Source organism: Parasteatoda tepidariorum, chromosome 9 (genome assembly GCF_982258835.1).
Source record: "Parasteatoda tepidariorum strain Cologne lab strain chromosome 9, Ptep-v5.0, whole genome shotgun sequence".
NCBI lineage: Eukaryota > Metazoa > Arthropoda > Arachnida > Araneae > Theridiidae > Parasteatoda > Parasteatoda tepidariorum.
In genome coordinates this window covers 4,677,063-4,779,052 of record NC_141763.1, presented here as the reverse complement: position 1 = coordinate 4,779,052, position 101,990 = coordinate 4,677,063, and the positions used below count along the sequence as shown (strand labels likewise).

Here is a 101,990-nt window from a genome sequence, read left to right as displayed (position 1 = left end):
TGGTGTTTTGAATTACTGCTCCCGGACAAGCATAAGTTGAGAAGATATATTGCTTATTTGTTTGTTTTAGTGCTGCCATCTACCGATTAATTTAGATACTTTATATATTTTTTATTAAAACCAAATAATTATTTACTGATCTTTATAAACTGCCGTTTACATTTTTATTAAATGCAAAAGTTAGTTTTCAGAATCACAGAATCTGCAGAGAGAAATATAATTTATTTCGTTCCATTCACATCTCTTTCTTGTTATTAAAAAAATGAAAAATTAAACAAGATCAAAAATTAAGAAAATATTTGAATTGGATAACTGAAGCAGGGTTTGCATGATTTCAATTAAGCAATCTCGAATTATATGCTTTTCTAATTAGTGAACGCTAATGTTTGTAATATATATAACAGGGGTTTCCAACTGGCGGTCCGGCCCTCGAGGCCTTTTTTTCTGGCCTGCGAACTAAAATATATTGATTTTCATTGCGGACAATTTTCGTAAAAAATCTATAAGGGCTTAAAATACTTTTCTCTTAAAAAAAAAAAAAATCTATTTTTTTTTTTGTTATCTGGGAAATTTAGCATACCAACGGTTCAAAAAAATTTATTTCTCAAGTTTTGCATGAAAGAAAATATTTATTTAAATACAAAAATAGATTCGAAATGATACGTAATGAGAAGATTCAAAATGATACGTAACAAGCATTATTTGTAATGCTTGTTATTTCGTTTCTTTTTTAATATTAAAAAAACTTTTATTCAAACATAACTTCATTCAAACATAAAAGAGTCCTATATAAAATTTTGATAAAGTTGTGGCCCCGCCATTTGACTGGTGTTTTTAATTGCGGCCCCCGGCCTCGTGTGAGTTGGAAACCCCTGATATATAATATAGAACAGCGCTCACCTTTGATTAAATAAAGCATATCGTGCTGCCATCTGTAATCCAAAAGGCACTTTTCTTTTTGTTCTGTTTATTAAATCTTAGATGGATTATTTCATTGTTTACCTTATTGAACCTTACCTTATATAATTTGAAGCAACTCATCTCCGTACTCCAACTCTGCTGGATTTGAAAAACTATTTTAGAAACATTGCATTCAATTTTTTCGAAAAATTGAATAAAAATGATTAAATAATAAATTTTTTTCAAAAAATTAAATAAAAATAATTAAATAACAAATCTTTTCGAAAATGTTTGAGGACTTAAATTTAAAATAGTTATTCGTATCGCATATTCCTTATTAATAAGTTCTCTTTCTTGCTTTCTTTTCAAAAGTACAATTGATTATTTTTCAAATCTAAGAAATCGTTTATTTCCTATTTATATTACGATTAACACATTAAAATAATATGTTCTTACATAGAAAAATAACAATTATATATTTTATAACTAAATGGGTCTTCGTTTTATTTTATAAATTTATTTTTTTAGAAAAGATTGAGTTTTGAAGGAGAATATTGAAATTTTGAAATTTTTGGATCTCGGAATATTTTTAAAATTGGTTCAATTTGTAAGAAGAATATCAAACTTTTTGGATGTCGGAATATTTTTAAAATTGGTTCAATTTGTAAGAAGAATATTGTTATTTTCGGAGCTCGAAATATTTTTAAAATTAGTTCAATTTGTAAAAAAAATATTGGAATTTTTGGAGCTCGAAATATTTTTAAAATTGGTTCAATTTGTAAGAAGAATATTGTTATTTTCGGAGCTCGGAATATTTTTAAAATTGGTTCAATTTGTAAAAAGAATATTGGAATTTTTGGAGCTCGAAATATTTTTGCAAAAAAAAAGCTTTCATGAATTTTTTTTGGAAAGCGTCCATCTACACGAATGTCAAGGTGCTTTTCTGGGTAAAGATTTCGCGAATTATTTTGCATTGCAGGTTTTTCTGAAATGCAATATCTTACAAAAAGAAGGAAATATTTTCTTAAGTGCCCACGAATGTACAAATACTTAACGCCTGAGCATCACGGCACACTGAACTGGCAGGCAATATTTTACGAAAATTTGAATCTATTTTTTAAACCTCAAAATAATACTAATATTAATAATATTTTCGAGGAAGAAAGTGAACATAACCTCCTGCCAGTTTCCATTCCATCCTGTTAAAACACAGTTAACTTAATCGAACAAACTTACGAAGCGACGATATGATGAAAATTTTTGTTGAACCTTCCCATGGAAAAAGAATGCACAATGACATTTGGATAAACGAATGTTGCAAAGTATAATTTTCTTAGGTATATACTAAGTTTCAGTCTTTCTAGTGTTAAATAAAAAATTTATCATTAAAAATATTTTAGCTTTATAGAAGAGGTTAAAAAATAACAATATACAATTTCTTTACTTAATTATCAGATCAAAAGTTCATAAAACTCCTAATAAATTTAAAACAGTCACATATGGGTCTAATACTTACCTAACTAAACCTGGCACCATTTTCTCTAACTACTTAAATAAAATTATTAACAATATTATTAAAGATGATTTTTCTTGGATTATGAATAATAATCAACCGATTTTAGAACTTATTAGACAAATTAAAACTAATTCTAATGCGACTTTTGATTTCCAGGATCTTGCGATTACGATTATTTGGAAATTCTAATGAATTTTTGTCTTTTTAATAATTATCTTCACAGTGGAAAATATATTTTTATTCAAATGGATAGAATACCACAAGGATCTAATTTTTTATCTCTCTTAGATAATTTTTTTTTTTTTTGCACTTTTAGGAAAAGAACTATACTTTTAATATTAAATTTTTTTTTAGATTTATTGATGATTTAATTATCTTTAAATTTCAAAATTATACAATTTTGTTAAATAATATTTACCCCGACGAACTGATCTTGCTTCGTAATCTTGATAATAACATTAATTTTAATTTGTTGAATTCAGATATTAAAAAAAAAAATCTGCATTGTTGATTTATACGATAAAAGATATGATTTTAATTTTAATATAAATAAACTAATTATTTGGAATTCCAATGTTTCTAAAAACATTTATTTAAATACCATTTTTAATCAAATAAATAAACTTAAAAGAATATGTAATAATGTATATTTATCCAAAAGTAAAAAGACAAACTGTTTCAAAATTTGATAAAAACAATGGATACCGAAAATATGTCATTATTAAATTCTACATAAAATCATTGAGTTAATTGTATAATATTATTACCAATAAATTTTTACTAAAAACTTCTTTGTGAACTAAATTTGTATTTTTACCATGTGCAAATCCTATTCTGGCAAATTTATGGCTAAAAATCTGTGCAAACCAAGAAAATCATGTTTCATTTTTCAACGAATTTAATTTTTTTGAAATCATTAAAATTGTATTATTAAATATCAACCTTATTAAGTACAAGCTGTAAATTATCCAATATAATATTATTACCTTGCGCACATCTATTTTCGGACTAATCTAAGGTTACTAGCAAATGAAACGCGCTTCAGTACTGCAGTAAGAATGCGCCTTAAAAGATCCCTCTATTTACGCTTTTAACCTCTATTTGTGCTTCGATTTTCATATTTCATAATCCGGCAAACGTATTACAAAAATATTTTAAATAATCCTTAAGACAGGGGTGTCAAACTCAAAAGTTAACTTGAGCCAAATAAACAAAGCTTAACTTTAGGTGGGCCGCAAAAAAAAAAAAAAAAAAAAAAAAATCTATGTTCATAGAAACCAATATTTTTATTTTGAATTGTAATAAACATATATAAAGTAAAAATATTGTTTACGTTCTGATACTTGACATTTCTTCTCTGCTATTATCTTTTCTATTTCGGGAGAAATTTTATTGGCCGAGACTACTTTCAAAATTGAGCCAACGTGAGTGTTATTAATACGGTTTCTGACAGGAGATTTATTTCCAATCATAACAGAAAATAATTGCGCTCACTGATAAGTACTTCCAAACTTGGAAATAATTTCATACGCGAATTTTCGAGTATTTTCAAACCTTGCTGGTAAATATTCGTGAAATTTAGACACACTTTGCCTTCAAATTTGAGTCGCACTGAGTCTCAATCACTTCCATTTGCATGTAACTGGATACTGAGTCTATATTTATTGAGAAAATCGAAGAAAACAAACAAAATTTGTCTTCCAAAGAATTAAAATCTTTAAACCTTGTTTCAAATTCTGTTCTAAGATTTGAAATTTTCTTCTGCGTATTTTTGATACGATGCAGTATCATCTAAATTAGATTTGTTCTTGTTGCACGTTGGGAAGTGCGTTAAATCTTCATTTTTCAGTTGCCTTTCCCAAAGAAATAATTTACATTTGATTGCTTTTTTAATTATGTCAAACATGTTCGTAATGATCTGATCCTTGCCTTGTAACAATAAATTTAAATCAGATAAGTTTTTGGTTAGATCAACCATAAAAGATAAATCTTGCAACCATATTTAATCGGAGAACAAGCTTGTATCTTGATTTATAGTTTGTAAAAACTTACCTATTTTTTCGTTCAAATCCCAGAATTGATTGAGAACCTTGGAGCAAGATAACCAACTTAACTCGCTATGATAGGATAAACCTGATTATGTGCCAATTGATAGCTTAGTGTGAAACGGACTCCATTTCAGCCAATTAGAATTTTACATTTTCGAGCGGACAATTTAAAATGATCCGTATAGTTTATAAATAGAGTATATTATAATTTTATATGCTGGTTTCGTTTCTAATTCACATTTCTATTTTATTTTTACTTTGCTCCGAATATATTGACTGGGCCACAGAAATGTTCATCTCGGGCCGAGAGTTTGGCACCCCTGCCTTAAGAGATTCCGAAACGTGTAAGTTCATTTGATTTCGCCACTCGCTTTATAGAATACATTTTATACTTTATTCTCTATTTTTCTCTACATTTTATTTTCTATTTTTTGCTTGATTTGTTTTATTTCGTATATTTTTTACTTAACATGTTCTATTTTAGTTGCAATTTCTTTTGATGTTCCTTATACTACTGTATTGATATATTTTGCTTTGGTTATATTAATACAATATTAGAAAGCACTCTTTTTTGCGGATATAATCGTGTGAGCTGACGACTAGATTATATATATTTTCATTATTTAGTTTTCCGACTTCTTAACATTTTTCTAAAAATATTTTTAAAAATATTTTATTTTAATAATTATTCTTATTCTTTTTTCAGTCTTTACATATTATTTTTTTATGTTTTCTATATACATATTATTCTTTTTCATTTTCTATATTAATATTTTTTTTTAAATATTTTTAAAAATATTTTATTTTAATAATTATTCTTATTCTTTTTTCATTAGTCTCGACGTATTTTTTTTTTTTTTTTAATGTTTTCTACATACATATTATTTTTTTATGTTTTCCATATATTTTTAACTTATTTTATGAGTTCTATATACTTGCAGCTTGGGTGTAGTAGATGAAAAATGAAGGGAAAAAGGTGAGTTAAAAAATAAAAGGAAGGCATGGAAAATAATAAAGATAAATAAAAAGAGAAGAAGGAAAATTTAATTCAAAAAATATATTAAAAAACCGGAAAATGAAATAATGAAAAGATATACAGTGGAGCATCGTTTATACGACGCCGAAGGGACCACCGAAAAACGTCGTATAAACGATAACGTCGTATAATCGATTTTTACTTCTAAAACTGAAACTAACTCTGTTTTCAGTTAATTTTAATGTTTAACGTGTTGATTTACATAAATTTCTAAATTAGACGAAGCAAAACAAACAAATAACCAAAGAAGAAAAATTGCAGTGAGCAATTTGAATGTATGTTACCTTTAATTATATTTTCTTGATATTAGTTTCTACAATGCTTTGAATAGCGAGTTGAACTTACTGCTTTCTATAATGCAATTTTAGATTTCTAATCACGGTCAAATCTAATGGCTGAAGCGCACTTGTGCAATTTGCAGGAAAAAAGAGAGCTTTTACATTTTCCAAAATAATTAGTATCGATGGGTGCGCTGGACATTGGTCGATGAATAGCAAAATGTTTCGTTTTTGCCTCCTCATAACATTGTCTAGTTTTTTCAGTCATCTAGTAAAAATTACGGTCGTCATCCAAGCATTCTTGTTGGCACCCGTTTCTGTATCATTCATGTTGGCAAATTCCGCCCTTTTTTAAAATACACAAGAAAAAATAAAAAATTAAATAAGCGTGAACAAAATCTAAAAACCGACGTATAACCGATTCTGCGCGTCGTATAAACGATATATTTTTACATTAAAATGAATAGGAATGATTTGGGACCACACTAAAACGTCGTATAAATGTAAACGTCGTATAAGTGATCGTCGTATAAACGATGCTCCACTGTAATATCTTCATCAGCTCACACGATTATATCCGCGAAAAAGGAGTGCTTTCTAACATTGTATCAATATAGCCAAAGCAAAATATATTAACACAATAATTGTATTATTTTGTTTTCCAGCTTTTTAATATACCGTCAAACTCCGCTATAGTGAACTTTCAAGGGACCGAAATTTCGGTTTCTTATATCCGGGACATCACACTATCCGTTCAGTAAATAATTTTAACTAATGTTTCCAAACTCTCTTATATTACACATTATTTAAATCAGTGTTTCCCAAACTTATGACTTTTGTGTACCATTTCTAAATTTTTCGTAACGCTGTGTATACCACTAATAAAAAAATGAATGTATTTTTTTCCATCAAAATTTTTTACAGAAGTTAAAAATCACAACTGGCTGTTGACACCACTAAATATTAACCATGGGTCTGTCCAGACATTTTGTGAAAGGTCCGGTTCTGTAAAATTGTGAAAAAATGACTCGTAATTTGTGATTATAAAATAAACGTTAAGTCACATTCTTTCTACCAGGATCCTGCTTTTATGAATTTGTGCAAATAGGGTCCGGTTATTGCAAAAAAATTTTCAAGGATTTTTTAAATTGTAAAGATATACGAGATTATGCTCAGCAGTGTAAAATCAAAAAGAAAAAATTAAATTTTCAAAAATAAACAGTAATTGCTGCTTCTAAATTAAAGATGCAACATACAAATATTTGGTATTTAGTCTGTACTGCTGAACGCAGAATATTCATTTCGGATGAATAATGGAAGAATCGTCTGCCGAAGACAAAACTTAATTCGTTAACATCCATCTTTCTTGCCCCCCCCCCCCCCCCCTGGGAAGGGTTTATTCTATTAACAAAACAATAATGAAGATAAACAAATTTGTGAAGGGTCCGATTAAAAGATAAATTATTTTGTGAAGGGTCCATTTTTATGAAAATATATTTTGTGAAGGGTCCGTTAACAGACCCCTGTTAACTGTTAACTCTGCAAAAAATAGCCTAAATACGTTATCGCAAAATTTCATGGTCAGCTTCGTTTTTAAATAAAATTTTTGTTTGTTATCACATAAAAACGCGTACCTCCTCTAAACTATTCCCGTACCCCTGGGGGTACGCGTACCACACTTTGGGAAACACTGATTTAAATAAACGATCAATAAAGTGAAATTCGAAAATGACAGAAACATAATATGTAATTACAAAAAATGTATTAACTTTTATTTTTTATTACTGTTCGTCTTGGGTACAAAAAAAAAGTCTTTAGGTGATGAGCAATCCTCAACATCAGATATGGAAACACTCTTCAATAATTTTTCCTGAATTTATGTTATTCCGCTTTTCAAACCTGTCTAATCAGCCATTAGAGCACTTAAAAGTAAGTCTCACCCAATCATTTAGCAAATGCATCGACAGATACTGGAAGATGGCTACTTCTTTGAATGATTAGTCAATTCAATAATGAAGCAAACTAGAAAAAAACGTACATTGCTACTACATTTCATGCTATAAATGCTTTTAAAAATCAGTTAATGTAGGGGGGAAGGGAGCACATGTGAACAAATTTTTTTACTACTTTATTTTTGAAAAAATATCATCAATTTCTCACAGTGAGGAAGTCTATAGATTTAAATAGCCTTTTCTTAGTCTTATGGAATTTTTTGAGATTTTTCAATAAAATATTTCTCTACCTTATGATATTTTAGAAAAATGACTTCAATTGTTCACGTGTGCCCCTATGGGGGGCACACGTGAACAAGACTGGGGCACATATTAACAAGATTAAAAACACAAAGCAATCATCATATTTAAAAGAAGAAAATCATTAATATAACAGATATAGATACACATTATACTGAAGGGGTTGTAGCTTACTATGTGAATTTAAATTGTACAACAGTACAGTCAATAAGAAAATAATTTTTCCGCTGTACAATAATTTTTCCGATGTTGGATTTTTCGCAACTTCATGTTCCTCAGGAGTTGTAATGGGCATTTTTCTTTCTTCTCTGATACTCTTTCGTGCTTTTTTTCCTTCATTTTTTCTATCTTCATTTTTTCTATTCATTTGTAATTACCAATTCTATCAGCTATCATTTGCAGCTATCAATTCAATTTTTTCAATTCTATCTTTCTCAAGTGTATCAGTTAATATGCGTGATCAACCATTTGATAAAAAAAAAATTTAAAGAAAAAATTAACAAATGATAAATTAATTATGTAAAATTAAATAATAATAATTTTAAATGCATACATATTTTTTAAACTTATAATATCATGAGGATAATAATCTTAATGCTATGTAGGGGCACATGTGAACTGTTCACATCTGCCCCTGATGTTCTGTTCACAAGTGCCCCATCATCTTTCTTAAACCAAACTTGAAAAATAAGGAATTTTTAATTGAGTAAAAAAAAATAATAATTGTCATAAACTTACCTAAATGTCCATATAATGGTGTGCAATAGTTAATTTTAGCTTTTTAGTTGATTTATACTATGCTTTCACTTGAAGAAGCGAGTGATTATAATATATACAATACCAGTTGATACAAAAAAATTGTCAGAATAGAACAACAAAATGGCTCATTGTTCTGAAAGTTTTGCAGAGAGGTAGGACTAGTACTGCCATCAATTGAAAAGTTCTCGAGATGTTTTATTTCAAATCATATTGGTAAAACATACCATGTGCCCCCCTCTCCCCTATTTATTTTGAAGTAGAAATTTCAAAATTATTACAAAAAAACAAAAATGAAGAAAATAAATCAGCTGAAGACAGAAAAAAGTTCATAACATCCAACTTCCTCTATTTTTTTGGTTCACTATATCAACAAAAAATAACATTATACGTGTGTAGCAGGGCATGTGAGCAAACATTTCGTTCACTGTATCCGGGAGTTCACTATAAAGAGTGTTCACTATAGCGGGCTTTGATTATATTTCCTTTAAATATTTTTTTAATAATTTTTCTTCTTCTACTTTCCATTATCTTTATTATTTTCCGTGTTTTCTCGATTATTTTATCCTATTTTATGTACTTGCAGCTTATGCGCAGTAAATAAAACTTATTAATTTTCTCTATTTTCCTCGTTTTTTTTCTTTTTTTCCTTCTTTTTGTTTTCACCCCTCCTTTCGTCTTTATTGTGCTATATACAGTCGAACTTCCATTTTGCGAATTTCTCTATTTTGCGATCTTTTTTGAGAAACCAACAACATTTTCTTCGTAAAATAACTTTCAAAGAGCGAAGTGAATTTTCTATTGAACGAACTTTTCTTTGAGTTCCCCTATTGCCCAAAAATATTTAAAAACATTTTAAACTTGTTAACGCATTTCATGGGGGGGGGGATGACTGACCTTGAATTGATTTTTGGAGCCACTTAACTTTTAGAGAAAGCAGTAAAATTCCTTTTTATTTTCCTTTTAAACGAAAAACTTGCCATGCAGATTTCTTTTATGGCTTAATAAAATAAATAGTAGATTATAGTTACAAGATAAAGGTGTATCTAGCGTTTTTGAATTTCTTACCTGTTTTGTTTTGTTTAAGTATTTTATATGGTGATTTTCTATTTAACGAATTTCTCATGTAACAGGGGTGGCCATGCTCCTTGATAGTCGAGCCATTTTTCAAAATTGGAAATTTTTCGCAAGCCGCAATTAAATACGTATTTAAAAGGTATGCGGAAAAGGAATTAAAAACAATTTTTTTACATAAATTATACTTATTGAGAACATATAAGTAAAAGTACAAAATATGTGTATTGAATTTAAATATTAACACATTTATTTTACTTCTGTTGATAATTTTTTTTAAAATTTGGTGAATAATTGACGACAGCACTTCTCCGTAATTCTTTGAGATGCTGCTTAGTTAATACTGATCGGTGTTTGGATTTCCAGAATTTTAAAGCGGAATAAAATGATTCACATAAATACGTTGTTCCGAATATTGAAATAATTCGATAAGCAACCTTTTTTAATTCAGGATACTTCGATTCTGGAACAAATTTCCAAAATTCAGTAATCGACGTCAACTTACATTTTAATTGTACAGCTTGATCCTCTTGCATCTCTATTAATTCTATTTCTGCAGATGCTTTTTGTGTCATCATTACATTGGAAATGGAAAACTCACCTTGAATTGAACAAAGCTGTACTTAGTCTTATTTGTTCTCAGTAATTTAAAAGACATTTTGAAATACATACGGAAAGATAATAATTTTTTTTAAATATAATAGCACAAAAATGAAAAGGGAACTCGGGTATATTTATCGAGAGCCACAAATAACCCTTCAAAGAGCCGCATGTGGCTCCAGTACCGTCCTTACGCATGGGCACACCTGGGCCATGCCCGGGGGCCCCAGGCACTCAAGGGGCCCTTGAGAATCTTACTTTGTATAAATTGTATTTAAAGAATAAACAACATTGTCCTACATATTTTTTAATATAAATATATTCGATTATATAAAGTGTGCATTTTTCTTCTTCTACAAATAGTGATCGATTATCATGCAATCACCAATAGTTTATCAACAAGAAAACTTAAAAAAAGGCGACCGAAATCTATTTTTCTGTGTTCCAATGAAAATTTTAGGTACTTGGGCATTGAAAGATGTTTTAATAACTGTTTAGTTTGACAAAATAATTCATACCTTTTAAATTTATTTTAATTTGTTATACCTTTATGTTTATTTGATTTAATTTAATTATTTTAATTCACTTTTATGATTTTGAAAATTATTTTATTATTTGAGGATTATGACTGGTTACCATTTAAATTTTTTTTCAAATTATGCATAGTTTAAAATTGCTTTTTTTGAGTTTTTGGGGTAATCAAAATGTGCTTAAATTTGTTAAAATTATTGCATCATATCTTAAAAATGATTTTTAGTTCGTGATTTTTAGTGAAGTTTTTTAGTTCGTTTTTAAACATTATGATATATTATAAGTGTCTAAAATATTTTCGTGCCCGGGGGCCCTGCGAGCTATTAAGACGGACCTGTGTGGCACGCCAGCCCCAGGTTGACCACCCCTGCCATATAACGAACTTATTAACGGGATTTAGTGGGATCAACTTCGTTAAGTAGAGGTCCGACTGTATTTATTTACACGAAAATACAACAGAACATTGATTTACAAGTTTTGGAATGTACTACGTCGTTTTTGATTCATAATCCAGGAGCAGGCTCTTCGGACTCCCTATTATTTCATCATCCATTAAAAAGACCCTGCATTGTCTCCTAGGAATCAGAAACTACTTATGCAAATATTCTCACACACGGAGAGCCATTTCATACAACACGTTTCTAAATGACACTCCATCTGTCGATACCTTCTACACTTCATCGAACACCCCACTCCCCCTCATAACAAAAGGGGGGAGTTCTCCCCATTGAGAGGCGTGAAGTGGTGGGCTGATTGGGCACACAAAAGGGAAAAGAAAGGTATATCGTTTTTACTACAGATCATCCCAGTCTAAAAGTTGTTGTCGCTCTGCCATTGTTCAACAATGAAAACCGTGGTAAGAGGCATGAAATGTTGATGAAGGAGGCATTTTTCACGATACGAAGGAAATGGGGTGCGTGGAGTCTTTTATGTGTGCCTTTTTTTTTTGTGTGTGCTCCGGATGAAGGGACACTAAAATATTTCATCACGCTGTTTATGGGGTTCCCCCCCATTCACTATTATAACAATTTTCCACTCTAGTAAGGGGAGGTCCCACTGGAATCTAAGTTTTCTAGTGTTTTCTAGTTTTCTAAGTTTTATATATATATATATATATATATATATATATATATATATATATATATATATATATATATATATATATATATATATATATATATATATATATATACATATAAGTTCAAAATGAAAATAAAACAAAGGAAAATTACAGACATATGAGGAAAAAAAATAGGTGGGGGGAAAAAAATAATAATAAAAATAACAAACAACTGGGGAAAAAAAGAAATAAAAAAGGATAAAATTTTTTTTAAAAATCCAAAAAATAAAATATATAATCTTTTCATCAGCCCATACGATTATATCCGCAGAAAAAGAGTGCTTTCTGATATTGTATCAATATAGCCAAAGCAAAATACAATATACAATAGTGTGAGGAGCACTCAAAAAAAAAAAAAAAGCTTTTTTGCGGAAATTATCGTGTGGGCTGATGAAAAGATTATATCTTTTATTTTTCGGATTTTTTGAAAAAAATTTATCATTTTTTTTCCCCCAGTTTGTTATTTTTTTTCTTACTATTATTTTTCTCCCCCCCCCCCTTTTTTTTTCATATGTCTTTAATTTTCCTACGTTTTATCTTCATTTTGAACTTATCTATTGAGTTCTGTTTACTTGCAGCTTATGCGCAATAAATGAAACTTATTGTTTTTCTTAATTATCTTTGTGTTTTTTTGTTGTACATATATATATATATATATATATATATATATATATATATATATCGACCGAAAAACGTCGTATAAACGATAACGTCGTATAATCGATTTTTACTTCTAAAACTGCAAACTCTGTTTTCAGTTAATTTTAATGTTTAACGTGTTGATTTACATAAATTTCTAAATTAGACAAAGCAAAACAAACAAATAACCAAAGAAGAAAAATTGCAGTGAGCAATTTGAATGTATGTTACCCTTAATTATATTTTCTTGCTATTAGTCTCTACAATGCTTTGAATAGCGAGTTGAACTTACTGCTTTCTATGATGCAATTTTAAATTTCTAATCACGGCCAAATCTAATGGCTGAAGCGCACTTGCGCAATTTGCAGGAAAAAAGAGAGCTTTTACATTTTCCAAAATAATTAGTATCGATGGGTGCGCTGGACATTGGTCGATGAATAGCAAAGTTTTTCGTTTTTGCCTCTTCATAATATTGTCTAGTTTTTCAGTCATCTAGTAAAAATTACGGTCGTCATCCAAGCATTCTTGTTGGCACCCTTTTCTGTATCATTCATGTTGGCAAATGCCGCCTTTTTTTAAAATACACAAGAAAAAATAAAAAATTAAATAAACGTGAACAAAATCTAAAAACCGACGTATAACCGATTCTGTGCGTCGTATAAACGATATATTTTTACATTAAAATGAATAGGAATGATTTGGGACCACACTAAAACGTCGTATAAATGTAAACGTCGTATAAGTGATCGTCGTATAAACGATGCTCCACTGTATATATATATATGTAATAACAGGGCTCCAACCCTGTTATCAGTGTTGTATTTAGCTTGAAATAATTGCAGTCTTAAGCCATCAGACGTTCTAAACAGGTTTATTTAAATGAAGGCTGGTATTGCTAACAATTCACGTCCCCACTCCTGAAAAGGAGGGGGAATGGACAAGACTCCGGACAATCCCGGAACAGCTTATCGGGATCACATCAAGATGAAAAGGACACGCAAAACTATGCGTTCTTACGTTTTATACCAACATAGATTTGAAGTAAAAAGGCACATTCGTACATTCCTTGTAACCTTACGCATTAAGGAAAATCACTTCTGCTTCCTTATATGGAATTGAAAAAGGGAACGATTCTAAAAATAACTCTTCCTTTGAAATATAAATCTATTTATATTTCAATGGTATGTTTTCAGCCTTGAATTCCCAAAATAGAATGTCTCTACGCTTATTCTTTAACAAAGACATTTTATGAAAACGAAAGAGATTTAATTCTTTTATTAATGCAAAAGTATTTACTTTTTGTATAACATATATATATATAGTTCAAAATGAAGATAAAACAAAGGAAAATTACAGACAGATGGGAAAAAAAAATTAAGAAATCCAGAAAATAAAAGATATAATCTTTTCATCAGCCCACATGATTATATCCGAAAAAAATGAGTGCTACCTAATATTATTGTATCAATATAGCTAAAGCAAAATATATCAATACAATAGTGTGAGGAGCACTCAAAAAATTTTTACAAAAACAACAACAAATAAAATAGAACAAAATAAGTAAAAATAACACGTAAAAACATAAAATTAAATATAAAGAAAAAACAGAATAAAACATAAAACGCAATCCATAAAGCGAGGAGCGAATTCAAGTGTACTTACATGAACGGGAAATTTTTCTAGAATGATTTAAAAAATATTTTCGTAATTGCCAGATTGCAAAATATGAAAACAAAAGCGCAAATTGAGCGTAACTAGAGGAGTTTTGTTTTAAAGTGCGTTCTTACTGCATTACTGAATTGCGTTTGATTTGTTAGTTATACATATATATAATTTTGTTAGTTATAAATATATTTTAATTTTGTAATATATTGTAATTTAAAAATCGAACTTTACATAGATACAAAACAATAAACGATAGATACATAATAAGATAGATAAAATATCGATACATAATAATAAACGCGGCTGTGTGTGTGTGTGTCTGTCTGTAATCACAATATATCGCCCCAGAAGCCTCGCCCAGGCACGAAACTTGGCACATAATTGTGTTTTGACATAATGAAGAAGTATTTTTTTTTTTTTTTTTTCAAAAATTTGGATTAGTTTTTTAGTTATCAGTCATTTTGTAAGAAAATCTAAGCTTTTTCGTCTTCAAAGAGCCATATTCAAAAAACTATTAAAAAATGCATATCTCTTATAAATGTATGCTAATGCGAACCTTACAATTGAAATAGTATTAATTTTCGACAACTTGAACCAATAATATACGAAGGAATTAATAATTTAATTGTAAGGTTCGCATTAGTTTACATTTATCAAAGTGGAGAAAAGTTTAACTTTTGTATTAAAAATGTGGCAACATATTCGATACGTAAATAGAACGCATCGCTTTGATATATTTGTCGCTGTTCATCTGGATATGAAGACAAAATTGCAGGACAGGAACACTTTAATTGTCAACTAATCTTCTGATTTCCTGCTATGTTTTAAAAAACTTTATTTGTGAAAACCTTTAGCGTGGCGGACAGCTGGCCGCCTTAAGCGGCTAGTAGATAATAAAAATAGAACTCTGATGCACTAAGATGGGCAGTAATCTTGCTAAGGTGTGTATTACAAGTAGAGCTGAGATGAAAACGAAAAGTTGGATTTTTCAGTGAATTGCTAATGGAAATAATCTTTTTGATGCACATTCAAGACCCTGTTACGATTTTTTTTAAAATTTTTTTTAATACCCGTTGTTGAACAGCTGACCCAATTTTTGGGTTTACGACTACTAATGTTCAACGACGTAGCCTTGTCATTTTGAGCCATATCCGGAAGACAAGGAAACTCCTGGATCAAGTAGTAGGAGAAATTTGCCTTCGTGGTGGATTTTTGATGGAAGTAACCTGCATTTGCTTTACAGGGAGAGGAAAACCACGGAACCTCACACGGTTAGCCTGACGGCAAAGGGACTCTAACCCATGATCTGTCTACCACTGAGGATATTTCACCTCAGCACTGTGGTCTGTGCAAGCCGGAAAGCATAATGGAGGATGTTGGTTAATGGTGAGTATTAAATGATATTGGATTATCATGAATCGCACTGAAATCAACGTAAACCTTCAAAAAAATTTCCTGGGACCATCAAGATTTTTGACTGGAGAGCCGAGATCAAAAAGTGCAGCGAGAATAGCTTGACCATTGAAAATGTGTTCTGGCGTTAATTAAGGTCAATGTCTGCATATGGAGCATAATCTGGTCTTATCTAAAAAAAACTTTATGTCGTTGAAATGGCCCGTACGGAGGACGTAAACAGACAAACAGATGACAAACGTTATAAGTTGTCAAATGATATCAGTATAGAAATGATATTATATTCATAAAAATTTTTTTGTAAGTATGGGTTACTATGCTTTCTTAACATTTCCTAAATAAAAAAATTTCGATTGATCGAGATCGACGATTTAGTTTAAATTTCCAAAACATTTACTTTATAATCTCTAAAAAAATAATTATTCTCTAAAAAAATAATAAATAAATGAAAAGTAAAAAAATATCTTCCTATTGACATTGAGCATGAAAGCAAGAATAAGTTGCTTTTTTCCATCAACGCGAGTCAAATTGAAAGAAGAAAAATATTCTTGTTAAAAACATGTGCTGTACTATGGACAGTATTGTGCCTGATGCAAAATGTACCCCTATTAGAAAAAGCATTCAAAAAAATATATTTTAATCTCGTTAGCACCCACAGTGTATTTGCCAACAAACGAATGATTTTGATGAGAGGAAACTAAAGTTTTCAAATAAAAAAGTTTTTGGAAAAATTATAATAAAAAAGAAGAAAGAAACATGAATTTTTCTAACATTTCCTTTAATTAAACTGATTATGAAATATTTGATGAACGTTAAACCTTTTCTGATTCAAGTTTACTTAATAATAATTATATACTAATTCTACTTATAAACAACTTTTCGACATTTATAATATTCTATTTAAAGTAAACTCACTAAATTTGTAATTTTGGGAATATTTCTTAAAATTTGATGACTGTTCCGTCTTTCAATAATTTGTGATATTTATAATTTAACTTGAATATAAATAATCTACGGTAAAAGATTCTACGCACTACTCAACAAAATAATGAATCTAAATACTACACAATCCATGTATAATTTTATTTGTAATATATTTTCATTCTTATTTTCTATAATATTCTTAAAATGAGTAGCGAAGAAATTGTAAAAACAGAGGCGCACTATTACAGGATGGCTGCACACATTGAAATACAGGATCAATAATAACCACAATTCTTGGATCCTATAACGAAGGTTGTTCAGGCTTCCGTCAGACTTCGATAATGAAAGATATTAAACAAACTGATATCATTATTTTATTTTATAACCGTCGTTGAACAGCCTACCCAATTTTTCGGGTTTACGACTACTAATATTCAACTCCGTACCCTTGTAACATTAAACCCAATCCAGAAGACAAGGGAACTCCTGGATAAATAGTGCGAGAAATTTGTCTTCGTGGTGGATTTTGAGATGAAACTATCCCGCATTTGGTTACACGGAGAGGAAAACCACGAAAACCTCCTGCGCTTAGCCTGAAGGCAAGGGGATTCTAACCCATGATCCGTTTACCATTGAGGATATTTCAAGTCAGCACTGTGGTGAGTGCAAGCCGGATGTGGAATTCGTAACGACCAGCCATCGCTTGGGTTCGAACCCGGTACACCTCATTGGAAAGCGAATGATCTATCCCTTGAATAATCACGGCGCTTGACGGCATCATTGTTAGTTAAGAGATCCCTTTCAATTCTATTAAAATTGTTTTAATTCTAAAGTCTCTGCGCTTTACTGCAAGCAGAGTTATAAAGCTACGAAACACAGTTCAATCCTTATAGCTATATTTCAACTTGTTGTTGTCCCGCAGTGGATTGACCGTTAAGACACTGTTTCCAGCAGTTCACCGAAGTCAAGCATCATCGACTGCGGTCAGTGTGCGGGTGGGTGACCACTTGGATCGTTCTACGTAGAGACCGAGGCTGTGTGGTATGGGTCCTCGTTAAAATGTGCTATCGTAAAGTGCTCGACTTCGCGTGCAGGTTGTCGGGCTATCGAAGCGGGGGTGCCATCCCCTCTGCAGAGAATCAAAATTGTGATGGCATGTCTTCGGATCCTCCTCAGGGATGTTTCCCAGACCGTCGCCAATAGCCCACTGTGCAGCTCTAGTGCGACGTAAATGAACTACAACAAGTTTTCCCTTTCCATTCTATTCAAATTGTTTTTTTTTTTATTTTAAACTCCCTACACTTTACTGCAAGCAGAGATATAAAGCTACAAAACACGGTTCAATTCTTATAGCTATTCTTCACCTTATTATTATTATTAATTTTGAAACCAAACTTTTAACTCAATGTGAAAGATTGGTTGACATGCGTGCAGTTAAACTTCTTGACTAACAGAATTTCCAATCTATTCAAATGAAAGAAGGAAGAAAAAAAAAGGCGGGGAATTATCTCCGACGAGAGAGTCAAGATGGCGTTGAGCGTGATTTGCGATTCGCTCTGGATATTTAAGTGAATTTAGATAGATTGCAATTCGGTTGATGATTCGGAATAAGGTAGACCACCCCGAAGTGAGTCCAAAATAAAGTTCACTGGTTGAGGTCCACACGTGATTAATATTTGAAGGCGAAGTATAATAATAATAGGATTTGCAACAAGAATTATACGGATTTGAAAGGAAGGAAAAATGTTTTCATAAAAATCTTATTTTTTTTTTCAAAATTATTATTCTCATTTTTTTTAATTTTAAAGGCATACCTCAAAAGTTTTAAGAAGAAAGGCAGCAGAGATCTTCGAAATGCTTCAACAACAAAAGATTTCAGTTTTCAAATCTTTCTAAATTGCAAAATGGAGATAAAGGTTTGCTTAATAATTGTTAACCCATTATACATTTATTTCCATTTTTTATAATCCATTCTTCTTTTGTTTAGAACTTGAACCCACTATCTTTACATTAGTACTAGAACCCACTATCTTTACATTGGTACTAGAACTGACGATAAATTTATCGGTGCTTGAACCCACTATCATTTAATCAATGTTTATAATCCACTCCCTCTGGTTTAAAACTTAAACCCACTATCTTTACATCGGTTCTCGAACCTACTCTCCTTTCATTGGTGTTAGAACCCACTACCATTTGGTCAATTTTTTTTAATTCACTCTCTTTTGTTTAGAACTTGAACCCAATATCTTTATATTGGTACTCGAACCCACTCTCCTTTAATAGGTGCTTAAACCCACTACCATTTAATCAATTTTTATAATCCTCTCTCTTTTGCTCAAAACTTGAACCCACTATCTTACAGCGGTATTCTAGCTCACTATAATTTAATCGTTGCTTAAGCCCACAATTATTTAATGAATTTTTATAATCCACTCTACTTTGTTTAAAACTAAAAATCCACTATCTTCACATCAATTCTTGAACCCACTCTCTTTTCATCGGTGCTTGAACAAATTATCAGTTGATCAATTTTGAATATATCACTCTCTTTTGTTGAAAACTTGAATCCACTCTCCTTTAATCGGTGATTGAACCCACTATCATTTTACAAATTTCTATAATCCATTCTCTTTTGTTTAAAACTTGAACCCACTCTCTTTACACGAACTCACTCTCCCTTCGTCGGTGCTTGAATCCGCTCTTCACCCAGACCAAATATTTGTAGAAATTCTTCACTTAGATATTTCCAACCGGGTGTTGAATACTTTTGCGTGTGGACATACTCTGTTGAATCCATACTAACACAGGATCATTTCACGGAAATATCCACAAATGAAGAAATTAAACCAAACTAGGATGTCACAAATTCTGGTTACAAATACATACAATATTTTTTTTATATTTCCAATGGCAGACATGAAAGACAAATTTGTAGCCAAGAACAATATAAAGAAGGAACAAAAAACGGAAATAAGAGCTACAAAAATAAAGAGTCTATAGGTCTGTAATAATGCATCTCGCCCGCCAATATCGTTCCCACAAGGGCCCAGGAGGAATACATACAATATATATATATATATATATATATATATATATATATATATATATATATATATATATATATATATATATATATATATATATATATATATATATATATATATATATATATATATATATATATATATATATATATATATATATATATATATATATATATACGACGCACAGAATCGGTTATACGTCGGTTTTTCACGTTCATTTATTTTTTATTTTTTCTTGTGTATTTTGAAAAAGGTCGGAACTTGCCGACATGAATGATGCAGAAAAGGGTGCCAGCAAGAATGCTTGGATGACGACCGTAATTTTTACTAGATAACTGAAAAAACTACGCAATGTTATGAAGAGGCATAAACGAAAAATTTTGCTACTCATCGACCAATGTCCAGCGCACCCATCGATACTAATTATTTTGGAAAATGTAAAACCTTTTCCTGCAAATTGCACAAGTGCGCTTCAGCCATTAGATTTGGCCGTGATCAGAAATCTAAAATTGCATCATAGAAAGCAATAAGTTCAACTCGCTATTCAAAGCCTTGTAGAGACTAATAGCAAGAAAATATAATTAAAGGTAACATACATTCAAATTGCTCACTGCAATTTTTCTTCTTTGGTTATTTGTTTGTTTTGCTTTGTCTAATTTAGAAATTTATGTAAATCAACACGTTAAACATCAAAATTAACTGAAAACAGAGTTAGTTTCAGTTTCAGAAGTAAAAATCGATTATACGACGTTATCGTTTATACGACGTTTTTCGGTGGTCCCTTTGGCGTCGTATAAACGATGCTCCACTGTATATATATATATATATATATATATATATATATATTTGCGTATAATTTCAAAAAGGTATTCTCGTGGCTAGAGAAAAACGTTGCTTGATAAAAGAAAAATGAGCTTCTAATATTTTAAAATTAGTTTTATGACTTTAGTATTATAGTAGTTATTACTAGTGGGCTGCGCCCCCTTCTCTCTAACGCTCGCCAACCCCCGAAAATTGCTACGCAATCTTATATGGTTTGGTTCGCAAACCAAGCTCGCTTCGCTCGCAACTAACTTAGGTACATTGCAAATGCACAAAATTCTAAGAATTCAAAACAATCATTCAAGTCCATATAATAACTTTTTTTAAAAAAAAAATTACATCTTTTTAGTAAATACTAAGTCATTAAAATAAATTTGAATTCAAATAAATGACATGCATTCCGTTAAACCTATTAGAAATGTGCTATAGTATAATTCGTGATGTAAATCAAAAATTGTCAAATAAATTCGTAATATTCGTGAAAAAAAGCGCATTCGACAAAATACTAAAATAGAGATCTATCGACAGTGTTGCCAGATTAGGGGCTTTCCCCCTAAATTTAGGGGGATTTTTTTATCTTCAGTGGGTATTTTAGGGGAATTTGTTTTTAGGGGTTTGGGAATTTTACTAGTTTCATTTTGGTTACGTTCTAATATCGAATTTTATAACTGAATGTAAGAGATGGAACCGTGAAAATCAATATGTTAAACCAAAACAAAAAGATTTAGATTTAATTTTAGAACTTAACTCCTTTGTTGAATGTAGTAAGTTATTACTTAGCTCGATCAACCTGTACTTTTGGTGAATTTGAATTCAAATTATTTAAATTTTTTAATGTACATGGTTTAAAAATAATGCCATAGGGATAAAGAAAAAAAGAAGTACGTAAAAAAGTACAAGAAAGATTGGGAACACGAAAAACAGTTTAATGGTAAATTAATAGTACAATTGTTCATCCGAAATGTTTAACAGCGAAAACATATACAAATCAGAAAGTATTGACGAAAATATGTTGGATATTTTATCCGAAATTTAAGCATAATGTTGGAATTAAAATATTAAAAAGACTATATATCGTTGATAATAAAATATTTATGAGAAAATGTGCGAGTCAAAAAGTATTGGAAAAAATATTCTCTGGTTATTTCAGTTTCCGTTTTTAAAAGCGCTATATGTTGAACCACCTCAGCTAGATTTGGCATGTGACATTTTTAGCGGCAATCATGGGTCGATTTTCTAGCGTTGCCATTCGGGGAGTTGTAATGAGGCTTTTTTTTGTCGCCGTGTAAGAGAAATAGTAACGTAAACAAAACAAAGCAAACATTGCCACCGGCGGAAAAGAAATACAACCAAAATTTGGGAGCCACGTAAGAGAATTATGTATGTTAGATTTTATATTTCGGGTAAATAGGACGACTATGATTTAACTATTACTTGCGCCCCATAAAATAGTTATCCAAAAATGATGTATCAATCGGAAATAAATTTTAAAAAATGTGAATTAAATGTGTTGAGTATTAACGAAAGAATTTTATAATATGACTCCTTCCAATAGATTAACGCTGAGCTATATATTTCAGCTATATATAAAGTCAAACCCTGCTATAGTGAACACGGTTTATAGTGAGCTCTCGGATATAGTGAACGAAATTTTTGGCCCCTTGCCTTGCTATGCAAGTATAATGTTATTTTTAGTGGATATAGTGAACCAAAAAAGTGAGGAAATTGGATATAATGAACTTTTTTCTGTCTTCGACTGATTTCCCCCCATTTTTTTCTTTGTAATAATTTTGAAATTTCTACTTCAAAATAAATACATATATGTATTTATTTTGATTAAAAATCGGTATATATACCGATTTTTAAAACCATCTATAGAGACTCATTTTATGTGCTCGAATGGCAGGTTGGACAGGTTTAAAAAGCGGAATAACAGAAATTCAGGAAAAATTATCTGAGAGTCGGGAAGTGTTTCCATATCTGATGTTGAGGATTGCTCATCAGCTAAAGATTACTAATTTTTATTTGTACGCAAGACGAAGAGTAATGAAAAATAACACATTTTTTGCTACTACATAATATTTTTCAGTCATTTATTTAAATAATGTGTAATAAAAGGGAAGAGTTTGGGAACCATTAGTTAAATTGTTTGAGTAACGGATATAGTGAACCTAAATTTCGGTCCCTTGAAGATTCGCTATAGCGGGGTTTGACTGTATAAACACGCGTTGAGGATTTTAATTTAGTCATCAATTTGAATTTATACACGTAAACATTCAGGAAAAATCAATGAAGTAGAATCAACTTAATGGTAACGGGAAATGCTGGCCAAAAAACATATTACAAAGCAATATTATTTTTTTTAAATAAATACAGTCTAATAATTTGGTTAGGAATTGTTTTACCTGTTTTTGACGAAATACTGCGTTCCGATTTAAACCTTCCATTTTGGGCTTATCATTTTGCTGCTTATATGAGACAGGGGAGTTTTTAAAACATCTCCTAAAATCAAAATAAATTCTTTGAAACGAAAATAAATAAAAAAAGGTGAAACCTGATTCCAGAAAGAAAAGTGCTGACTTTTGGGAGATTGAAGAAGGGAGAGTCACAATAGACAACAGTTCGGTGTGGTTCACACAAAAGGGTGTTGGGGGGTTAAAAAGGGGGCGTATCACCATCATCAAGTGCTCATTCAAATAGAAGAGTATCACTCCTTGTTGGTGGGACAAAGACCATTGTTGGGGGGAGGGGGAACTTGTGACTTTTTTTCATAGAACATGTCAAGCCATTCTTCCGTGGCAGCAGCAGTAGATTCCCCTTTTTAACAAATTGAAGGAACTTGACGTTTAGACACTTCGCAAATCTCGATTTTTACTCTCTTTCTCCCTCTCTCTTATTTGAATGTGTGAGGATAATCGCACTGAGGGAGAAAAAAAATATTTGTTAAGCATTATTCTAATACTATTACTGTTTAATACTGTCAATTTCTAATACTATTACTGTCTTTCCCACTTAAAATCCCATAGCGGATAATCGAATAACCCGCTTATTGTCAACATTACTATCTATTAGTAAAACAAAAGAGTTGTCTTTTACACATCATGAAAATCACTTAACAAATATTCAAATGTGTTTTGGTACTACATGTATTTTATTGTTATCTTCTTAAAACCGAGCTATGGATAATATTTCAATTTCAGTGTCATAAAATACATTAATCTAATTTTAAGGACGGTTCCCAGCAGATCATCGAAGTCAAGCATCACTGGCTACGGTCAGTGTGCAAGTGGGTGACCACTTGGATCAGTTTGCGTAGGGAGCGAGGTTGTGCGGCATTGGCCCTCGTTAAACTGTTCTACCGTGAAGGTCGTCGGGCTACCACTTAGAGGAGATATTAGGGTAGAGAGAGCCAGTCTATTGTTTGGGCTCGGAAAACTTGTTCAAAGATGGGAGTTACATTTTTGGCGGAAGATTTATAGCTGGCGGTCGCGCCGTACAGGAATATTTTTAGGAGTACCTAAAGATTTTTCTCTCTTTTTTTATTTTATTTTAAATGCTTTCCCAATTTTATTCGTGATTGTAAGAAATAAGTTTTCTAATAAAAATACATTATAATAAGTGCGCTACATTTAATTATTTGCTTTTAATTGCTGCATTGCTTTAATTGCTTTGCTTTTAAAACTATTAACATATTAGTTAAGCATGATTTTACCAAACAATGAAATAAAAATAATGATTTTTTGAATCGAAGATGCATTTGAAAGTATGTAAAATATAAACAAACAATTGCAAATGATTATATGTATTAATTATTTATTTTTTTCAAAAGGTCATAAAAGATAAGAATCTTTTTCTATCAAATGAATCCGCAGTAAAATGCTTAGAGCATAACACACTATTATTGGATGCTGTGAATTCTTCTCTGTGGACATTTACTTCCAATACTTTTCGTTTTATCTCATCTTTAGGAAATCTACGTATAAACAGTTAGCTATTAATACTGGGTGGTTTTAAAATTATTATTAGACAAATAAAATAATAAAGAAACATGCTGAAAATTACGCAACAATTTTTTTCAAAATTAAATTGAAGTTGAAACTATTAACTGAAATGATTTGAAAAAAAATCTCATAATACACTACACATTTAGTATCTGATTTTTAAAATGCAGAATATGTGTGAATAAAAAATTTTGCAAGTTTATATTTGAGTTAAATAATTACGTAAATTGTTACTAAAAACAAAGTAATTTAAAATAAAATGTGTGTCTTCTATTAGTACAAAGAAGAATTATTAATTCAGGTTCAGATCGATGGGTCAGCTTTTTCATGAAGTAAAGGAGGGCGGTACGCAATGCTAACCACATTGTCGCTATTATGACTGTTGATCATTAAATTGTGCTAGCTTAACCTTTGTGGCACTAAACGGGCTATTGTTCAATACCTCTGGGGGTACCGATCCAGGAGTTTCCTTGTCTTCTGGATTGTGTTCAAAATTACAAGGCTACGGAGTTGAACATGAGTAGTCGTAAACCCAAAAATTGGGTCGGCTGTTCAACGGCGGTCATAAAATAAAATAAAATAAAAAACGGGCTATTGTGGGAAAGCTTTGCTTTACTTATCTTTTATTTTTTCTTAATTTTTATTTATTATAAAAATATTTAGTTAAATTTTTGAAACATATTACCCTAACATTTATACATACTTTAAAATGAAAGCCTTTTATAATTAATTTTAATCAATGCTTAATTTTTCTTATTTAGATCACATATATTAATTAAAATAATTTAACAGGACAACTAAAATAGCAATTTTTAATTTTTTCATTAATATATATATATATATACTGGTATGCAATTAATCTTTTGCGCAACTTTTTTATGGTTTTAGTGTTATTCATAATTTTTCTGATAAAAACAAAATGTTTTGTTTTATTTTTAAAATAAATATTAATATTTTTACATGCTGCACAATTTGGAATTCTAGTTTGCCTGCCATGCGATAATTATTTATTTCAAACAATGCATACAATTAAAATTTTAGTGAGTTAAGATAACATAGTAAAAGAATTTAAATTTAAATAACAAATTTTGGTTTTGTTATTTGTCACTTAATTTTATTTAAAAAAAAAGCATACGAAATTCCATATAAGAGCATACTATCTACCTGCTTGAAATATTGATAGTTCTCGACTTAATTAACATTTTATATTAAAAAATTAATGTTCAAAAAAAAATTATTCACTCTTTATTTCTAGAAGTCAAAATAAAATACCTATAATAATAATAATAAATAGCTACTCCTTTGACAATCTTATAACAATTATTTAATAATAGGGCCTATTATTAATAATATAACCTATAATAACATAGTTAATATTTTTCTCAATAATAAGTGTACAGTAATAAATATAAAACTTCCTACATAAATATGAATATCCAAACAATTTTTCCTATATAATAAAAAAAGTACTCTTCGACTTATAAATTTTATTTAAAAACGTAATTTTTGAAAAATAATTTTATTTTTTATCCAAAAAACTATTTTTTACATGAAATGTACTTTTATATCTTTTTAAGGCTGTACAACTAAAATATATAATTAAATTCGCTTGAAATTATTAAAAAAACATTATTTTAACGCATCATTATAAGTTATAGAGCGAAAATAAAATGCGATTTGTTTGTAAACATTGGTGTGGAAAAAATGCGCCAAATCCGATGCGCGTGCTCATCCAAAAAGGAGTAAAAATATCAGAATATTTATATCAATATGAAATTTAATTGTAATGAAAATACCTATAAATGTTAATTACATTATAATCTATTAATTTAAATAAAAATATATAAAAATAATAGCTATTTTGCTAGTTAAAAACCAATTAAATTCATTTCATAACCTGACATGCTAACATAAAAATTGCAAATAAATGCTTGTAAGTGAATATAAAAGTATAAAAATATTATTTGTGAAATGTAAAATGTCCTCCTTGAATGAATTTTTCGTCTCACCCGTATGCACAGCAGTATACTACCATTTTTTAAAAATTTTATAGTGCAAAACGCAGCTCATCAATCCACCTCCATAGTAAAAGACTGGGGATAGGGTTTACTGGAGGAAAAGTCGTCCAGGAATCACGTGACGATGTTCTTTGCAACGAGGGATGGGGGACTGGTTCTCTCTACCTAAATTACTCCTCTAAGGGCTACCGAAGCGGGGGTGCCATCCCCTCTGCAGAGGATCAAAATTGTGATGGTATGTCTTTGGATCATCCTCAGGGGTGCTTCTCAGACCGTCGCCAATAATCCATCGTGCAGCTCTAGTGCGACGTAAATTAACTACAGCAACTACTTTTAAAGTAGAATATTAATGTAAAGTAGGTTTTGTTTGCTTTTTCTTCTATTCCAATTTTCCTCGCAGAGAAATTCAGTTGAAAAATTTAAAAAAAAAATTTTTTTTTGCGGAATTTAATAATTTCTATTTTTTTAGAAATATTGTATGAAGATGAAGTTGATAGATCTGATTTCCCTTCCATTGTGCTGGCTCTTTTGTTCAAAAAATTGAATATTGAAGAGTCTAACAAGTACTAAAAAATTGAATCTATAAATTTTATTCTCGCAACTTGTAATTTGAATCATTTGCTACGCATTGAGATCAACAACTCCTTTCTATAGAAAGTAGCTAATTTTCATTTTTTAAAAAGATCACGTGATAACTATTAAATTACACAGGAAACATTCGATGTGAAACTCACGGCTTCGAAAACTTTCAAAACTAAAGCGATTGTACTCTTTGTTAAATCTTCGCATCTATCAATAAAAAATGTTTTGTCATTGGATTCGTTGAACGCTTCTTAGTAGGTAAAATATTTTTATACGTTAAATAATACAATTTTTAGGATTATTCATAAAAATTCAAATCAAACGCATTCTTTGAAGAAAAAAAGACTATTCAGCTCTCTCATTCATTTACTGGAAAGATATAATGTTTTGTATAACCGTGATGAAAATTTTACTTGATGTTGAAAAACTGTATATTATTTCAAGTTAAAACCGAATCATGAAGAGTGCATTTATACCGGGCTAAAGAGAATACAAGGGCTAGTTCACTCCGCTCTTAGAGCTGAAGCTACGATTTCCCTCCTCATGACGTCACTGTGTCCACAGATCTCGGAAGATCGCACTCAAAGATATAATAACTTTGCATCTTTCTCTCTGTAAAAATAAGTTAGACTTTTTCTGGTTTCTAGCTTTCAAACTTTACGTAATTAACACATTATTTCCGTTCATAAACATAGTTCAAAAAAACTTTCTTGTCCTTTATATTAAAAAAATACCATTTTAAACTTATAAAAGTATTTTACTAGTTGGCGACAATGACACTATAAATACTTTATTTTAAAAAGTTCAGTTTTAACTTTAATTATTGAGAAAAATGAAAGCATGTATCGACTACATATTCTATCTACATATTCTTTTATAACAATAAGTTGAGTGAAATTTAGAATCCCCGATTTTAAAATATGCCTTTAATAGCAATTTGTTCATACTTAATCATTAGGAAACATCAACCTTAAACGCTAATTACTGAAACAAAATAATAATTTAGGTTCATAATGACATTAGAAATTTTACAATTGTTTATAGATATTTAAATTTATGATGATATAATTTATAGATATTAAAATTCAAGAGAATATAATTTTTAAAAGAATCATAAATATTTAGAATAACTACATTAAAAAAGTAAGTTATGAAATTAGGAGAATTTCAACCGTACACTATATATTTTATTTATACTTTTTACTTACGTTTAATTTTCATTGACTTTATCCTTTAACATTTTCACATGCCTTTCTTTTTAAAGTAACGAGGCGATTTCTATTTAGATAACGAATTTTGATAAAAGTTCTTAACGATAGAAAAAAAGTATTGCTGTTTTATATTAATTGTGTCATTTCGGAATCCATTCTTCACATAGTTGCTCATTTACTTCAGGGAACACGCGGAAAATTATATTTTTTCCTTTTGTTTATCTATCAGAATTTTTGCAAGTTGCAATCGCGCAAACTGGCATTTCGTTAATAGTTTTAAAATTTTGTAAATTCACGGCAAAAACTGAGGAAAGTTATTATAGAAAATAACAAATGTCTTAGAATATGTCACGAAAAGAAATGCTCCAATATTAGTTAGAGCTAGCAAGGCCGAACGCTCTGTTCTTGAAGTAAAAGTGCGAGCTTTGCGCCAAAGTGACGTCACTAGAGAAAATCGGAGGATTGGCGCGGCGAGAGATTCTTCAAAGGAGTGAACCAGCCCTTCGATTCTCTTTAGCCCTGGTATTTATATCTATACACCAATAATTGATAAGATCAGATGGTAGGCAGTGGTAGATGAATCATGGGTTAAAGTCCCCTTGGCGTCAGGCTAACCGTGGGAGGGTTTCGTGCTTTTCATCTCCGTGTAAAGCAAATGCGGGTAAGTTTCACCAAAAAGTCTCCACGAAGGCCCTTTTTCCCCACTACTTGATCGAGGAGTTCCCTTGTCTTCTGGATGGGATTCAAAATGACAAGGCTAACGGAGTTAATACGGAGTCGTAAACCCAAAAAAGTGGGTCGGCCTTTCAACGACAGTCATTAAATAAAATCAAAAATTAATAAAGTAAAGATGGAAGCACTTGCAAACAAAGCACTTAATGAGTGCTTGTTTATCGCTGAAAGAGGGTCAATATTAGGAAAAGACGCCGTAATTCATTTGCTCTTAAATTAATGACACTGCACAAAGTATTAAAAAAAGAAAAGGAAAAAAAGAAGAAATCTGCAGCTTTTAAAGCGCACTTAAACGCTGTCGCCTAACGTTAAGGTGAAACGGCCGTAGAATAAATGACAGCCACCGCAAATCTTGACGTTTCGTTAAAAAAGAAGAAAGAAAAAAATGATTATCATCCCAACCCATAATTAATTTACACTTCATTCATTAGTACTCTATCATATCTCTTCATTTTCGGCGAAACCGAGAACTTTTTTAACGTTCCGCCTTTTTAATAGGTGGAACGCAATCTCCATTCAGCATCACTTGTGGGCGGAGTCGAAAAGAGTACCCGCCCACCGTCACGTCTCCCCCTCCCTCATTGGACGCCCAATCCGGGCAAACGACGCGCCGACTGAGAATCAGTTGTTTAAACGGAAAAGTGCGAGTGATAAGTGCTTGAGATCTGAGATCCCGTGACATCATCTTTTTCGCGATGTTTTCCGTGAAATGTGTGTTTTGACCTTATGGACCACGTTTGTTTTGGGGGGACATGATTCAAAAGAATTCGGTCATTTAAAAATGATTCCAAAGAACATTTAATTTGGTCATTTAAAAAGTGCTTTTATTCGAGAGAATCCAATGTTACTCGTGGGCACGGAAAACTCGACCCAAATGCAAGAAACGGCACTTCCTCACGGAAAAAACATCGCCGCGACCGACTTCTCGATTGCGGCGATCATGGCGAGAGGGGGGGCTGCTGCAGCTGCAAAGGACAAAATTTCAGAAGGTAAAACAATTCTTTTTTTCTTTAGTTGACATAAATTTTTTCCTTACAAGAGCATTTTTTTGTATTCCATAATACCCAACAGGCAGACCCACTAAGCTTTCTTTTTTTTGTGGCCCGCGAGCTAAAATATATTAGGTGTAATTTTTTCTGCGGACAATTTTCGTAAAAAATCTCTTTGGGAACTGTAAAATACTTTCCCGTTAATAAAAACCTAATTTCTTCGTTTCTGCGAAATTTATCATACCAACGGTGCAAATAAATTTATTTCTCAGGTTTTGCATCTAAGAAAATATTTATTCAAATACAAAAATAATCGTGTATGTTGCTCTTTTTTATTTCATTTTTTTGGGTGTTTTGTGAACATAATTTAGCGTGTGTGTATCAGACATTTTCTCGGAGAAATTCTCCGATTTAACTTTTTGAAACCACTCATTTTGGACGAAAATATTGACACACACATTTGTAAATTTTAAATTTAAAATGTAAATATCTATTCTCTGGTGGTTGCAGCAGACACACCTCAATTTTCTCATGGAACATTTTGTGTGCTACTATGCAAGTTTTAATACCAACCTTTTTAAAGCTTTATATCTTAACCATTAGACATCTGTTGCACATTAATTGTTTAATACATAGGTGCACATTAAAGTTATGGTAGCCCGAATCTTTTTAATATGCCGTTAAATATTTTTTAAAATCTACTTCTTATTTTAATTTGCAATTCAATACTTTTGTTTTGTACAACTTGGTAAAAATCTGACAGTGATATTTAATGTTCCTTCAAGCATTAAAAGAGTCCTACATAAAATTTTGATAAAATTGTGGCCCGCCATTTGATTTGTGTCTTCAATTTTTGCCCCCGCCCTCATGTCAGTTGGAAACCCCTGCCCTGATTTAAATGATCATTTTCTTATTCTCACTCTTGTTATATTAATTGTTTTGTGAATGAGTTGTTGTTGTCTGAATTGTAATATCATAACAAACATTTCCAATTGAATTGTAGTTAGGCTTAGCTTCTTCATTGTGCAACTCATGCTAAAATAGGGATTGAGCGAAACGAGTCAGGGGTCAGTTTAAAAAAAATAATAACAACCAAAAAACCAAACTAGGATCAATTTTTTAATTTTTAATATTAAGCATTACACTATACAATTCCTGCCCATATTATTCGACGCACTATAAGATTCTATGCAAAATCTTAATTATCAAGTGATACTATACATCAGTGTTTCTCAAACTTATGACTTTTGTGTACCCTTTCTAAATTTTTCGTAACGCTGTGTACCACTCATAAAAAAAAATGAATGCATTTTTTTGCTATAGAAAAATTTAACGAAAGTTAAAAATCACAAGTGGCTGTTGACGGCACTAACTATTAACTGCTAACTCTGAAAATAACTCATTGAAAAATGCGCAATCGTAAATTATCGTGGCTAGATTTGTTTTCAAATAAAATTTTACGAAATTTTCGCTTATGAACGCGTACCCCCGCTAAGCTATTCCCATACCCCTGGGGGTACGCGTACCGCACTTTGGGAATCTCTGCAGTATACAGCATTGTTGTTTTTAGGCGGCGGAAACCGGTTTGTACTTGCTTATGTTCGTGTATCAATTAGTTAGCATTGTAATGTAATACGTTAAAAAATAATACATTAATACAAATAGGAAGTATATAAAAATTCTCTTAAATAAAAACCCATTATATGTGTGCTTAAATATTAAAGTATTGCCTATAAACTCGTGCAAAACATGTAGTTATTAAAACACTACAGAGCGTCTACTCATTTGATCTCATTATTATACTATACTAATATAATGCTTGATATAATAAATATTCTATATTTATATAATGTATCGTCTCATTTAACCTATCGATGTATGAACGTAAACAAGTGCAAACCTGTCACATAAAAACAATAAAGCTGTATAGAGTATCACCTGAAAATTAAGATTTCGCATGAATCTTTTAGTGCGTCTAATAATCTAGAAAGGTAGGGGAGAGTGGGGTCAATTGTAACATTTTTTACTTAACTATTTTTAACTAACAAAAAATCCAATATATTATTAGTATTAATTGACAGACGAGTAAAGTAGACTATGCTCTACTAGAAAAAAAAACTTATTTTAAATGTTATTATATTAGTTATTAACAATTTTTGACAGTCGAGCACTTGTTACAATTGTTCCCACTTACGGGGTCAATTGTAACAGTTCATAAATTCAACTAAAACATAGTTAATTATACATATTATCATAGTTGTGATATATATTTTTATGGATCAAAATAGTAGTGATATTTTAGGAGTGAAGATAATAATGAGCAGAGACCTAAAGGGTTAAACTTTTAACTTTAAGGGGTTAAAAATTTTAATTCATGCTGTGAAAGGTGGCACATAAAATAATGCGCATGCAACATAATATAAATGATATAGGAAACTATTGGTGGTTCTTAAAGACTTAAGTAATGGTTTGTAAGCATAAGATTATTTATCTTCAGCTGTTACAATCGTCCCTTTACTTATTGTTACAATCGTCCCCAAGACGCCATTTCAGCTTCATTTGTTAAAAACAATGCTAGTTAATTAACTAAACTAATCTTTTTTTTCTGAAATGTTAATTAAGGTGTCCACTTACATATTCGGTTAATAATTTTTATTTATTTAAACAAAATTACTTTGTTGCAATATAATATTGTAATACCAAAAAAAAGAGTACTTACGTAGCGTGAAAATATCTTTTGTGATGTAACTCTTTCAAAAGTACATAAAAATGGTTGCCAGCAGGGGTGTACATGTAGATTTATTAAATACACCTTATGCTCTACCTAGGAACCAAATCTAGAACCCGACACTCGAAATTTTTGCTCTGTTACAATCGTACCCTGTTACAATTGACCCCACTCTCCCCTACTGTTATATTTTATTGAAAATCGTCTCATTTAACCCATTGAACGTATAAACAAGTGCAAATCGCCGCTTAAAAACAATAATGTTGTATCACTGGATTATTAAGACTTTACACAAAAGTTTAGATAAAAGCGTCCGATAATATGTAGGGAGTGTTATTATTAGGGAGGTATTATAGCATTGGAGAAACATACTGACATTATCAGTGTTGTTGAAGTTAACATTTGATTAGGAAATGAGTTGAATAATCAATGGATGAATTGATAAATGAATGGACTACTAATAAGAGAGGTTTTTATGGAAGTGCAACTCAGCAAGATAATTTATAAACAAAATCTAAAAAAAGTAATACCATAATAGTTACTTAAAAATTGATGAAGGTTAATTAAAAATTATTTTTAAAATATTAGAGTTATTAATATTTATTTTCGAGAGTTTTGCTTCACAAGTCCTCCCGAAATCTGAGGGGGGGGATTTAAACTATGCAAATGCAGTGAGAAACTATACAGAATGGTTAAAAAGGAAGGAAATAGTGTTACGCTTTGTTTGTATTAATATTTATTTACGGGAAATCTGCTCTTAAAGATAATTCAATCAATCAGGATTTAAGGAATAAAGTGTTTTAGGATAAATGAGTTTTACAATTGCAAGAATAATGTTCGCACCAAATGTTCGTTTTGGATAAGCGGTCAGAGCTTTCGACCGCTTTTCAGTCTCATTTTCGCTGATTTTAAGGGGCAAGAATAAGGATATTCAGTGAAAGATCGATTGATATTGCATCAACATTTCCTGACATTCCTAATTGTATTCGTAAGACCTCATTTTATTTTTCTGTTTTGAAGAGAATTTTTATGATAAAGTCAAGATGAAGAAAAAACTGGATTTTTATTCTGTTGTCCTTTTTCCTAAAACTTCGTTTCTAAGTGTTTTGAGGAACAACGACTTCACTGTGCTGTAACATTGTTTTCTTTCTAAAGCTTTTTTACATATTTTTTTTTTACATATTTTTAAAAAAAAAATAACATTGATTTTCAAAATGATGTTTGTATTAATAGTTATTTACGGGAAATCTGCCCTTAAAAATAATTCAATCAGTCAGATTTAAGGAATAAATCATTTTAGGATGAACGACATTTACAGTTGTAAGAATAATGTTCGCATAAAATAGTTTTTGAGGAAACATGAAGCGGTCAGAACTTTCGACCGAATTCGCAGATTTTGAGAGTCCAGAAAAAAAAAGGTATTCGCATAGATTAATATTGCACCAACATAAGATAAGTAAGAGCGTAAGATTTTATTCCTAAGATTTTGTTACTCGTAAAATTTTATATTTCAATTTTGAAGAGAATTCTTATGATAAAGTAAAGGGAGTTTGATTCTGTAGTCCTTTTTTCTAAAACTTCGTTTCTAAGTGTTTTGAAGAGCAACGACTTCATTTCGAAGCTGTGATGTAACATTGTTTCCTTTTTAAAACTCTTTTCCTTGCATTTTTTTTAAAAAATAATATCTTTACTTACTTTTAAAATGGTGTTAATTTCCCTAAAAGAAATTATCCAATTTAATAGCCTTCTTTCTTAGAAAATTGAATTTCTAAAAATAAATGATGGGTAAAAATCGTGAAATAAAAACCATCGCAGCAGTAAAAATTTTAAAAAGTAGAAAAAAGGAGGAGGATTGTTCAAATGGGAAATGAATACACAAGAATTGCTTCAACCACAATTCGACCAGAGATTTTCATATAAACAAGATTTAGGAAGAAGGAGGAGTACACTAGGGGAGTTCTTCAGTGGGGGAGTTCTGTGTGGGGGGTCTTTGAGACTATTTTATTTTTATCGGCATCCGTTAACATAAAAGGGATTTATAATAAAGGGTTTAATTTGATTTTAAGTTTCTATTGCATGCCAGAAATCAATTTATACGAATCTTTTAAGACTAAAATAAATAACGACTTCCCTGAATGATATTTACAGATTTGACTCATTTATTTAGAAAAGGTTTATTTGTTAAAAAAAACAAAATATTAAACTTGTCGGGGAGCTGATCGTAACTGAAATATTTTGAAGGAATAAATGCAGTAGTAAGGTGAGAATTTTCAAACCGGGTGGTCTATAATGTTTAGTCATTTTACTTTTAAAAAAAAGTAGGCACATCGAGTAAGTGGCAAAATAATAACTAAGCAAAGAAAGAAAGTCGTAGCCAGATGTTAGCCATTTTTAACAGTTTCTCCACACTGTTAAAATTTTCATTCTAAAATTATGGTAAAATAACTGGTAGCTTACCGATTAACCGTAAAGCTTACGGTAGAGAACATATTTTTCCTTTATGGTTTCGAAACCCTTTACAAAAAGTATGGTTACAAAACCATGAATACAAAGCCATACGGTTTTTTAACCATTTGCAACTTGCATTTTTCAAAAACGTAAAAGAAATTAATTAGTTTATTAATTAATTATTAAATTAATTGTTAGAGGGCCGGACACTGGGAATTCTTCTTGTATTGAAGGGAATGGAGGAAATAGTGGGGTGTTAACACTCGAACTCCAGTTCTGCCGGTCATGAGACTGACAGATAAGTCCTATGTTATGTACACATTTGGAAAGGACTAAGTAGCTTCATTAGGTCATTCTAGTGGGTGCGATAAAATTCTGGGTTGTTTAACCCTATTACGTGAAAGCAGTTAATAAACAGTTTTTTCCCAAATTTAACAGTTTGATTACCCTTTTATTTATGGTTATTTGACTGTTTTGATTAAATATGGTAAAATAACCATACCACAAATTGTTCTTTAACCATTTTTTCCGAGAAATATCTACATACTATCTAATATATACCACTCGGGATAATTTTTGACAAGGATTCTAAATATGATGCAGAAACTCTCTGACATACATTTTGGAATCGATTTTAATGATCATTTTTTAAAAAAGAAATTATTTACTTCATTAAACCGTGTAATGAACGATTAAAACACTTTGATAGTATCATTCAATTGTTTTTTTTTTTATTGAAAAATACACTTTTTTTCAAAGGGACAAAATTCAATGAATGATATCAAGTATTTTTTTCTTTCCATGTCGTTTTGAAACAAAGGACTGCAAATGTTTTGCAATTTTCTTCCCATACAGAATGTTGTTGAGGTTTAGTTGTTGAGAAAGTTGATTCTCCAATTCTACATAACGCGTGTGTTAACATGAAGAAAAAATATTTGTCTTCTCAAATTTTTATATTTATTTTATTATTATTATTGCTATTTGTTAGAAGAACTCTTTCAAAAATAACTTTAGACTGTGTAGCAGTTAAACCTTCAAAATATCAACACAAAATAAAGAGCCAATTTATTGATTTAAAACAGTCCAACGCAATCTTACAACACAAGATGAAAGAAAGGCATATTTCATTTAAAATGTTTATTTATAGTTTCATTAACTGAAAAAGAAATTGCTTAATTTAAGCATTTTTAATATCCGCATTTAAAAAAGGATTTTTACATTCATGTTGAAAACGATCATAAATATATTTTTTGCTCTTCTTTTTTTATGTGTGGGAGCCAAAAACTCACCTTCCTGTTTTAATCTATTCACGAAACATTAATTCGTTTAGAACAGTGGGTACCAACTGCAACCGCATACGGCCCGCGAAGCCTTTTTTTTTGTGGCCCGCAAACTGGAATATATTAGTTGTCGTTTTTTTTTTTCTTTGCGGATAATTTCCTTAAAAATCAATCTAGGTTTAAAATACTCTTCTTTCGCTTAAAACCTATTTTCTTCGTTTCTGTGAAATTTAACATACCAACGGTGCAAAAAAATTTATTTCACAGGATTTGCACCCAAGAAAATATTCATTCAAATACAATAATAATCGTGCATTGCTCTTTTTTATTTCGCTTTTTTTTTTCTTTTTTTTTTTTTGTATTTTGTGAATAACTGTCAGCATGTGCGTATCAGAAATTTTCTCGAAAATGTTTTTTTCCCATTTAGCTTTTTGAAACCACTCATTTTGTGTGAAATTATTTACATTTGTAAATTTCCAAACGCATAAAAGAGGGAATGAGTATCATGTTTTTTTTCTTTTAAATTCCTTGAATTGAATATCGCATGAGCAGAAAAGAAGAAAAAAAAAAAAACATGTATTTCAGATGATTACGAATTTTTTTTTTGTTGTTGCTATAATTCCTAATAATTTGAAAAAAATGTTAATTCATCACAGAATTAAATTTAAAAGAAAAAAAATTCTTGTCACTAAGTTTCTAAATAAGAGAAGATTCAAAATTATACGCAACAAGCAATATTTGTAATGCTTGTTATTTTGCTTTTTAATATTAAAAAAACTTTGATAAAAACCTGACAGTAATATTTAACGTTCCTTCAAACTTTAAAGAGTCCTATATAAAATTTTTATAAAGTTGTGGCCGGCATTTGACTGGTGTTTTTAATTGCGGCCCCCCGGCCTCATGTAAGTTGGAAATCCCTGTTTTAGATTATCTATTTTGAAACGTCTAGCTGAGACAAGTATTTTTTGTTTGCTTGATGTCTGAAGGCCCATAAAAACTAAAATTTATCTTTCTTATCATGAAACTCATGTTCCAACTCAAACAGAACTTTACGATAGTGAAAAAACAAATAATAGTTTCAACTTAAATATATTTTTAAAAAAAATCATGTCGAAAAAATCAGCTAAAAATGACCAGCTAATGTTTTTAGAAAAGAGCCCCTTTTGTCCGCCACTATAAAATTTAAAATGTAAAGAATAAATTAATTTTCTTTATCTTATCATAATTTAGTTTGCATTTTAATACTTATTAAAAAGAAGAAGAAAAATTCACTTTTGTGTACTTTAAAAATAGTAATGTAGGTAAAGCGAAGCATTTCCAGCTCTTATTTAGAAGCATTTCTCCCTCTTATTTAGAACATTTAGAAGCATTTCTTCCTCACATTTCTCAAGTAAATTAACGAAAGAATTTTAATTTTGTCACCTCTAAAACAAAAATAATTTTCGTGTGGGTAAGGCGTCTTCGGTAGTTATTTTTTTTTCTTTTTTTTTCTTTACCCGAAAGTAGTGCAGTTCACGTTATTCGTTTTTGGTTCGATATAATTAAAACTATTCCATCTTTTTTAACATACTTGAATGGTTTATTTTATTATTTTCTTCCTTTTAGTTAGCTTATTCATAAGCCAGGAAGTAATTGAAATTTCGATGGGAGAGATACATTTTGTTTGCGATATTTCGGAAACAATTGCGTCTCGTGCTTTCGCGAGGTAAAGGGCTCTATTTGGGAATGTGAGCACTCTAGCAAGTCAGAAAGGGGTGAGCATAACGATATTGAAGGATGAAATGGTGTAATAACATCTATTTGAAATAGTAAGGGAACGATTGAAATGTTGTGCTGTAGGAGATTCGGGAGATGTCTTTAGTTGGAAGTATGATTATCGATCGGTATGGAGCTCAGCCCCCCCCCCCTCTTTCATAAACACGAAACGAGTCAATAAAAACTCTGGAGATGTCATTTTATAGATGGACCTTACTTGGATGGTATCAAACATTTAGATGCTTGATTCCAAAACATGTTTGTTTGATAAAACAAACAAAACCCTTTTTCACCCTTTCTCAATATTTTCCTTTTTCTTTTTTTTTTTTTTTGTACAACAACACTGAATTTGAAATGACAAACTTGACTTAATTATTTTAGGGGGTACATAAAGCCACAAGTTTGGCCTTCCATCCCTGCCCCTTCCCTATCACTCCACCAGCTGGACTATAATTCTTTACTTTATTATCATTTGTTAGTTTCGGGCATTTTTTCCGTTTGCTCTGTAAAAACTGTATATTTATATATATATATATATATATATATATATATATATATATATATATATATATATATATATATATATATATATATATATATATATATATATATATATATATATATATATATATATATATTTGGCGCCTTAAACTAGTCATTTTTATTATAGATAAATCATATTTAACACTAGATTGCCTAAGGAGGTCATTTTAACTGCTTTTAATTTCAATTAGATAGACAATGATGTATATAACGACACAATTTCTTAGAATTTTGTACAACATATAATATTTTTTTAATGTTAATATTTACTAATAACTTGTTATATAACTGTAAATAATATAAAAAGCATTAAAAATTAGTTTTAAGCAAATTTCGTTACACATTATTTACTCTTTTGCAATCCACTCACTTTGACTGCTTTTGGGCAATATAGGTTGTATATACAAAGTTTCAGTCCTTCTAGTGTTAAATTTTTTTTTTTAATCAAAACATTCAATGATTCAAATCAGTGAGTGATTCAAATTAGTATTGATTTCATTCGAATCAGTGATTCAAATCACCAAAGTGAACTGATTCGATTGATTCGAATCACTTAGGTTGCCCAACTCTGGGATATCATGCCGAAAAGGTATATGCACAGTGAGTAAACTAAATAACAAATACCTCTTAGGACTAGTTCTAACTGACAGGGGGCGCTTTGGTCGACGGTTGGGGCAATAAAGCTAAATTTTTTTATAATTGCACATTTTACTTTCAATTGTTTTTAATTCAAATTAAGCGTAATATTTGTAATCAAGTATTTCAATAACAATAATAGTTGTTATCATTCATACTTTCACATGTGTTTAAAAATTATTTACGTTATCAGAATGCTCGCTTTTGCTTTGAATATTTATATTTTCCGCAGACATAAAAGCCTCGTTTTGATTTTGGCGACAATAGTCTGTCCTTTTGGTGCTGGTTACAATTTTTAAAATCGCGCCAAGCTCGACTAAGATACTACCGAGAATAACTCCGTACGATTGGAATTATAATAAAAATGAACACTAAATAATTAACTTTTCAGCTAAATATTTAAATGTGTTGTAAATTTTAATAAATAAGATATGCATTCCAACGGTTGCTTTTTTTTTAAGCACTGCACACTGAAATATAAGAACGAAAACATAATTTTTTCCCCACTGAAAATACTAATTTACCTTTAATCTGAACTGACAAGTAAAAATTTCTAAAATATGCATAAAAAAGCACAACGTTATTTTGTAAGCCTTTGTGTTGATATAGCTGTACAAAATGGAAACGGAAATTTTATTTCGTTTCGAAGCACAGTAATGCCTATAATTATTATTGAGATCAGTATTTTATACTTTACAATAATCATCGCTAAAATTTTGATGACAGCTTTGTTTTTGCAGACATTTTGGAAAGAAAATTTAACATATGTACCACAGGAAAGTAAAAAATAAGTAAAACAATGAAGCTGTATAGTATATACTGATAATTAAGATTTTACGTAGAATCTTATAGTGCGTCTGATAATTTGGCCAGGCAGAAATATGTATGGTCGAAGCAATAATTAAAAGTTTTCAAAGAATAAAGGTTGAATTTAACGTTCCTCTGCTTCGATAGATTCGTCGTTTGTTGAAACCTGCCGGGTCGTTCGTCATTAAATCAAACGCGTCTGGTTGAACCAGGAATGGGGTGAAATCTCTTACAACGGGTCAGTTTTATCTTTGTAAAATCGGTGTCTCTATTGGTGTTTGCTTTCGCGTGTTTTTCGGTGAAACGTTTATTTTTTTATTTTTTTTTTAACAACGTGTCCAAAGAAAAAGTAAAAATCTTGCTGATACTACAGTCCGTGGCCAAATTACTGAACGCACTGTAAGATTCTATGTAAAATCTCAACTATCAGGTGATACTATACAGCTTTATTGTTCTTACGCTGCCGAAACTAGTTTGCACTTGTTTATGTTCGTGTATTAATGTGTTAACATTGTAATGCAATACGTAAAAAATAAATACAAATGGGAAGAACATAAAAAATCTTCTCTGTAAAAACTCAATACATTTATGTTTAAATATAAGAGTATTGCCTATAAACTCGAGCAAAACATGCAATTATTAAAACACTACAGTTCCACTAATCATTTAGTTTAATTATTATAGTAGACTAATGTAATACCTGATATAGTAAGTATGATATATTTATATAATACATCGTCTCATGTATTCAATCATTGCATTAATATTATACATCGTCTCATTTGATACACGAACGTCAACAAGGTCTCCTATAAACAATAACGCTGTATAGCATCCCCTGATAATTAAGTTTTTACATGGAGTTTTACATCGAATGATTTGTCCCAGGTACTGTATTTTTAGGTGTGTGCACACATAGGGAAATGAAACATATTCAACGCGTCTGGATATTAATTATCGATTGCAGAGGGTCCATGTCAAAGAGTTCGTGGATTCGATCCCCGCCGGCCGAAGACTCCCCATGTTGTAAAATGGTGATGGGTGCACGTTAAATCTGTCGAATCGCAAAGTTCTCCATGTTCCCATAACAAATCAATACCTCTGGTGGTACTGATCCAGGAGTTTCCTTGTCTTCTGGATTGGTTCAAAATGACAAGGTTACTGAGTTGAACATTAGTAGTCTTTAAACCCAAAATTGGGTCGAATGTTCAATGGCGGATATAAAAATAATCTTCGATTATCTAATATAAAATCTGATTACAATTTAAATAATTTCCCAATAGAGTTAATAACCAAATAACTTCAGAATACCTTTCAAAGCTTAATTCAAATATTAAGAATTTTAATGTAAACAAGGATACTACTTTCCGTCAAAGAAACCTTTTGCGAGTTTTGTTTAAATGGGATTAACCAACATTACACAATTGAATGTATTTGTCATTCAGATTTTCATTCGAGTTTTACTGATAATAACTATAACACATATTGTTAAGGGTAAAATGAATATTGTTATGTTTAATTTGTACTTTCTAAGGGAGTTAAATTCAGACCTATTTTTTTTCTCCTTCCAATTCCTACTATTAGTTCACACCACACAGCTTTTTTCTTAATTGATTATTAAAATCGATCGATCCATTATTAAGGAGATTTAAAAAATAGATTGAATATTTCTTACAAATATAAATTGAAATTTTCTTTTATGGAAAGAAATTTGGGATGGAATGGAAAGTTTTTATTGTTATTTATTTAATATGTTTTTACTCTGCCTGTTTTTATCGAGAAGTCATGTTTATCATTTCTCAGGAATATTTCGAATAAAATATTGACTTTTATAAAAAATCAATAATTTTAAGCTTTGTTTTAAAAAATAAGTCGTTCAAGGGAGTAGACTTTTGGATCAAATAAGCGCAGTTTTGTCGTGATATGGAATAGTGAAAAAGTTGCTACCCATTTTTTGATTAATTTCCAAATTCTTATTTAGGAGCAGTGTTGCGTTAAAATTGGTTAAACATATATAATATATGTTTTTTTAGTTAGAAGTTATTATTCAATTCCTACTTTTAATTCACACTCTCCCTATATACATCTTGTTCAAATTTTCAATTGTTCATAAAATACTTTTTATTTATCCACTCAAATTCAAGTACATTTTTTTAAAACTTATAATAAAAATAATAAAAAATTAAATTAAATTAGCTAAATATATCACTCCAGCACAAAGGTATTCGTGAAAATCCCATTTAAGCTTCACATTCTTTGAGTTTGGTTCAACATTTCATGTAATTTTTAGTATACCAAATATTCATTTCATATACCAATCTATTTCATATACCAAAATCTGTTTCATATACCAAAATGACAATTTGAGAAAAAAAAAATATTCAGAAAAATTGAGAAAAAAATAGTATTCAGAAAAGTATTCGGAAAAATTTGCTCAATAAGTGCCCCTTTGAATTTCGAATTTTTTTTTTTACTGAGCGATTTAATATTATTGAATGCGTGCGCAGTATAAAATGACAATTTTTCTATCTCGAAAAATATTTTATGGCAATTTTTTCATCGTAAGTACTAGACTATTATTCAATTCTTTCTATTAGTTCACACTCTCCCTATATCTTGTTCAAATTTTCAATCGTTATATAAAATACTTTTCATGCATCCACTCAACTTCAAATACATTTTCTTAAACTCGTTGTGGATGATGTTAATACAGTTTTCGCGAATATTAATTCATTCATTAAATTTAATTCATTAATTTCAGTTTTATATGGGAGAAAAAACTATTTGTTATTTAATAAAAAGTAACGAAAATTAAAATTTTGTTTGTTGACCTAAGTAGGAATTGAATTTTTTTTTTTTTTTTTAAATTTTTTTTTTTTTATGTTACTTGCTTATTTTTAATTTGAGCATCAAAGTACTACTTCCAATTTTTCTTGAGGATGTCTTTTACACTCTATAACAAAAAAATCGACGCACCAAGAAGGAGTTGTCCGATTGAAACGGAAATTGGTGGATAGGAAGACAATGTACAGAATAGTAAATGATTAAAATTTCAGAACAATTGAATAATTTATTGCAGAGTTACAGTAACAAGTTCAATAAGGTGTTGACCCGCCTCTAGCCTGGATACAAGCTGCCGTCTCTTGCGGTATTTCCTGCCAAATTCGATCCAATAGTCGAACGAGGTCATCAACATTACGTGCCAGATGCAATCGCCTTCCCATTATATCCCAGACATGTTCGATGGGAGAGAGGTCTGGTGATCTGGCAGGCCGAGGAAGAGTTTGACAAGCTTGCAGACAGTTCATAGCAACACGTGCCGTATGTGGTCTGGCATTGTCCTGCTGAAAAACCAGCCCAGGGCGCTGCAAAAGGAACGGTAGCAAAACAGGTCTTAGGATATCGTCGACGTACCGCTGTGCAGTAAGTGTACCTCTAATGACGATCAAAGGGGTCCGGCTGTCAAAGGAAATGGCACCCCAAACCATAATGTCTTGTTGAGGGTATTAATTTGTCGCTAAGGACTATACGTCCCCAGTCGGCATCATTCCAGCCTGATCGAGCCATGCACCACTGTAATCTGGCTCGGCACTGTAATCGGATGATTGCTTCTTGATGCGTCGATTTTTTTTTGTTATAGAGTGTATTTTAAAAACTCCGTATTATTTTTCGTTGATTGGGCGCTATATTTCAGACTTAAACAATTTCTTAAATTCAATAGCTAATCAACGACATTCAGAAACATTATATCATTTTATATTTGTAAATAGTTTCATCTTAATTTATTAGACTTCCAATTCTCAAACATATACGTAAACTTTGTTCCAATAAACTAAAAAATCTCACTTTAAATAACAACATTGAACACCTAAAGTTATTTGTTACTAAATTTCGCTTTATCACATCTGTTAGACATGAAAGGGAATGTTGTTTGTTAAATACTTTTCAATTAATCCTATTTATGATTCAAAATTTACTTGGATTATTGAAAATAGTAATAATTATTAATAATAATAGAGTTTTATGACCCGTGCATCCCTTAACAAATTTAAAATATGTTCTTTTCTCATATATTTTTGATATCAACAAGATTTTTGATATCGATTTTGTAAATTGGCAAAATGAGACTGCATCTCAAATAATTTTATTTTCAATGGTGAAATTGTGCGTTTCTGTAAATTGTTGGCAGATCCTCAGGAGGAACTCATTTTTCAATTATTCTTGCTAACATATTTTTGCTCCGAAAAAACAAAAAGGCGTCGTTTTGTTTAAGAATGATTTCAGATTTTATTGGATTCAATTTTATGGATGCTACCGAAACTGTACATCCAAATGAATTCACTCTGTTAAAAACTAATTTGTCTGCAGATATTCTCGATTACATTCAATTCGTCTATAACTCAAATGGATGTTTTTTTGATAAAAAGAAATAATTTCTCATTTCCTTATTTTTTATCGTATCTTTTTTTTCTTTCAATTTTAATTTTTCTATTCCCGAACTTCAGGTTTTTCAAAGGGTGGGTTTTTTAATGAATTCAATGCTCGAACCTACGACAGATATCTTAAAAACGGCCTAATATATCTATACTTCATCAATTTTTAATGTTTCAGTACATTGTTAAAAACTCAGAGTCACGTTGCACCAAAAATGAGTACTCATTTGCTGGCTGACTGGAGCTCGATTTTACCATATTTTGATATTTTTACTAGCTCCAAATAACAGTAGAAAATTGCACCAAAAGTAGAAACAAAAACACCTATTTTCATTCTTCCTTTTTTTTCTTCTTCTTTAATAAAAGTAGAGGAAAGTTGCACCATTATTAGGTATTTTTAAAGCTCTCAAATGCAAGGGACAGCTATTTACCGTAACAAAACTATTGACCGTAAGAAGTTATTTTATAACTTACCTCTAACCATTGATTTCCGCCAACCCAATTTAAAAAGGCAACATAAAAGAAATGAACTTTTCTTTCATGGAAATAAGCCATATAGGGTAAACTAACCAGTGAAGGAACACTTAAGCTTCGCTTGCCTTTTAAAAAATCATATTAATTTCAAAATTCGTAATTTTAGTTAAATGACAGTGTCAACATATTTGTTACTAATTGCAAATTATGTAAAAATAATTGTGGAGAACTTACATAATATTGTTTTAAAGTTTTGGAGGTTCAAATAACAAGTAGTAAGAAGACCAAGTGAAGGAACAGCTCTTACCAGTGAAGGAACACCCAGTAAAGGAACACTTAATTTTGGTTTTTTTTTAATGCTCTTTATGAATTTATAAGTCATAAAAATATTTAAAAACAAGCCTATTCTAGAAATTATAACATATAAATACTTGGAAAATGTAAACTTTTTTTTGTAATCATGAATTGAAAATTAAAGTGTCAACATATTAACACATACTGTTCATTCACTCAGAAATCTATGCCCAGTAAAGGAACATGCCTGCTCCTTCACTGGTTATAAATTGTTTTTCGTATTTTTAACCTACTTTTGATGCAAAACATCACTAGAGGTACAAGAAAATTAAAGTTTATCTTTTATTTTCATTAACTTAGAAAAAAACCCAGTAAAGGAACACTTGTTCCTTCACTGGTTTTTCCTCGTTTGGTGATCCAGTGAATAAACACCCCCTTATCTCAGTACTTTATTATGCTGTGATGCTTTAAAAAAAATAATAAAACGTAACTTCAATAACTTTATTTTGAATTCTCTTTTTCGCAGTGAGAAAAATAAAACTATTACATGCAATTAATTCCACTTCAAACATATAAATCCAAACACTCTCCTTATAATTTTTTCAAAGAAACAAGGTGTTGCAGAGATTATAAGAAATTCAAAATTTTTCCCAGAGAAGTCTATTTGACCAGGTAATCCAAAACATTGCTAGATGACTTCCAATTGTTTGGCAGTAAGTTATTGTTACCAATCAATCTAAAGAAAAACTTTCAAATACTTATTTTTAATCAATATATATGAAATGTTCCTTCACTGGTTGGTTTACCCTAGAGATCAACAAATTAAAATTGGTGTTTTTGATCAAAGAAAAGCTTTTAATTTTAAAGTTATTTTTTTCTGCTATTTTGATACTAATTTGTGCAGTGAAATTTTCAAAAATTTAGTTTTTTCTCAATTGTTTAGAATTAATAAAATTTGCAATAATGTTTTAAGTTTTCAAGAGGCAACTAGTAATTTTTTAAAAAATCCAGAAAACAATTGTTTCCCTTTTAATTTTTGTAATATTGATTTTAAAATAAAGAATATGATTGAGAATTATTAGTTTTTCATTGGGTTAAAAATTCCATTTCTATTCAAGTCTCCTCAGTTAAGTTTTTCGTTTAATGACGTCACTACTTACTTAACTGCTGTTCTTATTTCTTTTAACCGCGCAGATTAGGGGGCGTTGTCTCTATGTTTATTTTATTACAATTGCGTCTTGCAGTTACTCCATGACGACGTCAGCTTTGGCTGTCATATTTTTTTCAAATTTGTCTTCATTGTCTTATTTATGAAGTTGACTTTTATGCAATGATACTAAAAAGTGGAATTCATTCCTTAACACTAGATTGCCTGAGGAAGTCATTTTGACTGCTTTTAATTTCAATTAGAAAAACAATGATGTATATAATGGACACAATTTCTTAGAATTTTGTACAATACAGGGTGCCCCAAAACGACCGCATAAACTCTGCACAGCTAGATTCCACGTTGGGAGTACATAAAAACTGCCCAAAGTAGCCTTCCTGTACGATCCATAGTTTATGATAAAAATACGAAAAAAACAAAGTATGACGTCACTGCCGGTGCAAGAAAAAACACTTTATTGAACATATCAACAGCAGTATACAATACACAATTTAAAGCAGATGCTCAAAGTGTCGGCCGAGCATGTCGAGGCAGGCTTGAGCACGTCGTGGAATGCCCAATAAAGTGTTTTTTTCTTGAACCGGCAGTGACGTCATACTTTGTTTTTTTCGTATTTTTATCATAAACTATGGATCGTACAGGAAGGCTACTTTGGGCAGTTTTTATGTACTCCCAACTTGGAATCTAGCTGTGCAGAGTTTATGCGGTCGTTTTGGGAAACCCTGCATATAAATTTTTTATTGTCAATATTTACTAATATAACCTGTTATATAACTGTAAACAATATAAAAAATATTGAAAATTGATTTTAAGCAAATTTTTTTACGCATTATTTTTTCTTTTTACAATCCAGTCATTTTGACTGCTTTTGGGCAATATAGGTATATACTAAGTTTCAGTTTTTCTAAGTGTTAAGTCTGTCACAAAAAAATGTTAGCAATAAAAATTAATTATAATAAAAGAATGGAATAAAATAATTTTTTGTTCTTCGTTATGTTCTGCTTTTATAACTTGTTTTTATTTATTTTTATTAGAAGCAAGTTTTAAGATGTTTTTGAAAAAAGAGTCTCACGATGTTGGTTCGCTTAAACTTAAATTGAAAAATAAATAAGTGTTATTCAGCACCCGTTGACATGTTACGCTATCCTATATCATTTCTCTCACATACCTGTTCTTTATCTTAATCTTATTTCATCCTACAAGGACAGAAGGAATGATTCGGGGGGAGGTTACCGAAAGCTAAATTGTTAGAATGAACGGCATTAAGAGGGAAGATTCCATTCGAATGTTCCCAGAGATAAGATCTCCTGCCGGTGTTACTCATTCTTCTAAGGCACGTTCTGCCATTTCCTTCTTTTCTCGGATAAAGACACCCATTTAATATCCCTAAACTGTGTTTAATTCCAGGCATTTTGTTGCCACTTTTGGAACACATCATCATTTTGTGCTGTTTCGAATTCAGACAACCAATAGGGTGTTGGCAGCTCTGATTGGTTGAAAAAAACTTCTTGGTGATGACGACACGCTTGACAGTTCCCATCTCAAAGTCAAATCAGAGGAGAAATGAACAGTAAAATTATCCCACAAAACACACCCCTTTATTACACCTATTCTCAAAAAGAACAAAAATTCATTGAACGTTTTTTTTAAACTCGTATTGTCCAAGGTCAAGAATTGCTTATCGTCATGTATGTTTTTTTTTTTTAAATTACGAATGACTTCATAAACTTTAACATTTTTATACGCCGAAGCCTTTCCACAAAAAAATTTTCTAATTGAATAAGTTCTTATATGCAACGATAAAAAAAAAAGAAAAGACAAAAGCAGTCAACCCATAATTGCAAGATGACTTCCTTTATAAGTAAGCTTGCCATGATTTGTCTGCATTTTGTTATTTTGACGACATTTTCTTTCAATATTTGAAACTTGATGATTGACTCTAGGTGTACATGAGCTCATTTTTTTTCTATACTTTAACACTAGAAAGACTGATACTTAGTATACATACCTATATTGTCCAAAAGCAGTCAAAATGACTGGATTGTAAAAGAATAACGTGTAAAGAAATTTATTTAAAATTAATTTTTAATATTTTCATATATTATTTACAGTTATATAACAAGTTATCAGTAAATATCAACAATAAAAAAATTATATGTTGTACAAAATTCTAAGAAATTGTGTGCATCATTGTTGTTTCTAATTGAAATTAAAAAGCAGTCAAAATGACTTCCTTAGGCAATTTAGAGTTAAATTACTTATTTATTATATTCACGTGTCGTAATTCATGAAACGAATGTCAAAGTTAGCTTCACGAAATTCACTCTAAGGAATTCCAGATTGAATCTTAACTAACAGATTCAGAACTCGAGAACCATTGGGCGGAATTTCAATGAACATGAATCCGTTTGTTATAAGTGGTTTGGAAACAGATGATCTGTGAGATGTATGCGGACCATGCACTCTAGGGCAATATTTCGGTCCATTTCTCTTACAGCAGGCACCACATGGAGGCTTGCGCAGATGTGGTTTGACGAACTGGACTGGTCTACTCAGAACCCCATAGAGCGCCTTTGGGGACAGAGCCAAATCGCTCACTGCAAAGCACTGTGATGGAAGTCCTATTGAAAAACTGGAGGGAAGTCTTCGTGTGCAGGCTGCCACAGATCAACACCTCCTAGAAAAGAGTAGGCCTCTGCACGGGTTACCATAAATATCCTTCAGTAGTCCAAACGTAATGACATATTTCGTATTTTCAATCACTGCGCAATTTAGTACCCCGAACGTAATGACATCTTTCTTATTTTTCATCAACTGCGCAGTTAACTTCGTCACATCGGATTACAAAATTGATCCGTCCTGAGGCCTTCCTTAGTCTAGGAGGTGTTGCACAGATGCGGGAACAACATGCTATTAATAGGTGACTCAGGATGTAGTCGGACTTCTATTTAACGAACTTTTATTTTACGAATTTCACTATTTTAAGAATTTTTTCGAGGAACCAAGAACATTTCGGAAATTTCTTTGTAAAATAACTTCCAAGCGGCGAAGTGAATTTTCTATTGAACGAACTTTTCATTGAGATTCACTTTCCCTAAATATTTCTTAACATTTCAAATTTGTTAACGCATTTTATGGGGGAAATAACCTTGAATTAATTTTCGAAGCCACTGCTTTACGAAATGTATTATTGTTTTCTCTAAAAATTATCTTAGAGAAAGCAATAAATTCCCTTTTTGTTTGCATTTCAAACGAAAAACTCAGTTCAAATTAACGAATTTTATCCGTAGCCATTAAACTTAAGAGCGCATGAGATAATGTATGTTTAACATTACTTTTATAATAAATGCAACTGTACTTTTACACATAAATTTAGCCTTTTTTTAGCTGAAAATGTATGTAGCATGATAGTGTAATACTGTATAATGTTTTTGCTATATTCTTGCTTGCCATGCAGATTTCTTTGATGGTTAAGATTTATAAAATAAATAGTACATGCTAGTTTACAAGATAAAAGTGCGTCATTTGTTATTTTAATTAAGTCTGGTGTTTATGAATTTAAAACCTGTTTTGTGTTGCTTAAGTATTTTAAAAGGTGAATTTATATTTAACTAATTTTCCATATAATGAACTTATTATCAGGATTTAGTGAGTTCGTTAAATAGAGGTTGCACGTATATACCTCTGTGTGTCAGGATACTATCGGCAAGCTAGTGTATAATACAGAAACAATAATCATTCCATAGTTATGATGCATACATAATTAGGGTGACCAGACGTCCCCGATTTCCGGGGATTGTCCCCGGTCGGTTTGCGTCCCCGGTTTTGTCTCCGGTTATAAAATTGAAAAATTTTGTGTAAAATATTTGATAAAAATATGTTATATGTAATTTTTATTTTCTCAAAAATTTTCATACGAATTAATGTAAGCATTGAAAAATTAAATGTAAACTGGTTTTTAAGAACACACTATAACTTATGCTACAGAAATTTTGGAACACGTAACTTTAATATCTAGTTATGTTTACATTTTTACTAGGCTGTACGCCAGACATGTTTATAAAAGAAAAGAAGTTTAAAACAAGACGTAACATGAATATTAGTTGCTGCTTTTAAAACAATTAATATCTTGGGTTACATAAACTGCCAATATTAGCTGATTTCCGCTAAAAACAACAACAATTACTACGTTTCCGTTTTATTTTAGAAAAATAACTAAAACATTTTATAATTAGGTAAACATTTTATAAATATCTAACCAATAAAGTATAAAACCATTATTTATGAAATTGTTATTATTATCACTTACGACTAATTAATTTTTAAAATTCTAATTATTCTACATTTTGAAAACCTCATAATTTGTTATCGTAATATATATTTAGAAAAATATTTTTATTTCTTTAAAATAGATGTCAATATGGCAACAGAAACAAAAAAAAAAGAAAATGCCATTTTTTGGAAGATTGGAAAAACGAGTTTCCATTTATTGAACCGAATCCTGATAATTCTTCCAAAGTAAAATGTACAATGTGTGGAGCAACGTTTTCAGTTGGAAGTGGTGGACGAACAGCTGTAGCAGATCACATTCTTACAATTAAACACAAAGAAGCTTTGGCAGCAAAAACAAAAACGAAATCCGTCAAACAGTTTTTTCGTAAGCTGGAACCATCCAAAAAAGAGTTTGACTTAGCAACATATGATGGAACGCTTGCATTTCACACCATTCGTCACAACCAATCGTTTCGTAGTATGAACTGTACTTCAAATTTACAGAAGAAATTTGTAGACAAGAAATTTTCTTGTGCCCGAACAAAAGGCGAAGCTATCGCTGTCAATGTTTTTTCTCCGTGGGTATTTCTTGAATTGAAGAAAGATTTACAGTCTGTTCAATTTGTAACAATATCTTACGATACTTCCAATCACAATCATGTAAAATTACTTCCTATTTTAGTGCGGTATTTTCAGTGGGACTGTGCTAAAGATCCAATTAATAATAAACTTGTATCACTAAACGAAATTAAAGGAGAAACTGCTAAGATTTTATCTTTAGAAATATTAAACGCACTATTCGAGATCCAATTGAAGGATAAAATGGCTGGTTTGTCTGCGGATAATACTAAAATTTTGGAGGATTGTTAATAAGAGGAACTGAAAATGTTCATACTAAACTTCAAACTGAGTTAGGAAGAGATATTTTTGGTTTTGGGTGTAATGCGCATATTATACATAATGGTGCTAAAACTGCTTTTGATTGTTTGCCTGTAGATATTGAAGTTATGGTATCTAAGCTTTTTAGTTCTTTTAAAATTTTCACAGTCCGAATCGAAAGACTGAACGAATTTTGTGAGTATGCTGACCAAGAATATCATCAAATTTTAGGACACATTCATGCTAGGTGGTTGACATTACTTCCTGCTGTAGAAAGAATTCCTAAAATTTATTCATCTCTTAAAGAATTTATGTTGTCTGAAAAAAAGTGCCCAAAAATCTTGAAGAATTATTTTGAGAGTGAAACAACCGAGTTATGGTTGTTTTTTGCGCATTCGCATGCTGCAATTTTTAATCAAAGCATCTTGAAAATTGAAAGCGATGACAAATGTGTTATTGAATCTGGAGCGGTTGTCAAGGATTTGATATTTATATTGAAAGCACGAAAGAATGCCAAATTTGTTCCACTTGTTGTAAAACCTGAATTGACTAAATTGATTGCTGAGAATATCATTACTGAAGATTCTTATTTAGAAACGTCTAAAGAATTCTATGAAGCTGCGATTTCATATTTAGAAGCTTGGAACGATAACAATGATGATATGTCTGATTTGAAGTGCCTTCTTTTAGATTGTAAGCCTTCACGGTCTGAATTCGACGAGGCAGTTCTATCTCTCTCTTCAAAATGTGCAATTTTGAATGTTAATTCCGACGATTTATTTGACGAGTTTACTTATCTTGAAGGTTATTTGGATTCAAAAGACGATAAATGGTACCAATCCGTACACATAACAGACAAATAACGCGAAATAAACAATTATTTTCAAAAAAACTATATACCATTTACAAATATCGAAAGAATTGTTGAGCTTGCAATGTGCTGGCCAAGCAGCAATGGGCCTGTAGAACGGGTATTTTAGCGCATAAATAACTATTGGACTAAAGAAAAATCGTGAATGGATGTGAATACAGTGAAAGCGATTTTATCTGCACTGATTAATTTTGATTTTTCATGTGACATATTTTCTCAATTACTCGAAAAAAATCCTGAAATTTTAAAGAAGGTTCATTCTTCAGAAAAATACGGTGTTTAGAAATAGTATAATTTTAAAAGCAATACAATTGTTTTGTTAACAGATTTTAAAATTGTCTAAAAATGTGATGATCACGACTTTAACGATATAATTTATATACTAAATCAGGGATGGCGAACCAATGGCACGCGTGCCATTTATGGCACGTGACACAATATTTTGGGCACGCCACCGATCACAATTGTTATTGCACTATGAAGTGTTATTGCACTATATGAAGCATATGTAACAATTAAATTAAAATTCACAAAAAACAAACAAAATAATAAACAATTATTAATAAAGAAATTAACAATTAATGCTAAAAAACAATTAATAATCATAAAAAGCTAATAATAAATTACTAGCAAAAAAAAAATTAACAGTCCTACTTAAACTAACTTCCTACGACCTAATATAAGTTATTTGTCCTCTAATCTGCAGCAACAGAAGTCGCACTGATGTTACTTTAAGTTGAATTACGTGTATAACTGAGACATTGCAAAATGTTTTTTTTTTTTTTTTTTTTTTTTTTTTGAATGTAAATAAAGAATTTTGAGTTGATAGTATTTAGTATTATTATTTTCCCAATGATCACGAAGTCAAAATTATTTGACGGCACGTCTATGATCTCATTAAGCAATTTTCTAGAAAAAATGGCGCGTTGGTGTATAAAGGTTCGCCACCCCTGTACTAAATTATAAAAAAAAATGTAAACCAGAAAAAAAAAAATATTTTTTAAGATAAATGATAAAAAAAAATTTTCAATTTTTTCTGTCGATAAAATTGGGGGGGGGGGGTAGAGATGAGTGTCCCCGGAATTGCCCGAAGAAATCTGGTCACCCTATACATAATGCCCGAAAGATGGTCAGAAAAAAGGAAAGAAAAAAAAATCATCTCTCCAGATCTGTTTTTAACCCATCAATCCATAACACACACTCAATTTCCAGTGAATCGTGACGTCGCTTTGTCGTCTTTCTTCAAATCGACTCTTTTACAAGACACACAAATCTGATGTTTAATATTTGCAAATAAATTGATTCATTTTTGCGCACTCTACTCGGCAACATCTTTGGAGACTATCTTTGGGGCTAAAGGGAATTTTTTTTCAAATTTGTCGACAACAAAAAAAAAAAAAAAAAAAAGAAAAGAAAACCTATATTAAATATAAGTTTATTAATTATTTAAAAAAATAATAATTTGGTCGTTTTTCTGCATGCTGGCTAATGCCGAAAATTATAAAGTTGTTCAATTTCTTAATAATATATATAGGACGTAATAATATATGTCAATAATATATGTTAATAATATATGTTACGGTGAAACACCGAAATCTGGAGAATGTTGGCATTCACCGGTGAATGACAACATTCACGTAGTCGCTTGGTGTATGTCCGAAATATTTGCTAAATACCCTTATTTCTGACTCTCACCGGTGAATGTCAACAATCACATAGTCGCTTTGGTGAATGTCCGAAATATTTGTTCTATCCAATTTTATAATAATTTGTTCGTTAATATTATTATATTCATTTGATATATTTATATTTATTCTATATTTTGATACTTACTGACGATAGATTAGAAGGAACATCCGTGTTTGGAGCATCGGGCAAATATATACCGGGCAGTGGCACTTAACCTTAAAAAAACATCAGTGTAGGGTTAAAATATCGAATAAATGTAATTATATCCGCGAATAATTTCATATCAAATCGAATGTAATAAATATTTCGGACATTCACCAAAGCATATCTCTGATTGTCGATATACACCGGTGAGGGTCCGAATGTACAAGAATGTAATGAAATATTCGATCTTTCACAGACGTGTTTGGTGTTTGTCGACATTCTCCTCCGGTGAAAGTCAACAACCACCGATCTCGGTCTTTCGCCGTGACATATATATATATATATATATATATATATATATATATATATATATATATATATATATATATATATATATATATATATATATATATATATATATATATATATATATATATATATATATATATATATATATGTATATATGTATATATATATATATATATATATGTATATATGTATATATATATGTATATATATATGTATATATATATGTATATATATATATATATATATATATATATATATATATATATATATATATATATATATATATATATATATATATATATATATATATATATATATATATATATATATATATATATATATATATATACTAGCTGTACCCTGCGTGCGTTGCAACGCTTTCAATTTGAATTTGAATTTTGTATTTAAGTGTGTAAATGACATTTGCGATTATGATTTGAAATGCAAATTTTATTTAATGGTGAAAAAAAGCAGTTAATTCTCTAGGATATCATTAGTGCATTTTCAAACAGACATGTATGGTGATGCACACGGAGCATGAAACATATTTTGGACAATGATCTGAAATAAGACTGGATCTATGGTGACATCAAGAATTTCTGCTGATATCTGATCAGTTTTAGAAGGTGGTTTTTTTTCAATAAACCAAATTAGAATGTGTGCCTGAGGCAATCCTCGTTTTTGCCATTCAATAGAGTACACCCAACACCGTGTCTCTCTAAAAACATGACGCTTCACAATGAAATCAAGTAAAGATTATCATTTTTGTTTGAACACACGTGCTGTAATATCATGACGATCCGATGATGATTGTCCTGGTAACAAAATATCTCTAATTTCAATCCAAGCAGAATTGCACGTAAATGTAATAAATAAATCTAGGAGCCCATATGCGAGAACATATGTCATTGCATCCTGTGAGTATTCATACATGTGCCTTGGAGTCCAAGGCACATGTATGAATACTCAGACATGTATGAATACTACATTTGCAGGGAGTCCAAGTTTTTCTCCCTGCAAATGTAGTCGACAATATAATCATTTTCCCCACATCATTAGGATTAACGTTACCATCATTAATTATTGCATCCCGTAAATGAATGCATTCTTCTGAACGTAATTTGGTTTGATTTAATTTAATATACAGTAGGCGTTCAGTTTCAATTTTCGCATACATATCGACAATGTATTGATGAACTAATTGTCGACATTTTAAAGTATGATTATCAGCGTTTTGGCAATCATTAATCTATATGCATAAAAACTTATTGCACTTGCTTTCTTATTGGTTTTCTCGCCTGTTTGCGGACTTCTTAATTTTATGTTAAAATAATATCCCTCCTCTCCTCACCAAAATAAAATAGGATATTGCAATGCATCATATGATCGATACGTTTCTGAGAACTCTTTGAACGTCACGATTTCTGCGATGAAGAACTGTATCGCGGGAGGTAAATTCTTCGCCAACTATAACAATAGCCACTTCATCCAATGTTGGCGCATTGTATTTTTCTTTGTGGTGGCCTACAGGTGTTTTTTCAGCTCTAATAACAACTTTGTAAATATCGGATGACATTTAGTCTAGGGCAATTGTGAACAGCCTAATTAACTGATTATGTTGATCGAAAAATTTTTGTAATACGGTAACAATTTTTCGTTTAGTGCCATTGTTTACCTGACAACGTTGATTGACTTGATCATTTGTGTTATCCATGAAATAAATTTGTAGAAATTTATGATCTGCGTTAGGCATTGAAAGAAGTGATCCTTGCACGATGATAAATTTGGCCTTGCACTTTGAATGTTGGGATGTAATTCTCGTTCAGGATACGTGTAGCACCGAATAAAGTCATTTAGAAACACGAATTGTACCGGCGTATATGCGCCAAAAAATGTTTCGATTGGTTTGTTTGACCTGATACGAAGGTTGATAATGTCTCGGCAGGCGACGTAAAATCTTGTAGTTTCTGTATGCTTCTAGAACAGCAAATTTCAGCTGTTTCATTTTTAAATTTGAGAGCATTACAAAACATACATAATTGATATATTTCTCCGATGATGACACTTGGGGGAAGACTATAGTTTGTTGTCGGATCATAGTGAAATGCACTGAAATTCAAATCAGAGTATTGGCAGCGTCTGAATAGCGAAATGCGTTCTCGGTCGGTTTTCATTCTTGCTTCCCGTTGCTCTGATGTTTCCGACGAACGGGCTTGTGTAGTTCGTAGTTGATTTGTTGACAGTCTTCTTTCCTGTTGCTCAGACGTTTCTAAGGAACGGGCAAAAGCATTCTGTTCTCGATTAGTTTCAAGTCTTTTTCCCGTTGCTCCGATGTTTCTGAAACACGGGTAGTTCTCTTTTTGCGCGCTTGAGATGTCGACCGACTAAGAGCGATTTGCTTAGGCGGCATATTTTTGCAAATATTCTTTCTGACAACGAAAAAGAAATGTAAAAGTTGGCAGTGGTCGCAAATTTGCTAAATCGAAATATCACATACATATTTTAAATAATAAAAAGAGCAATAAAAATGAGATGAATAAGAAATATGAAAATTATAAGATTTAAAACAAAAATCAATTTTATAAATGAAAGAAATAAAATGGATGAATTCGAAAACTTTGCATAAGTAAACAAACAAACTAATAGTTTTCAAATGACAACTGTCACAGCACTGAAATCTTCGAAAAGTATATTTAATTTTGCTAACCTAAAATTACGTACTAAATATAAATATTTCTGAAAACGTGCAATTTGAATGAAATTTGCTTTTGTCTTTATATTTATTAAACAGTTTTCACAGTACTGAATCCGTGATACGACCAACAATTAAGAAATCTATTCTCGTTGATTTTACTTGCTTGTGCTCACCTGACATAAAGAAAAGCGCGAATTAAAAATTAAAGTATATGCAATTTACTTTAATTTACTTTTCTAAATGAATAGAGTTATAAGATAGAAAATATCACTGTTGTTATCTTCAAGATATTTGAAAATTGAATCATTTATAGCAAAATTTAAAACAATGGCTAGCTTTTAACCAATCAGAAAATTCCATTTCGACTTTCACTGATATCGCTGGAACGGTTTATCGCACGGGATAAAAAGTATCCTATGTCCTTCTCCTGGCTCTAAACTACCTCCCTGCCAATTTTCAGCTAAATCGGTTCAGCCGTTCTTGAGTTATAAGTGAAGTAACTAACACGACTTTCTTTTATATATATATATATATATATATATATTGCATTGCGTGAGCTGATCTTTCATTTTCCGGATTTTTTTAAAATTTTTTTGCTCTTTTCTTTTTTTTTCTTCTTTTTTTTCTCCCTTTTTTCATAATTCTGTAATTTTTCCTTTGTTTTCTTTACATGTTGAACTTATTTTATGAGTTCTATTTACTTGCAGCTTATGCGCAATAAGTAAAACTTATAGTTTTTTTAAAATATTTTTCGTGTTTTTTTGTTTTTATTTATTATGCTATATATATATATATATACATATATACACACAACTTGTACAAACTTGTGAGGTAGTCATTTATTACAGGTCAGGAAAATGAATCCAAATCCAAATTGTATAATTTCTAATAATTGCATAATTTCTATAATTTTTATCTAAATACACATATTAAATAAAATACTGATGAATAATTTTACTGTACTAAGAAAGACATTTTGAGCGTAAATCAATTGATTTGAAAACCTTTATTCAATTTGACACACATTTTAAAATCAGTTTTTTTTTAAATTTTATCAACAAAAAAAAAAAAAAAAAATTCAACTGAACTTTAAATGTGTATTGAGACTGGCGATGGAAGTTATAGCAATTATTTCTTTTCTTTAGACTGAAAAAATATTTCTTTTTTTCCCCCTCAAAAAATTAAAGTTTTATGATTAAAGTAAATGTCCATGTTTTTATCTTAAGAAGTGAACGTCATAATTTTCAAATTTGCAAACAACTTCCACTTTACCAACATATTTTTTCTCCCTAAAAAACAAATTACTAAAAATAGACTATTAAGAAAGACTATTAAGACTTACTATTAAATAGACTATTAAGAAACTATTAAGAACTGTTAAGAACTATTAATAGACTATTAAGAACTATTAAGAATTTATTAAATTTTTTTTTATTTCCAATGGCAGATTATAGACAGTAAGAGAAATTATTAAATAGATGCATTTTTTAACCTATACTTAACCAGGTATGCTACTTGCATATTAGCCAGCAACCATTTTCGCAAATTCTGAAAACATGTTTAGATGTGGTTTAAATTTAAAAAAAATATTAAAGAAAAAATCGTTACCCATTGACAAAATAGTTATTGTCTATTTTTGTTTTTTGGAAACGCAACTTTATTGTGTTTTCATCTTAGACATCTGTTTATCCTGAACTGCTCGGTACACAATTTCGCAGACATACTTGAATGCAGCTCAGACACATTCTGTGTATGTTCTTTTAATGACCGAATAGACTTTGAACAGCCAATCAAGATCAATATTAACATTTTCGGATGGGTACAATGGTTGTTAGATTGCAAGCTGCATCATGCACCCGTTTCGGATCCACAAGTTCATACATGAACTATGATTTGAAATCTAGGCTTTTTTAAAATTTTACATGAATAGTGAATGAATCAATTGTATTGCATGGAAGACACTTTATGGTTTTGTGCAAGTCATTGGGTGCGTTGACAATGGATCCTTTTATCCCTGACTGGTGACCAACACCCATTTTTTAGTATTTGCATGAAAGGGGTTCAGAGAGTCACCTTTCACTCTCCGGTAGGATTCAATTCTCTCAATCACTTTGGTACTTTTGCGAGAGGCATTTTAGTCTAGGTAAGTTCAGGTCTTTGCATCGTTTTCTAACTCTAACTTTTGGGAACATGTCAATCAGTTTGGACCCTCTTAATTTGTGATATTAACATGAATTAGTATTGAAAACGATCCAGTTTGAACTGTTGAAATTTCGATTCTTAATTAAAACAATAAAAACAAAAATATCGCTCATTAATTTCTATTAATTGTAATAATAATACCTTAATGTTCAATTTGATTTTGCTAATTCGTACTAATAGAAACGAAAATAGTTATTTTTCGATTAGCTGGGCGCAAGCTTTAAGTCGCCAAAAAATGTAGACCTCCGCAAATTTTTTCGTAAATTTATTTTTTAAACACATAACAGAACGAATGATCACAAAAAAGTTAAATACATAAAAAAGTTAAAAGAAAAAAAAGGGGGTTGAATTTACTTGCGCCTTACTAACCGAAAAATAACCAAAAATAAAATAATCCATGAACTAAAAAAGCAAAATTAAGTAGACGAATGATAGTAATTCGCTTAAGAGAAACGTAAAAAATCGCCATATAATTTTTCCTGTCAACGATGCGCACTTAAAATTTGAGAATTGAAATTAAAATTTATTAAAAAAAATAATTAAATAACTGAAATTAAAAAAATAAACTATGCACTCTATAAACCAAAATTAATGAGTTAAAATTAATTTTTTTGGGGACAATTTTCGTAAAAATTCCATATGGGTTTAAAATACTTTTCTCCTTAAAAAAAAAAAAAACCCAATTTCTTCGTTTCTGTGAAATTTAACATGCTAACGGTGCAAAAAAATTATTTATCAGGTTTCGCATCCAAGAAAATATTTATTCAAATGCGAAAATAATCGTGTATGTTGCTCTTTTTCACTTCGTCTTTTTTTTAATTTTTCTTTTTGTATTTTGTGAATATAATTTACCGTGTGCGTATCAGAAATTTTCTCAAAGAAATTCTCCGATTTAACTTTTTTGAAACCACTCATTTCGGACGAAATTTTTTACATCTGTAAATTTTAAATATAAATATCTATTCTCTGGTGGTTGCAGCAGACAAACCTCAATTTGGTCATTGAACATTTTGTGTGCTACTGTGTAAGTTTTAATACCAACCTTTTTAAAGTTTTACATCTTAACCATTAGATATCTGCTGCACTTTAATTGTTTAATACATGGGTGCGCATTAAAGTTATCGTAGCCAGAATTTTTTAATGTGCAATTAAATATTTTTAAAAATCTACCTTTTTTAATTTGTTATTAAGTACTTTTGTACTAAACTAAACTAAACTCAGCGGCCCTAGAGGACCAAGGCCTACTGTGCCCATCTCAGTTTTCTTGACCTTGGGCTCTGTGGTGGAGAAGCAGATGTTCCGGTCAGGTGGTCAGCCGAAAGCAGAACTCCCAGTGTTTAGTTCCCAATCATGCTTGGTACTCATTTATCGACCCACTGAAGGGATGAAAGGCTGAGTCAACCCTGTCCGGCCCGAGGATCGAACCAGGGACCAGGTACCTGCGCATATATATATATATATATATATATATATATATATATATATATATATATATATATATATATATATATATATATATATATATATATATATATATATATATATATATATATATATAAATATATATATATATACACAGTGGTTACCAACTGACGGCATCCGGCCGCGAACTAAAATATATTAGTTGTCATTTTTTTGCGGACAATTTTCGTAAAAAATCTGTTGGGGTTTGAAATACTTTTCTTTCGTTTAAAAAAACCTAATTTTTTCGTTTCTGCGAAATTTCACATACCAAAGGTGCAAAAATATTTATTTCTCAGGTTTTGCACCCAATAAAATATTTATTCAAATACAAATTTTATCCTGTGTGTTGCTTAAAAATATACTTCGTATTTTAATTTGTAATTCAAACCGTATGTTTTGTACAACTTGGTAAAAATCTGACAGTAATATTTAATGTTCCTTTAAACATAAAAGAGTCCTATATAAAATTTTGATAGGGTTGCGGCCCGCTATTTGACCGGTATTTTTAATTGTGGCCTCCGGCCTCATGTAAATTGGAAACCCCTGGCCAGAATAATAAAATAAAGAGTTTCTCTGTGTGTTTCTTTTACAACTCCAGAAAGGTCTAGTGCTCTGAAATTAGAAGAGTGGGTGAAAGGATTACCTCTAATCCCCGATCTTTAAAATTGTTCTAATATTTCGATCAGATCAGATTGTTAGGAAGAAAAGTTTGTAGAATTGAATTTTTTTAATTGGTTTAAAAATCGCAGAAGAAAATTACAGTTCTCAGGAGTTTAGTGCACGTTTTTTTAATATTTATTCGTAATGTCAGATAAATTCTACGATCAACACGAACGTGTGACCGCACTATCAAATGAGTTTTTCATAATAAATTAAGTATAATGTCGGGATGCAGAAACAAAGAAAAACGTGATTTATTCTTAAAGCGAATTCTATTAAGCAAAGAACAAAAAACATTTTTTTTTCTCCCTGGAGCAATTTTGTTTTTTAACCGTCGTTGAACAGTTTGAGTTTACGACTACTAAAGTTCGAACCCGTAGCCTTGTAAGTTTGAACCCAATTCAGAAGATGGTCAAGTATAGGGAGATCCTGGATCAAGTATAGGGAGAAATTTGCCTGCGTGGTGGACTTTTTGGGGAAACTAACCCGCATTTGCGTTACATGGAGATAAAAGACCACTGAAACCTCTCACGGTTAGCCTGAGGGCAAAGGGACCCATGATCCGTCTACCACTGAACTGTGTTTAGTACAAGCCGGAACTTGGTATCTACCAGACATCGCTGGGCGTCGAACTATCCCCTGAACAATCGCGGCCTGGAGCAATTATAAAAAATATCTACTTCACAAAAATTTAATGGTTGGTATAGTGGTTAATACATGTGATAAAATACAGGGTCCTTAGGCATACTTATTATCGATCGATTTTATTTTATAACCGGTGTGTCGGACAATCGACTGAATTTATAACGATCAATGCTGTTGCCCTGTCATTTGGATCCATAAGGATAAACTAGCCTTCTTGGAGATTTGATGCGTTATATGGAACTAGGAAAACATCTCGAGAGCGAAGGGGATTCTAACATTTTACTGTGATCGGTTGCTCAGTTCTGGTACGCCTTGTTAGAGGTGATGGACGTGCTGCATCAGTTAGGACACCAATTCTGTTCCTACTCTAAGCATATTGCTTCAGAATGGTGTCCCGTTTCATTTAGGTTCCGATTTGATCCAGTGCTGCCATCCCCGCATCTTTCAATGATGCTCATCTTGGTTCATGGCATTCTGCGAATCAGACTTCTTGTCAGACTCTACTCCAGGCTGGAACACGTATGAGTTCTGGCATATAAGCCAATAGGCGGCCTACAATATTTCCAAAATGACTCTGCGCGCTTGAAACTGTGGTACCCGTGAGTGTAGATAGCTGACGAGAAAGAACGTTCCATTGCAACCTCTACTGTAACGGCTACTAACATCATCTTGGCATTAATACCAAAGCCAAGCATTCCTCTGATACTTCCATCTGAGAAACATTCGCCGATAATTCCACCAAAAATCATGTCTGTGTCATAATTATTCTGTTATGGCACTTACAGAACGCTTGTGAACAGTTTTACTTCTTTGCAACCGTACACTTCTGATTGATTCTGTTTTAATTCTTAATTTTTGGACATGAGTGTATTTCCAAAAGCTATTCGCGTGCTATTTTTGTTCATAGTTCTACTTTTGAAACATGTTCCCAATCCAGAAGACAAGGAAACTCCTGGATCAGTACCCCCAGAGGTTTTGATTTGTTCTATGGGAACATGGAGGACTTTGTGACTCGACAGATTTAACGTGCATCAGTCACAATTTTACTGAGAGGGGAGTCTTCGACAGGCGGGGATCGAGCCCACGACTTCTTGGACATGGGCCCAGCGCCCTACCAACCAGACTATCCCGGCCTTCAGTTTAGGAAATAGAAAATTCTTGAAATAAAAAAAGAAAAAATCTCTTTACTAAAGGTAAAAATTATTGGAGAAACGGTTCTTTTCGACGCTTGTGGTGGTTCATTAAATTTCTTAATGCATACTAAATTGAAATTTAAAAAAAGAAGATTCTGATTAATTATCATGGAAAAATGATATTAATTCAATTAAGAAAAAAAAATCACCAAACTATTATTGCCGCCAATGAACTTTAATTAATTTTAGTAATGAGTACTAATTGAAAAAAAAATTAAGCTGAGCTTTAAAAAACATAAGCAATGAAGATATCGTAAGTAAGAAATTGTCGCACCATTTCTGTTACCAATGAAGTTCAATTAATAATAGGTACTAATAATGTGTTAATATTGTAACTAATATGTTAAATTAATAACAGGTAAAGTAATAGCTACTAATAGATATGAAAGGATTATTGGACTAAAACACACAAAATGATACTATTTGACTTAATAAAAAGGTAAAAACTCTCCAATCTATAATTGACGCCAGTGATGCTGAATTAATTTTGGTAATAAGTACTTATTGAAAAAATAAAATAAACTGTGTACTAAAAAGTGAAAATCAATAGAAAAAGGGTACTCATTCGTTTAGAAAGAATGAAAAAAATCGTCATACCGTTTCTGACGATAATGTTTAAATAATTCTGTTAATAAGTACTAACTGAAGTAAAAAAGTAAACTATATATATTAAAAAACCAAAGGAGAAATGGAAAAAAGAAGGTCATGCTGTTAATGCTTCATAATTTTTGTACAACGCACGACTGATATTATGGTTAATGGGTGCCATTTTAATCGATTAAGTGCTTGCGATTATTCCACACATTCTAATTTGTCTGTTAACACTGTCATTGAGTGCCACTGCCTTGTCCATAAGGGAAGGTTATGCATGAAATTAGGTACCCTGCAGATCTAGCAATGGTAAATTCCCTCAAAATTTCTGAAGTGGAATATCCCATGCGTCTAGCTCTATCATTGCAAGTCTGTTCATTCCAGTCTTGCGTCATCTATACAATTTGCACACGATAATATACCGCAATCTAGATATTTGCATATTGATATTCCATGAGTTTTGTCACTATATAAATTCCATCCTTTCTGTTGTTGTAGGGGATGCATTGTCGTTTGCGGCGTCCGATTCGGAGAGTAGTGGGACGTGGGACAGAATCGGAGGAGGTCAGAAGAGGGATCGATCCACGCCAGCATCAAGTGTCCCAGAAGAAGATGAAGATGTAGAAGAGGTAAGATATCTTTTATTCATCCTCTTTAAAACATCTCAACTAAAATAACGTTTGTTCCATTTTTCGCACTTATTAAAAAAGGAAGTTTTTGATGTGTGATACCTACAGCTCACAGTGGGCCAGCATCCAAGGTTTCGTGGCCAAAATTAGTATTTCGATAAAATTTGTTTCAAAATTTGCATTTAGAGGTTTTTATGTGCAGGTAAATTGAATTCATAGTTGAAATATTGAAATACACTAAAAATACCCCAAAAAACAAACAAAATGGCGGCTGAAATTGGGTGAGCAAATAAAAAAAATAATAATATAGTACGTTTAAATAATTAAATATAGCAATGAAAATATAATAATTTTCGTCATTTTATATTGAAAATGAAAAGCAAATTATATTTCCGAAGTAATATTACAAAATAACGCTAACACGTGAAGAAAAAAACATAATTTTTGTTTTTCGGTATATTTATAGTCCACCTTTGCCATACGGGCAAAATGGGGCAGGTTTTTTCAAAAGAAGAAACATCAAAGAAGACGACAAAAAAAAGTTTAGCTAATTACCTCGTGGAACTTTTTGGAACTCAGTTTCTAAAGTCATTCAAACATTGTGAAATGTTAAATGATAAGATATAAACTATATGTGTGTCAAGAGTATTAACTAATTCGACACATTGAAAAATTGTAAAATAATTTCAGATTAATTACTCTGATAAAAATGTAAACAGTAAGGTGAAATTCCTATATATATTTCTAAAATAAAAATTTAAAAGTGACATTTAAAAATTTTTTTTGTTAACTTATTTTTTATTACATTGTACTGTCGTCGGTCCAAAAAGTAAATTATAATGTTTGAATGAATGATTATGAATACTTAATTTGGGCTATATTAATACTCTCAACTCATATTTTAGTTGAAATTTAATTTTTGACTTTTGGCCAAAGATCATGGTCTTCTGCCCCACAGTGGCAGCTTAAAAAAAAATCAGTTTCGATTAAAAAAGAAAAGCTGGATTTTTTTAAACGTGTTTAATCACTGATATGTCATTTTGAATTTTTTTGATTTTCCTTTGAGTCTATAAAAAACGGAGATGTTTGCTTGTTACCTTTTATTTATGCCTTCATTTTTTGTTTTTTCTGTTCCTTCGTGAAAAAAATGGCATTTTTGACATAGTTGATTTAAGGTGATTTTGTGCAACAGATGGGGAACTACACAACAGAATCACCAGGAGAAATCAGCAGTTTTATCTTCTTAAAATAAACGTTTTTTTAAACGTGCTTATTCTGCTGATTTTAACAGCAATCAAGTGTCATGTCATCATTACACGCAAAAGTCTCTTATCTGCGGCAGAGAGCGAACGAAAGATAAAGTAAAATAAATGACTCCATTACACATAATTAATTCGTCATCCTGAGTTGTTAATTCATGTTAAAAGTAAAACAAGTTTTCCTTTCTAATTATTCATTGGATGTTAGGAAGTCAAAAGGGTCTCAATTGATACCCATAATACAGTCGGACCTCTATTTAACGAAGTCGCTAAATCCCGATAATAAGTTCGTTATATGGAAAATTCGTCAAATAGAGAATCGCCTCTTGAAATACTTAAACGAAACAAAACAGGTTTTAAATTCATAAACACTAGACATAATTAAAAAAATCAATTGATACACCCTTCTGCATGGAAAGCAAGAATAGAGCAAAACATTATCCAGTGTTACACTATCATGCTGCATACATTTTCAACTAAGAAGAAGCAAAATTTATGAGTAAAATTATAGCTGCATTAATTATTAAAGTAGTTTCAAGCACGCATTACCACATGCGTTCTTAAGTTTAATGGCTACTGATAAAATCCGTTAATGAGTTTTTCGTTTGAAATGAGAAAAAGAAAGAAAAAAAAAAGGGGGGGGGGAAGGGATTTTACTGCTTTCTCTAAAAGTTAAGTGGGCTTCAAAAATCAAAATAAGGGCATTTCCACCATAAAATGCGTTAACAAGTTTAAAATATTCTGAAATATTTTGGGAAATAGGGAAAGTGGATCCCGAAAAAAAGGTTGTTCAATAGAAAATTCACTTCTAGTATTTGGAAGTTATTTTACGAAGAAATTTCCAAAATGTGTTCGATTTCTTGAAAACATTCGCAAAATAAAGAAATTCGTAAAAGGGAAGTTCGTTAAATAGAAGTTCGACTGTATTTAAAACTGTGTTGTCTGATTAATTCGTTGGTTTCATATAACCGAAGTCACCTCCTTCAATAAGCAAACCCTGAAAAATAATCATTTATAGAGGTGCTTGAGTGTTGTTTCTTAATTATAAGAAGTATATCAAGGGAAGAGAAAATCATGTCCAGCGTCAACTGGTTCGAGACCCTTGAAATTACCACCATCCAATAATAACAAGTGGTCCTTGGGACAGCAGATCTTTTGAGAAATCAAATTTTGAATGGACGATATTTTTAAAATGACTCAAAGACTATTCGATCGATTGTGTTCACGTTTTATATTTTACCCTTTAAAAATGAAGTTACATTCATTAAAATGATATAAAAGTCATGACCAAAAATTATTTTTTTTACAGAATTTATCCTTGGCTAAACAAATTTTATACTTGCGTACAAAATATTTTTTCAAGATGTTATCAAATATCCCAAAATATGCAAAAAGTAAAATTAACATAATTTCACTTCTCACAACTTTGTAGAATTAGTTTGCTTCATGGCATGCCCACTTCATTGAAGTTTCGTTTCTTTTTATTTATTGCTTCTTTCAACACTTTTCTTCGTCCCGCAGTGGACTGATCGTTAAGACACGGTTCCCAGCAGATCACCGAAGTCAAGCATCACTGAATGCGGTCAGTGGGCGGATGGGTGACCACTTGGATCAGTCTGCGTTAGAACCGAGGGTGCGCTGTATGGGTTCTCGTTAAACTGCTCTACCGTAAAGTGCTCGACTTCGCGCGCAAGTCGTTGGGCTACCGAAGAGGGGGAGCCATCCCCTCTGCAGAGGATCAAAATTGTGATGGCATGTCTTCGGATCATCCCCAGGGATGTTTCCCAGACCGTCGCCAATAGCCCATTGTGCAGCTCTAATGCGGCGTGAATGAACTACAACAACAATCAAATATGGCAAAATACTCAAAAAGTAAAATTAATATAATTTCACTTCTCACAATTTACAGAATTAGTCTGCTTCATGGAAGATTTTTCTTTTATTGCTTCTTGAATGAACATAAAAACTGTTCAATTCTATTTCACTGTGTCAGAATTGTGTACTTTTTTTAAAAATAAATAAATTTAATAGAAGCAGCGACGAATCCAAATTTAAAGCATCGAAATCTGTGAAAATCATCACTCCAACTAAAACGATCACTATCACGCGACCTCGACAATCTTGATTTGGATAAATCGACTTTGCGTAAATAGTGACGACATTTTAATTAATATGTAAAAAAAACTGTCATTATTTATATTTGGCCCCGTGTTTAAATAATCGTTCAAGAAGGACAAATGTGTGACGATGCATCAAAAACATTATCTTTGTAGCATGTGTGACGAAACATTATCTACGATCGTTTCGAATGATATGCGGGAGATGAAATAGAATATGAGTCCATTAAAGGCTCGTTTTCCCTCCTTCTTCTTTTAAAGAAATTGTTTATAATGTCTCTTCAAGATCATTTTAGAATTCTTATCGTGTTTCCGATGAGTCACCATCCATTGTTCCTCCGAAAGTGTCTTCCGCTCGTCTGATTCTGATCAACATGTTGAGTTCGGACCTCACTGTCGGAACTTTACGGGGGCCTGTCCGTTAAGAGACCATCTATTTTCTTATAAACATCTTGAATTCTACCTGTTACCTCCTCGACAGCCTAGTGGGTAGGTCGCTGGGCCCATGTTCGAGAAATCATGGGCTCGAAGCCAGCCGGCCGAGGACTCCCCGCGTAGTAAAGTGACTGATGCACATTAAATCTGTCGAGTCGCAAAAGTCCTCCATGTTCACATAACAAATCAATACCTCTGGGGGTACTGGATTGGATATCGATCGTTCTTTTATTAAGATAATGTTTCGTAGTCCCGACAAACTTGAGCATGAATTAATGTCAATGCTCCTCTCAAAATTACCATATTCTCTGACGCAATAAACCCCTGTAAAGCGATTTTTTTTTCTCTCCTAATTTCAGCCTTATTTTCTCCATTCTCTCCATTCCTTATTCCTCCTTTTCAAATAATGTAAAAAAGATCTTATTTATCATCTTTTGCCACATTTTTTCAATATTTTCTGACAAAAGAAGACTCACGGCTGACCACCAGAAGACCTTCCGTTCTTAGAATTGCCTCCCTCTTCTCTTAGGAAGTCACAGATGTAACTTTCGTATCTGATTCCTTTATGTTAAAAGCTGATCATGACCACAAGCGTCACATTAACATCTGAAAAATAATTTTTTCTGTAGAGTGTAGGGGGGGGGGAGCACCCATTACAAACGAAATACATTTTCGGGCTTTGGTTTCAATGCATGCTTTGTGGGTTAACTTGACAGTAAAAAAAAATGAATAAACAAAAGAAATATCAGATTATTCTCAATAAAAACGTTTTTCTGGTATGCTTACAATCTTATTTTCTGAATTTATTTCAAATGTTTTTAATATTTAACCATAATTAACACTCAGCAAATTAATTTTTTTATCTAATATATAAATATAGTCGGACCTCTATTTAACGAAGTTGCTAAATCCCGATAATAAGTTCGTTATATGGAAAATTCGTTAAAAACAAAAATCATCTTTTGAAATACTTAAACAACACAAAACGGGTTATAAATTCATAAACACTAGACATAATTAAAATAGCAATGGATACACATTTATCTTTCGAAGTAGTATCTACTATTTAATTTAATGAATCTTAACCATAAAAGAAATATGTATGAAAAGCAAGAACATTATTCAGTGTTACACTATCATTCTATAAACATTTTCAACTAAAAACCGCTAAATTTTTGTATAAAATTTTGACTACATTTATTCGCTGTAGAAAATTATAACTGAGAAAATTATAAATTTTGAATAGGGAAAGTGGAAGTTAAATAGGGAATTGGGAAATAGGCAAAGTGGATCTCAAAGAAAATTTCTCTAAATAGAAAATTCACTTCGCTGTTTGGAAGTCATTTGACGAAGAAATTTCCAAAATATTCTCGGTTCCTCGAAAAAATTCGCTAACTCGAGAAATTCGCAAAATGGAAGTCCGTTAAATCGAAGTCCGACTGCATATTTACAGTTAATACACGTATAACATTTAAACTTAAAAAAAAATCTAATTTAATCTTATTTTTTTATATAATATATAAATATAGTTATAGTAAGTATAGTAATACATAGTATATAGTATAGTAATACATAGTATATATAGTACATAGGATAGTAATACATAGTATATAGTAATACACAGTATATAGTACATAGTATAGCAATGCATAGTAAGTATAGTATAGTTATAGTATAGTAATGCATGTATAACATTTAAATTTGAAAAAAAAAATCTTATTGCGTCCCCAAATTATGTAGGCCCTCGATATAACAATATATCCCTCTACAACAACATATTTATTGGCTCCCCAAAATATCGTTGTAGCGAGGTTTTACTGTTCCTAACACTAGATTGCCTAAGGAAGTCATTTTGATTGCTTTTTAATTTCAATTCGAAAAACAATGATGTATATAATGACACAATTTCTCAGAATTTTGTTCCAACATACAATTTTTTATTGTTAATATTTACTAATAACTTGTTATATAACTGTAAATAGTAAACAAAAAAATATCAAAAATTAATATTAAACAAATTTCTTTACATATTATTTATTCTTTTTACAATCCAACCATTTTGACTGCCCTTGGGCAAGATAGGTATATAATATAGGTTTGGGCAATATAGGTATTTCAGTCTTTCTAAGTGTTAAACTGACGCTGTTGTTACATTTTTTTAATGAAAAGTTAAATTCCAGCGAGTTTTTCAATTATAATTGAGTTTTCATAGAAACTTGCAAATCCAAAATGTATCCCCATTATTATGAATAACTAAGTAATAGGGGGGTGTGTGTTTGCAGGGGAGTGACGTAAACGAAGAGGATGTTCGTCCGAAGAAACCTCAGCAGCAGGTGAAGCGACGTTCTTCCCCGGAATCGTCTGCATCGGCGAATCCTTACGCGGAAACGCTGAAGGGTCGTTGCAATTGCGAAGATCTTCTGCGCGTTGAGTGCATTCTAGAAAACAAAGATTTGTGGGAGAAATTTAACGAACTTGGAACAGAAATGATCATCACAAAGACAGGAAGGTATGTTTTGTTTCCTTTGTGTAATGACATATTATTATTCCAACAGATTATTATACATTATTATTATTATACATTTTGTGTCTTGTAACTGAAACAAAAAAATAGTCTAGTACCTAAAAAAAAAAAGATGAAAAAATTGCCATAAAATGTTTTTCAAGATAGGAAAGTAGTCATTTTATGATGTGCATGCATTCAATAATATTAAATCCGTTCAGTAACTAAAAATTCGAAATTCGAAAAGGTAATTACTGAGAGAATTTTTCTGAATACTATTTTTTCTTCTTCTCAAATTGTCATTTTGGTATATGGGTGATTCTCTGGAAACATGACAATTCGGAACAAAATATTTCTTCGAATTTAAAGTCTTCAAAATAATCAAAAAATTTTTTTTTGTATTTATTTAATTACATATTTGCTCAAGGAAAAAAAATAATATAGAAATTCACCAAATTTTGAATAACAGTGATTTTAAGCTAATAGTAAGTAACTCAACTTAAGCCTTTATGTTAGATGAACCATGAATTAGGGTAAACTAACCAGTGAAGGAACACTTAAGCTTCTCTTGTCTTTTAAAAAATCATATTAATTTCGAAATTCGTAAATTTCAGTTAAATGACAGTGTCAACATATTTGCTACTAATTGCAAATTATGTAAAAAAATTGTAGAGAACTTACATAATATTGTTTTAAAGTTTTGGAGGTTCAAATAACAAGTAGTAAGAAGACCAAGTGAAGGAACAGCTCTTACCAGTGAATGAACACCCAGTAAAGGAACACTTATTTTTGGTTATTCTTTAATGCTCTTTATGAATTTATATGCCATAAGAATATCTAAAAGCAAGCCTATTCTTGAAATTATAACATACAAATACTTGGAAAATGCTAACTTTTTTTGCAATCATGAATTGGAAATTAAAGTCTCAACATATTACCACATACTGTTCATTCAATGGGTAATCTATGCCCAGTAAAGGAACATGCCTGTTCCTTCACTGGTTAGAAGTTGTTTTTTGTATTTTTAACATACTTTTGATGCGAAACATCACTAAAGGTGCAAAAAAATTAAAGTTTTTCTTTTATTTTCATTAACTGAGAAAAAACCAAATAAAGGAACACTTGTTCCTTCACTGGTTTTTCATCGTTTGGTGATCCAGTGAATAAACACCCCCTTATTTCAGTACTTGATTATGCTATGATGCTTAAAAAAATAAAACGTAACTTCTATAACTATATTTTGAATTCTCATTTTCGCAGTGAGAAAAATAAAACTATTACATGCAATTAATTCCACTTCAAACGCAAAAATACAAACACTCACCTTATAATTTTTTCAAAGAAACAAGGTGTTGCAGAGATAATAACAAATTAAAACATTTTTCCAGAGAAGTCTATGTGACCAGCTAATCCAAAACATTGCTAGATGACAGTAAGTTAATTGTTTGTTGACCCATTGTTTGACAGTAAGTTATTGTTACCAATCAATCTAAAGAAAAACTTTCAAATTCTTATCTTTAATCACTAAATATGGAATGTTCCTTCACTGTGTAGTGTTCCTTCACTGGTTGGTTTACCCTACTTAAATTAATTCTTTCATCCACTGTAGAAAGAATCAAAAAAACTTTTGTTGCTGATATGTACGGAATAAAATTGTGTATAATAATCAATCGTTAAATAAATAAATAACTTTAATCACATTCAAGCATATTACAATCTTGTATAAGCCTGGTATTAGGTTAATATTTGCTTTTCCTCTTTACTATATATTGTTTTCTGGTAACACGTCAATGTCCTGTGAGTCATAAGCCGGGAAAATGACAGTCAGGATAATGACAAATTTGCCCTTTTATAGCATTTAACTTTATTATAATTTAACATTTTGGCCTAAGACGTTTACATTCGGCAGAAAACAGCAGGATTTCCTGAAATAATTCAGATAAATCTATGTAGTTAATGTTATTTACGATTTCAAGAAGACAGGAAAATGACAACATGAAAACCTACTCACCTTGAAAAATTGTTTGAAATAGATTTTGAACCAGAAAGTTGGTATTTCCAACCGGAAAGTTGGTTCTTTATTCATACAATAAGATGCGCTCAGATAGGACGGTATTCTAAGCAATCTATTAACATAAGATATTGATTGCTGGCGCTATCGATTTTGGTTATAAATCAGTAAATAAAAGTAGACAGGAAAATGACAGATTTTCGTCTGACAAACAAATTATTGACAGAAAAAATAATTTTCAACACATTTTTTGTAAATAATACCCTCTGCGTATATTCTTGAAAACAACAGTTGAGATAAAAAAAAAATACGATATTGAATAAGTAATGGGAAGTTTTGAAGCTAGTTAATATTGGAAATATTGTTTGTGACATACCAGGAAAATGACATTTTGAAAATCAATTGAATTTTTTAAATATACAAAACAGTCAATGCTAATGCTAACAGCAATGCTATTTATTAATTTTTTTAAGCAACGAATTGAATTTTCTATTTAAGGAAATTTTCGTTAAGAGCTACTTTCCCTATTTTCCAAAATATTTCAGAACATTTCAAACTTGTTAACGCATTTTATAGGGGAAATGACCTTTAATTGATTTTCGAAGCCACTACTTTATTTAATGTTTTACTGCTTTCTCTAAAAGTTATTTTAGGGGAATCAGTAAAATAAGAACGCATGTGGTAGTGTATGTTAAAAATTACTTTTGTGATAACTGCAGCTATCAATTTATACATCAATTTAGCTTTTTTTTAGTTGAAAATGTATGACAGTGTAAAACTGGATAATGTTTTGCTCTATTCTTGCTTTCCATGCAGATTTCTTTTATGGTTAAGATTTATAAAATAAATAATAGATACTAGTTTACAAGATAAAGGTGCATCCATCGCTGTTTTAATTATGCCTAGTGTTTCTGAATTTAAAACCCGTTTTGTGTTGTTCAAGCAGGGTGCGTAGCGTTTGTAAAAAGTACTTAAAGGTGCTTTTTGCGAGATTTCGTTTTTAAAAGCTTTTAAAGGTGCTTGTTTCAGCTGGCGTTTTTAAAAAGTGCTTTTTTTCACGAATATTTTTTTTTTCCTTCAGTGATATCTGGCGGATCCCCTGCATTTCACGAAAAATGGGATGTCATCATTCACACGGACTTCGTGTCGTACCCATGTTATGACTTGAGCATGCGCGCACACTCGGAACTGAAACCCGAGTGCTCCAATTCGGATAGAGTCAGATCCTTATCAAATATTTTTCTTTTTAATTTATAATTTAATTCTTGTTTATTTTATTTTACTTCTAACACTTTTTTGATGTAGGGGGTAAGGGTACTTTTGTTCTGAGTTCAGAGTCAAGTTGAATTCACTCGGTGATGTGGGAAAGTACTGATTGTTTCGATTTACGTCCGCTTCTTATTGAGTTTTTGTTTAATGCTAAAACTGTTCATAAAACGTTTTTGTTTTTCAATAATATTGATTCAAAATGAATTTTTTGAGTGCTTGAAAATTTTTGTAAAGTGCTTGAAAAGTTTTTAAAAAGTGCTTATTTTTGATTCAAAGATTTAGCTGCGCACCCAGTCAATTTTTTTTAAAAGGGGATTTTTCTATTTAACGAGTTTTCAATATAACGAACTTATTATCGGGATTTGTCGACTTCGTTAAATAGAGGTCCGACTGTATATATTTTTTCTGCTTCTTTTATTTTACTGATTTTTTGAGTCAATAATTTGATAAAAGAAAAGTGCAAATGAACAATGGATAAAATAAAGAAAAGATCGTCATTCTCGGAGCAACTTTTGGAAAACCAAAAGAGAATCCGAAACAGCATTTTTTTTTTTTTTTTCAATTCCTTCTCTATTTATTCTAGAGACAAGGAAGGGAGTAAATGCGGTGTGAAAGCGACAACATTTTTTCAATTCGTTCTTCTTCTCTCATAGGAGGACATGAATGAAAGCAAAGAAAGAGAGCGTTAATTTTTTCCAACTTTTAAATTTACTGTAGAGAACATTTCCTTTGAAAACTTTTCAGGGTTATTTCAGTAACATATAATAATGCCTTTGATTTGAAAATGTAGTTAAACAGAATACCAGTAAGTAATAAAATCAATTTTAGTGCGAAATTAAATATATATATATATATATATATATATATATATATATATATATATATATATATATATATATATATATATATATATATATATACACAGGGTGATTCTAAGAAGATGGGCAAAATTTTAGGAAGTGATAGTACACACCCATGCAAACAATTTTTATCAAAGAATGCATGGTTGAAAACAAAACCCAAAACCGCCAGAGGGCGTCAAAGTTTATGTTCTTATATGAGGCAAAAACACACAAAGAACGATGAAGTTAAGTTATAAAAGCAAATTTAATGGCATGTGATTACAATAAGTGTTCAAAACAGTGGCCGGCAGCTGCTATGCACGCAGTACAACGGCGAAGAAAAGATAGGCGAACATTTTGAAACACACCAGGCATATCACGAACTTTCCCTGCAGCGGCCGTAAGCTTGGCGACAAGTAACGCAGTGCAGTAACTCGCAGCAAGAATGAAGCTTTCACATTTGCACCAAACATTCCAAATGCGCCAGCACCTTTGCGTTTTGTTTTCGACCATGCATTCCTTGATAAAAATTGTTTGCATGGGTGTGTACTATCACTTTTAAAATTTTGCCCATCTTTTTAGAATCACCCTGTATATATATATATATATATATATATATATATATATATATATATATATATATATATATATATATATATATATATATATATATATATAAATTACTATTTTATATTACATTATATTATATTATGCACTAAAATTGATTTTAATATTGATTGATAATCTTGCTCTAAAGCTGCAAGTAAATAGAATTCATAAAATAAGTTCAAAATGAAGAAAAAACATGGAAGAAAAATTACAGAAAGAGGGAAAAAGAAAAATAATATCAATAAAAATAATAAAAATAAATCCGGAAAAAAGGGGGAAGAATTAATAAAAATCCGGAAAAGAAGAGATATAATCTTTTCATCTGCTCACACGATTATATCCGCAAAAAGGAGTGCTTTCTAATATTGTATCAGTATAGCCAAAGTAAAATATATCAATGCAATAGTGTGAGGTGCACTCAACATAATTTTAAAATTTTTTACAAGAAATAAAATAGAACACATTAAGCAAAAATATCACGTATGTAAAAACAAAGAATAAAATGCGAAGAAAAAAACAGATTAATACATAAAATGAAATATACGCACCAAAGAGCCATTACATTATGACCACCCTCCATCTATAACAATGGGTTTGCCCAGGTTTTCATGGTTTCTCGCCCAGGGACAATGTTTTCATGGGGCACATTAGGACCCATAATCCTCATAGAACAATCTCTGACGTCTGTAAGCTACTTGAACATAGTTGCAGACCAGGTTCACCCATTCATGACAACAGTTCTTCCTACTGGGGATGGTGTTTACCTACAGGATAATGCACCAAGTCATAAGGGTCGAATCGTCGTGGAGCATTCCAGTGACTTTCAAGTCTTGTCTTGGCCCCCAAATTCACCTGACCTTAATCCAATAGAGCATTTGTGGTCCTACTTGGAAACCAAATTCGTGCTGCCACGCTACCCCCTCGCAACGTGAGGGAATTGCTGGAACAGTTGGTGAGCGCTTGGTACCAGATACCTCAGACTACCTATCAGCACCTTGTGGAATCAATGCCACGGCGGGTGCTAGCAGGTTTGAGAGCTAAAGGTGGTCCTACATGTTATTAGCAGGGTGGTTATAATGTAATGGCTCTTCGGTATATATATATATATATACGTATGTATATAACCGAACTTTATGTTTCCCTATGAAGTATAGATGTTAGGAAGGAAATAAGCAAAAAAAATCTTTATTATAATGAAACAAAATAGTATATTGCCAATTTTTATGTATTACAAACACAAAGAATAGGAATTTTTACTTCACTGCTCAGAGATACAGGGCTTCCATTGCACATTTTCCTCAAACATATTTCTTCTAATTATATTTATTTCTATAATACTTATAATTATTCTTATAATTATAAGAATTATTATTCTTACATAATTATTCTTAGAATTAATATTATTTCTTCAGAGAACTTGTGCTGTCTCGGTATTTTTCTGGGTGAAAACTTAACCTTAGTTACTTAGAAATGAAGTAAAGCTATCAAAATAAAATATAAGATTACCAAAACTTTTAGTTTTTGATACATCTTCCGACACAAAACTGCCAATCTAAAATTTCAGGCACTTTCCTGAATTTTAAATTCATAGTTATTCTGATTGAACTCACTACGTAACAGTCTTTGCAAGAAATGTGCAACTCATCGAATGCAATACGTTGAGAATGCATGACATCGTTATTTCCGATCCGATAACCTTATAAATTGTTCTCCCGGTCCAATAACCGGTTGTGGTAGAAATAGATATATGGCAAGTATTATTTGAAACAAACAAAATACGAAAAAATAATAACAATAGAATATGAACTGTATATATAATTGTTAGGAAAAGTCAAATGCGCAAAAGCGATAAGATGATAAGCGATGCAAAAGTTCTTAAACGGTCATTTCACTGGTTATGGTACGGATAAATAGATTGATGCCATTAGGGAAAATGTTCGGGAGTATTAAAATTCTATTTCTTTTTCTGAATTCGGTAAAGAATTATTCTCTTTTTTATCTTCCAAGTCATCTACATGTAGCTGCGCTTAATAGGATGGCATAACAGGGAGAAATGTGTTCCACTGAATTGTAAAGAAACAATTGAGCTATACAGGATCCTCTTTACTGGACTGTGATCGGTTTAAGAACATCCTCGGTAGCCTTTAAACATCCCTCCTCCCCATTGTTGAGTGTGTTGCTTCTGCTGTGGGTGGTATGGATTAAAGATTGGGGGAAAAAACGTTTGTTATGTAGCGCAATACTAAAGAAGGATATCATCCCGATTAGCGTTTGGGGTTTTCAAAGGCATTAATAATACCTTTAACGCTGTTATGTGCAATCGAACCTCTATTTAACAAAGTTGCTAAATCCCGATGATAAGTTCGTTATAAGGAAAATTCGTTAAATAGAAAATCGTCTTTTAAAATGCTTATACAGCACAAAACAGGTTTTACATTCATAAACACTAGGCATTATTAAAATAGCAATTAATGCATTTCTATCTTGTAAACTAGCATCTACTAATTAATTTACAAATCTTAGCCATAAAAGAAATCTACATGGAAAACAAGAACAGAGCAAAGCATTATTCAGTGTTACACTATCATGCTACATACATTTTCAACTAAAATAAGCTAAATTTATGCATGAAATTTTGACTGTATTTATTTGCTGCAAAGTAATTTTAAATAGGGAAAGTGAAAGTTAAATAGGGAAGTGAAATGGAAAACAGGGAAAGTGGATCTCAAAGAAAAATTCGTTCAATGGAAAATTCACTTCGCTATTTGGAAGTTATTTTACAAAGAAATTTCCAAAACGTTCTTGGTTCCTCAAAAAAATTCGAAAAATAAAGAAATTCGCAAAATGGAAGTTCGTTAAATAGAAGTCCGACTGTACTTTATTTCCCAGAAAGAATTGAAATTGCATAGCAGATTCGAAAACATTGAACTTCTGGAATCATAAAGCTGTTCCGATAATTTTCTTCTTTCCGCCAGTTTCCGAAGAGAAATTTTCGATGATGTAGTTTTTGCCGAAGAAATTGATAAATATACCAACAGATTAACATCTTCCCAGAACAACTACAACTAATTTATCTTCTAATGCCATGAGATTAACGTGGATGTATTATTAGTTAAAACTGCGATTTGCTAGATGTAGATAACCCAGAAAAAAGGATTCTTAGCCGAATTTAGAGAATGAAATAGAATTTTGATACAACCTGACATTTTCCCTGAAAATATAAATCTGTATGTTAAATCATCATGGAGTTAGAAAAAGGTAAACTTTATACTAGATTTGTTTATTAAATTTTATTTTTGTTTTTTATTTTCTTTAATGTGGTTAGATTATTATTTATATTTTGCGTAAACTTTTAATTTGCACTAGAATTTCAAAAAAAATAGTCCAAAGCTTCATCGCTTAAAATTAAAAAAAATTAAATTAAGAATGCTACGATCTTTAAGGAATATGATTTTAAGGGAGGAGTATTAGGAACGGGGCTTGCTGTTAGTAATCAAACGGACACTATTAAAACTGTTAAGTGTAACAATGAATGAGACGCGTTGTTAACTTTCATTTGCTAAAAAAGTAATTGCAAAAGACACGAAGGTTCAAAATCACTTTTTCTTCTTCAAAACCAACGTTCTATCTCTAAAAGTCGACGTGGATTTCAATAGGTTTATCAATCTAAAAGTTTAACACTAGAAAGACGGGAAATTAGTATATATTTCCCAAAAGCAGTCAAAATGACTGGATTGTGAATGCGTAAATAAATTTGTTTGAAATTAATTTTTGACATTTTTTATATTATTTACAGTTATATAACAAGTTATTAGTAAATAATAACACTAAAAAAAATTATATGTTGTACAAAATTCTAAGAAATTGCGTCATTATATACATCATTGTTTTTCTAATTGAAATTAAGAAGCAGTCTAAATGACTTCCTTGGGCAATCTAGTGTTAAACCAGCTGGTTTTGAATTTAAAGTAAATGGAATAAAACTAAGGATGGGCAAGTTCAACATCAAAAAGTTTAATATACGTTATTTATCTGTAAATAAAAAAACAACAATAGTCTTGAATAAATTGGATTTTTTTTCAGATAAGCAAATGACTCATTCTGTCCCTTTAAGATTTTACTAAACTGGCCGAAACGGATAAATACCAAAAACATATTTGTTGATTTCAAGGATTACGATTTAAAACTAATAAGAAAAGACACGTATTTATTAACTGTGAAGGGGAAAAGTTCAACAAGGAATTGTTTGACACAATGAAAACACATTTTTCAACTGCACGAAAAGACATATCGATATTTGCATGGATGGAAAGCGACGTCATTTCGGGACTTCATTAAAATCCAATCAGAGAAAAGGATCGCTGAATGAGGGATTCTTTCGAATAGAATGTGACAATTCCTTCCATATTTATGATACCCCCATCCCTGATAAGCTAGATTGGAAAAGAATAAATTATCCACTCAGATCTTTTGTCATTAGGACAAAAGTGGAGATAAGCAGCTCTCGACTGCTTTTCATTTCGACAAAAATGGCCCCCGAAAGTGGGAAGATGGATTGTTGAAGTTAAAATGAAAATCTCCGCATTTTTAAATATCCCAAAAAATGTCACAACATCGCTCACATTAAACAGAGTAGTAATTGTCAAATTGTTTCAAAAATTCTTGAATAGATATAGTTAAAATTTTATGATGTGTCGTATTGGTTGACACTGTTCTTTCGATCTCCATGTGCTCCACCATCTTTAAATAAATAAATAAACACTACATTTTGGATTTTTCTGCTTTTGTTTCTTCTAAACATCTCTAAGAGCCGCGATGGCTCAGGGGGAATGAGCGTTCGGCTTCCAATGAGGCGAACCGGGTTCGAATCCCAGTCGATACGAATTCCGCTTCCGGCTTGCATCGACCACAGCGCTGACGTGAACAATCCTCAGTGGCAGACGAATCATGGGTGAGATTCCCTTGCCGTCAGGCTAACCGTGGGAGGTTCTCCTGGTCTTCCTCTCCATGTAACGTAAATGTGGGTTAGTTCCATCAAAAAGTCCTCCACGAAGGCAAATTTCTCCGAATATCCGATCCAGGAGTTCCCTTGTCTTCTGGATAGGGTTCAAAATGACAAGTCTACGGAGTTGAACATTAGTAGTCGTAAGCCCATAAAAATTAGGTCTGCTGTTCAACGAAGGTCTTATTATAAAATAAAATAAACATCTCTTAGGGGTAGGGATAGCCTGGTTGGTAGGGCACAGGACCCATGTCCAAGAGGTCGTGGGTTCGCTCCCAGCAGTCCGAAGACTCCCCGTGTAGTGAAATGGTGGCTGATGCATGTTAAATCTGTCGAGTCACAAAGTCCTCCATGCTCCCGTCACAAATGATACCTCTGGGGTTACTGATCCAGGAGTTCCTTTGTCTTCTGAATTGTTTCAAAATGACGAGGCTACGGAGTTGAACATGAGTGGCCGTAAACCCAGAAACTGGATCGGATGTTCAACGACGGATATAAAAAAATAAAACATCTCTACGGGTTTTGATGTTACATAAAATTGCTGTTTTTAGCTAAATCTACTATTTCAAACGAATGCAAAACTTGTTGCTGACACATGCTAGCATTGACACTGACTTACAGACAAATAAAATTGGTTGCAACCCTCATTTTTTGGGTGCCGAACTTCTTTCCCCTTTCTTTGAGAAAGCTTGCAATATACAGTTCGACCTCTATTTAACAAAGTCGCTAAATCCCGATAATAAGTTCGTTATATGGAAAATTCGTTAAATAAAATGTCCCCTTTTGAAATGCTTAAACGACGCAAAACGGGTTTCAAATTCATAAGCACTAGACATAGTTAAAATAGTAATTGATACACCATTATCTTGTAAACTAGTATCTACTATTTTTTTTTATAAATCTTAACCATAAAAGAAATCTGTGTGAAAAGCAAGAATAGAGCAAAACATTATCTGGAGTTACACTATCATGCTACATACATTTTCAGCTAAAAAAAGGCTAAGTTTATGTGTAAAATTATTGCTGCATTTATTATAAAAGTAATTTTAAACATGCATTACCACACGCGTTCATAATGGCTACTGATAAATTCCGTTAATTTTGTCTGTGCTTTTCGTTTGAAATACAAACTAAAGTTAAGTGACTTCAAATATCAATTCAAGGTCATTTCCCCCCTAAATTGCGTTAACAACTTTAAAATGTTCTGAAATATTTTTGGGAAATAGAGTAAAGTAGATCTCAGAGAAAAGTTCGTTCAATAGAAAATTCACTTCGCTATTTGGAAGTTATTTTACGAAGAAATTTTCTTGGTTCCTCGAAGAAATTCGCAAACTAGAGAAATTTGCAAAACGGAAATTCGTTAAATAGAAGTCCGACTGTAATTAAATTACGTCTAAACAAACCAAAATAGTAAGTGGTAAAGAATTTTTTTCAAGAAAAAGCATCCATTTTAAGCTCAACCGAAAAGAGTTTCTAGGATAGCTCCCATTGTCGGTCAGTTCTGAAAACAAACAGTCGTCATAGCAACGAAAACTAGACAGCGAGTTAAGTGAGAGCGGTAGTTCAGAGAAGGAAGGGCCTTTTCACGTGAAGATTTATATGAATGAATATTGATATGAATACATATGAATCTTTTTAAAAAATATGCGCGTTTGTGAAGGAATGAGATGCAGGGGAGTAAAAAGGGGAGAGAAATGAAATCAGACCGTTTAATTTTTAAGTATCACGTTTCCACACTCTCCATCCATCAGTGGAACAAAATATGACCGCCGCCGGGGTGAAACTTTGGCGAACAGTTCTTGGCGACATTTCATCCCATTTACGGCATTTAGTGAGTATTCACTTACAATAAATAAAATGAACTTGCATTATAAAAAATCAACAGAAAATACAGTGAAACCCCGCTATAGTGAACATGGTTTATAGTAAACTCCCGGATATAGTGAACAAAATGTTCACTCCCGGACCTTGCTATACATATATAATATAAATTTTTGTGGATATAGTCAGTACCGGATTACCAATTAGGCCATGGCCTGGGGGCCCCAATGATTAGGGCCCACTCCTGAAATGGATCGTTTGAAATAATTTAAAAAAATTAAGAAAAACAAGGATTTAAAAAAAAAAATCAATTTCAAATATATATGTTATGATTATAAAATGTCATGATTATTTTTTAGTTCTGGTTTAACAAAATAAATTAAAATTTAATTCATTATTATTTATTATTTATTTTAAATATGCTGTCTTGAATGAAAAGATAAATAAATACATTTGTATTTGAATAAGTAAAAAATACACGAGAATTTTTTTTTTATCGGAGGGCCCCAAAAATTTGAATGGCTAATGATGTGTCATAAAAGGGAGCAGTTCAGAAAAAAATGAGTTAAAATTGTTTGCAGTAAGGATAGAATGAACTCCCGGTTATAGCGAACAGAAATTTCAGTCCCTTGATGGTTCACTATAGCGGGGTTTGACTGTATATGTGGGTTTCTTATCAACAAGAGATGATGCAGTTGTGAGCGATTTTTTTTTGTTATACGTAAATAAAAGTGTATATGAATTCCCCCTTTCAAAAATCAGTGTTGTTAATTACTCTTATTGTTTAAGAGGCATTACTGAAGGGCATACATATTTTCCACCATTCCACTGTGGGCCAGAAGACCATGATCTTCGGCCAAAAATTGAATTGTCAACTAAAATATGTGTAGGCAGTTTTAATATAGCCCAAATTAAGTATTCATCATCATTCATTCAAACATTATAATTTACTTTTTGGACTGACGACAGTACAATGTAATGAAAAATATGTTTAAAATTTTTTTTTTCTAAATGTAACTTTTACATTTTTATTTCAGAAATATATATAGGAATTTCACCTTACTGTTTACATTTTTATCAGAGTAATGAGTCTGAAATGATAGTACAATATTTCAATGTGTTGTATTACTTAATACTCTTGACAAACTTATAGTTTATATCTTATCATTTGATATTTTGCAATGCTTGAATCACTTTCGACGCTTAGTTCCAAAAAGTTCCACGAGGTCATTAGCTAAACTTTTTTTGTTGTCTTCTTTGACTTTTCTTCTTTCGAAAAAACCTGCCCCATTTTGCCCGTATTGCAAAGGTGGACTAAATATATACTGAAAAATAAAAATTATGTTTTTTTTTTCTTCATGTTTTCGCGTTATTTTGTAATATTACTTCGGAAATATAATTTGCTTTTCATTTTTAATATAAAATGACGAAAATTATTATATTTTCATTGCTATATTTAATTATTTAAACGTACTATGTTATTATTTTTGTTTTTGCAAACCCTATTTCAGCCGCCATTTTTTTTTTTTTTTGGTACTTTTAGTGTATTTTAAAATTTTAACTATGAATTCAATTTACCTGCACATAAAAACTCCTAAATAAAAACCCCCAAATTTTGAAACAAATATTATCGAAATACTAATTTTGGCCACGAAACCTTGGCACTGTGCATTCCTGTGTTTGAGCGGCTGGATTGGCGAAAAAAGGAAGGGAAAGTCGCCAATCGTTTCGGAGGAGAAAAAAGAGCAGCCTCGCAAATTGTCACACATTAAGAAGTAGTCGTTTAACCCGCCTCTACCACTAGGTGGCGCACTCTCAAATAACAGGTTCTTATTTAGCCGCTCTGTTATTACGATTGCGAGTAATAAAAGGGTCTCCGAAAACTCACACCTGAGGTTCTTTTTTATCTTAACCTCCCCTCCTCCTCAATAATGGAGATCAAAGGCACCGCCGCGTCATTACCTTTCACTGATGAGTCGCTTTGACCAATAAGAAAAACCTGGCTCTCTTATCCATTTTCTTAGTGAAACAGTTTTCTTTTTTGTCCTTGTTTTAATTGTGAATTATGAAATTCCGAAAATCCACAGACATACACAGACTATTTACAAACATTAATAACAAAAAAAAAAGTCGTTTGGGTTGCCTAGCAACCAGCCAGAGTTGCAGTTATTATTTTCACAAGAGCTGGCAGACGATTTAAAACAATTAATTTAAAATAACTGTTTATCGGAACAAGGGGAGAAATTTGCAGAACAGCATTATAATACTATGCATATAGAGCGCGAATCAGAAAAGCAAGACATTTCGGTGAAAAAGATAATAGATTTCATTTATAAGTGGAAATAATAGTACGAATACATGAAAGAAATCGAATCATTTCTATATCTATTCCAAAAAATTAAGAATTAGTCTCTTTTATACTTCAAATAATAGGACTTTTGACTTACTTTAGCAAAAACAAAATTTATTATTATTATTTAATTAATTGCGCAACATTTGTTTAATACATATACTCTAAAGCAGTGGTCCCCAACCTTTTTATCATCGCGGCCCACTGGAAAGGGGGGGGGAGGACGTTGATTGCTTATATTTTAGATTATTTTGATTTATTAATTTTAATTTGATTGTATTTAAAAATGCCTTCAATAAAATACAGTTACACCAAAAAATATATATAAAGTGATTTAACATTTTAACTTAGTAGAACGTTAAATTTAATGAGAACCCTGAGCTTGCTTCTTTGCAATGAGGCGGTTCCATCTGGGGGTAATCGGAGACAATGATACATTAAAAAATTTATGTCACTACCTTCGGGGGCCCCTTTCTCTTAAATAAATAAAATTTTAATGGAAAACAGATATTTTTAATTTGGGGTATAAACCTAGGAATTTAAATTCAGTTTCAATGAAATGGGCGGCCCGGTACCATTTGATTCACGGACCGGTACTGGTCCGCGGACCGGGGGTTGGGGAACACTGCTCTAAAGGACTGTTCCCTCTGCCCCTCATTATTCATCATTGTTTTTTCTTCTTTTTTTTCTTAAAAGACGATTAAAAAATGTTTTCGTTTGTAAAATATATAATTATTATACATTTTCAGTTAGAGCATTTTGTTAATTATCGTAATGAAATGAATCCGTATTTGAATGCATACATAAAATAATATAAACAGTAAGAAGGAACAAAGATTTAATGATAGCTTTATAATAGGAAACGGTTTTTATCTATACGGTTTATAAAATCATGATATCAAGGGAGATAAATAAAGTAGGTGATCTTATACTCAGGAAGCATTATTATCCGTAACTACTAAAATATAAAATATTTCTGTTCAGTCATGCCGAGGAATAGTCGACTGATCCTTCAGCTACGTCATACATCTAACGCTCATCTCATTATCTTAAAGACGGTAAAGCTATTAACGTCTCTGACACAAAGGTGTATCTGGCAGGCGATATCAGAAATGAACATTTAATTCAGGGCGTGTGGCAGGCAAAGATTATTTGATTATTATTATTTTTTTTCCAAGGATTTCTCAGAAACTATCTCTCTTTTTTCTTTCAAATGCTCATGCCTTAATAAGCGAGAAAGGGGAGCAAAGATCGTAACATGATGGATAGTTTTAAACTGTAAGGCGTCTTCTTCCTGAAACATAACCACCGACAATCAAGAAATTATTTATGAAAGTTTAATAAAAAAATAAAATAATGAAACGCTTTATACGTCTTGGAGAGAAAGAGAGCAATTTTGAATAATCATTAAAAAAATGTTTCATAATTATATTATTATTATTTTTTTTTTTTGGTTTTTTATTCGAATACTTTTGAACTTTGTTGTCAATAAATTGCTTTGAACGAATGGAAGAAAAAAAATTCTTTCTTATTTTCTCGAATCAAAATGTTTTTGGTGTTTGATTTGCATTTCTTATTTGTTTATTTCGAATGAGTTTGGAATTTGTGTCATTAAAAAAAATTTTTTTTTCTTTCTTTCGTGAAGGTGAAAATCTATTCTGCGGATGAATTCGTTTTTCATCGTTTGCAAGAATAAAAATTTAACGCATCGAATCTACTGATGCAAAAATTAAAGACAGAATGTATTCAAATCGGGAAGTTAATCTACACTATAACAATGTTAATATTAGAAGAAAATTTTTTTTTAATTTTTTTTTTAGTATGTTTAAATCCTACTTTCAAAACAATTTTTTTTAATTCTAAATACACTCTATAACAGTGTTTCCCAAACTTATGACTTTTGTGTACCCTTTCTAAATTTTTCGTAATGCTGTGTACCTCTAAGGAAAAAAAAATGAATGCATTTTTTGCTATAGAAAATTGAACGAAAGTTAAAAATCACAACTGGCTGTTGACGACACTAACTATTAACTGTTAACTCTAAAAATAACTAATTGAAAAATACGTAATCGTAAATTATCATGGCTGGCTTTGTTTTTAAATAAAAAAATGTTGAAATTTTCGTTTGTTGCAAGATATTTCGCTTAAGAACGCGTACCCCAGCTAAACTGTTCCCGTACCCCTGGGGGTACGCGTACCACATTAAGCACTGCTCTATAACAAAAAAATCGACGAACCAAGAAGCAATCATCCTATTGCTTTGAAATTTCGCATGCATGAATGTTTTGGCTCGATCAGGCTGGAATGATGCCGACTGGGGACGTATAGTCTTTAGCGACGAATCCCGCTTCCAACTGTGTCCTGACGATCATCGAGGACGTGTTTGGAGACGCAGAGGGAGGATCCTGACTTCACTATTGCACGCCACACCGGCCCTCAACAAGGCATTATGATCTGGGGTGCCATTTCCTTTGACAGCCAGACCCCTTTGATCGTCATTAGAGGTACACTTACTGCACAGTGGTACGTCGACTATATCCTGAGACCTGTTTTGCTACTTTTCCTTTCGCAGCTTCCTGGGCTGGTTTTTCAGCAGGACAATGCCAGACCACATACGGCACGCGTTGCTATAAACTGTCTGCAAGCTTGTCAAACTCTTCCTCGGCCTGCCAGATCACCAGACCTCTCTCCCATCGAGCATGTCTGGGATATAATGGGAAGGCGATTGCATTTGGCACGGAATGTTGATGACCTCGTTCGACAATTGGATCGAATTTGGCAGGAAATACCGCAAGAGACCATCCGGGAGCTTCATCGGTCTATGCCACGCCGTGTGGCAGCTTGTATCCAGGCTAGAGGCGGGTCAACACCTTATTGAACTTGTTACTGTAACTTTGCAATAAATTATTCAATTGCTCTGAAATTTTAATCATTTACTATTCTGTACATTGTCTTTCTATCCACCAATTTTCGTTTCAATCGGACAACTTCTTCTTGGTGCGTCGATTTTTTTGTTATAGAGTGTATTAATGCAAAATATAAATGTATAAATCGTATAAAATAAAAATAGTTTGGTGACCACAAGCGAGTGAAATCAGTGATTTTTTGCTAAAAGTCACTGATTAGCTAAATTATTTTAAAAATTGTAGCCTTCCATCTACAGCTTTACATATCTGTTAAGAATAAGCTTTTAGTTCTTGTTTACACCAATCATTTATAAGAGACTTTGAGAATTGAAATTCAGCTGTATTTTCGAAAGTGATAGGTGCAATGTTTACACGAGTTTAGTTTATCGCAAAATAAAGAAAATTTGAAATAAAAAATTGCCTTTTTTTAGAAAAACTGTTTCTTTCAGTATTTTTAAAAAGAAAAAAATAAATAATATTGTGGACTATTGGGCCAAGGCGATAATAAGACCCTGAATGTATTTAAATTTGTTTAAATTATTGCATGCGTAAAAATGCTTTATTTTATGTATGCGAAGTTTTTTTAATTCGATTTTAAACAGTATAAAACAGGGGTTTCAAACTTACATGAGGCCGAGGGCCACAATTAAAAACACAAATCAAATGGCGGGCCGCAACTTCATGAAAATTTTATGTAGGACTCTTTTATGTTTGAAGGAACATTAAATATTACTGTCAGATTTTTACCAAGTTGTACAAAACAAAAGTATTGGATTACAAATTAAAGTAAGAAGTAGATTTTCAAAAATATTTAAATGCATACTAAAAAATTCGGGCTACCATAACTTTAATGTGCACCTATGTATTAAACAATTAATGTGCAATAGATATCTAATGGTTAAGATTTAAAACTTTAAAAAGGTCGGTATTAAAACTTACATAGTAGCACACAAAACGTTCAATGAGAAAACTGAGGTTTGTCTGCTGCAACCACCAGAGAATAGATGTTTACATTTTAAATTTACAAATGTGTGTGTCAATATTTTCGTCCAAAATGAGTGGTTTCAAAAAGTTAAATCGGGGAATTTTTTCGAGAAAATTTCTGATACACACCCACTAAATTATATTCACAAAATGCAAAAAAAAAAAAAGAAAAAAAAAATGAAATAAAAAAGAGCAACATACACGATTTTTTTCGTATTTGTATAAATATTTTCTTGGAAGCGAAAAATCTGAGAAATAAATTTTTTTTGCACCTTTGGTATGCTAAATTTCACTGAAACGAAGAAATTAGGTTTTTATTAACGAGAAAAGTATTTTAAACCCACATAGATTTTTTTACGAAAATTGTCCGCAAAAAAATGACAACTAATATATTTTAGTTCGCGGGCCACAAAAAAAAAGCACAAATATCTGTTGCACATTAATTATTTAATACATAGGTACACATTAAAGTTATTGTTGCCTCAATTTTCTTAATATGCAATTAAATATTTTTGAAAATCTACCTCTTATTTTAGTTTGAAATTCAATACTTTTGTTTCGTACAACTTGATAACAATCTGAGAGTGATACTTAATGTTCTTTTAAACATAAAAGAGTCCTACATAAAATTTTGAAAAAGTTGCGACCCGCCATTCGATTTGTGTTTTTAATTGTGGCCCTCGGCCTCATGTAAGTTGGAAACCCCTGTTTTATACTGTTTAAAATACCCCCGGGGCCGCCAGTTGGAAACCACTGGTATAAAATGTCATAAGGGCCCAAAAAATGTCTGCGCCCGGGGGACCTGCATGCTATTAAGACGGCCCTGGAATATGTCGTAGAAAAAAGGTATGAAAGAGTATAATTTACATTCTGTTGCAGGCGGATGTTCCCCACACTCAGAGTATCGTTCTCTGGTGTGGAATTCTTGGAACATCAGAGGTATTCTGTTCTGATGGATATTGTTCCCGTCGACCAGAAGAGATATCGATATGCCTACCACCGTTCTTCTTGGCTGGTGGCCGGAAAGGCCGATCCTCCATCCCCGGCTCGTCTCTACACCCATCCCGATTCACCCTTCACAGCTGACCAGCTCAGGAAACAGGTCGTCTCATTCGAAAAAGTCAAGCTCACCAACAACGAGATGGACAAGCAAGGACACGTGAGTTACAATCCTTCATATACATTATGATGGCCATATATTATTAGACGCACTCATACGATTCTGTGTAAATTATCAGTAATTATTATTATAATAATTACTATAATATTATAATAATTATATAACAGTAATTATAATTATCAGATGATCACTGCTTTATTGTTTTTACTCGGATGCATTTGTTTACGTTTCTGTATCAATGGGCTAACATTGTCACGTTAAATAACAAGTTTTATTAACTAGTATATAGAACTCATAAAACATGGAAAATAATAAAGATTGATGAAATGCATTAAAATAAAATATTTTGAAAAATATTTAATTTGTTTTTATTTATTTAAAAAAAATCAGGGACCCATAATAAAGAAAATATATAATCTCCTCATTAGCTCACACGATTATATCCACATATAGGGGTGCTTTCTAATATTGTTATCAATATAGCCAAAGCAAAATAATCAATGCAATAAGTGTGAGGAGCACTAAATAAAATCGAAACGTACTTTCAATTTTTGAATACATTCGAATGGATTTGAATATATTTTCTTTACATTTTATTTTTCTGTTCTTTGCTTGATATGTTTTATATTTCGTATATAATTTTTTTACTTAATGTCAATTTTTGAGTACTCCTCCCACTATTGCATTGGTATACATTGATTTGGATATATTGATACAATATTAGAAAGCACTCCTTTTTGCGGATATAATCGTGTGAGCTGATGAAGATATCTTTTCTTCATTTTGTTTCTCGGGTCCTTAATAATTTTTGTTTCAAATAAATAAATTTAAAAAAAAAATTTGGAATGTTTTATTTTAATAAATTTGTTTCGTTTATTTTCATTAATCTTTATTATTTTCCAAGTTTTGTCTATGTTTTAACTTCTCAACTAAGTAGCATATCCTATTTTAGATATGCACAAAATTTTAAAAAAAATTAATTATTTTTTATTATAAGGATTTAGCTAAAGATAGTTTAAATTATCTTTGCAAATATGATGAATATAAAATCACTACTTTTTTTTGATACCTTCCATATTGATGTTATTACTGGGTTTCTAAATATTAATAACGATAACCTTAAATGAATGTCTTTAGGCTTTAAATTTAGACCACATTTTTCTACTTCTAAAAATAAGGTTATGTCTAATTTTATTAAAAAAATTAATAAAAATGAACAATTTCTGTATTACCACTATTGATAATGCTAATAATAATTTTTCAATTATTTTAAAAATATTTTTACATAAATTTTTCGTATAATCTTTTTTTTTTTTTTTGTTGCAATTTATGTTTCTAATGAACTGATCAGCTGTATTAACTATAAAAAACTGAACACTAACAGTCACATTATTAATAAAATCAAAGCTAAACTAAATCATAATAAAGACGTAAAATTAAATTAAATAATATTAAACATTATTTATATATTATTTATAATTAAATAATACTAAATATTATTTATAAATATATATATATATATCAGAAATTTCTATAAAACCCTAACTAAATTCAGGTTTATTGCTAGTGGTATTTTTTGTAACATAAAAGAAATCGGCAATTACTTTGAAAATATTCATAAAAGACTATAAAATAAAATTAACAAGCGTACGAAAAGTAAGAATCACCTGAATTGGAATATCACTGAAGTTTTAAAAACGCTAAAAACTTTTTTTTTTGAAAATTGCTTTTCTAAGTTGTTTAGATTTCAAAAAATACGAAGTTAATAAAAATGCGGAGTTAAAAATAAAAATTATCTATTTTCTCTATGTTTTCTTTGTATTTTTAATTTATTTGAAGGGTTCGATGTATATGCAGCTTATGCATGTAAATAAAACTTAAAATGAATTACATTTCATTTATAGATTAGCCCTTCCTTTTTATTGATCGCTTTTAGATAATTAAAGTATCATTTCTCGTATAAATAATCTTTAACTCGCTAGAAATACAGTCTTTATTTATTACTGCGCAGTAAAATATGCTTTTTAGAAGAAGAATTAACCTTTATTTTAATAAATAATTGGGATAACATCTTAAATCAATCTTCCGCAGTCAATCCCCAAATAAAGAAATGGAATTTGTAGACTTCATTACTTGAATAGGTAAAACTCCTCTTTTGAAATTGAAAGTGTAAATAATGTCTTCGTGGAGTTTCGGCGCCCTGTCGTTAAATTGTACGTAGTTAATTTTTTTTAGTTTTTATCTAGAATAAAGTTAGAAGAAAAGCTATCTCTTCATGCCACGAAAAAAATCCCTAATAATGGATAATTCAAATTAAAAAGTTTGAATTTTAATTACACAATTTCAATACGGATGACTTTTCAGAAATTATTTACATCATTGAAAAAAAAAATTATTATTATACATTAGAAGATCATAACCATGAATGTTTCTCTCTCTCTTCATAACAATGAATTTTTTTCGCTCATAACAATGAATCTCTCTCTTTATAACAATGAATGTTTTTTTCCTTCATAACAATGAATCTCTCTTTCATAACCATGAATGTCTTTTCCCCTTCATAATAATGAATCTCGCTCCTCAGAACAATGAATCTCTCTCTTCATAACAATGAATCCCTTCCCTTTTCAGATTGTCTTGAATTCCATGCACAAGTATCAGCCTAGGATTCACTTGGTCAGAAGGAAGCAGGGTGGGTCAAGTGTCATCACAGATCTCGAGACAGAAGAATGCAGAACATACGTCTTCCCCGAAACCGTATTCACAGCTGTTACAGCCTACCAGAATCAGTTGGTAAATACAATTCATTTACATCAAATCTTTTTCGTAAATGTCTCCCAAATTCTGTAACTAAACCTTCAATGTCTTTGTGGTAAGAGTCACATGTCAATCTTCACCTATGTTGAGGTACCCCTCATGGGTGACCTTCGAACGTGATGTAAACCAGCCTACCTTAAGGCTGAGAGCAAGGTCGCAACTAGAAACTTTTTCGTCCCTCAATGAAATAGATACACCTCAAAAACAAATTGAAAGAAATGTTATATTCCACAAGAACAAATTGTTAAGATAAGGCGTTCTGCATTCTAATTCCTCATAAATCTATCACTCCTTATCTCCCCTTCTGCTGACCAGACGAGTGGCCCTCTCGCCGTTCAAACCCCCTTCACCTAGCGTCCACCATGTAAAAGGGGGCGACCGCAAACGATTTGTAGCTTACAAATTATCAATTTGTAATTGTGGGATATCTATTTCACTGACGAAAGCAAAAGCAGCCTGCTCTCGCCCTAACAGAAACTCCCACTTCGATTTGACCACGCCTACCTCGATGCATGATCCACATTGAACAGTTGACTTGCTACTTTGACTTTATCCACCTCCTCGCGCTGTTGCTGCTCAGTCTCTATCACACGCAACGTCAGCCTGTACTCACTCGATTGCTAATAGCAGCGCAGGAGCGATCGTGAACTTAATACAGCTCTCACGACAAGCACTCAAAAGTGCTGTGATTTTAACACAGCTCTCCCGGCTTCTCACAAAACAGCAACTAGTGGAGTCACAAACATAATCAACTAGTGGTATCAAGTTCGTCGAATTCTATCGCAGATGAAATTTTGGTGGGGGAGTACTGTAGTGTGTCTACCACTGCAAGAATACAATTGCAATTCACTGGTATATAAGGCATGTTAAATCGATTCTATGGTGGAGTACATTTTCATGGATGAAAGTTGACATGATAACAATTCACCCCACATCTCTAAGAGACTATGCTAGAGGGATGCATCCGCTCCGAAACCAAATTGAAGGAACGATAAGTTGGGATCAAAAAGAACAATTAAAGAGTGAGTGAATCATGTGACACGAAAGCTGTTGAAGAAGGTTGCTTCGACATAAAAAAAAGAAGTCAAAATTAGTCCTCAGGAGCTATTGAATCTAAAGAGCTCATCTAATCTCTCACTCTATAATTAATTCCTTTTCATTAGGCAAGCTTATAAAATAAAGACCTCAAAAAAGAAATATTATTTTGAAAATTTTTTTTTCGCGAAACAAAGACTTAAAGTTGCTATAATTTCCAAACAAACGGGAATTTCGAAGAAAAAAAAAGCACGCAGAAAGTTCCTAAATGAAAATAGTTTTTTTAGCGTGTCAAATTTTAGTTCTGTAGCTGCATGTCAGCGAGCTGTAGGTCGAGTCGCATAGCATATTTTACTGTTTTAACAGCTAATAATTCTCGAAATAATATTCAATTGCTAATTTATTTTTTTTTCGTCGCACACTATGTCCATGTTTTTACGCATTTTCGTTATTTAAGTTTTTAAGTTTAAAAGCGAGATGTTTTTGAATGTGCAAAACAAGAGAGACGGTGGCATTATCCGTTTCTTTAATGCAGAGTGATTTTTCTTTTGTCCATATGCTTGTTTCTGCATTTGAAAAAAATGTTTTAACATTCAAATTATAATTTTTACATAATGTTTAGAGCACAATTTTACATTTTTTGATAGCTAAGACTTGTTTCGTGTGTGACATTCTATTTTTTTTTTTAGGAACTTTAATAGTTTCTTTCTTATTTATTGACTTTTTCTTCCCGTAAGCTATACTACGAAGTTTTTGAAAAGCCAAGAAGTAAAAAGAAAAACCGAATGAAAACAGTTACAGCCGATTACTTGGTCTTGAAATAGAATTTAAATGCTATATTTTGAAACATTATTGAACACAGTCTGCTATATTTCGATTTCGATAGTAGTAGTAGTCTGCTTTTATAGAATTATATGTTTATCGAGGGGGGGGGAGGAAACCCTTCGGGGTAGATTCTCTTTCAACAGGAGTAATCACTTAAAATTCAAAATATCGTAAAATATATAGTAAATAAGTTTTGAAACGCTGAAAGAATTTCTTCCTTTCAAAATATTAAATTGAATAAACAAATTAAGTAATTCATGCTGTCATTAATTTAGGAAGAACTGATTTCATCTCATTTTTGAAAAACTTTTGTGACAAAGAAATAAATTTCATTAAAACGGGGCTAAAACGAAGCAAAAACCAGTTGAAATCGAGTTTTAAACTTATGAAAATAAATATGACAAGCAATAAAGCGTGGCATTTTGAAAATTACAATGCTGTAAAGATATCTCACGCGCGTCGCTCAAAAAAACAGAATGCGCGATAACCAGTTAAGTTTAGTTTCAATAAAAAAAAAAAATAAGGCGTACATGCTGCAATCATGAGTTCTATGAGCCGCGATGGCTCAGGGGATAGAGCGTTCGCCTTCCAATGAGGCGAACCGGGTTCGAATCAGAGTCGATACGAATTCCGCATCCGGCTTGCACCGACCACAGTGCTGACGTGAAATTTCCTCAGTGGTTGACGGATCATGGGTGAGAGTCCCCTTGCAGTCAGGCCAACCGTGGGAGGTTCTCGTGGTCTTCCTCGCCACGTAACGCAAATGCGGGTTAGCTCCATCAAAAAGTCCTCCACGAAGGCAAAGTTTTCCTAATTCTCAATCCAGGAGTTCCCTTGTCTTCTGGATAGGGTTCAAAATGACAAGTCTACGGAGTTGAACATGAGTAGTGTTCTGACTTGTGTTCGTGAGAACGGGAGCTCGAATCCAGCCAGCCGGAGAATCCCCGCCTATTAAATGGTGCACGTTAAAACGGTTGGGGTCACAAAGTTCTCCAAGTTCTCATAACAAATCAGTACCTCTACTGGAGTTCCCTTGTCTCCTATCATGGGTTCAAAATGACAAGGCTACTGAGTCGTAAACTCAAATTTAGGTTGACTGCTCAACGACGGTTATCAAATAAAATCATTTCATAGTCTCAAATTATACTTTACATGATTATCTATTAAATGATTTGGTGTGTGGCGAAAATTTAAAATGATTGTTTTCCTATTTCAGATAACGAAGCTGAAGATAGATAGCAACCCTTTTGCCAAAGGTTTTAGAGATTCCTCAAGGTTAACAGAATTTGACAGGTAATTCAACCGCAACAACTGGTGAAATATGAGGACATTATTTAATAATGCAGAGGTTTTATAATATTATGAGTTATTAAATTTAATACCGCAACTGTAAATTTAAAATCCATCCAAGCGTAAATTTCTACCCATATTAGATGGCAGAAAGACCATAAATGAAAATATATGCATAAATGTCTCGAAAACTGTAAATGGTGTGAGGAAAATATCCCCACCATTTTGCGTTGCAAATGTAAAGTTTTTTAATCAAATATTCTCAAATGTGCACATCCTCTTTTTATCAAATCCTATATAATTGTAGAAGTTAGAAGATGTAAAATATTTCGCTAAGATAATGAATTAATCCACGATTTGGGTAGAGAGCAATTTAAACATTGAAGAGTTTATAGTTTTCCTTTAAAATACAAACTTAAAAAAATTATAATATCGCTCATGGGCTGCAATAGTGGCACAACTCAAAAAACACGCGTTTTGGACTAAGAACAGGTGTAAATATGAAATTTTTTTAGCAGCATTACTAGCACAACTCATAATTCAACTTCGTTTAAGCAAAGTAAAGCATTTCTTATGCATTTACCTTGGCAATGAAACCCACTTATCTCAAAACCTGAGCTATTGCAGCCCATGAGCGATATGCTTATGGCGGCGGGAAACCAAAAGAAATTCTTTAATGACAAAACCTTAAACAAACTCTAAATGGTCTCGAATATTTATATAAATTTTTCTCGAAATTTAAAAAAAATTATTCATTTATAGAATTTGATTTCCGCTCTAATGAGACTATACTAAGTAAAATAAAGCAATATTTATTGGGAAGACGATTAACATTTAATTTTGAAACGTGTTCTCCTAACAACGGAACAATTTTAAAACATGCTAGTCATTTTATACCTTATACCACCCCACCAAACATTTGCTAAATTTATATAAATTTTATATAAATTTTATAAAAGAAGAATATTAGACTCAAATTTTTCTTCCACTAAAAGAGATCCGCAGTGATCGTTAAGACATGGTTCCCAGCAGATCACCGAAGTCAAGCATCCCTGGCTGTGGTCAGTGTGCTTATGGGTGACCACTTGGATCAGTCTGCGTAGAGACCGAGGGTGTGCGGTATGGGTGCTCGCTAAACTCTTCTACCGTAAAGTGCTAAAGTTCGCGTGCAGGTCGTCGGGCTACAGTCGTCGGGCTGCCCTAGTATATAAGTCCCGCAGTGGACTGATCGTTAAGACACGGTTCCCAGCAGATCACCGAAGTGAAGAATCACTGGCTGCGGTCAGTGTGAGGGTGGGTGACCACTTGGATCAGTCTGCGTAGGGACCGAGGGTGTGCGGTATGGGTCCTCGTTAAACTGATCTACCGTAAAGTGCTCGACTAGGTCGTCGGGCTACCGAAGCGGAGGTGCCCTTCCCTCGGCAGAGGATCGAAATTGTGATGGCATGTCTTCGGATCATCCTCAGGGATGTTACCCAGACCGTCGCCAATAGCCCATTGTGCAGCTCTAGTGCGACGTAAATTAACAACAACAACAACATTGTAGAGTATTTTGGGCTCCAGTTTCTGTAAAAGCCCTCATATTTTCGGGTACAGAATAATCATCGCTGGGCTTCTAGCATGATTTAAATAATGTTAAAAAGAAGAAAAGGGGCGAGATAGCCTGGTCAGTAGGGCGATAGGCCCATGTCCGTGAGTTCGTGGGTTCGAACCCCGCCGGCCGAAGACTCACCGTGTAGTAGTAAATGGCGACCACGTTAAATCCGTCGAGTCGCAGAGTCCTCCATGTTCCCATAACAAATCAATACCTCTGGGGGTACTGGATTGGAGATGGATCGTTGTCTGATTCAGGTCAAAATTACGATCTGTGGATGAATGTATGAATGGGTCCGCCCTTTAAACGGGTGCGACGTATGGTGTGGAAGAAGTTGAATTCTTGGCCATAGATGGCGCCACTGGAAAACAAGAACAATCGCACCCACTCTGCCTAAACAGGCATACGTCAATAACAAACAACCTATACTAAAGTACAAAAAGGTAGAATATAAATTGTTTAAAATTATAGCTCTGATTCGAATTTAACGCACATTTTATTGTTCTTTGTAAAAGCTTCCCCTTTCTGTTCTCTCTTCCCTGATTGATGATGATCATGATTTCCTTCCTTAGGGACACAATGGAAGCTCTGATAGGAGACCCCTCCTACCTCCACTCTCCGTTTCGAGCATTGCTGGAACACCCGGACAGAGAAGATCTCCAGGCAGCTCTAGCGAGGGAGAACCTTCTCGGACTGAGGGCACCCCTCCTTCCCTGGAAACCGGCCGGTGCTCTGCCTTCCTTCACCGACACCTACGGCATGCTGGCCAACCTGCCGGCCATGTATGCCATGAACCCAGCACAGCGGGCCATGTGGGCTCAGTGGGGCCCAGCCGGTCTGAGTCAGCACCTGGGACTCTTGTGTGCCGCGAACGCTGCGACGGCGGCTCAATCGTGCGGGGTGCTCAGACCCACACTCTCCCCCAGTTCGACGGACACCGCCTATGGACACCTGCACCGGTACATGCCCTACTTTTATAATGCAAAGAAGGACAGCGACAAGGACAGCTCAACAAGTCACACCCCTTACAGGTGAGGGGGTGTCCTACTTCGAATGCAGTTATTGGTGTTTTCACTCCCGGTTACTTAAGAAGAACTCTTTTCTTCCACTGTGTACAGAAATATACCTCCACACGATTCTGAAGTGGTTCTTTTTATACATATTTTCAAACCCTCAGACCCCCGTGTCTGAACCACCCTCTATGAGATTATTAAATTAAAGGTAAAGGAAGTGACTCTCTCGTGAATCGTGCTGTTGTAGTGAAGGAAAGTGAGCTCGATCCAGCAATGTCTAGAACAAACGAAGAATTGTTTTTCGGGAAGGGCCAAGAATGTAAAGACACGTATCAGCTTGTCTGAGTAAAGGTTCATTTGTTTGACCGACATTGAATGTCTCAGCATTCCTTTTCTTTGTAAGCACAGCTTCTCATTTGACTTCTTTCAGTCTGAATATTTCCTTCATGGCTACAATGAGTTAAAACTGTCATTTTATGAGGGATTTTTTTTAAATGAACTGTAAGAGAAGAAACTCAAAGAATCATCCTATTTCAAAAAACAAATTAATAATCATTATCTGGGGAAACATTTAGGTTGTCAGCATCTAGATAGAAAAGGTCGTGTCACTTCACTGTGGGCCAGAATACCATGATCTTTGGGCAAAAGTCAAAAAGTAAATTTTCAACTAAGATATGTGTAGGTTAATATAGCCCACATTAAGTATTCATCATCATTCCAAACATTATAATTTACTTTTTGGACCGACGAAAGTGCAATGTAATGAAAAATATGTAAAAAAAATTTTTTTTTTTAAATATAACTTTTAAATTTTTATTTCAGAAATACATATAGGAATTTCACTTTACTGTTGCATTTTTATCAGAGTAATTAGTCTGAAATGATAGTACAATTTTTCAGTTTGTTGGATTAGTGAATACTCTTGACAAACGTATAGTTTATATCTTAGAATTTGACATTTTACAATGTTTGAATCACTTTCGAAACTTAGTTCCAAGAGGTAATTAGCTAAACTTTTTTTTTTTGGTCGTCTTCTTTGATGTTTCTTCTTTCGAAAAAACCTGCCCCATTTTGCCCGTATTGCAAAAGTGGACTAAATATACCGAAAAACAAAAATTATGTTTTTTTTTCTTCCTGTTTTCGCGTTATTTTGTAATATTACTTTGGAAATATGATTTGCTTTTTATTTTTAATATAAAATGACGAAAATTAATATATTTTCATTGCTATATTTAATTATTTAAACGTACTATATATATTTTTTTTATTCTTGCTCGCTCTATTTCAGCTGCCATTTTTTTGGGGTGGGGTATTTTTAGTGTATTTCTAAATTTCAACTATGAATTCAATTTACCTGCACATAAAAACCCCCAAATTTTGAAACAAATTTCATCGAAATACTAATTTTGGCCAAGAAATCTTGGATGCTGGCCCACTGTACAATGAGTTGAAAATGTGCGACACTTTTTAATTTTATGAGGGATTTTTTTAAATGAACTGTAAGATAAGAAACTCAAAAAATCACCGTATTTCAAAAACAGTTAATAATCATTATCCTAGGAATATTAAGGTTGTCAGCATCTAGATAGAAAAAGTCACGTTGCTTGCGAGAAAGGACGCTCAAAGTAAAATTTTAAATTATCCCCTTCGTCGGTGCTACAGCAGAAAGATCCTTTGATATTTTTATGCATATTAAAAGTTTACGCAAAAAAATAATAATATAACAACATAAAGAAAAAAATAATTAGGCACAATAATGAAATTTAATTAGCAAATTTCGTATGAAGTTTCCAAAGTTGACTCAATGATAATTTAACACTAAACATACCAACACGTAATACCTATTTCTATCATGGTCGGCCAAATGACTTTATATTTCTTGATTGAATGTTTGAAATATGGATGTTTGGAAGGAAATATAAACTTAAACAAAAACTTTATTATAATTAAGCAAAATTGTAGATTGCCAATTTTTACGACTACCAATGGCACAAACTAGCCTTCATGATGGAATTAATTCGCATTTGCGTTACCTGGAGAGGATAACCTCATTAACCTCCCAGTAGTTAGACAAGGGGATTCTAATCTGTCGCACTGAGGATATTTTACCTCAGCGCTGTGTGGTCGGTGAGAGTCAGAAGCTGATGTCGTATCCATTCGTTTATTTTCACCACCTGAAATAGAACATTTTTCCATGACCACCAAAGATGCCTCAAACGGTACTCAATCGTACTATCATTATCAGGCGAAGTGTGATCTTTGAAATTGGGGAGTTATATTTTTGGAACTGCTTCTTAAGATGGGTTGTTATAAGTAACAGTCAAACGTTACAATCTCACCAGTTTTTTGTGCGCCGGGATAGCCTGGTCAGTAGGGTGCTGGGCCCATATCCAAGAGGTCGTGGGTTCGATCCTCGCCGGCCGAAGACTCCCCGTGTAGTAAATGGTGACTTATGCACGTTAAATCTGTCGAGTCTCAAAGTCCTCCATGTTCCCACAACAAATCAGTACCTCTGGGGGTACTGATCCAGGAGTTTCCTTGTCTTCTGGATTGGTTCAAAAATTACAAGGCTACGGAGTTGAGCGTAAGTAGTCGTAAACCCATGAAATTGGGTCGGCTGTTCAACGACGGTTATAAAATAAAATAAAATCTCACCAGTTTAAGGCTAACCTTTCGAGATTCTCGTGATTTTCCACTCCATGCAACGCAGATGCGGGTTAGTTCCATCAAAAAGTCCTCCACGAAAGCAAAATGTCTCCCAATGCTTGGTGCAGGAGTTCCCTTGTTTTCTGGATTGGGTTCAAAATTACAAGGCTACGGAGTTGAACATTAGAAGTCGTAACGCCAAAAATTGTGTCTTTTGTTCAACGACGGTTATAAAATATAAAAAATAAAAAAAATCTCATCCGTTTATCGAAACTTGTTTATTCCCTTTTTCATTTTAAAACAGCTCATTTCATAGATAGCCAATTGATCAATAATATTACTTCTTCAAAAGAAGCCATCCATAATTATTTTTGCTTTAATTTTTTTAATCAGTTTTTTAAACAGCTATTCGTTAAAATTTCTCTCAGAAGCTTTGAAAAAGCTTGCTGTCGACATCGATCTTCTGTCTGGATGCTGAAATCGACATCGATCTTCTATCTAGATGCTGAAATCGACATCGATCTTCTATCTAGATGCTGAAATCGACATCGATCTTCTGTCTAGTTGCTGAAATCGACA

The 101,990-nt window shown here is 31.7% G+C and overlaps 1 protein-coding gene across 1 annotated transcript; it reads left to right on the top strand.

The window, feature by feature from the left end:
- Positions 1-29,761: 29,761 nt before the first annotated feature.
- LOC107456274 (uncharacterized) lies at positions 29,762-99,310 on the top strand. The gene is made up of 7 exons (XM_043053805.3): positions 29,762-30,154; positions 64,833-64,963; positions 71,057-71,283; positions 89,951-90,230; positions 92,823-92,984; positions 96,085-96,161; positions 98,325-99,310. Exons 1-7 carry the CDS (start codon positions 30,007-30,009, stop codon positions 98,785-98,787), a joined length of 1,488 nt encoding a protein of 495 aa, XP_042909739.1. The 5' UTR covers positions 29,762-30,006; the 3' UTR covers positions 98,788-99,310.
- The last annotated feature ends 2,680 nt before the right edge of the window (positions 99,311-101,990 follow it).

Coding starts and splice junctions, on each gene's coding strand:
- LOC107456274 (XM_043053805.3), top strand. CDS start 30,007: ATGTTACTCGTGGGCACGGAAAACTCGACCCAAATGCAAGAAACGGCA. Junction 90,231..92,822: donor AGATGGACAAGCAAGGACAC/GTGAGTTACAAT, acceptor TTCCCTTTTCAG/ATTGTCTTGAATTCCATGCA. Junction 92,985..96,084: donor CAGCCTACCAGAATCAGTTG/GTAAATACAATT, acceptor TTCCTATTTCAG/ATAACGAAGCTGAAGATAGA.